The 144,179-nt window shown below is 37.5% G+C and overlaps 3 protein-coding genes, 2 long non-coding RNA genes and 1 other non-coding gene across 6 annotated transcripts; all 6 read left to right on the top strand.

Annotated features, from left to right (window-relative positions):
• Window positions 1–5,078: 5,078 nt before the first annotated feature.
• On the top strand, window positions 5,079–5,185 carry LOC140814989 (small nucleolar RNA R71). The gene has a single exon (XR_012114230.1). It is a non-coding gene; the product is annotated as a small nucleolar RNA R71 (small nucleolar RNA).
• A 7,967-nt stretch (window positions 5,186–13,152) lies between these two features.
• LOC140805292 (uncharacterized) lies at window positions 13,153–13,671 on the top strand. Its single transcript, XM_073161552.1, has 2 exons — window positions 13,153–13,485; window positions 13,591–13,671. Exons 1-2 carry the CDS (start codon window positions 13,153–13,155, stop codon window positions 13,669–13,671), a joined length of 414 nt encoding a protein of 137 aa, XP_073017653.1.
• An 848-nt stretch (window positions 13,672–14,519) lies between these two features.
• LOC140811727 (uncharacterized) lies at window positions 14,520–55,242 on the top strand. The gene is made up of 3 exons (XR_012113516.1): window positions 14,520–14,641; window positions 54,256–54,344; window positions 54,939–55,242. It is a non-coding gene; the product is annotated as an uncharacterized lncRNA (long non-coding RNA).
• A 4,262-nt stretch (window positions 55,243–59,504) lies between these two features.
• On the top strand, window positions 59,505–60,072 carry LOC140805300 (uncharacterized). Its single transcript, XM_073161564.1, has 3 exons — window positions 59,505–59,676; window positions 59,851–60,008; window positions 60,067–60,072. The coding sequence occupies exons 1-3, from the start codon at window positions 59,505–59,507 to the stop codon at window positions 60,070–60,072; spliced, it is 336 nt and encodes a 111-aa protein (XP_073017665.1).
• A 12,612-nt stretch (window positions 60,073–72,684) lies between these two features.
• On the top strand, window positions 72,685–73,950 carry LOC140811722 (uncharacterized). The gene is made up of 3 exons (XR_012113511.1): window positions 72,685–72,815; window positions 73,113–73,201; window positions 73,798–73,950. It is a non-coding gene; the product is annotated as an uncharacterized lncRNA (long non-coding RNA).
• Window positions 73,951–121,215: 47,265 nt separating this feature from the next.
• Window positions 121,216–121,833, top strand: LOC140805308 (uncharacterized). Its single transcript, XM_073161578.1, has one exon. The coding sequence runs from the start codon at window positions 121,216–121,218 to the stop codon at window positions 121,831–121,833; it is 618 nt and encodes a 205-aa protein (XP_073017679.1).
• The last annotated feature ends 22,346 nt before the right edge of the window (window positions 121,834–144,179 follow it).

A 144,179-nucleotide genomic window follows, 5' to 3' on the forward strand; every position in this document is an offset into this window, starting at 1 on the left:
AGAAGAGGCGCCGACAATTGAAGAAGAAGGAGTAGGGTTCGAAGTTGGGAAGAAAAGAGAAAAGGAAAGTTTTTGTAATCTGCGCGACTCGCTAGGGCGGTCACTTTTGTCCGCCCTAGCGAGTAGTTTCGTCAACAAAATATTTAAAAGGATGAGTCCTCGCTGGGGCGGTCACTTTTGACCGTCCTAGCGAGATGTTTCGGCGAAACTATTATTGAAACCAAAACGAGCGCCGGCTGGGGCGGTCAAGCAATAAGCTTCGGTGAAAAAATGAATGCTATGCCATGTGACTACCTAAATGCAAATGATGCGATTAATAAATAAAGAAAATAAAATTAAAACAATATGAGTAGAAGTAGTTCTCAATTTATAGTCTAGAGCTCGACTTTTCACCCATGTCCTCAATGACTGTCATGGAGCCGAGTGACTCCAATTTGTGGCTCGATTGTGCCACCGATATAGTGCTTCAATCTTTGAGCGTTCACAGTAAATGTCCCTTCCTTGCCATCATGCAACACCACTGCACCCGATGGGAAAACCTTGGCTATAGTGAATGGGCCTGACCACCTTGACTTTAGCTTGCCCGGGAAGAGTCGCAAGCGAGAATTGTATAACAACACCGCTTCATCCACTTTGAATTCCCTTCGTACAATGTGTTTATCATGGGATCGTTTGGTGCGTTCCTTGTAAGATAGTGCAAGATCATAAGCTTTGCCTCGAAACTCATCTAGCTGATTCAACCGCAGCAATCATTTTTCTCCTGCAAGAGCAAAATCAAAGTTTAGTGCTTTGGTCGCTCAATATGCTCTATGCTCTAATTCTACTCGTAGATGACATGCTTTACCAAAAAGTAACCTAGATGGTGTAGTGCCTATAGGTGTTTTAAACGCAGTACGATAAGCCCAAAAAGCATCATCTAACCGAATGGACCAGTCCTTCCTATTCACATTGACCGTCTTCTCTAGAATCCTCTTAATTTCTCGGTTGGACACTTCAACTTGTCCACTAGTTTGGGGATGGTATGGAGTGGAGACCTTGTGGGTGACACCATATTTGCCCAGCAGTTTATCAAAAATTTTGTTGCAAAAATGGGTGCCACCATCACTTATGATTGCACGTGGTGCACCAAATCGATTAAAAATACGTTTCTTCAAAAATTTTAACACCACTTGTGCATCATTAGTGGCACAAGCCTCTGCCTCCACCCATTTCGATACATACTCCACTGCCACCAAAATAAATTTCTTTGCAAAAGACACAGGAAAAGGACCCATAAAATCAATACCCCACACATCAAATATTTCACACTCAACAATATTAGTTAACGGCATCTCATGACGGTTGGAAATATTACCTGTGCGTTGGCATCTATTACAATTGAGAACATACAAACGAGCATCCTTAAAAAGAGTTGGCCAATAGAAGCCACATTCAAGTACCTTAGATGCCGTCCGCATGGGTCCAAAGTGACCACCTACCTCACGGTCATGACAATGGTTCAGAATTTGATTGGTTTCCTCCTCCGCCACACATCTTCTTATCATGGAATCTGCACAAATCTTAAACAAAAACGGTTCCTCCCAAAAATAATATTTCACGTCCGAGAAGAATTTCTTCCTTTGGTGAAACGATAAATTAGGTGGAGGTGTGCTAGTGACAAGAAAATTAGCAAAATCGGCATACCAAGGGTACGCATTTACCTCAAGCAATTGTTCATCAGGAAACCAGTCATCTATATCATCATCGACGCTCTTAACTCTAACATGCTCAAGCCTAGACAGATGATCAGCAACTACATTTTCCACACCCTTTTTATCTCGAATTTCGAGATCAAATTCTTGCAATAATAAAATCCACCTAATTAACCTAGGTTTCGCATCTTTCTTAGCAAGCAAGTATTTGAGGGCAGAATGATCTGTATACACAGTTACTTTAGACAGAACAAGGTATGCATGAAATTTGTCGAAAGCAAATACTATAGCAAGTAATTCCTTTTCAGTAGTAGCGTAGTTCAATTGAGCATCATTTAAAGTCTTACTTGCATAGTAGATGGTATGAAATACCTTGTTCTTCCTTTGACCCATCACCGCACCAATAGCTGTATCACTAGCATCGCACATCACCTCAAACGGTAACTCCCAATCGGGGGCAGTCAGAACAGGTGCTGTCACAAAGCTTTCCTTGAGTATCTCGAATGCATGCAAACAAGTAGAATCAAAATTAAATTCAACATCTTTCATCAACAAAGAGGATAAAGGTTTAGCAATTTTAGAAAAATCTCTAATAAAACGCCTATAGAAACCAGCATGCCCTAGGAAACTTCGAACTCCTTTCACTGATGAAGGTGGTGGTAGGTTTTTGATTACTTCCACCTTGGCCATGTCGACCTCAATTCCACTCTCTGAGACCTTGTGTCCTAACACAATACCCTCTTTAACCATAAAATGACACTTCTCCCAATTCAACACCAAATTACTCTCTTCATATCTAATTAACACCAAGTTCAAATTCTCTAAACATTCATCAAATGAGGAGCCAAAAATAGAGAAATCATCCATAAAAATTTCAAGGCCATTTTCAATCATGTCATGAAAGATAGCGGTCATGCATCTTTGAAATGTGGCAGGTGCATTGCATAAACCAAAGGGCATACGCCTAAACGCAAAAGTACCATAAGGGCAAGTGAAAGTAGTTTTCTCTTGGTCCTCAGGTGCAATTGTGATTTGATTGTATCCCGAATATCCATCTAAAAAGCAATAAAATTCATGACCTGCTAAACGTTCAATCATTTGATCAATAAATGGCAAGATAAAGTGATCTTTACGGGTTGCATCATTCAATTTCCTATAATCTATGCACACACGCCAACCCGTAACAATTCTAGTGGGAATCAACTCATTTTTATCATTAGTAATAACAGTAATCCCACCCTTTTTAGGCACACATTGTACAGGACTTACCCACGCACTATCAGAGATAGGATAGATAATACCCGCATCCAGAAGTTTAATTGTCTCAGCTTTTACTACCTCTTGCATCTTTGGATTGAGTCTCCTTTGCGGTTGTGCTAGAGGTGAGTATTTATCTTCCATCAGAATTTTGTGCATGCAAATCGAAGGACTTATCCCTTTGATGTCTGAAACCTTCCAAGCGAATGCTCCTTTATGCTCCTTAAGGACTCCCAAGAGCTTACTCTCCATGTCATCTGTCAAAGAAGAGGAAATAATAACAAGCAATTTATTATTTTCTCCTAAATATACGTACTTGAGATGTGGAGGTAGTGGTTTGAGCTCCAAAGTAGGTGGCTCCTCTAGGCTTGACTTTTGAGGCATTAAATCTTTTCTGTCTCCCAATTCCTCTAGTCTAAGCCTCACTTGCTTTCTCCAAGGTGGAATGGCATTCAAGTGAGCTACCATCTCCATATTTTCTTCGTCTAGCTCGTCCTCCTGCTTTTCAGTCGTGAGAGTGGCCTCCAATGGTTCTTTCAATCCATCCTGCACAAAATCACCAACGAGAGAATCCAAGTCATCAATACTAAAACAACTATCATTGTGCATTGTGTGCTTGAGAGTATTAAAGACATCAAAAATAATTTCTTCTTCTCCAACTCTCAGTCTCAATTTCCCCTCTTCAACATCAATCAGTGCTTTCCCTGTAGCCAGAAACGGTCTCCCTAGGATTAAAGGCATCTCTACATCTTCTTCCATGTCAAGTATCACAAAATCTGCAGGGAAAATAAACTTATCCACTTTCACCAAAACATCTTCGATAATCCCACGTGGATACTTGACAGATCTGTCAGCCAGCTGCAACGACATCCTAGTTGGCTTTGGTTCACCTAAACCCAGTCTCCTCAACACAGAAAAATGCATCAGATTAATACTCGTACCAAGATCACATAGAGCTCTATGAAAATTAATGTCACCAATAATGCAAGGTATAGAGAAACTCTCTGGATCTTTTTGCTTAGGAGGCATCTTGTTTTGAACTAAAGCGGAGCAATTTTCAGTCAAATTCACCGTCATGTGATCTTCTAGCTTCCGCTTATTTGCTAAGATATCTTTCAAGAATTTTGCATAACTTGGCATATTCAATAAAGCATCAGCAAAAGGAATGTTAATATGCAATTTTTTAAATATTTCAAGAATTTACCAAATTGCGCATCTAATTTAGCTTTCTTCATTGCTGCAGGAAAGGGTGGAGGGATAACAATTTTATTCTGTGCAATAGGTGTAGATGTAGAGTTAGAAGACTTACCTCCTCGATTTTCCACCTCATCCTCACCATGCTTGGTCTTGTCCTCATTAGACTTGAGTGCTCTTCCACTACGCAATTCCACAGCCTTCACATGTTCTCTTGGATTAATTTCCGTGTCGCTTGGTAAAACTCCTTGCTTCCTATTAGCAATCAACTTAGCCAATTGTCCAATTTGATTTTCTAACCCCTTTATGGATGCATCTTGGTTCTGAAATCTCGTATCTGTTGCAGAAATAAATTTGGTCATCATTTGCTCCAAATTTGACTTCTCCTCCCGAGACGGTTCTGGCTTGAATCCTTGTTGCATCCCATATGGTGGACCTCTTTGTTGGCGATTTTGGTTGTTTTGACCTCCCCATGAAAAGTTTGTGTGATTCCTCCATCCCGGATTATATGTGTTCGAATAAGGGTCATTTCTAGGACGGTTCTGGAATCCCACATGCTTTACCGGTGCTCCCTCAGGCACATATAATGGATTGCCATTTTGGCAATCCTGCACGTCATGCTCACCCCCACACTTATCACAGAAAATTTCTTGCAGACGCATAGCCGACCCACTCATGCTCATCCCATCAATTTTCCTATTCAAAGCCTCCAACTGTGCTGAAATCGCAGACAAATCATTAACTTGATTGACTCCAGCACCTCGCCTCTGCCTATCAGACTGAGAGTGATAGCTACTCGCAACCATCTCCTCCAATAACTCATATCCTTCCTCAGCCGTTTTTCTCAGTAAGTTACCACATGCAGCAGCATCTATCATAGTACCGTTAGGAGTAAGCAGACCGTAGTAGAAAGTTTGAACAACTAACCCAAGAGGCAGCTCATGATGTGGACATCTCCTCAACAACTCCTTGTAGCGCTCCCATGCCTCATAAAGTGACTCTTGCTCATATTGAGCAAAAGTAGTAATGTCGGCTCTAAGCTTCATAGTCTTCGACGGAGGAAAGTTCTTGATCAAGAATGCCTTTGCCATATCCTCCCATGTAGTGATAGACCCTACAGGCAAACAGTTTAACCATGACTTAGCTTTTTCTCTTAGTGAAAACGGAAATAAACGCAAACGAACAGCATCATCAGATACACCATTAAACTTAAAAGTATCACAAATTTCAAGAAAGTCAGCTATATGAGAATTAGGGTCGTCAAGTGCACTTCCCCCAAATTGGACAGTGTTTTGAATAATCTGAACGATAGCTGGCTTGATCTCAAACTGATTAGCTCGGATGACTGGTCTTATGATGCTTGGACGTGAACCATCAAGAGACGGCTGTGCATAATCCATCATCGGTATACGCCTTGGCTCCTCTCTGTGTTGTTGCTCTTCTTCCATTATTTCCTTTGCTCTTTGCTGCTGTAGTCGACGTCTAGCTGTGCGTTCAATCTCGGGATCAAAAGGCTCAAGCTTAAACTCGAGTGATCTTCGCATGCACCCCAAGAAAGATCTGCAACAAAATTAGAGTATCAAATAACAATAAAATAAATAATACTAAAGAGTTTAAATGAAAAATAAAAAATTGTGAATCAACAGTCCCCGGCAACGGCGCCAAAAACTTGATCGAGCAAAACTTGCACAGTGAATAGTCCCAAAATTTATTTTATAATTGAAAGCTCGATTTAAATATCGCAAGTGCACGATAGTCAAGTTATAGTAAACGTAAGTGAATACGAGTATCGATCCACGAGGACTGTGTTACACTATTTTTATTTTCAAGTAAAAATTCTTTAGTAACGATAAAATGATTGGATGATTAAACTAATGTAACTTAAACAACTAAAATAAATAAAACGCAAGAAAAACATATTCAAGGAAGCAATGATTGGAATAAATTAAATGAGAATGAATTTGTTGGGAATTATCAGTTCACCTACCACTCGTGTTTAAATAATTATACTCGACTTTTACTTGTGCATTCGACGGAATTCCCTAGACTAATTAATATACTCTGTCGAGCTATATTAATATTAATCATAAACATGCAGTAATCAAGTGTCCTCAATTATTTAACAGTTCAAGATTGCATTACGTTCTATGGAATCCACTAGCTCTCATTCGGGTGAATTATCACTATCGACACGTATCCAATTCCGTATATCTACTAAAATTTTAAATCCGCGGTTTATACTATTCGATTCTATTGTTAACTATTCTCTCGAAATCATCAACAATACGAAATAATCAAAGGAAGTTAGCTAGGCTTCGATTGAAACAAGAAAGAACAATAGCATAAACAAATCACTAATAAAAACGTCGATAAATAATGTTCAACACCGAGTACAGGGTAGGATCCCCTCAAATCCCAACAAATATAGAGTTTAGCTACTAAAATTCATAATAAAAACCACAATCAATGTATGAAATAAAATACTGAATAATGAAAATACTAAATGTGACGATGGATGACGGCCACGACGCGTGGAAATCTTGAGGTCTTCGAAATCTCCTTTGCTTCTAGCCTTCTTCTCTAAAAAAAATCGAAAATATGATGATAAGATCCCTCAAAACGGCGCCCCTCTCGTGTATTAGGTTAGGTGGTCGGATAGAGTCCATAAAATTTGGAAACAAATCTTTCCGGATCTGCTTCTCGCTAGGGCGGTCAATTGTGTCCGCCCTAGCGAGATACTTCGAATCAGCTTTCTCGGCCAGCGAAATACGTCGAATATGGTGGTACACTTTTATCCCACTTTTTGGTTCAATTCCTACAAAATAACCACAAAATACACGAGATCAGTCATATGCTAAATAATGCTAGAAAAATGCACAATTAAACTAAAACAAACTAATATGATGCATGAATGCGACTCAAAACCAACACTAAAAACACGTAAAATCGAGTCCTATCATAATACTGGCACTAACAGTGGCAACATAAGAGAGCAGTTTCCGGCTAGAGGCAAGCAATTTAAGAGGCATGGCAGTACTTTTTCGAGTTCTAGTGGATCGAGACAGTCTGGTTCAGTTCATAGCACTGCTTATTCAGGTCCAACTTGTGGTCAGTGTGGTGGTAGACATTATACCAATCAGTGTAGAGGAGTCTCGGGAGCTTTTCATTTGTGTAACCAGGTGGGACATTATGCTCGAGTGTGTCCTAACCGTGGCAGTGATATGTCTCAGAGTGCGGGATCATCGAGACAGACACCTCACCAGAATCGTCAGACCTCTGCAGTTCATTCCTATCAGCAGTCAAACCGATCAGATCAGAACAAACAGAGTGGTAGCCACAGGGTAGGACAACCACCTAGACAGCAGGCTCGAGTTTTTGCACTCACTGAGGATGAGGCACATAATGCTCCAGATAATGTCATTGCAGGTAATTGTTTTCTCTCAGGTTATCCTGCTTATGTTTTGATGGATACTGGTGCATCACATACTTTCATAGCTGAGCACTTTGTTACATTTCATTCGTTGAATTCTATGTCATTATCATCTACATTATCTATTTCTACCCCACTGGGCAAAGTGATGAGGTCAGCTGAAATGATAAGTGGTTGTGAATTTTGTTATGAGGATAATGTCATTGAGCTTGATTGTATTGTTTTGGAGATGTCTGATTTTGATTGCATAGTTGGTATTGACATGTTGACAAGATACAGGGCTACTGTAGACTGTTTTCAGAAGGTTGTTAAGTTTAGACCTGATATGACAGATCACTGGACATTCTGTGGTAAGGGTTCTCGAGCTAAGATTCCTTTGATATCTGTTTTGTCCATGACTCGTTTGTTGCAGAAAGGAGCCGAATGTTTCTTGGTTTATGCGATTGATATTTCAAGGTCAGTACCTAAATTGGCAGATATTCCAATTGTTAGTGAATTTTCAGATGTATTTCCAGATGAAATTCTAGGATTTCCTCCAGTCCGAGAGGTTGAGTTAAACATTGAGTTGATGCCAGGTACACAGCCTATTTCTAGAGCTCCTTATAGAATGACACCAATTGAATTAAAAGAACTAAAGGAACAACTTGAGGATCTATTGGTTAAAGGATATATAAGACCAAGTGTTTCACCTTGGGGTGCTCCGGTTTTATTTGTGAAGAAGAAAGACGGGTCTATGAGGCTTTGTGTCGATTATAGACAGTTGAATAAAGCCACAGTAAAGAATAGGTATCCTTTGCCAAGGATTGATGATCTCTTTGACCAGTTGCAAGGTTCTTCAGTATATTCTGAGATTGATTTAAGATCCGGATATCATCAGTTAAGAGTTAGAGAGGCAGACGTGCCTAAGACTGCTTTTCGTACCAGGTATGGACATTTTGAATTTTTGGTAATGCCTTTTGGGTTGACCAATGCACCTGTGGTATTTATGGATTTGATAAACCGTGTGTTTCAACGGTATATAGATCAATTTGTTGTGATCTTCATTGATGATATTCATATTTATTCAAAATCTGAAATTGAGCATGCCGAGCACTTGAGAGCTGTTTTGCAAATTTTGAGAGCTGAAAAGTTGTATGCTAAATTATCCAAATGCAAGTTTTGGTTGGATAGAGTGATTTTACTTGGACATGTGATTTCAAGTTCTGGTATATCAGTTGATCCGAGTAAAGTTGAGGCAGTCATTAATTGGTCTAGACCGACATCAGTTCCTGAGGTGCGTAGTTTTATGGGTTTGACAGGATATTATCGCAGATTTATTGAAGGATTCTCACAGATTGCGAGGCCAATTACCCAGCTGACACAAAAGAATGCACCATTTATTTGGTCGCAAGCATGTGAGGCTAGTTTTATTGAACTTAAGAAAAGATTGACTAGTGCTCCAGTTCTGACTATCTCATCAGGTGTAGGAGGATTTACAGTGCACACTGATGCTTCACATCAAGGACTGGGTTGTGTATTAATGCAGCATGGCCGCGTGGTTGCATATGCTTCACGACAGTTGAAGCCACATGAGTCTAGATACCCAGTGCATGACTTGGAATTTGCAGCAGTGGTTTTTGCCTTAAAGATTTGGCGTCACTACTGAGAAATTTGAGATATTTACTAATCATAAGAGTTTGAAATACCTCTTTTCACAAGCTGAGCTGAACATGAGACAGAGGCGTTGGTTAGATTTGTTGAAAGACTATGATTGCGAGATAAAATATTATCCAGGCAAGTCTAATGCAGCAGCCGATGCTTTGAGCAGAAAAGTATGTAATATGTCTTTGATCACTAGCAGTGTATCTGATCTAGTAGAAGAATGTTGTCTTTCTGGTTTGGATTTTGTGGTAGATACTCAACCTGTACGAGTATTTATGATTCAAGCAGAGCCCGAGTTGTTTGTAAAAATTAAAGAAGCCCAAAGATTAGATCAAAGTATTCAGAAATCAGTTGAACTCGTCAGATCAGGACATCGATCAGAATTTCAGGTCAATAATGAGGGTATTTTGTTTGTGAATGATCGTATTGTAGTTCCTAATATTTCAGAGTTGAGGATACAGATTTTGCGTGATGCTCATTGCAGTAAATTCAGTGTACACCTTGGAAGTAAAAAGATGTACAATGATTTGAAGAAACAATTTTGGTGGAAAAGAATGAAATCTAACATAGCAGAATTTGTATCTCGTTGTTTGAATTGTCAACAAGTGAAAGCAGAAAGAAAGCGACCAGGAGGTCTTTTGCATAGCCTTAAGGTTCCAGAATGGAAGTGAGACCATATTACCATGGACTTTGTCACGAAATTGCCGAGATCGTCGAGAGGTTGCGATGCAATTTGGGTTATCGTTGACAGATTAACTAAGTCTTCGTGTTTCATTCCTTATCAGATGACATACAGGCATGATATGATGGCCAGATTGTACATTAGAGAGGTTTTGAGATTGCATGGTGTGCCTAAATCAATTGTATCAGATCGTGATCCCAGATTCTCTTCTCATTTTTGGCAGAGTTTACAAGAGGCCCTTGGTACTCATTTGCATTTGAGTACATCATATCATCCTCAGACAGACGGACAGTCAGAACGTACTATTCAGACATTAGAGGATATGCTGAGAGCTGTAGTGATGGATTTTGGTATTGGTTGGCAGGATTCGTTACCACTTGTCGAGTTTTCTTATAACAACAGTTATCAAGTGAGCATTTGAATGTCACCATTTGAAGCACTATATGGCAGAAAATATAGATCTCCTCTGTATTGGGACGATTTATCTGAAGCACCAATTGTAGGACCTGATATGATAAGAGATATGACAGAGAAGGTGAAATTGATTCAGAGCCGTATGCGAGCTGCTCAGGATAGACAGGCTAAGTATGCGAATATCAGGAGACGACCGTTGATTTTTGAGAAAGGTGACAGAGTTTTTCTGAAAATATCTCTTTTTCGTGGTACAGTTAGATTTAGAAAGAAGGGAAAATTATCACCGAGATTCGTAGGTTCGTATGAGATTTTGGAATGTGTTGGTGATTTGGCTTATAGATTAGCTCTTCCTCCTGCATTATCAGGTGTTCATGATGTTTTTCATGTGTCTATGTTGAGGAAATATTATCCAGATCCTTCTCATGTACTTCCACCTGATGAGGTTGAGTTAGATGAGACTTTGAGCTATATTGAGAGACCGATTCAAATTCTAGACAGAAAAGATAAGCAACTCAGAAATAAATTGATACCGTTGATTAAAGTACAATGGAATAGACATGGTGTCGAGGAGGCAACTTGGGAATTAGAAGATAATATGAGACATAAATATCCAGAGTTATTCAAATGAAGTACGCTTCTATTCTCGGTCTTATTTTTAGTATTGATCATTACATGTTAGACTTGAAATTGATGATTTGATTTCAAGGACGAAATCTATTTTTAGAAGGGAGGAATTGTAATACCCGAATTTTTTTAAAAAAAAAAAAATTGGAAAAAAAAAGAAAAGTTATTGTTCATCCGGGTTACTATTCAAGCGCCTAGGCGCTAGAAAAGTAGCGCCTAGGCGCTAACATTTCGGCAATTTTGGCGCCGCGACGCCAGAAAGTAGCGCTGAGGCGATAAAAACACGAAAATTCAATATCTAAGTCAACTTTCACCTCCTCCAATCATTTTTCTCTTCCTTCACACAAACCCACATCCATTTCCTCTCTATTTTCAATCTTCTTTCTAAGATTAAGGGAAATTTGCTCATGAAAATTATAAAATGAAGGTAGATTTGTGATCCTCTCGTCACGGGCTTCACGGGGATCTAAGTATCTTCCATTTTTATTGAAGTTTGGAAATGGGTTGAAGTTTAGAATTGATATTTGAGTTGATATTTGAGATATTGAGATGTTGGAGATGTTGTATGTGTGTTGGTTTGAATTTTAAATGGATATGAGCATGGTTTCTTGTTTTTGTGCAAGATATGGTTTGTGCCTACTGTATTTTGGATATATGGGTCGGTTCTAGTTGTATTTTGATGTTATGGTCTTCATAAAACTTGTAGATAATCAAGTTAGCTTCGATTTGGTACAAGAATCACTAAATTCCATGAAGAATTGAAAGAGATATGCTAGATTTACTAAACCTGGTCTAGAATCCCGAGTTTGTGTCCGTATCGTCTGTTTATTCGAATTCTGGTATTAATGGGTTGGGATTCAAAATTTGGTGTTCATTGAAAGTTATAGAACATTGTCTTGTCTTCGAAATGATATAAATTGGGCTTGATTCCATTGAGTAATGAGGAAGTTTTGCTCAAAATACTAAAGTGTGCCAGAAATGTGTTGGTGCAGAATTTCGAAAATTACGTTCTATGTTTCAGATTATGAACGACTGAGTAAATGACTTTATTTGACAAAAGTTCTGAAGAAGAATTGTTGGGATTTGAGTTTTCTTGCATATTCAATTTGCGGATCTTGATTTGAAGCCGTATAAAATTAATTATGAATTTTGTACAGAAACTGCTCTGTTTTGATAAATGATCCAAGTTCTTGAGTTATAGTAGACTTCAGAGGTTCAAGATTTCTCACCTACACATTTCGATCTTCTTTTGGTAATATTTGAAAGGTATGTTACGGTCGGTAACATACGAGGTAAAAGTATTATTTTTTATTTTAAATTGAAAACTCTATGGCTTGATGAACTATTGGTAATTTGATGATGATTGTTGTATTGAGATGAGTTGATTTTGATATCGAGATGATGATATTGATTTGCATCATGACATTGCATATTGAGCCACTTGTCGATTCAGATTTGATATGGCGGAGGTCGCCTTGATTTATTTGGTTTGTTGGACGTATGGGACTATAGTTGATTTGGCATAGTGTATGCGGAGGTCGCTGCTATGGCCTGAACACTCTCTATAGGCGCACCATAGTCCTGGGATTGTAGAACACAGCACCTCACCTCGAGCGGATGAGTCGGTGGATGTTGCTGGGTGATTCTCTTCCCTTGGGTACCCTATGACCAGATGATTCACTTGATCTTGAAATTTATTGATAGCCCACAGCTTCTGATCATGCATTGCATTATATTGCATCTTTATGAATTTTATATGAACTATTTGAAATTTTAAATTCTCATATGTTATTGATTTTATCATACTGGGTTTATACTCACCGGCATGTCGGCTACCTCTTGTTTTCATGTGCTTGACGGTAGGTGAGGCGAGGCTTGGGATGCCAGAGTCCAGTTCCAGGCGAGGAGATACGAGTTAGAGTGGGATTCTCGGGTCTTAGGAACTATGTGAGATGTTTGGATTTCTTTGGTTCACTATTTTATTTTGGCATGTTGAAAATTATATTTTAAACATGTGAGACATTTAAATTATTTTGACGATGTTTATGTGGATTTGTGAATAACAAATTATGTATTTTACTCAATCATTTGGTTTGTTACAATTATAATTATTAGTATTAGATATCGGACCCGGGGCCCCACACAGGAAGTGTAGATCTCCTCTGTATTGGGACGATTTATCTGAAGCACCAATTGTAGGACCAGATATGATAAGAGATATGACAGAGAAGGTGAAAATGATTCAGAGTCGTATGCGAGCTGCTCAGGATAGGCAGGCTAAGTATGCGAACATCAGGAGAAGACCGTTGATTTTTGACAAAGGTGACATAGATTTTCTGAAAATATCTCCTTTCCGTGGTACAGTTAGATTTGGAAAGAAGGGTAAATTATCACCAAGATTCATAGGTCCGTATGAGATTTTGGAACGTGTTGGTGATTTGGCTTATAGATTAGCTCTTCCTCCTGCGTTATCAGGTGTTCATGATGTTTTTCATGTGTCCATGTTGAGGAAATATCATCCAGATCCTTCTCATGTACTTCCACCCGACGAGGTTGAGTTAGATCAGACTTTGAGCTACATTGAGAGACCGATTCAGATTCTAGACAGAAAAGATAAGCAACTCAGAAATAAATTGATACCGTTGATTAAAGTACAGTGGAACAGACATGGTGTCGAAGAGGCAACTTGGGAATTAGAAGATAAAATGAGACAAAAATATCCAGAGTTATTCAAATGAAGTACGCTTCTATTCTCGGTTTTATTTTCAGTATTGATTATTACATGTTAGACTTGAAAGAGATGATTGATTTCGAGGACGAAATCTATTTTTAGAAGGGAGGAATTGTAATGCCCGAATTTTTAAAATGTGGTAGTAGTTGTGATGGTTCTTGGCTTTATGTTATGATATGAATGGTAATGAATGTTATAGAATGGAATAGATAATGGATGGGTAGAATCAAAGGTGGGTTTTGAGCTAAATAGGTAATGGAAGTGCAGAAACGGTATGAAAAATGTGGCAGTAGTTGTGGTTTTTAGAATAATGTTTTGTATATTGATCCAATTGATGTGAGACCATTTCCATTAGAAAGATATGACATAAGGCTATAACTTTCTTATTTTGAGTTTTGGTCAAATCATTAGGGAAGACGAGCCAATAGCGCCCCGAAGTGTTTCATGCGTATCGTTGTTCCTACAATGACACATGTTGGGAGATTTAGCATAACTTTTTACTCAGACCTCCAAATGATCTGAAATTTGAACAGCTTCAAGAAACGACAAAGGGATACAACTTTTTAGTTTACCACTTTTCCAAATTATGAAAGGAAGAGGCGTTTCAGAAGCAATCTTTGTAGTGGAGGTGCGCAGTGTGCGCGCCCGGGCGGGAATCAATGTGCGCCCGGGCGGATCTTGTTCGGGAAAATAATGTTTTGGCCGAGAGTTCCGCGACCGGGCGGAAAAAGATGTCCGCTTGGGCGGCCAGCAAGTTGAAAAAGCGTGTTTTGGTGTTTGGGAAGGCATAAAATCGAATGGGATCCTCTTTTTACTCATTTTCCTTCTCCTTCTCTTCTCTCTATCGGTTTAGAACTAGGGTTCTTCATTTTTCCTTTCATCTCCTAATTTATTATTCAATCTATGGGAGATTTGTTCAAGGAAATTATGAAATGAAGTTAGATTTGTGATCCTCTCTTCAAGATCTTCAAGATGGTGTAAGTATGTTATATTTTTATTCAAGTTTGGAAATGGGATGAAGTTTAGAATTGATATTTGTGTTGATATTTGAGATGTTGGAGATGTTGAAATTGTGTTGGTTTGAATATAAAATGGAATTGATTATGTGTTGAATTAATTATGAATTTTGTACGAAAAGTGCTATGTGTAGATAAGTAATCCGAGATCTTGATTATGTATTGAAGATTCGGTTGAAGTATGGACTTGGGTTGGCTCAAGATTATTTACTCTAAGTTAGTTGATAGCGAATCGAGTAGACTGCGAGGGTTCAAGACTTCTCACCTACACATTTCGATCTTCTTTTGGTAATATTTGAAAGGTATGTTACGGTCGGTAACATACGAGGTAAAAGTATCATTTTTTATTTTAAATTGAAAATTATATGGCTCGTTGAATTACTTGTGACTTGATGATGATTGTGGCCTTGAGATGAGTTTATTATAATATCGAGATGATGATATTGATTTGCATCATTACATTGCATATTGAGCCACTTGTCGATTCAGATTTGATATGGCGGAGGTCGTCTTGATTTATTTGGTTTGTTGGACGCATGGGGCTATAGTTGATTTGGCATAGTGTATGCGGAGGTCGCTGCTATGGCCTAAACACTCTCTATAGGCGCATCATAGTCCTGGGATTGTAGAACACAGCACCTCACCTCGAGCGGCTGAGTCGGTGGATGTTGCTGGGTGATTCTCTTCCCTTGGGTACCCTATGACCAGATGATTCACTTGATCTTGTGATTTATTGATAGCCCACAGCTTCTGATCATGCATTGCATTATATTGCATCTTTATGAATTTACATGAACTATTTGAAATTTTAAATCTCATATGTTATTGATTGTATCATACTGGGTTTATACTCACCGGCATGTCGGCTACCTCTTGTTTTCATGTGCTTGACGGTAGGTGAGGCGAGGCTTGGAATGCCAGAGTCCAGTTCCAGGCGAGGAGATACGAGTTAGAGTGGGATTCTCGGGTCTTAGGAGCTATGTGATGATGTTTGGATTTCTTTGGTTCACTATTTATTTTGGCATGTTCAAAATTATATTTTAAACATGTGAGACTTATAAATTATTTTGACGATGTTTATGTGGATTTGTGAACAACAAATTATGTATTTTATTAAATCGTTTGGTTTGATACATTTAAAATTATTAATATTAGATATCGGACCTGGGGCCCCACAACTGTAAATTATTATTTCAAAGGTTGAAGAAAAACCCTCAACCATGGACTGATAGTCATACTTTAGCAATACAAAAAATAAAAGAAAGAGTTAAAGAACTTCTTTGTTTATCTATTGCTAATCCTGAAGCATTTAAAATTGTTGAAACAGACGCCTCTGATATTGGATATGGAGGAATACTTAAACAAAAAATAGATAATACATCTAAAGAAATTCTGGTCAGATATACTTCGGGAACTTGGAATAATACACCGAAAAAACCTACTACTCTCTTGTTGAATAAAAGTGTTATATTTCGAAGAATTCTCTCAAGCTTTTTCTTCTCATATCCTTGCAGAATTATGTAAGTTTATGTCTTATAATTATATTTATGATCCTCCTTTCGATTATATCATGCCATCTGCAAATTATATTGTAACTCTAAAAAAGAAGATTAAATTAATTAGAACTCAAATTAAAGTTCTAGAAAATCAATTAAAAGACCCAGAAATCAATCCTGTTTATAAATAGTGGTTTACATATCCTCATCTGGAAAGATCCAGAATTACCTTAAAGGCTTACGAGAAACAGAGCTCACAGCTTGCTGCTTAAAGCTAAAGATTGAAGATTTATTTTTACTTTTAACCTTTATTAAGGTTGTTTGTTGTAAAAGCCTTCCATAAGGCTTGTAAAGCCTAAAGGGTAAGGCAGGGTAAAGCCTTGACAATATCTATCATATTCCTGAATGGATAAAATAATACAATCTTTTACGAAGAATAAATCTTCAAGTAGTAATACTAAAAATGCTGATTTATCAGGAAATTTATACAATCTTTTTCGCATCTGTTAGTGCCGCAGCGCCATTTCTAGCGCCTCAGCGCCAAAAATCCCGAACTGTTAGCGCCTAGGCGCTACTTTTCTAGCGTCGCAGCGCTTGAATAAAGACTCGGATGAATAGTACCGTGAACAGTACCCGTGAACAGTAACTTTTTTTTTTAAATTTTAATTTTTTTTATAATATATTTCGGGCATTACAACAGTCTTGAGCGAGATCTTTATAAAAATCTCCTATATAATTAAGACTTCCAAGAAATCTTTGTAATTGATTTATATCAGTGATTTTATCAGGAAATTTATCAGCAAAAACAATTGCTCTTTCTATAGGAATCATTATTCCATTTTCAATATAATGTCCTAAGAATTTTATCTTAGTTTGAAAAAGTTTTACCTTTTTCTGATTTACTGCTAATCCAGCTCTTTTTGTGGCTTGGATAAATATATTTAAATGTTTAAAATGCTGATCAATATTATCAGAATATATAAGGACATCATCTATATAGACTATAATATAATCTATATATGAATTATAAATTTCATTCATTATATTTTGGAATTTCATTGGAGCATTTTTTAATCCAAATGGCATAACATTCCATTCGTAATGTCCAAATGATACAATAAAAGCAGTTTTATATTTATCTTCTTCTTTTAGAAGAATTTGATAAAATCCTGATTTTAAATCGAATGAAGAAAATATTTTTCCTTTGAATAATCTATTTAATAGATCTCTTTTATTTGGTAATGGATGTTTTATCCATTTTAAAGCTTTATTAAGCGGTTTATAATTGATAACAAGTTTTGGAGCTCCTCTTTCAATTTCAGCTGCATTTTCTACATAAAATGCTGGACAACTCCAAGGACTATTACTTGGTCGTATCAATTCTTTTTTAAGAAGACTATCAATTTTTTCTTTGCAATAATTTAAAAGTCTAGGACCCATGGCTATAGGTCTAGCTTTAGTATGAATTTTATCCTCAGTAAAATCCTCTGTATATGGAAGACTGACTTGATGTTTTTTCCTATTCCAAAAGGCATTAGGAACATCGGCACATATCTCTTTAGATATGGTTTCGGAAATAATTTTTATTTTTTCTTGAATTTTTTCAGAATTTATTTTTTCTTTAATATTTTTAAAAAGAATTTCATCTTTTAATGAAGTAACAAAATTTTCTTTATTAGATACTATTTTTTGTAAAATATTAATAGATTTTGAAACAGGTATAGTGGTGAATGGGAAAAATAAATCATTTCCTTTAATATTGGTATATAAACCTTTTTCATTAATTTTATTAATAGGAAACAACATTCGAAAAAATGGAGTTCCTAGAATTACAGGAGTAGATATATTTTTAATAAGAATAAAAGACGTATTTAAACAAACTCCAGAATTACATATTGCCACATCAGAAAATTTGTAATTAACTATAATAGGTTGCTTATTAGCAGCTGTTATAAATTGAGTAGTCTTTTTATAATATTTAGAAGGGACAATTCCTTCACTGATGCAATTTACATCAGCTCCTGTATCTAATAAAGCTTCAATAGTGATTTTAAATTTTTTATTAATAATTAATGTTACTTTTGAGTACCATTTTTGAGAAATAATTTGATCAATTTTATGGACCCATACCATTTGATTTATTTCATTATTATTTTTGGATAAATTATTTTCTTCTTCTTCTTCTTCATCAGAAGTAGAATCTTTTTCCCAATTATGATCATTATTAATACTAAGAGTATTTACTCATTCTTTTAAATATTTTATTTCAGATTTTATCTGATCTATTTATCCTTTTAATTCAGAAATAGTAGGCTCCCTCTCTTTTTGTTTAGTATTTTCTAATGTTTTATTATAAGAATATAATTCATGTTCTTGTATAGTATTTTGTACAAGTTTAGTAGGCTTATGATTTGTCATATTTAAATAATGTTCTATAGCTTTTCTTTTTTCTATAGGATCTTTTATTTGATCTATAAGATCTAAAATGAAAGTTTCTTCATTTGATATAACATTTATTTCTAATCCCATAAAATTTATGAGACATGTATCACAATCACAATTAGGATCACATATTTTATTTTCTGATATTTCGGAATCATTATCTGAACTACTATTAGAATATTCAGATAATTCGTCAATAATATTTATATAAAAATCTTTTTGTTTTAAATCTTCTTCTTTATTAAGAAGAATATTTATCAATGATTCTTTTAGATCATTGTTTATGTTGAGATTATTAATCTTTTTCTTGACATAACACTTATTAGCTTTATGTCCAATTTTTCCACATTTCCAGCATACTGGAACTTAGAATCATTTTTTATAGGTTTTTTAAACCTTTTCTTAGAATATTTTTTAGATTTTTCTTTATCTTTTAGATAATGTTATTTCCTTTTAAAAGGAAATCTTTTCTTTTTCTTATCCTTTTTAGGATATTGTATTGGTTGAAAGTCTATTTGTTCACAAAAATCACCAATAATATTTCTATTTTCTTCTTTTTGCATATCAAGTTGTCTTTTTAACTTGATATCATTACAGAGAGTAATTCCTTCTGCAGTTATTTCCGCAGATAAATCTCCATAAGTAAGAATACTCTAATCTATAGAATTTGTTGGAGATTTAGATTTTAATCTATTTTTTACTCTTTCAGCAAAAAGTACTGGAAGTCCAGAAATAAATTTTTCTTTCCAGAAATTTGCATTGCAATCATTTCTAGTTAAAACTTTTGTCATGAAAACATCTTTATACCATCTAAATTCAGATAATGTTGGACATGTCAAATTCATTAATTGCTCTTGAGATCTATCTAATTGGAGTTCATTAGCTCCAATAAAATTAGATAAAATTGTATAAATAAGTGTATTTACTGCATCTGATTCTTCTGTTCCATTAAGATCAATTATAGAAGAGTTTAAAATTTTATTTTTTGCTTCTCTAGAAAGATAAAAATCCCACCAACCTTGAAGCTGGCCTGTAAAACCAGTAATAATGGCTTGAGCAATTTGCCTATCATTATTACATTTTATCTTTGCTGCAGAGGAGTATATTAACATTTGTTTAATAATAGTCATAATCTGATATTCAGATTTTTCATCTATATTCCATTCAGTAATGGCTTCTCCATTGAACTGAACATAATCTTTCTTTTCTTCAATTTGAAGATCAACAGGTGTTGCCTTTTTATAAAAAGGTTTTACAATTGACTATGCATTTTATTAATTTGCATCTCATCTTCAGAAGAACTTGAAAAATTTTCAAGTTGTTCGGTTTTAGTAATTACCGAAATAGAACCCTTTTCTTTTATATTAAGTTTTTGTAATCGATCTATTAGACCTTCCAAAAAATCATCGTCCTTTTTAGAACTTAAAAGAAAATTTTCTCTTTTAAGATTAGGAGGAGGTTTTATCATTAGAGTTTTTGAACTTTCACCACTAGAAATTCCTTGTTTAGGTTTTGATAAAATTTCTTCAATTCTATTAGTCTGATTTCTGAAAGAGTGTAAAGTAAGATTTGTAAAATTATTTTGTTGAATTATATGGTCAAAATTACCTTGTCCTATCTCTGATTTTATAGGGGTAGCAAAAATTTCTTTATTACCCTTTTTAATTTGTAAAGTAGTAAAAGGGGAATGAATCTCAAAAGATTCTTCTCCTGTTTCATGAACATATAATTTATATGTTGATTCAAGAGTATTTATAAAAGACTCATCTGTAAAATTTGGAAATATTTTATTTCTTGCTGGAAAATATAATTTTTCCATCCATTTGAAAAAATCTAATTTTGATTTAGTTTCTTCAACCCATCTTGTATACCTAGAAGAATATAATCTTGTTGTTTTGAATTTAAACAACTTAAAAACCATTTTTTCTTATTTAGATTTTTAATCTTTTCCTTCTGAATAGAAGTGTTATTATTAATAACCATAACATTATAACCCATATCAAAAAAAGTAGGAGAATTAGATTTTCTATTATTAACATAATAACTTCTTTGAAATCGAGAATTACTAGATTCAGGAATATCTACCTTATATTCAGGATGAGATACATTATCGTTTGTCTTTTGAAGACCAGATATACTTATTTTTTTCAAAATCTGATAAAGAAGAAGTAGAATTTCTACTTTCTTCAGAAAGTTTAATTCATAAGTGTCTTGGAGATGAGAATTTTATTTCAACATCTCCATCAACATATTGAACTATACTTTCAGGTTTTCTAGATTCCTCTTTAAGAGAAGGAGCAATATTCTCCATTTTCCAGATTTCTGGCAGAGTAACTTGATTCCAATTAATTGTTCTAGGAATCATGATATTGCTTTTAGTAATATCAGTTATAAAAAGGGTAGCTTCTCCTTTTTTTGAACTAATTTTATTAGTATTGATTCTAAAATTAGATATTGTTGAATTCATAACTTTGTAACAAATTCTATATAATAGAACAACATTTTCTGTTCCATCTATCATATCAAAGCCTTCTGTTTTTATATTTAAAGTAAGGGCTTTCATGATATTTGGATCAGAAAGAGAAATTGGAAAATTAGGAAAACAACTAAAATGTATTGGTCCTTCGCATAATGAGGACTCTACAATTCCTAATAAGGAATCTTCGAATTTATTATGCCTTTGATCTCGTACAAGAATTAAGGAAGAAGTATTTAAACCTAATCTGGTAAGAGGTTTTAAACCTACTTGTATCATTCCCAGATGCATAAATTTATAAGATTGCTTATGAATATTAATAAGATTTTGAGACAATAAACTAAATGAGTCATATCCTCCTTTTAAAGGAATTGCTTCTTCTATGGTTTTAATTATATAATCAGATTTGAAATTAAATCCATTGGATCTATAAATCTTCGTATTAGAAGATGCTGGTATTTTCCAGTTTAGAATATTCTTTTCGAAATTTTCAGAAATAATTAATTCTTTGTTTTTAGTATTACTACTTGAAGATTTATTCTTCGTAAAAGATCGTATTATTTTATCCATTCAGGAATATGATAGATACTGTCAAGGCTTTACCCTGCCTTACCCTTTAGGCTTTACAGGCCTTATGGAACCCGACTTAAGGATTTCTCCTGGGTATAACTACCTTCTTCCTTACAGAATAAAATAATAAGATAGTAATAGAAGAATAAATTAATAAAAGATGTTAAAATAATAGCATCTAAACAAATCTTTGCTAGATGCCAAGCTATATTAGCATGTTTTGATTTTGATATAGAGCATATCTCTGGAAAATCTAATTCTTTACCAGATTTTCTAACTAGAGAATTTTTGCAAGTCTCTTGAGAACCGTTTTCCTCCAAGGTTGCTCCCTGCAAAAATTTTCCAATTTCTCTTTCTGATCCAAATATCATGAAAGCTCTTACTTTAAATATAAAAACAGAAGGCTTTGATATGATAGATGGAACAGAAAATATTGTTCTATTATATAGAATTTGTTACAAAGTTATGAATTCAACAATATCTAATTTTAGAATCAATACTAATCAAATTAGTTCAAAAAGAGGAGAAACTACTCTTTTTATAACTGATATTACTAAAAGCAATATCATGATTCCTAGAACAATTAATTGGAATCAAGTTACTCTGCCAGAAATCTGGAAAATGGAGAATATTGCTCCTTCTCTTAAAGAGGAACCTAGAAAATTTGAAAGTATAGTTCAATATGTTGATGGAGATGTTGAAATAAAATTCTCATCTCAAAGACACTTACGAATTAAACTTCCTGAAGAAAGTAGAAATTCTACTTCTTCTATATCAGATTTTGAAAAAATAAGTATATCTGGTCTTCAAAAGACAAACGATAATGTATCTCATCGTGAATATAAGGTAGATATTCCTGAATCTAGTAATTCTCGATTTCAAAGAAGTTATTCTGTTAATAATAGAAAATCTAATTCTCCTACTTTTTCTGATATGGGTTATAATGTTATGATTATTAATAATAACACTTCTATTCAGAAGGAAAAGATTAAAAATCTAAATAAGAAAAAATAGTTTTTAAGTTGTTTAAATTCAAAACAACAAGATTTATATTCTTCTAGGTATACAGAATGGGTTGAAGAAACTAAATCAAATTTAGATTTTCAAATGGATGTAAAAATTATATTTTCCAGCAAGAAATAAAATATTTCCAAATTTTACAGATGAGTCTTTTATAAATACTCTTGAATCAACATATAAATTATATGTTCATGAAACAAGCGAAGAATCTTTTGAGATTCATCCTCCTTTTACTACTTTACAAATTAAAAAGGGTAATAAAGAAATTTTTGCTACCCCTATAAAATCAGAGATAGGACAAGGTAATTTTGACCATATAATTCAACAAAATAATTTTACAAATCTTACTTTACACTCTTTCAGAAATCAGACTAATAGAATTGAAGAAATTTTATCAAAACCTAAACAAGGAATTTCTAGTGGTGAAAGTTCAAAAACTTTAATGATAAAACCTCCTCCTAATCTTAAAAGAGAAAATTTTCTTTTAAGTTCTAAAAAGGACGATGATTTTTTGGAAGGTCTAATAGATCGATTGCAAAAACTGAATATAAAAGAAAAGGGTTCTATTTCGGTAATTACTAAAACCGAACAACTTGAAAATTTTTCAAGTTCTTCTGAAGATGAGATGCAAATTGTTGAGGATCGAGTTGAGTTTAGAAGGGGGGGTTGAATAAACTCAAAGGCAAACTAAAAATTCTTTCAAAAGATGTGCTAACTCCTGTTAGGGAAATTAGCAATTCTCGTTCAAGATTAAAGACCAGCAGATCACAAGATAATGTGCGGAAAACGATCTGTTGGTTAGTGGGTGAAAAATAGTGAAGCAGACGAACCATAGATAATAAAAGGGTTGTTTCTGGAAGTTCGGAGATAACTCTTCTACGTCTTCCCTTCTTCTGTTTCCAGAAGGTATCACTAAAAGACTTTGGTGAATACAATACAGCAGTTGTACACACCCACTTCAACAGGACTTACCCTTCGCCTATTGAAACTCTTAGCTTTACAACTCAAGTTCTCAAATGACCCTTAGTTCTGGAAAATACTCTTTTCCAGTTACAACTTCTTCATCAAAATCTATTTGTGAAATGAATATCTTAAGAATATATAGCTGAGAATAGCTTAGCACAATATGATCTTAAAGATCAGAAATCTGCAATGAAGAGTGTGCTGCTTTTTCAGTGTTGAGCTTTGAGATAACAGAACGTTCTTAGCGATGCTCGAATGATGTTTTTCGATATATTACAATACTTTTCACTGTGTTGATCTGTATCTTCTCTTAAAAGATCTTTATCTTTATATATAGCCTTTCTCCAACGTTTCAAAAATCTGAACGGCTCTTTTCACTTTTCAGAGATTCAGTCCAATTGCTGAAAATGGACCCTGCAAAATATATTAAAGCAGTCAGCCTCAGTTTATACCAAAAAAGGTAATCCGTCTTAAATGTTCTCGTACAAAATCTAATGGCATTTAATGAAGCAATAAATGCTAGTATCACGTTTAAAAAGATCAACGGTAATATTTAGAGACTTTGAGATACGCAATATCTCAAACTTTATATCCTTCTAGTTCTGGTCTTATAAGCAGTACTTGATAAGTGCTGCTACTGATTTCAGCGTGATCTAAGTGCTTCTGGTTTATACCTACTGGTTTTGTACTATTCCAATATCTACTGGTTTCGTACTATTCCAATATCTACTGGTTTCGTATCAACCCTATCATCTACTGGTTTTTCTTGGTATCTCCACAATCTATTTAATTCTAACAATCTCCACAATCAAATATGATATCATCAACATAAATCTGAACTAATAATAGATGCTTGTTCTTGACTAGGGTAAACAGAGTTTTATCTACAGTACCAACAGTGAAATCATGGTCAGTAAGAAATTGTGAAAGTGTATCGTACCAAGCCCTAGGTGCTTGTTTCAGACCATACAATGCTTTGTATAATTTAAAAACATGATTTGGCAATAAATGGTTAGAAAAACCTGGAGGCTGTTCCACATAGACTTCTTCTTGTAGTAGACCGTTGAGAAAAGCACTGTTCACATCCATTTGAAATACTTTGAAGTTTTTGAAAGCAGCAAAGGCTAAGAATATTCTGATAACTTCGAGCCTAGCTACTGGTGCAAAGGTTTCATCATAGTCTATTCCTTCTTCTTGTCTGAATCCTTGTGCAACCAGTCTTGCTTTGTTTCTTACAACTGTTCCTTCCTCATTTAGTTTGTTTCTGAATACCCACCGAGTTCCAATGACATCTTGGTGAGAAGGTCTAGGTACTAGAAACCAAACTTTATTCTTCTCAAATTGATTTAGCTCTTCTTGCATAGCTTCTATCCAACTAGGATCCAGAAGAGCTTCTTCAATCTTCTTTGGTTCATCTTGAGAAATAAAAGCAGCATGCATGTATTCATTCATCATCTGTCTTCTGGTCCTCAGGGGAGCTGCTGGATTTCCAATTACCAAAGATGGAGGGTGAGATTTTCTCCAAATAAAAGGATTTAGATTATCTTCACATAAATCAGTAGATTGTTCTGGACTGTCAGCTGCTGGTTCTGAAGTGTTAACTACTGGTTCTGGAATGTCAGCTGCTGGTTCTGGAATGTGAATGTCTGGTTCTGGATTTTGAATATCCTTGATACTTGCTTCTACATCATCTTCACTATCTAGTTCCAAATGAACCTTGTCTAACCTGTTACTTAAGTTAGATATATTAGTAATCTCAGGAGCGTTGATGTCTTCATCAAAGACAACATGAATAGATTCTTCAACATTGAGTGTCTTATTGTTGAAAATTCTAAATGCCTTACTGACTGCTGAATATCCAAGAAATAAACCAGTGTCTGATTTTGAATCAAATGCAGCTAAATGATTTTTGCCATTATTATGCACAAAACATCTACAACCGAAAACATGAAGGTAAGATACATTCAGTTTACTTCCTTTCCATATTTCATAGAGAGTCTGATTGTTCCTCTTGTTGATCATTGTTCTGTTTTGAGTATAGCAAGCTGTATTAATATCTTCTGCCCAAAAGCGCTGAGAGATGTCTGCATCTGCTAGCATTTTCCTAGCAGCTTCTTTAAGTGTTCTGTTTCTCCTCTCAGCTACTCCATTTTGTTGAGGCGTCCTGGCAACTGAATATTCATGATGAATGCCTTGTTCATCTAGATATATCTCAAGAGTTTTGTTAGTAAATTCAGTACCTCGATCACTTCTGATTTTTATGACAGAAACTGATTTTTCATTTTGGATCTTTTTCAGAAGTTTGATCAAGAGGCTACTGGTTTGATCTTTTCCAGCAAGAAAAATTACCTAAATCTAGAGAAATCATCAACCACCACAAGGGTGTATCTCATTCCCCCTAAGCTCATGATAGGGATTGGACCAAATAAATCCATTTGCAATAATTCTAAACATCTTCAGGATGATTTGCTACCCTTATTTTTGAAGCTAGATCTTACTTGCTTACCAAGTTGACATGCAGAACATACATGATTCTTATCAAATTTTATGTTAGGCAATCCATCAACTAAGTTCTGCTTTTTGAGATTGTTAATAGACTTGAAATTTAGATGATTCAATCTTTTGTGCCACAACCATTGTTTATCACTAAGAGATGCAACTAAACATGTAGGGGCAATGATATGATCTATATTCCATGAAATTTTATAGGTGTTGCCTTTTCTTACTCCAGTTAAGACAATAGAATCATCAGTATTTTTGACTGTGCAAGTGTGCTTCAGGAATGCTACTGAAAATCCATTGTCACATAATTGACTAATACTGATCAAGTTATAACAAAGATTTTCAACTAATAGCACATCCTGAATAGTGATATTACCATGGATAATCTTACCCTTACCCACGGTTCTACCTTTTGAGTTGTCTCCAAAGGTTATTTCTGGTCCAGCACAACTTACTACTTCTGATAGCAAACTCTTCTATCCAGTCATATGTCTTGAACATCCACTGTCCAAGTACCATGTTGAGCTGCTGATCTTGGTTTTCTTTACCTGTACCTGCAAACACAAATTTTAGTATTTGGTACCCAATCTATTTGGATCCAATCCTTATTAGTCCTTTGGGGACCCACATTTGTACAACTCTTGGTGACCTTGTACTTCGGGTATCCAAAGAGGTGTGTGCAACAGAAGATCTGCTATTTCTAACAGTATGCATCTTAGTATGTTGTTCTTCCCTTCTGTTTCTGTTGTCCAGCCTGTATCTCTTCTGAAAAGGTTTAGAATTATAGTACTGGTAGTTTCTAACCTTCATAGAAGGTTGTCTTCCTGAGTTGAATCCTTTTCTGATTCTAGAACTCTGGTCAACTCTTTCCTTAGGTTCAACATAACCCAGACCATAATGCTTTCTTTTGTTCATCTGATCTACATTCCTTACAATTTGAACAGTTGGTACTTCTGGTTCATGTACCACACTGGATTTAACAAAGCGAATGTATTTCTCTTTGCCTGTATCCAGTTTTGGCTTAGTACTGGTTTCAGAAATGCTTTCATTATTGCTGAATCCAAGACCACTTCTGTCTCCAGATTGCTTCTGTAACTCTTGCATCTTTTCCAGTGAAAGAGAAGACTTGTTCCACGCATTCACCAGTAGTGATAACTTCTGATTTTCAGAAAGCATCATCTGGTAATCTGCTTTTGCTCTTTCATTCTCTGTTTTTAATTTACTCATCTCGACTTGTAGATCTTTACAGTTGTCTGCTTGTAGACAAATTAACTTACTGTTCTGATCTTTTAAGTTCTGATTTTCAATCTTAACTTCCTCGAATGATTGAGAAAGTCTAGAATATTCTTCTACCATGTCGTGTAATGCTTTGACTAACTCAGTGTGTGTAAATCAGAATCAAAGTCAAATACCTCTACAGATGTCGGGGTTGGATCAGTATTTGCCATCAGACATTTTGTCTCATCTTCATCACTTTCACTTGAATGGCTTTCAGAACCAGAAGATTCAGAACTTGAATCCGCCCATTTGGACTTACTTTCTTCTGCAATCATTGCCTTTCTATCTCTTCTGGTCTTTTTGTCATTGCGCCTGACACCCTTTTTCTTATGATCATCCTTCTTTGGTTTTGGACAATCAGCAATGAAGTGTCCAACCTTTCCACAGTTAAAACATGCCATGTCGCTAGATGAAGATTCCTTTTTGAAATTACGATTGGGGCTTTCAAATGTTCTGTGATTCTTTCTCATATATCTAGAGAACTTCTTGACAAATAATGACATTGCGTCATTGCTTATTTGTTCAGCACTCCTCTCAGAAGTGCTCTCTATGGCAATAGCAGAAGATGAACTTGGGACAACTGTAACAGTGGCTGCGAGGGCTTTGGTCGGTGGATTTGCTAAGGACTCTTCTCCACCTCGAACTTCAAGTTCAAACTCATATGCCTTTAGATCTGAGAACAAGTCATGTAGTTCTAACTTGTTTAGATCTCTGGAAGCTCTCATTGCCATTGTTTTGACGTCCCATTCTCTGGGTAGACCTCTCATTACTTTTAATGCAATTTCTATATTGCCAAAGTCTTTCCCAAGAGCTGAGAGTTCATTGACAAGGCTGCTGAATCGTTCATCAAATTCATTCATGGTTTCTCCAGCCTTCATCTTCATATTCTCAAACTTCTGCATGGCTACAGACAGTTTGTTTTCCTTTGTTTCTTCATTTCCTTCACAAATTTGAATTAACTTTTCCCAGATCTCCTTGGCAGTATGACACATCTTGATCTTGCTGAAGGAATTTTTGTCAAGTGTCTTGTATAAAATGTCCTTTGAAACGTTGTCAAGATTGGCTTTCTTTTTGTCCTCACTTGTCCATTCATATCTTGGTTTTTCAAGCATCTGAGGTGCTCCTTCGGTGATAGCAATAGATGGATTTGGCTTTAAGATTTTTAATGGACCATATGTGATGACATACCACATGTCATCATCCTGAGCCGCAAGATGAGCTTGCATTCTTATCTTCCAGTCATCAAAATCTTCTTTTGAGAACATTGGGACTTTGCTGAAATGAGCCATGTCTGATAAGTATTTTTCAGAACAAGAATAACACTGCTCTGATACCACTTGTTGAGGATCGAGTTGAGTTTAGAAGGGGGGGTTGAATAAACTCAAAGGCAAACTAAAATTCTTTCAAAAGATGTGCTAACTCCTGTTAGGGAAATTAGCAATTCTCGTTCAAGATTAAAGACCAGCAGATCACAAGATAATGTGCGGAAAACGATCTGTTGGTTAGTGGGTGAAAAATAGTGAAGCAGACGAACCATAGATAATAAAAGGGTTGTTTCTGGAAGTTCGGAGATAACTCTTCTACGTCTCCCCTTCTTCTGTTTCCAGAAGGTATCACTAAAAGACTTTGGTGAATACAATACAGCAGTTGTACACACCCACTTCAACAGGACTTACCCTTCGCCTATTGAAACTCTTAGCTTTACAACTCAAGTTCTCAAATGACCCTTAGTTCTGGAAAAGACTCTTTTCCAGTTACAACTTCTTCTATCAAAATCTATTTGTGAAATGAATATCTTAAGAAGATATAGCTGAGAATAGCTTAGCACAATATGATCTTAAAGATCAGAAATCTGCAATGAAGAGTGTGCTGCTTTTTCAGTGTTGAGCTTTGAGATAACAGAACGTTCTTAGCGATGCTCGAATGATGTTTTTCGATATATTACAATACTTTTCACTGTGTTGATCTGTATCTTCTCTTAAAAGATCTTTATCTTTATATATAGCATTTCTCCAACGTTTCAAAAATCTGAACGGCTCTTTTCACTTTTCAGAGATTCAGTCTAATTGCTAAAAATGGACCCTGCAAAATATATTAAAGCAGTCAGCCTAAGTTTATACCGAAAATGGTAATCCGTCTTAAATGTTCTCGTACAACATTTAATGGCATTTAATGAAGCAATAAATGCTAGTATCACGTTTAAAAAGATCAACGGTAATATTTAGAGACTTTGAGATACGCAATATCTCAAACTTTATATCCTTCTAGTTCTGGTCTTATAAGCAGTACTTGATAAGTGCTGCTACTGATTTCAGCGTGATCTAAGTTCTTCTGGTTTATACCTACTGGTTTTGTACTATTCCAATATCTACTGGTTTTGTACTATTCCAATATCTACTGGTTTGGTATCAACCCTATCATCTACTGGTTTTTCTTGGTATCTCCACAATCTATTTAATTCTAACACAAATTAATAAAATGCGTAGGGTGTCAATTGAAAAACTTTTTATAAAAAGGCAACACCTGTTGATCTTCAAATTGAAGAAAAGAAAGATTATGTTCAGTTCAATGGAGAAGCCATTACTGAATGGAATATAGATGGAAAATCTGAATATCAGATTAAGACTATTATTAAACAAATGTTAATATACTCCTCTGCAGCAAAGATAAAATGTAATAATGATAGGCAAATTGCTCAAGCCATTATTACTGGTTTTACAGGCCAGCTTTAAGGTTGGTGGGATTTTTATCTTTCTAGAGAAGCAAAAAATAAAATTTTAAACTCTTCTATAATTGATCTTAATGGAAGAGAAGAATCAGATGCAGTAAATACACTTATTTATACAATTTTATCTAATTTTATTGGAGCTAATGAACTCCAATTAGATAGATCTCAAGAGCAATTAATGAATTTGACATGTCCAACATTATCTGAATTTAGATGGTATAAAGATGTTTTCATGACAAAAGTTTTAACTAGAAATGATTGCAATGCAAATTTCTGGAAAGAAAAATTTATTTATGGACTTCCAGTACTTTTTGCTGAAAGAGTAAAAAATAGATTAAAATCTAAATCTCCAACAAATTCAATACATTGGAGTATTCTTACTTATGGAGATTTATCTGCGGAAATAACTGCAGAAGGAATTACTCTCTGTAATGATATCAAGTTAAAAAGACAACTTGATATGCAAAAAGAAGAAAATAGAAATATTATTGGTGATTTTTGTGAACAAATAGGCTTTCAACCAATACAATATCCTAAAAGGGATAAGAAAAAGAAAAGATTCCTTTTAAAAGGAAAAAACATTATCTAAAAGATAAAGAAAAATCTAAAAAATATTCTAAGAAAAGGTTTAAAAAACCTATAAAAAATGATTCTAAAGTTCCAGTATGCTGGAAATGTGGAAAAATTCTACATAAAGCTAATAAGTGTTATGTCAAGAAAAAGATTAATAATCTCAACATAAACAATGATCTAAAAGAATCATTGATAAATATTCTTCTTAATAAAGAAGAAGATTTAAAACAAAAAGATTTTTATATAAATATTATTGACGAATTATCTGAATATTCTAATAGTAGTTCAGATAATGATTCCGAAATATCAGAAAATAAAATATGCGATCCTAATTGTGATTGTGATACATGTCTCATAAATTTTATGGGATTAGAAATAAATGTTATATCAAATGAAGAAACTTTCATTTTAGATCTTATAGATCAAATAAAAGATCCTATAAAAAAAAGAAAAGCTATAGAACATTATTTAAATATGACAAATCATAAGCCTACTAAACTTGTACAAAATACTGTACAAGAACATGAATTATATTCTTATAATAAAATATTAGAAAAGGCTAAACAAAAAGAGAGAGAGCCTACTATTTCTGAATTAAAAGGAGAAATAGATCAGATAAAATCTGAAATAAAATATTTAAAAGAAAGAGTAAATACTCTTAGTATTAATAATGATCATAATTGGGAAAAAGATTCTACTTCTGATGAAGAAGAAGAAGAAGAAGAAAAAAATAATTTATCCAAAAATAATAATGAAATAAATCAAATGGTATGGGTCAATAAAATTGATCAAATTATTTCTCAAAAATGGTACTCAAAAGTAACATTAATTATTAATAAAAAATTTAAAATCACTATTGAAGCTTTATTAGATACAGGAGCTGATGTAAATTGAATCAGTGAAGGAATTGTCCCTTCTAAATATTATAAAAAGACTACTCAATTTATAACAGCTGCTAATAAGCAACCTCTTATAGTTAATTACAAATTGTCTGAGGTGGCAATATGTAATTCTGGAGTTTGTTTAAATACGTCTTTTATTCTTATTCAAAATATATCTACTCCTGTAATTCTAGGAACTCCATTTTTTCAAATTTTGTTTCCTATTAATAAAATTAATGAAAAAGGTTTATATACCAATATTAAAGGAAATGATTTATTTTTCCCATTCACCACTATACCTGTTTCAAAATCTATTAATATTTTACCAAAAATAGTATCTAATAAAGAAAATTTTGTTACTTCATTAAAAGATGAAATTCTTTTTAAAAATATTAAAGAAAAAATAAATTCTGAAAAAATTCAAGAAAAAATAAAAATTATTTCCGAAACCATATCTAAAGAGATATGTGCCGATGTTCCTAATGCCTTTTGGAATAGGAAAAAACATCAAGTCAGTCTTCCATATACAGACGATTTTACTGAGGATAAAATTCCTACTAAAGCTAGACCTATAGCCATGGGTCCTAGACTTTTAAATTATTGCAAAGAAGAAATTGATAGTCTTCTTAAAAAAGAATTGATACGACCAAGTAATAGTCCTTGGATTTGTCCAGCATTTTATGTAGAAAATGCAGCTAAAATTGAAAGAGGAGCTCCAAGACTTGTTATCAATTATAAACCGCTTAATAAAGCTTTAAAATGGATAAAACATCCATTACCAAATAAAAGAGATCTATTAAATAGATTATTCAAAGGAAAAATATTTTCTTCATTCGATTTAAAATCAGGATTTTATCAAAATCTTCTAAAAAAAGAAGATAAATATAAAACTGCTTTTACTGTACCATTTGGACATTACGAATGGAATGTTATGCCATTTGGATTAAAAAATGCTCCAATGGAATTCCAAAATATAATGAATGAAATTTATAATTCATATATAGATTATATTATAGTCTATATAGATGATGTCCTTATATATTCTGATAATATTGATCAGCATTTTAAACATTTAAATATATTTATCCAAGCCACAAAAAGAGCTGGATTAGCAGTAAATCAGAAAAAGGTAAAACTTTTTCAAACTAAGATAAAATTCTTAGGACATTATATTGAAAATGGAATAATGATTCCTATAGAAAGAGCAATTGTTTTTGCTGATAAATTTCCTGATAAAATCACTGATATAAATCAATTACAAAGATTTCTTGGAAGTCTTAATTATATAGGAGATTTTTATAAAGATCTCGCTCAAGACTGTTGTAATGCCCGAAATATATTATAAAAAAAAATTATAATTTTAAAAAAAAAGTTACTGTTCACTGGTACTGTTCACGGTACTGTTCATCCGAGTCTTTATTCAAGCGCTGCGGCGCTAGAAAAGTAGCGCCTAGGCGCTAACAGTTTGGGATTTTTGGCGCTGAGGTGCTAGAAATGGCGCTGCGGCGCTAACAGATGCGAAAATTGTTTTTTTAAGCACACTTTGACTTCCTCCAATCATTTCCTTTCTTCTCCATCAAACCCACATCCATTTCCTCTCTATTTTCAATCTTCTTTCTAAGATTAAGGGAGATTTGCTCAAGAAAATTATAAAATGAAGGTAGATTTGTGATCCTCTCGTCACGGGCTTCACGAAGATGTAAGTATCTTCCATTTTTATTCAAGTTTGGAAATGGGTTGAAGTTTAGAATTGATATTTGAGTTGATTTTTGTGATATTAAGATGTTGAAGATGTTGTATTTGAGTTGGTTTGAAATTAAAATGGATATGAGCATGATTTCTTGTTTTTGTGCAAGATATGGTTTGTGCCTACTGTATTTTGGATATATGGGACGGTTCTAATTGGATTTTGATGTTTTGATCTTCGTCAAACTTGTAGAGCATCAAGTTAGCTTCGATTTGGTTTAAGAATCACTCAATTCCATGAAGAATTGAAAGAGATATGCTATATTTACTAAACCTGGTCTAGAATCCCGAGTTTGTGTCTGTGTTGTCTGTTCATTCGAATTCTGGTATTAATCGGTTGGGATTCTGAATTTGGTGTTCATGTAAAAGTTATAGAACATTGTCTTGTCTTCGAAATGATATAAGATGGGCTTGATTCCATTGAGTATTGAGGGAATTATGCTCAAAATACTAAAGGTGCCAGATTTGTACAGATGCAGAATTTCGAAAATTATGTTCTATGTTTCAGATTATGAACGAATAAGTAAATGACTTTATTTGACAAATGTTCTGAAGAAGAATTGTTGAGATTTGAGTTTTCTTGCATATCCAATTTGCGGATCTTGATTTGAAGCCGTATTGAATTAATTATGAATTTTGTACGAAAAGTGCTATGTGTTGATAAGGAATCCGAGATCTTGATTATGTATTGAAGATTCGGTGGAAGTATTGACTTGGGTTGGCTCAAGAATATTTACTCTAAGTTGGTTGATAGCGAATCGAGTAGACCGCGAGGTTTCAAGACTTCTCACCTACACATTTCGATCTTCGTTTGGTAATATTTGAAAGGTATGTTACGGTCGGTAACATACGAGGTAAAAGTATCATTTTTTATTTTAAATTGAAAATTATATGGCTCGTTGAATTACTTGTGACTTGATGATGATTGTGGCCTTGAGATGAGTTTATTATAATATCGAGATGATGATATTGATTTGCATCATTACATTGCATATTGAGCCACTTGTCGATTCAGATTTGATATGGCGGAGGTCGTCTTGATTTATTTGGTTTGTTGGACGTATGGGGCTATAGTTGATTTGGCATAGTGTATGCGGAGGTCGCTGCTATGGCCTGAACACTCTCTATAGGCGCACCATAGTCCTGGGATTGTAGAACACAGCACCTCACCTCAAGCGGATGAGTCGGTGGATGTTGCTGGGTGATTCTCTTCCCTTGGGTACCCTATGACCAGATGATTCACTTGATCTTGTGATTTATTGATATCCCACAGCTTCTGATCATGCATTGCATTATATTGCATCTTTATGAATTTATATGAACTATTTGAAATTTTAAATCTCATATGTTATTGATTGTATCATACTGGGTTTATACTCACCGGCATGTCGGCTACCTCTTGTTTTCATGTGCTTGACGGTAGGTGAGGCGAGGCTTGGAATGCCAGAGTCCAGTTCCAGGCGAGGAGATACGAGTTAGAGTGGGATTCTCGGGTCTTATGAGCTATGTGATGATGTTTGGATTTCTTTGGTTAACTATTTATTTTGGCATGTTCAAAATTATATTTTAAACATGTGAGACTTATAAGTTATTTTGACGATGTTTATGTGGATTTGTGAACAACAAATTATGTATTTTATTAAATCGTTTGGTTTGATACATTTAAAATTATTAATATTAGATAAAGGTTAAGGCTTTTACAACAAACAACCTTAATAAAGGTTAAAAGTAAAAATTAATCTTCAATCTTTAGCTTTAAGCAGCAAGCTGTGAGCTCTGTTTCTCGTAATCCTTTAAGGTAATTTTGGATCTTTCCAGATGAGGATATGTAAACCACTGTTTATAAACAAGATTGATTTCTGGGTCTTTTAACTGATTTTCTAGAACTTTAATTTGAGTTCTAATTAATTTAATCTTCTTTTTTAGAGTTACAATATAATTTGCTGATGGCATGATATAATCGAAAGGAGGATCATAAATATAATTATAAGACATAAACTTACATAATTCTGCAAGGATATGAGAAGAAAAAGCTTGAGAGAATTCTTCGTAATATAACACTTTTATTCAACAAGAGAGTAGTAGGTTTTTTCGGTGTGTGGTTCACAGAGGGCAACCACTCCTCTTATATATACAAAAAGCAAATAGTGCAACCACTATCTACAATACTTAAACCAATACAAATAAAACACATACACAATAAAGATAAAGTTACAAACTCAACAATATTCGCAATAATACACACTTTTTACGAAAGACTTTTAGTCGGTAGTGGCATCCAGCTCATTCGGTGATGGCATCCAGCTCGTGCAACCACTGAATTATGCACTAAGTAATGCAAAAATATCCCCATCATCATCATAGGGATCCTGTGCATCTTGATTTTGATCATCATTCTCTGCCATAGGAGTATCATCTTCCATTTTATCTTTTCCTTTTGAGGAGGTAGATGTTTGTGTAGATATATTTGATTTTTCACCAAATACTTCTGAAGACATAGAAGTAATGGTATCTTTGTCCAAATGTTGGAAAAGTTCTTTTAGTAAAATGGTTTGAGTTGGGGTATCATGATTCATGCTTCTCATAGTTTCTCTGGCAGTTCCAAGAGCTATTACCCCCTATCGATCATAGGCTTTACCTTCTCCAAAGAAGTCTTCTTTTCCCCACCATTTTATTAATATTTTTCTGATCAAAATGGTAGGGGCAAATTTGATTTCAAATTTTTCTTTAGCCAAATCTTGTAATTCGTACTCCCATCTTATAATCCAGGGAACATTATAATTAATGGCGAATTGAATCATTGCGGTCATTCCGTCGAATTGTGGATTGGCCTGTTGAAAGCTTAATCCATATGTTTTTAACATTTCTAGGGAAAATAGAGGGCATTACCCCCCATGAAAAGAAAAATGTTTTGAACCAGGTAGGTATAAATTGATGAACATCATCTAATTGGAATTTAATCCACCATGAGTGTTTTCTTTGAGAATTCTCATAAATAAGAGTTGTATCCCATGCCATGATATAATCATGATAATTAAACATATTTGACATTGCCTGAAAGGTATTTAATTGCCTGGCTTGACCAAGAGGTAAACCCCAATTAGCCGCTGAGATGATTTTCTTTATAATCATTTTTGAAAATGCAAAATCGCGATTGCGATCCATATGTTGTATTTCAACTGAGCCAGTTTCGACTAAAACGGTTTCAAAATAATCACGAGTTTTTCTCCCCAATATAGGTTGTAGATCTTTAATTAAATATCTTTGAGCTATATGAATTGGTGATAGACCTTTTAGGTCTTTGTCAACAGGACAGCAATTAAGGCATCCTGAAATTAGGTAAGGATATTTTAAATCCTCTTTGGATCCCTTTAAGGCAAATATGCCATTATTATAATAATGAATTTCATAAGCAGTGATCATCTGCAAATTCCTTAATAGGGTCAAACTTTTCTTCTTCAGTAGCCATATTAGGCTGAGGAATAGTAGTGGCTACTACATCAGCAGCCTGCTTGTATCATTTGTTATCTCACACTTTGTGTTCAAATTCAATCAACTTTTTTTAAGAACACTATCTGGTACTTGTATCATTTGTTATCTCACTCTTTGCTCTGTATGAGAGTGAACCGGTCAATTGCACTATGCATTTCATTGGGAACAATTTTAGTTGTAATAATAATGATATACACCAGGTCCCAAATTTAACTTGAATGATTACTAACATTTATTTTTTCTCATCACGTTTGACAATTATTTTGGCAATAGATTTCTTCTTCGGACACATTTGACATGGTGCTAGAACCTTGTTCAGATATGTTTTTGCTGGTATTGACCCAAATTTGGATGCTCAAGTATCGACAATTCATGACGATGCTAGAATTCATGATGATAGGCGATAAGAAGCAATAAATCACGTATAATTGAAATCTTGAACCAAATTAATTCATTAGTAAATTGCAGTTGCTTCCCAGTTTATAAGAACTTGGTTGCTAGAGAAATCATATAACACAAACCATTTCTGGACAAAGGATTTTTGGTCTTTGATAGTGGTATTTTAAGATATTTGAAACAAATTTTCAGCTTGAAAAATAATTATATTTTTGTAATAGGGGTTGTTCTCATTCCCTTATGTTTAACAAATTGTTGCACATTGTAGATGTTTTAGTTCCGTAACAATTTGCATTCTGCATCATGCAACCAAGTATATTTCCCCAAGGACCCGAAGAGATCATAATTAGCAAATCAAAGACAAATTAGAGTATAAAACATTAATCATCTCTTAGTTCATGGGCTACCTCAGCATCAAATCAAGGCCCGTATTAAAGTCCTATATGGTCCACCAGTCCTCTTGTGACTGTTAGGTGAAATTTCATAATCAAATTAATATATCGCATGTGTTGTCGACATGCTTTGTAAAGGAAATGAAATTTGACAAGGAACCGTGCAACAATAGTTGACGAAAGAAACGAATTTTTTAACGCGTGGGAAACGCGTTTCGGTACCTATAAATAGAACTCTTTCGTTTCAGTTTATAGCATCCCAAAAACAAGCAAAGCAATTACAAAGCTTTGTAAATAAGAGAAAAAAAAGAGTTTTTTTTTTGTTCTCTTGTGTGAGTTAGAGAAAATATTTTCTCGATTATACTCGGTTGGGAGTGTGAGATATTTAGTGTATCATTGTGTATACTTGTTGTAATATTTCTCTTGTTATTAAAGATCAGCAGTAGCTCCGTGGACGTATCCTATTTTGGGTGAACCACGTAAATTCTTGTGTTCTTGTTGTTTGATTATTCCGCAATTTTTCGGTACTATATTATCATCGTGATAGACATCGTTTCGGGGTAATTTCCCAACAACTGGTATCAGAGCCTTGTTGAGAAAATTCTTAAGAATTCTGAGTATGCTCTGTGGTTGCAGCGTTGTCTGATCTTCCACATCAGAAAAGATTTTTTAGATTTTTTGCTAAGGCTAGAGAAGCGATGGCCGGAGATGATGGATCGGGACCGGGAATCAACAAGTTTGACGTAATAGATTTTTCGTTCTGGCGGTTACAGATAAGCGATTATCTGTACAGTAAGAAGCTGAATCAACCTCTATCAAGAAAAAAACCGGAAAAGATGGATGATGATGATTGGGAGCTTCTTGACCGACAGGTTTTAGGTGTCATACTGTGGGGACCCGGGTTCTAAATCGAATCTAATTGGGATTAACTGGATCTTTATTATAAATACGGGTCAATTTTTCGCTTTTAACATTAACTCAAATGTCATAATTAAAGCATAACATGTCTCGATAGAAATTTACCAACATAAGGTACATACAAGTCTGTCTAGTACAAGCATACACTAGTGTTCGAATCTCAAATACAAGTAGTTCAAATCTAAACAGAAACTACTAGTAATCTGCTGCTACACCCGGCATCACCACGCTATCAACTCTCTCATCCTCGTCGTGACCCTGATCCTGCCCCACCTGTCGCCATGCACACATACAGACACGACAACAGCCGGATAACTCCGGTGAGAACAAATCCCAGTATAAAACATGGATGCATGCAATGTAATAAATCATGTACAAGAGCATAGCATAAATCGAATAACATGAATTAAATCTAAAACATGCAAAGGAATACAAATCTGTATTCACATAAAACTCGTGACTCGACTCATTTCTAATCTAGGGATCCCGGTGTGAATAAGACGATCTGTCACCTACCCAACCACTCGGGGTAACGGTACGTCTTATTCCTAGACTTCGGTCAACTCTGTATCGAATGTCTACACGTAGAGAAACTCGGCAACTACGCGACGATACACCGAACGTCTAGTCTGACACATCTGTCAGTCTCGCCTATCTCAGGACTCGAACACAAATCAATAACAAGATATTACATAATCAAATGTAATAACAATCGAGTATGTGATTTAGGAAAGCTCGTATCAAGTCAGAATCGAGTTGTGCAATCCCGTGACCACATGAATTATACCTTTCTTGTCGAAGAGTCGGTGTCGTAGTCGAAATCTCGAGTTCACAATAGCCAAGACAAATCTGAAATGGCATAAACAATGTGCACTTCAATCATATACATCTCAAGCAACTCAATATACAAAGCTGAAATCGGTTTCAATACAATTCGACGGCGTAACGGCATAATTCTTCGATACCGGTAACTCAAGAATATCATACTCAATCACAATCAACTCATAATCTCATCTAACATCAATATACATGCTGAAATCTGCATATTCTCAACACAATACATGCTGAAAAATCGAAACAATAGCATACTGTGTCCGAAACTCAATCTGACAACGAATATACGATGCTCTATATATCAAGACCACATATTCGAACTCAAATCTGAATTTCCCCAACATGTATATTTCGAAACATGCTGAAAATGGAATATACTTACATCCTTTCGTAGCCAACGATGCAAGGATCAATAATCCCTACTCGGAATTAAAATCGGAGCACTAAATCATTCAAACTCCCAAGTTAAAGATCAAAAGAATGAAAGCTCATCCCTCTAAGCTCTCTCGGTTCATGTTCTGAATGGAAAAAGGAAATGAAGACACATATCATATATTGCATGCAAAGGGACGAGTGTTCATGTTTTTCAAGTGACACGCACTACCGCGGGTGCGGTAGCCTAAGAGCGCGGGTGCGCTGATGCTTCGGCTGCAATACATTTTCTGAATTTCAATCACCGCGGGTGCGGCTCTTACATCGCCGCGGGTGCGGTCTCAGCACCGCGGGTGCGGTCTTGCACGCACCGCGGGTGCGGTGTTGCTTCGCACATTTCATCAACTTTCTGTCACCTACACCGCGGGTGCGGTAGTCCTAGCACCGCAGGGGCGGTGTGGCTTCGGCCATGCTTGCTCAAACTCTCATTTTCATGTCATGCATTCTCATAGCTTCAAATCTAACATCAATGACAAATGAAAATTCTCGAGCCTTACATTTCTCCCCCTCTTAGACTAGAGTTCGTCCTCGAACTCATACGCAAATACTCATGCAATATATACAAAACTGTAAAGTCAACACGGGAAGAAAGACTCACATCATAAGAATAGTTCGGGATGCCTCTGTCTCATCTCAGACTCCGTCTCCCAAGTTGCTTCCTCGATGCCATGACGACTCCATTGAACCTTTACAAGCGGAATGGTCTTGGTTCTAAGCTTCTTTTCCTTCCGATCAAGAATCTGTATCGGCTGCTCGACGTAGCTCAAAGTCTGGTCTAACTCGGCTTCGTCAGGCTGAATGACATGAGAATCATCTGGCATATATTTGCGCAACATCGATACATGAAAAACATCATGTATACCAGATAATGACGGAGGAAGAGCAAGTCTATAAGCTCGATCGCCAATCTTCTCAAGGATCTCATACGGACAGACGTATCTAGTAGACAATTTTCCATGCTTGCCAAATCTGACAACGCCTCTGAAAGGTGAAATCTTCAAAAATACTCTGTCTCCCTGCTCAAATACTAACGGTCTACGTCTAACATTGGCATATTTCGCTTGCCTATCCTGAGCCGTCCTCATTCTCTTCTGAATGATCTTCACTTTTTCGGTCATCTCACGAATCATATCAGGCCCTAACTCTGGTACCTCAGAGATATCATCCCAGTACAACGGAGATCTGCACTTCTTTCCGTATAAAGCTTCAAACGGTGCCATCTCAATGCTCGTCTGATAGCTGTTGTTGTATGAAATCTCACACAACGGCAATGAATCTTGCCAGCTAGTACCAAAATCTAGTACTACAGCTCTCAGCATGTCCTCTAAAGTCTGGATAGTCCGCTCTGACTGTCCGTCTGTCTGAGGATGATAAGCAGTGCTTAGGTGTAAAGTCGTACCCAAAGCCTGCTGAAAACTGTGCCAAAAGTGAGAAGTGAATCGTGGATCACGATCTGCTACAATCGACTTCGGCACACCGTGCAATCTGACGACCTCTCTGACATATAACTCTGCCATCTGATCATGTCTATATGTCATCCTGTACGGAATGAAACAGGCAGATTTGGTCAATCTGTCAATAATGACCCAAATCGAATCACAGCCCCGGGATGATCGAGGTAACTTCGTCACAAAATCCATGGAAATGTGGTCCCATTTCCATTCAGGAATAGACAAACTCTGAAGTAAACCTCCGGGCTTCTTCCTCTCTGCCTTCACCTGCTGGAAATTCAGACATCTAGACACAAATTCTGCAATATCTGTCTTCATCTGTTTCCACCAGAATTGTGTCTTCAAGTCATTGTACATCTTCCTGCCACCAGGATGAATGCTAAACCGACTACAGTGTGCCGCTGACATGATCTGTCGTCTCAAATCTGAAACCTCTGGCACTACTAGGCGGTTATTCACATACAGAACAGAATCTCTAACCTGATACTCTGATATATGACCAGCTCTGACCATATCAATCGATCTCTGAACACTCGGATCAGTTCTCTGTGCTTCTTTGATCCTCAAAATCAAATCTGGCTCAATCTGAATCGCAGCAAGTCGCAACGGTCTACTCTCTGTATCAAATGTCAACCCAGACAAACAGCAATCCTCTACTAAACTCGATACACCTACTGTCGACAAGGAAAGAGCACATACCTTTCGACTCAAGGCGTCTGCCGCTGCATTCGACTTCCCTGGGTAGTACTTGATCTCGCAATCAAAATCTTTCAGCAGATCAAGCCACCGTCGCTGTCTCATGTTCAACTCTGACTGAGAAAAGAGGTACTTCAAGCTCTTATGATCTGAATAGATCTCAAACTTCTCGCCATACAGATAATGACGCCAGATCTTTAGTGCAAAGACAATCGCCGCCAATTCAAGATCATGAATCGGATAACGGGTCTCGTGCGGCTTCAACTGTCTAGAGGCGTACGCTATCACGTGCCCTCGCTGCATAAGAACACACCCTAACCCTCTGTGAGATGCATCACAATATACAACGAGCTCACCTGTACCTGAAGGGATCGTCAAGACAGGCGCACTAGTCAGCCTCTTCTTGAGCTCAACAAAACTGCTCTCACACTCTTCTGACCACACAAACGGCATGTTCTTCTGTGTCAACTGGGTAATAGGTTTCGCTATGCTGGAGAAATCACGGATAAAACGACGATAATACCCGGCTAGACCCATGAAACTGCGTATCTCAGGCACAGAAGTCGGTCTCGGCCAACTGATAACAGCCTCAACTACAGCCTCAACTTTACTCGGATCTACTGCAATACCATCTCCAGATATGATGTGACCCAAAAAGACAACCTGTTTCAGCCAGAATTCGCACTTGGACAATTTGGCGTACAACTGCTCATTTCGTAAAGTCTTCATTACGATTCTCAGATGATCTGCATGCTCAGTCAAACTCTTCGAATATACCAAAATATCATCGATGAACACAATCACAAAATCATCTAAATATCTCTGAAAAATGCGGTTCATCAAACTCATAAATACCGCTGGTGCATTCGTTAAACCAAAAGGCATAACAATAAACTCGTAGTGCCCATACCTGGTTCGAAATGCAGTCTTCGGAATATCAACGTCTCTAACTCTGAGCTGATGATACCCTGATCTCAAATCAATCTTCGAGTAGACCGAAGATCCCTGTAACTGATCAAACAAATCATCGATGCGCGGCAACGGGTACCTGTTCTTCACTGTTGCCTTGTTCAACTGTCTGTAATCAATACACAATCGCATCGATCCATCTTTCTTTCTAACAAAAAGCACCGGAGCACCCCAAGGAGATACACTGGGTCTGATATATCCCTTGGACAGAAGGTCTTCCAACTGTGCTTTCAGCTCTTTCAGTTCTATCGGTGCCATCCTATACGGAGCTCTCGATATAGGAACAGAACCGGGCATAAGATCTATGCTGAAATCAACCTCTCGAACTGGAGGCAACCCTGGAATCTCATCGGGAAACACATCTGCAAACTCGCAAACCACTGGCAGATCTGCCAATGCTGGGCTCTGCTTCAGTAGGTCTACTGAATATACGAGGAAGCCCTCTGCTCCTCTCTGAAGCAATCTACTCATAGTCAGAGCAGATACTAAGGGAATCCGAGATCTGGAACCCTTTCCAAAGAATTTCCACTCTTCTGTCAGTTCAGGTCTGAATCTGACAATCTTGTGGAAACAATCTACTGTGGCCCTGTACTTGGTTAACATATCTATACCAACTATGCAATCAAAATCAGATAAACCAAGTACTATACAATCAAGATCAATCTCATGCCCCTCAAACTGAAGCATACAGTGTCTAACAATAGTCACAGATATCAGACCACTACCCAACGGAGAAGCTATAGACACTACTGTCGACAAAGACTCAACAGGCAATGAATGTCTCAATGCAAAATGCTCAGACAAGAATGTATGGGATGCACCTGTGTCTATCAACACATATGCAGGATAACCGTAAAGGAAACAGTTACCTGCAATTACGTCGTCTGGCGCCTCCTGTGCCTGCTCCTCTGTCAAGGCAAAGACACGTGCCTACTGTCGGGGAGGTTGACTCAAAGTCTGACTACCTCCGGGCCTCTGCTGTGTCTGTGGAGCGGGCGGCTGAAAGGAGTGTACAGAGGGTGCCTGTCTCTCCACCTGTGGCACTGGTGCTGATGATCCTGTACTATGGAATCGTGGTGCACCTCTCTGGGGACAAACTCTGGCAAAGTGTCCCTGTTGCCTACAGATGTTGCAACGTCCAAAAACTCCTTGACATTGCTCCGTGGCATGTCGCCCTCCGCACGAACTACAGCGTGCGCCACTGTAATCTGACCCCTGACCTCTCTGTCGAGATCCACTCGAACTCGATGAACTACTCCCGGATTTCTTAAACTGTTTGCCCTTAGCTTTCAGAAAGTCCTTCTTGCCACTACCACTAGCCCCACTGTCAAAACGAAGAGGAGGGGGTGGAAACTGAATGGCGGTAGGCTGTGGCTGTGTCTGCCCCTGAACACTGTAAGAAGCGCCTCGCTGCCTAATCAAGCCAGCCTCTGCTCCCTTAGCTCTGTTCAGTGCCTCTGAAAAAGTATTAGGCCGTCCCGTGTTCACCAAAGTAAAGACATCTGAATTCAACCCGTTGATGAACTGATCGGCCGCTGCCTCGTCGTTTCCTGCCACATAAGGTGCAAATCGTAACAAAGCAGAAAATTTAGCAACATACTCCTCGATGTTCCACTGTCCTTGCCTCAGATTCGCAAATTCAGCCCCTTTATCTTTTCGGTAGGAGACAGGGAAAAAGCACTGATAGAACTCATCCTTGAAGACTTTCCACGTAATCTCAATGCCTCGGTGCTCTAAGGCTCTCTTGGCAGTCAACCACCAGCTCTTCGCAACCTCTTGCAGCTGATGCCCTATCAACTTCACACGTCGCTCATCAGTATATGCCAAAGACTCAAATAACATCTCTATATCGTCCAGCCAACTCTCGCACTCTACTGCACTCTCTGTGCCCTTCAGCGTAGGAGGATGGAAAGACTGAAACCTCTTCAGTAAGGTCTCCATCGGCGTAGCAGTAACATCAATCTGTGCACCGGATGTGCTACCCTGCTCTGGCTGTGGTATACGTCTAGGCGGCATAAATCTGATTATCAAACTGATTAGTACACAATCATTATCATCTGTCTCAGCCCTCCTCTGATCATAACCTCTGATCGAGAATTGGTTCTGATTCAGGCTTGACAAGTATATGCTGTAAATCAATTCAGATACAATACAACATATAATAGATAAAGCAGTAAATCATGCTATCACATCAAAAGCAAGGAAGATGACTCGATCTACCCCGCTCATTCTATTCTATCTCGGTCTACAGAACCTACAGCTATGATACCACCTGTTGTGGGGACCCGGGTTCTAAATCGAATCTAATTGGGATTAACTGGATCTTTATTATAAATACGGGTCAATTTTTCGCTTTTAACATTAACTCAAATGTCATAATTAAAGCATAACATGTCTCGATAGAAATTTACCAACATAAGGTACATACAAGTCTGTCTAGTACAAATATACACTAGTGTTCGAATCTCAAATACAAGTAGTTCAAATCTAAACAGAAACTACTAGTAATCTGCTGCTACACCCGGCATCACCACGCTATCAACTCTCTCATCCTCGTCGTGACCCTGATCCTGCCCCACCTGTCGCCATGCACACATATAGACACGACAACAGCCGGATAACTCCGGTGAGAACAAATCCCAGTATAAAACATGGATGCATGCAATGTAATAAATCATGTACAAGAGCATAGCATAAATCGAATAACATGAATTAAATCTAAAACATGCAAAGGAATACAAATCTGTATTCACATAAAACTCGTGACTCGACTCATTTCTAATCTAGGGATCCCGGTGTGAATAAGACGATCTGTCACCTACCCAACCACTCGGGGTAACGGTACGTCTTATTCCTAGACTTCGGTCAACTCTGTATCGAATGTCTACACGTAGAGAAACTCGGCAACTACGCGACGATACACCGAACGTCTAGTCTGACACATCTGTCAGTCTCGCCTATCTCAGGACTCGAACACAAATCAATAACAAGATATTACATAATCAAATGTAATAACAATCGAGTATGTGATTTAGGGAAACTCGTATCAAGTCAGAATCGAGTTGTGCAATCCCGTGACCACATGAATTATACCTTTCTTGTCGAAGAGTCGGTGTCGTAGTCGAAATCTCGAGTTCACAATAGCCAAGACAAATCTGAAATGGCATAAACAATGTGCACTTCAATCATATACATCTCAAGCAACTCAATATACAAAGCTGAAATCGGTTTCAATACAATTCGACGGCGTAACGGCATAATTCTTCGATACCGGTAACTCAAAAATATCATACTCAATCACAATCAACTCATAATCTCATCTAACATCAATATACATGCTGAAATCTGCATATTCTCAACACAATACATGCTGAAAAATCGAAACAATAGCATACTGTGTCCGAAACTCAATCTGACAACGAATATACGATGCTCTATATATCAAGACCACATATTCGAACTCAAATCTGAATTTCCCCAACATGTATATTTCGAAACATGCTGAAAATGGAATATACTTACATCCTTTCGTAGCCAACGATGCAAGGATCAATAATCCCTACTCGGAATTAAAATCGGAGCACTAAATTATTCAAACTCCCAAGTTAAAGATCAAAAGAATGAAAGCTCATCCCTCTAAGCTCTCTCGGTTCATGTTCTGAATGTAAAAAGGAAATGAAGACACATATCATATATTGCATGCAAAGGGACGAGTGTTCATGTTTTTCAAGTGACACGCACTACCGCGGGTGCGGTAGCCTAAGAGCGCGGGTGCGCTGATGCTTCGGCTGCAATACATTTTCTGAATTTCAATCACCGCGGGTGCGGCTCTTGCATCGCCGCGGGTGCGGTCTGCACGCACCGCGGGTGCGGTCTTGCTTCGCACATTCATCACTGCCTACCGCGGGTGCGGTAGTCCTAGCACCGCAGGGGCGGTGTGGCTTCGGCCATGCTTGCTCAAACTCTCATTTTCATGTCATGCATTCTCATAGCTTCAAATCTAACATCAATGACAAATGATAATTCTCGAGCCTTACACATACGATTGACTCTAACAAAGAACGTGGCGCATAACGTGGCGGAGGCCAAAACCACGGAGGAGATGATGACCATTTTGTCGGACATGTACGAAAAACCATCGACAAATAATAAAGTGCATCTCATGAAGAAGTTATTTAATTTGAAGATGGGAGAAGGTGCTTCGGAGGAAAAACATATAAATGAATTCAACACGATTGTCTCCCAACTGACATCGGTGGACATCAAATTTGATGATGAGATTCGGGCACTTATTCTTCTGGCGTCTTTACCAGACAATTGAGAACCGATACGAGCAGCGGTTAGCAACTCTGTTGGAAAAGGGAAACTACAACTCAATGATGTTAGAGATCAAATCCTTGCTGAAGAAGTTCGCAGGAAAGACTCGGGTGAAGCAACATCATCGAGATCTGCTCTAAATCTTGACAACAGAGGAAGAGGCAAGAGTGGTGAAAAGGAGTTCCAACCGATGGCGTGGTAGATCCAAGTCGAGAAATGGAAAAGACAAAAACATCTTTGAAAAGAATATGAAGTGCTGGAGCTGTGGTGAGACTGGTCACCTGAAAAAGAACTGCAGATCAACGAAGAATAATGCCATTGCTGTCACTGAGGAAGTACATGATGCTCTGCTATTATCCATGGAAAGCCCTATTGATTCTTGGGTTTTGGATTCGGGAGCTTCGTTTCATACCACTGGTAATCGCGATGGTATTTGATAATTATATCGCTGGAGATTATGAAAAAGTTTTCCTGGCTGATGGAAAACCCTTGGAAATTGTTGGTATGAGTGATGTACGGATGAAGATGTCAAATGGATCTGTCTGGAAAATCAACAGAGTCAGGCATGTACCAAAATTGACACGCAACCTGATCTCGGTGGGACAGCTCGATGATGAAGGCCACAATGTGACATTCGGTGATGGTTTCTGGAAAGTGAAAAAAGGAGCCATGATTGTTGCTCGAGGAAAGAAAACTGGAATACTGTATATGACTTCCAGTTGCAGAGACACATTAGCAGCTGTGGATGCTGGAGCCAATTCAAGTCTATGGCATTATAGACTTGGACATATGAGTGAGAAGGGAATGAAGATGTTGGTGTCAAAAGGAAAACTACCAGAATTAAAGACTGTTGAACACCAACTATGTGAAAGCTGTATCTTTGGAAAGCAGAAGAAGGTGATTTTTTCAAAAGGCGGTAGAGAACCGAAAGCAGCAAAGTTGGAGCTGGTTCATACTCATGTATGGGGACCATATCCTTTGACATCCCTTGGAGGCTCGAGATACTATGTCACATTCATTGATGATTCGAATATAAAAGTTTGGGTTTATTTTCTGAAAAATAAATCTGACGTTTACGAGACCTTTAAAAAGTGGAAAGCCATGGTGGAAAATGAGACCAACTTGAAGGTGAAGTGCTTACGGTCTGACAATGGTGGAGAATATGAAGATGATGAGTTCAAGAAATATTGTGCACAGAATGGGATCAAGATGGAGAAAACCATTCCTGGTACACCTCAACAGAATGGTGTAGCTGAAAGGATGAACAAGACTTTGAATGAACGCGCAAGGAGCATGAGATTGCATTCTGGATTGCCAAAATCATTCTGGGCTGATGCTGTCAACAATGCAGCATATCTGATCAACAGAGGACCTTTGGTACCACTGGACTACAAAATACCCGAAGAGGTTTGGAGCGACAAAGAAGTAAAACTTTCTTTCTTGAAAGTGTTTGGATGTCTATCCTATGTTCATATTGACTCAGCTAGCAGAACAAAGCTTGATCCGAAATCAAAGAAGTGTTTCTTTATTGGTTATGGAGATAATGAGTTTGGTTATCATTTGTGGGATGAACAAAATCGGAAGATCATTCGGAGCAGGGATGTAATCTTTAATGAGCAACTTCTGTACAAGGACAAGTCAGACATTGGAGCTGGAGATGAATGTCCTGATGTTAAGAAGACTGATGAAGTGCCATTGACATATATTCTTGTGAATGAATCGAAAACCAGTAACCAAGAAGATGAAGAAGAAACTGCACAAGATGATGACCCACAAACTCCAGTGATTGAACTCAGGAGATCTTTGAGAACCATTAGACCACCTGAGAGATACTCCCCTGCACTTCACTATATTTTGCTGACAGACAAAGGTGAACCGGAGACCTATGAAGAGGCAATGCAAAATGATGATTCAACTAAGTAGGAGTTGGCCATGGAAGATGAGATAGATTCACTGTCATCCAATCAGACGTGGGAGTTGACAGAAATTCCGCAAGGCGAAAAGACGTTACATAACAAGTGGGTGTACCGGTTAAAAGAAGAGCATGATGGTAGCAAGAGGTACAAGGCAAGACTTGTTGTAAAAGGCTTCCAACAACGGAAAGGAATTGATTACGCCGAAATTTTCTCTCCGGTGGTTAAATTAACCATTATCAGGACAGTACTTGGGCTAGTGGCGAAGGAAGACTTACATTTGGAGCAGTTGGATGTAAAGACTGCGTTTCTTCACGGTGACCTAGATGAAGAAATTTTTATAAAGCATCCACAGGGCTTTGAAGTACGAGGAAAAGAGAGAATGGTGTGCAAACTTTAGAAGAGCTTGTACGGTCTCAAACAAGCTCCAAGACAGTGGTACAAGAAGTTTGATGGATTCATGAGTGAAATAAGTTTCCTAAGGTGTCAAGCTGATCACTGCTGTTATGTGAAAAAGTTTGACGGTTCTTATATCATACTACTGCTTTATGTAGATGATATGCTGATAGCTGGAGCTTGTCTGGAAGAAATTGATAAACTCAAGAAAGATTTATCAAAGGAATTTGCCATGAAGGATTTGGGTGCTGCAAAGCAAATCCTTGGAATGAAGATCTTTAGAGACCGGGTGAATGGATTCTTGAAGTTATCTCAAGAAGAGTACGTGAAAAAGGTGGTTAGCAGATTTAATATGGATGAAGCTAAATCTGTGAGTACTCCTTTGGCTAGTAATTTCAAACTAACCAAAGCACAATCACAATCGACAGAGCAGGAGCAGGCTTATATGAATAAGGTTCATTATGCTTCTGCTGTCGGAAGCCTCATGTATGCAATGGTGTGCACTAGACCAGACATAACACATGCAGTGGGAGTTGTGAGCAGGTTTATGAGTAATCCAGGAAAGCAACACTGGGAAGCAATTAAGTGGATTCTCAGGTATTTGAAAGGTACTGCTAGTTTATCTTTATGATTCAGAAGATCAAATTTGGGCTTACAGGGTTTTGTCGATGCCGATATGGGTGGTGACCTGGATGGCAGGAAAAGTACTACTCGACATGTGTTTACATTAGGTGGTACAGTTGTAAGCTGGGTGTCTAAGCTGCAAAAGATTGTTGCGCTTTTGACTACTGAGGCTGAGTATGTTTCAGTTACAGAAGCTAGTAAGGGGATGATATGGTTGAGATCCTTTCTGGATGAATTGGGTTAGAAGCTTGAGAGTAGCAAATTACACTGTGACAGTCAGAGTGCTATTCATTTAGCAAAAAATCATGCTTATCATGCTAGGACAAAGCATATACAGGTTAGGTACCATTTCATCAGATCACTTTTGGAAGATGGAGTCTTGATGCTAGAGAAAATTCCTGGAAGTAAGAATCCAACCGATATGCTCACAAAGGCAGTAACCATTGACAAACTGAATTTGTGTTCAACTTTAGTTGGACTGCAAGAATAAAAGAAGACATATGAGCTGCTGCGTTAAATGGTGTGAAGTCATGATTAGAAATCAAGTCTTCAAGTGGGAGAAATGTTAGGTGAAATGTCATAATCAAATTAATATATTGCATGTGTTGTCGACATGCTTTGTAAAGGAAATGAAATTTGACAAGGAACCGTGCAGCAATAGTTGATGAAAGAAACGATTTTTTTAACGCGTGGGAAACGTGTTTCTGTACCTATAAATAAAACTCTTTTGTTTCAGTTTATAGCATCCCAAAAACAAGCGAAGCAATTACAAAGCTTTGTAAATAAGAGAAAAAAAAAGAGTTTTTTTTTGTTCTCTTGTGTGAGTTAGAGAAAATATTTTCTCGGTTATACTCGGGTTGGGAGTGTGAGATATTTAGTGTATCATTGTGTACACTTGTTGTAATATTTCTCCTGTTATTAAAGATTAGCAGTAGCTCCGTGGACGTAGCCTATTTTGGGTGAACCACGTAAATTCTTGTGTTCTTGTTGATTGATTATTCCGCAATTTTTCGGTACTATATTATCATCGTGATCGACATCGCTTCGGGGTAATTTCCCAACAGTGACATCCTTTTTAGTGACATGATCTCTTAATTGAGAATGTGTCTATCTTGACCATACATTTTTTAACCAGTCTACTGTTTCTAGTTCAGAGTATCAACATTTTTTATGTTTTTAACATAATATTTTAATTGAATCTTTATTTTTAATAATTTCTATTACAGCAAAGATCCTTCGTTAATTTTATTTAGGAATTGTTCTCAATATTGTTGATGAGTTTGATAAACAATCTTGTGCTAGTGGTTTCAAATTGAATTGTTGCCACATTGTCGATTGGAGCTAGAAGAAAAATACCTGGATAACACGGTTATATTGCATCATCTAAGGTGAGTCAAGATTGAGCTAAGATTGTCTAATTAAATTTAGTTTATAATCTCGAAGTAAAAAACACAGTATTCAAAGCCATAATAATGAAATTGAAAAGGAAAATATGAAAATATCTGCATAGCCCTGTTGGAAATCTGATATCCTGCGTAAAATTATTGCTTGGATGCCAAGAAGCTTAAAGATTTATATGCTTTTTATTCAATAGTTCAGCTCTGACAAAGAATAATTTTATCTAATTATACCTAGGTGTAAAATGCAGCTTTTTGGCGTAAGATCCAGAAACAACATACGAGCCTTTATCCTTAAGTGGAGTCAGTTATATGGATCACCTACGCCATTGTGTTCTATCTCTTATTACATTCTCATCGATATTTATATCATGTATAATCATTATTATACAAGTCTTTTTTGGTCTTCTTCTTTGTCTATCAATATGGATACTAGTCATGGTCTCGCATCTCTTACCTAGAGAGCCTCTATTGGTCTGGTCACCTTTGTACGTGTCCACATCATCTGAGGCGTGTCTCCTTCAATTTTTCTTCGACAACCCCCAATGTTTCTTTGATCTCCTTTTTTTTAGTCTATCAATTATTGTATGTCTTCACATCCACCTTAGCATCCTCATCTTTGTGACTCTAAATATTTTGTTCATGTGTCCGCTTTACCGAACAACATTGGGATACATATAACTTAGCAGACCTAACCGTTATTCTCTAAAACTTCACTTTGAGTTTCTGGGGTACCTTACGATCTCACAGAATATCAGATTCACTTATCCAGTTCGACCATCCTACTTGTATTATATGTGATACATCTCAATCAATCCCCACATATTTCTGTGAAAACGATTTTAGATACTTAAAGGTCTCACTCATCGTTAAGACATAAATCGAGTGAGACTCTACCATAATTTTTCCTCGAATAAGTCCTCATGAGAACTAAACTCGTGGTCAGTTTGTGGCCATGACGGTGGTTCCTATTTGCCTTCCAAGCATGAGTACGATGCCATGGTCATCCATGTAAGCTCGATGCATTTTTCATGAATTGTTTTCGTGGTCCGTCATAATGAGATGATTAGTGTGTCAAACTTAGAGTTGAGGGGGCAAAGATTACACATACTTGGTCACATAGTTTCTTTGGGTGTCTTTCAGAGCCAATATATTTGACACAATTTTGTTGGTTATTATGTCTTTTAACCAAATTTGTATCTGTAGCCAACCTATAAATCAAATGAACATCAAGTCGAAGCCTGCAATGCTCAGAATAAAACATGCCAAGTAAGCATCAACACAACTATAAAGTACAAAAAAAATGGCAAGTGTGATATCCATAAAAATTGCTTAAACCTAGAAATCTAGTGGATCACATTTCATTCTTGTATTTTAAGTTTTTAGAGTAACAATCATATCCTGGAAAGTGCGATACTAGAATGTTTAGGATAGGCATAGTTGCAACTTAGTTCGAATCGAGTTTCAAGCTGGAGTGAGTAATTATTTATCTCTTGTTCTCATGTGTTGCTTCGGCTTGCAATGCATACTTGTGGTAATATATCCTAGAATGTTGTGTAGAGGTGCGATAAGTCCTGTTTTTGGCTTATCTCTCTTCTTTTAATTTGAATGGAATGACTTCGTTCATATATTGCATGGACAGGGAGATTGATGCGTATTTGTCATTCAAATTGCTGTAATGGCCGAATTTTTAGAATAATGTTTTGTATATTGATCCAATTGATGTGAGGCCATTTCCATTAGAAAGATAAGACATAAGACTATAACTTTCCAGTTTTGTGTTTTGTTCAAATCATCAGGGAAGACGAGCCAAAAGTGCCCCGAAGTGTGTCGTGTGTATCGTCGTTCCTACAATGACACATGTTGGGAGATTGAGCATAACTTTTTACTCCGATATCCAAATGATCGGAAATTTGGAGAGGTTTAAGAAAATACATAGGGCTACAACTTTGTAATTTACCACTTTTCCAAATTATGAAAGGAAAAGGCGTTTCGAAAGAAGGGTGTTTTGGCCGAGAGTTCCGCACGGGAATTGATGTGCGCCCGGGCGGGAATTGATGTGCGCCCGGGCGGGCTTTGTTCGAGAAAAAGGGTGTTTTGGCCGAGAGTTCCGCGCCCGGGCGGAAAAAGATGTCCGCCCGGGCGGCCAACGATTTTAAAAAGCGTATTTTGAGGTTTGGATGGTATATATTAGATTGGGGAATGATTTTTGTATCATTTCTTCTCATCCTCATTTCTTTCCATCGGTTTAGAACTAGGGTTCTTCATTTTTCCTTTCATCTTCTAATTTCTTCTTCAATCTATGGGAGATTTGTTGTAGAAAATTATGAAATAAAGTTAGATTTGTGATCCTCTCCCCAAGATCTTCAAGATGGTGTAAGTATGTTATATTTTTATTCAAGTTTGGAAATGGGATGAAGTTTAGAATTTATATTTGTGTTGATATTTGAGATGTTGGAGATGTTGGAGTTGTGTTGGTTTGAATATAAAATGGAATTGAAGCCAATGGCAAAGTATATGAGCTAATTTCTTTAGCACGCATGCTATGTGTTTGATGAAATGATTCAATGAATGTTTTTATGGCATATTAAGGTTAAGAAATTTACGGATCTTGATTCGAAGCAGTATTGAACTAATTATGAATTTTGAACATAAATTACTCTTTTTTGATAGATGATCAAAGTCCTTGAGTTATAGTAGAATTCAAAGGTTCAAGACTTCTCACCTACGCATTTCGATCTTCTTTTGGTAATATTTGAAAGGTATGTTACGGTCGGTAACATACGAGGTAAAAGTATCATTTTTATTTTAAATTGAAAACTCTATGGCTCGATGAATTATTGGTGATTTGATGATGATTGTTGTATTGAGATGAGTTGATTATGATATCGAAATGATGATATTGATTTGCATCATTACATTGCATATTGAGCCACTTTTTGATTCAGATTCGATATGGCGGAGGTCGCCTTGATTTATTGATTTGTTGGGCGTATGGGGCTATAGTTGAGTTGGCATAGTGTATGCGGAGGTCGCTGCTATGGCCTGAACACTCTCAATAGGCGCACCATAGTCTTGGGATTGTAGAACACAACAATCCACCCCGAGCGGATGAGTCGGTGGATGTTGCTGGGTGATTCTATTCACTTGGGTACCCTATGACAGATGATTCACTTGATCTTGAGATTTATTGATAGCCCACAGCTTCTGATCATGCATTGCATTATATTGCATCTTTATGAATCTCATATGAACTATATGTAAATTTTAAATTCTCATATGTTATTGATTGTATCATACTGAGTTTATACTCACCGCCATTCGGCTACCTCTTGTTTTCATGTGCTTGACGGTAGGTGAGGCGAGGCTTGGGATGCCAGAGTCCAGTTCCAGGCGAGGAGATACGAGTTAAAGTGGGATTCTCGGGTCTTAGGAGCTATGTGATGATGTTTGGATTTATTTGGTTCACTACTTTATTTTGGCATGTTGAAAATTATATTTCAAACATGTGAGACTTTTAAATTATTTTGACGATGTTTATGTGGATTTGTGAACAACAAATTATGTATTTTATTAAATCGTTTGGTTTGATACATTTAAAATTATTAGTATTAGATATTGGACCCGGGGCCCCACATTAGGTGGTATCAGAGCGTAAGATATTTGAGAAAAGGATAGATCAAGTCAGTTTGAATTGCTTTATCATGTGATATATTTGCTAGCATTTTCATTGTGCTATGATGTGAAATACATGATTTAAATTGAGATATTATATTGTTGAGCTTTATTCGAGATTTTTGAGATTGTTGAGTCTCGAGAGCTAGAGATGATTGATACAAGATCGAGATGATTATGATATGGTGATTTTATATTTGTTTGATCTATTGTATATAAGACATGGCTACTCGAGGTAGAGGTCGTGGTAGAGCTAGACAGAATATACCAGTGGCACAAGATCAGGTCAGTGCTACTCATACTCAGATGGATATAACTCCGACTCCGATGGAGATACTGTTAGCCAAATTTCAGTCTTTGCACCCACCGATGTTGAAGGGTACCGAGAATGCATTAGAGTGTGAAAATTGGTTGGAGAATATGGATCAATTATTTGAATCTTTTGAGTATCCAGATGATCGTAGAATCAAATTAGTTGTTCATCAGTTATTAGATGTTGCTAAGATTTGGTGGATCATGACCAAGAAAGCTTTAGAGGGTCGAGGTACGATTGTTACCTGGGATATCTTTAAATCTGAATTTTATCAACGTTTCTTTCCTACCTCTTACAGGAAAGATAGGGGAGCCGAGTTTGCAAATTTAAAGCAGGGAAATCTGAATATTGAGGACTATGTTGCTAAGTTTTCGAATTTACTGAGATTTGCTCCTCATGTAGCATCCGATGAAGAAGCTAAGGCGGATCACTTCATAAATGGTCTTAACCAAGATATATTTACCTTGGTTAATACTGGAAGGCCTAACACTTTTGCTGAGGCTCTTGATCGAGCCAAGGGAGCTAAAACCGAGATCATTAGACAGAGAGGTCCTCAGTATTCGCAACGACCACAACATCAACAGTTTCGATAGCAGTTCAGACAGGGTAATACTGGCAGTAACAGTGGCAACATAAGAGAGCAATTTCGGGCTAGAGGCAAGCAATTTAAGAGGCATGGTAGTAATTTTTCGAGTTCAAGTGGATCGAGACAGTATGGTTCAGTTCAGAGCACTGTTATTCAGGTCCGACTTGTGGTCAGTGTGGTGGTAGACATTATACCGATCAGTGTAGAGGAGTCTCGGGAGCTTGTTGATAAGTGCAAGAATTGCACTTAATTTATATATTGAAACCAAATGATTTATGTTAGTTTTCGAATAGAATTATGCTTTGTTTTTGTTGTTTTTGTTATGTGCAGGGGATAACAATTAGTGGATGCTTTAGAGCTAAATAGAGGGATTTGAAGCAAGAAAAGGTGAAAAGAAGAGAGCCGCAGCGCCTATAACTAGCGCCACAGCGCCATTATATTCGTATGAGAAGCGCCGCAGCGCCACCAAAGAAGCGCCGCAGCGCCCGAGTATGAGTGCCTTAAGCTCCTAGGTGCTGACGAGAAGCGCCGCGGCACTAACCCTTAAAATCGACGGGCTCCTAGGCGCTAATTAACCAGCGCCCAGGCGCTAGCGGCGGCGAGAAGAAAAATAATGGGCCTCGACTTGAGGCCCGGTCGCGGACATAAAAGAACTAGAAGGGTTCAGTCTAGGGGATCGCCGTTTTTGAGAGGAAAACACCTAGGAGAGCTGGAGAAATCAAGAGACGAAGATCCGGAACGCAAAGATCGATCGCAGATACGAAGAACGACAGATCTGAACACAGAGACGGCACTTCGGATTTGTCTTTTATCTTTCATTTTTGTCTTTTCGTGTAAATTCAATATCTGAATCTTCAAACATGCATTGTGTTTATTTATATTTCGTCATGAACTAATCTTCCAGTCTAGAGAATGACGTAGCTTTGTGGATACGATAATTTGATTCGGTATGTTTACATGATTGAATTCTTTCTCGTTTATTTGTGTTTTTTCGTGTTTATTTTACTGCAGTTTATTGGCCATAAATTGTGTGTGATTTGATTAATTCTACAACTCGGGAGAGGGAATAAGGTTATAGATCATTAGAAACACATCGTTAAATGTTTATAGCGTTTGGAAGGCGTATAACTTTAGCGAGGCTTAGGTAAGAACATTGTTTGCATCTGCCCATTAAACTTGGATTTTAATTAGGAATAATAAAGTCGAAGTTTGATCGGTATAACTTATTCGTCACTTGGGAAAGGAAGAATAAAACAATTAAGTGTTCTTGGCCATTAAATAATTGGAATTTGAAATTGTAATTGCATCCGAGAATTATTATCGTTGATACTCAGTGAAATCATTTCTCTAGATACTCTCTCTCAGTATATTTTCTCAGTCGGTGTTTTAATTTAATTTGGTAATCGCAATTGAGTTGTTAGACAACGCACAAAACCTTTCTTTATTTTCTAAATAAATTTGAGACTATTTTAATTACAAGAATTGATATAAATCTAGTATTCACTCCTCGTGGGATCGACACTCGTACTTAGAAATACATTTTACTATAATTTGACGTCGTGCGCTTGCGAGCAATCAAGAAAACATGCAACAAGTTTTTGGCGTCGTTGTCGGGGAGTGTCTAAATTTAAATTTATATCAATATTGTTACCAATTAGTCTAGATTTTAATTTAGATCTCTTTGTTTTATTTTATGGTTATTGATTCGTTTATTTTCTTTGTTTGACAGTGTATGCGAAGATCGAAAAGCCCTGAGATGCTTGTTTTTTATCCGGAGATCGAAAGAACTGCACGGAGACTAAGAAAAGAAAGGAGGGAAGAGATCAAAGCAATGGCTGATAACAGGGAGAATAATGAACACATCCAGCCAGAGGCTAGACCCATCAGAGATCACTTTAGACCAGTGCTCTCTAACCACTATTCTGGCATTGCTCGAGGGACCATCAATGCTAACAATTTCGAGTTGAAGCCTGCTTTAATCAATATGGTTCAGGAAAACCAGTTTGATGGAACAAGCCATTTCTGATCCTCATATTCATTTGAGGACTTTCTTGGAGATAACGGACACGGTAAAGATTAATAATGTTTCTGATGATATTATAAGACTGCGTTTGTTGCCGTTTTCTCTCAGGGATCAAGCACGAGGATGGCTACAATTGCTTCCCTTGGGAAGCATCACGACATGGCATGAGCTAGCCACGAAATTTTTAGCGAAATACTTTTCCCCTGCAAAGTCTGCCCAGTTCAAGATTGAGATCAGCACGTTTAGGCAGACTGAATTCGAGCAATTGTATGAAGCATGGGAAAGATACAAGGAGCTATTGAGGAAGTGCTTAAACCATGGCTTTGAAGACTGGGTGCAAATCGAGTTATTCTACAATGGTTTGACTGGGCAAACTAGAGAAACTGTAGATGCCGCAGCTGGTGGCACTATTTTTGTAAAATCTCCTGAGCAAGCGTATGACTTGCTTGAGCAGATGACTATAAACAGCTTTCAGTGGTCATCCGAGAGATCAGGAGTCAAGAGGACAGTTGGAGTCTATGCTGTGGATCCTATCACGTCACTCACTGCGCAGGTATCAGCATTGACTACACAGATAGCAGCCATGAACAAAGTGAGTACATCTGAAATCGAGGGTCCATCGATGGTTGCTGAAGAACTATCTACCCCTGAAGAAGCACAGTATATCAACAACGGAAATCAGGGTGGATATGGAGGATATAGAGGTAACCCTCCCCCTAACACTTATCATCATGGATTAAGAAATCATGAAAACTTTTCTTATGCAAACAATAAAAATGTGTAGAATCCTCCACCGGGGTTCAATACATCAAAGGAGGAGGGAAAGCCTTCATTTGAAGATTTGGTAGGTACATTCGTTGCTGAGTCTGGAAAGAGGATGGCGAGAACTGAATCTCGTGTTGACAATATGGAGACTCACATGGGAAACATGGGTGCCACAATGAAATCCTTGGAAACGCAAATCGGACAGTTGGCCAACGCTCTAAAAGATCAGAACAAAGGGCAATTTCCCAGTAACACAGAGGTGAACCCAAAAGAGCAGTGCAAGGCTGTCACTTTGAGGAATGGTAAGGAATTAGAGGTACAGAGTCCCAAAGAGAGAGTGGACAGTGAGAAGACAGTTGAAGAAGGTGAAGTGGAGGGATCCACGGCTGAAATCAAAGTTGAACCACCTCCAGTGTATAAGCCGACAGAGATTCAAGAAGAAGAATTTAGATGATCAGTTTGCAAAGTTCTTAGAGATTTTCAAGAAGATACACATCAACATACCATTTGCTGATGCTTTGGAGAAAATGCCGAATTATGCAAAGTTTATTAAAGATGTGATGTCTAAAAAGAGGAAGCTGCAAGAGTTTGAGACAGTGAAGCTGACTGAGGAGTGCAGTGCAATCCTACAAAAGAAACTACCAAAAAAATTGAAAGATCCAGGGAGTTTTACTATTTCTTGTTTTATTGGTGGTTCTCATTGTAGTAAATCCTTATGTGATTTAGGAGCAAGTATTAATTTGATGTCATTTTCTATTTTCAGGAAATTGGAGCTTGGAGAAGTTAAACCAACTACTATCACCCTACAGCTTGCAGACAAAAGTCTCACGTATCCGCGTGGGATCGTCGAGGATGTACTGGTAAAAGTGGATAAGTTTATTTTTCCTGCTGACTTTGTGATTTTAGATATGGAAGAAGATCATGATGCTCCATTGATCTTTGGGAGACCATTCTTGGCGACTGGAAGTGCATTGATTGATGTTCATAAGGGTGAACTCACCTTGAGAGTTGGTGGAGAAGAAGTTATTTTTAACATCTATCACGCCATGAAGGGATCGAATGAGGTAAGCACTTGTAAAAGCATTAATGTTATAGACTCATGTATGTCTCTTGATTGTGCAGGAATGAGGGATCCCTTGGAGAGCTGTCTGATAGGTGCGGCAGGAACTGTTGATGAAGATAATTGGGAAGTGAAAGAGCAATTGGTGGCTCTTGAAGCACTACAAAAAGAAAAGAGAAAAGATACACCGCACGAGGAGTTGGATGTAAATGAGAAACTAGAGGTAATACCACCTTCCCCTAAGTTGAAAGAGTTGCCAAGCCACCTTTGTTATGCATTTTTAGGTGAGAAGTCGACGTATCCGGTAATTATCTCTTCCTCCCTTTCTTGTGATGAAAAAGATAAATTATTGAGAGTGCTGAGAAAATACAAAACTACTTTAGGATGGTCGATATCTGATATTAGGGGAATTAGCCCCACTATATGCATGCATAAAATTTTGATGGAGGAGTCGTATACTCCTTATGTGGATCACCAGAGAAGGTTGAACTCAGCAATAAAGAGGTTGTGAAGAATGAGGTACTGAAATTATTAAATGCTGGTGTAATTTATGCTATTTCTGATAGTAGCTGGGTATCTCCTGTGCAAGTAGTACCAAAAAAGGGTGGAATGACAGTGGTAAAAAATGAAAATGATGAACTAATATCTACTCGTAGTGTAACTGGTTGGCGAGTATGTATTGATTATAGAAAGTTGAACAATGCCACACGAAAAGATCATTTTCCATTGCCTTTTATTGATCAGATGCTTGATAGACTTGCAGGTTATTGTCACTACTGTTTCTTAGATGGTTATTCAGGTTATAACCAAATTTCTATAGCTCCGGAAGATCAGGAGAAAACGACATTCACTTGCCCCTATGGCACGTTTGCCTTTAAGAGGATGCCCTTTGGGCTATGTAATGCACCTGCCACTTTTCAGAGGTGTATGATGGCCATATTTGCAGACATGGTGGAGGAGATAATGGAAGTCTTCATGGACGACTTCTCGGTATTTGGCTCGTCATTTGATCATTGTTTACATAATTTATCCCTTGTTTTGCAAAGATGCCAAGAAAAGAACTTAGTTCTTAACTGGGAGAAATGCCACTTTATGGTCCAAGAGGGCATAGTCCTTGGACATAAAGTGTCATCTCGGGGATTAGAAGTGGACAGAGCCAAGGTGGTTGTCATTGAAAAACTTCCTCCACCAAAGAACATCAAGGGAATAAGGAGCTTCCTAGGACACGCGGGGTTTTATCGTAGATTCATTAAAGATTTTTCTAAGATCACTAAACCCCTGTGCAATTTACTTGAAAAGGAGTCAACTTTTATATTTGATGATAATTGTTTGCAGGCATTCGAGAAGATAAAAATGGCATTGGTGACTGCACCAATTATGATAGTGCCGGACTGGGAGCAACCCTTTGAGCTGATGTGCGATGCAAGTGATTATGCAGTAGGTGTAGTGTTGGGCCAGAGACGTGATAAATTCTTTAGATCAATCTACTATGCAAGTTGTACCATGGATGCGGCACATCAAAACTACACAACTACCGAAAAGGAGATGCTTGCAGTAGTATTCGCCTTTGACAAGTTTAGACCTACTTGGTAGGTACAAAGGTAATCGTTTTCACTGATCATGCAGCTATCCGATACTTATTTGCCAAGAAGTACGCAAAGCCACGCTTGATAAGGTGGATCTTGTTGCTCCAAGAGTTTGATTTTGAAGTAAAGGATAGGAAGGGATGTGAAAATCAAGTGGCTGACCACTTGTCAAGACTTGAGCTAGAAGAGAAGGAAGAAGAGGGAGCCATTCAAGAGACATTTCCAGGTGAGCAGCTTTTTGAGGTAAACTCTGTACTTCCTTGGTTTGCTGATATTGCTAATTTTTGGTCATATGGCACCCTTCCCCCAGATATGAGCTACCATCAGAAGAAGAAGTTCATCCATGATATAAAGTTCTTCTATTGGGACGACCCGTTCGTGTATAAGAGGTGTGCTGACCAAGTGATTAGGAGGTGCGTGGAAGAGATCGAAGCGCAACAAATTTTGGAGAAATGTCATTCTTCACCATATGGTGGACATTTCGGAGCATCACGAACAGCGACTAAGGTATTACAATCTGGTTTTTACTAGCCTAGTTTGTTTAAGGATAGTTATACCTTAGTGAAATCATGTGATAGATGCCAAAGGTTAGGAAACATCTCTAGGCGTCACGAATTACCACTGACAAATGTTTTTGAAGTGGAAGTTTTTGACGTTTGGGGCATAGATTTCATGGGACCTTTTCCCCTTTCTTCAGGCTATTCTTACATTTTGTTAGCTGTTGATTACGTGTCGAAATGGGTGGAAGCAATCGCCACCAGTACTAATGACTCTCATGTTGTAGCGAAATTCGTACATAAAAACATCTTCACCAGGTTTGGAACACCGAGAGCTATCATAAGTGACGAAGGTACGCATTTTTGCAATAGAATTTTCAACTCACTATTGGCCAAATACAATGTGAAGCACAAGGTGGCACTAGCATATCATCCGCAGTCGAATGGTCAAGCTGAAGTATCCAACCGGGAAATTAAGCAGATACTGGAAAAGACTGTCAACACAAACCGGAGAGATTGGGCTATGAAGTTGGATGATGCGCTATGGGCTTATAGAACTGCATTCAAGACGCCTATTGGGATGTCTCCCTATCGGCTAGTATTTGGAAAAGCATGCCACCTACCATTGGAGTTGGAGCATAGGGCATTTTGGACCGTGAAGAAGTTGAATTTTGATCTGAAAGCGTCTGGCGGTTAGAAAACTGCAATTGAGCGAGATGGACGAATTCCGAAATGACGCCTATGAGAATGCCAGATCTATAAAGAACAGACTAAGAAGTGGCATGACAAAATCATAGTTCGAAGGGAGCTCAAACCAGGACAACAGGTACTGCTGTACAACTCTCGTCTGAAGTTGTTCCCTGGTAAGCTAAAGTCGCGATGGTCAGGGCCATTTGTTTTGGAAACGGTGTCTCCCTATGGAGCCGTCGAGCTAAAGTGCAATGACGGACGAACTTTCAAAGTAAATGGACAGCGGGTTAAGCCTTTCTATGGGACTGAAGTAAGGAATATCGACAGTTACAAGTTGATCTGATCAGACAGGTTATAGTCGGGCTGACGACGTTAAACCAAGCGCTTGTTGGGAGGCAACCCAACCAGTATCGTTTCCTACTTTCGTTTCATTCCGTTTCGTTTCCGTTATTTAATTCTTCGCATTTGTTTTTAGGATTTCTTTTTGTTATTTTGGCGTGTGAAGTTTTGACATTGATATTTGAAGTTATTATGCAGGTATTAGGTGAACCGGAGTGTGCAGAAAGAGGCTCAACACATCCAAAAATTTTAAAGAATAAGCGCCTAAGCGCTGAGTTGGAGCGCCGCAGCACCCGGAAATTCGTACCTTAAGCGCCGCAGCACCAAGAAGTTAGCGCCGCAGCGCTAACAAATACAAAAGGATCAAGCGCCTAACCGCTTCAATTCAGCACCGCGGCACCAGAGTATTCGTGTGTTAAGCGCCGGGACGCTAGTTCGTGATATTAAAAAAAAAAGGGGGCTTTGCAATCTCATTCTACCCTAACACAATAGAAGCGCCGCGGCCCTCCCCAAACTCCACCACCGAAATTTCGCCAATCAACAGGAATCCATCCCAAACTCCCCTCCTAAACACCACAATACACCACTCATATCATCCTCCAACCAAATCTACCTAGATTTGCTACTTCTATACCCTATGTTGGATAATAAAATTTCAGAAAAATTTCTTCATCGACACCAACCGGAGGAACTACAAGCATACTTTGGGTATTCTAGCACATGGTAAGCGTTCTTGATGTTGTAAATTTTCAAGATATTGTTAGAATTTGAAGGAATAGGTTGCTTTATTTGATATACGCCAAGTGTTCGATCAATTGTCTCAATAAGCTGTTGTTGGGATTTGTTTGCATATTTTCGTGGATTGTTGATTGATTGATAGTGTTGGTAGTGAGGGTGGCGAATCGTTGCGTTGGTTGGGTTATTGTTATTTGGATATTGTTGCTTTGGTTGGTATATTGTTATTGGATTTTGTTGTTGGAGCTTAGTTATGCCTCCGAAAAAGAAGAACAAAAGGGGTGAGGCGGAAGTTGGCGAGTCGTCGAATCCTACTTTTGACAGACGACGGTTTTGGGATGCGAAGGCGGCCGAAAACTACTTGAAGTTGTTAGAAAAGAATATGCAGAGGGAACGGGGGATGGAGCAGAGCTACCCCGAATGCACCACATTGACTCATGCTCGCTCAATGGAATGGGGCGAATTTGTTAAGCCACCCGCTGATGCTGTGATGTCCTTGGTGAGGGAATTCTACGCCAATTTGAAAGTAAAGCATGAAGAGTACCACGTAAGGATTCGAGGCCGGCTTGTTGCCTTTGACAGAATGACTATTAACTCCCTATATGGCATGCCGGACTACGAGACTGACGGGTTCACGTTGTTCATGAGGGACCTGTACCCTTACGAGACCGTCATTGACACACTTTGTGAGCCGGGCACCGTTTGGAAACTGAATAATCAACGAGCCCCGGTCACATTTCCAGCGACTTCACTAAAGAGGCAGGCATATAATTGGTATCATTTTGTGGCCTCACGGTTAATTCCATCTGGGCATGTGTCAGATGTGACCAAAAAGAAGGCGGCTTTGGTATTCTGCATCCTCACCGACCGAACAGTAGACGCGGGCCGCATTATTTTGACATCCATTCTACAGGCGGCTAGGGGCACATCTACTGTCAGCATGCCCCACTCTTCGATGATCACAGATCTTTGTCATGCAGCGGGTGTGACGTGGGATGACAGTGAGACACTACTGCACACAAAAGGGGATATATCACTGTCCGCAGACCGTCCGACGGATAGGCGAAGGCAAGTGGTTGTTCATGCGCCGGGAGAGGCGTCAGGGAGTGGTGCGCAGCCTCGTTCACGTGCACGTCAGGCGGAGACCGGCGGTACTCAGACCAACAGCCAGCGTCTCGGTGCTATTGAGCGCATGATGCAGCGACAGTGCCGGATTTCTCGTCAGCAGAGATAGATTGAGCGCGAGCATTGGCGGACACGCGAGCACATGGACTACATGCATGATTTTACTCGTGTCCTTGCACAGCGATTCCCTACGACAGATGCCTACGATGAGCCACATCCACAGCCGCCAGCTTTTTCCCACACACCCATTGAGGATGAGTATGGGCAGGATGATGATGATGAGGAGGAGCCTGAGCTGTCAGGCGAGGACAGCGAGTCCTGATGCTCGCTGTACGAGGTACGTGGTTCCCTGTTTTTCTTGCGTTATTACTGTACATTGGGGACAATGCACGTACTTTAGTTTGGGGGGTTGTACTTGACATTTACTCTGATGCTTTAATTGTTTTATTGGTTTGCTCTCGTGTCTTTCTTTGGATTGCATGATTAATGATTAGTTATTACCTGCACAGTAGCGTTTAAAAAAAAATGAAATGAAAAATAAAACCAAAACAAAAATATTAGGTTAAGTCATGGTGATGTTAATCTGAGGCCAATGATGAAGATGAATCGTGATTCAAAAGAAAAATGTATTCATGATTACTGGGGAGTCATATTTCTTATGCAATGTCGTGTTATTGATATCATCGGTGCTTAGAGTAAATTTGTATGCCTGTGATGCTAATTAAACGATGGAACTCTGAGTTTAGCAATTCTCGCATGAAGTTGAATGACACTTTTGCAAACACAGAAATGATCTAGGCAGTTTTTCAATATCTTTGGGCCTTTGTTCTTTGCTCTTTATCCATTGTTAGCCCATTGAGCCTTGAGTAGAATGAGATGCTTGACTTTTCTTCGTACACCTATCTCTTATATCTTTTTGACTGAAAACTGCATGTGATTGGTTTGTGTGAGTTGATTAATGGATTGATGGAGTTTAGAACTTGCTTGAACACTTTTCGAGGCGAAATACGGATAATATGTGACATAGGAATGATTTAGGCGATCTTTGGAACCGTTGAGCTTTTGAGCCTACCTAATGAACATGAAATATCCCTAGTGTCCCATGTTGAGCCTACTAAAAATCAAGTGGTGTGTGTCAAAGACACACAACTAACCCCCACTTGTATCTTTTCTATATCCCACAACAACTACCACATGAAGCTTATACACTTATTTTCCTACCTGACTTTGAGAGAAATAAATTCATTGGTGTTGTAATGATTCAAATGCTCCTTGACAAGAAAATGAAAAAATGAAATGTGTATAAAGGAGTTGGAAAGAAAAGAAGAAGAAAAATGATGAAAATGATGAATCAGAAGTGGTGAAAAAGAAAACATTTGGGAGATAAAAGATATGAATGGGGAGAAACATTAAGGAGATGGTGAATAAAAAGTGAATTAAAATGAGTGAAAGTTATGAAAAGTCATTTATTTCTCTCAAATTCTGATATTCATAGCTTTATTGAAGCCAAGAGCCGTAGCCTAACGTTACAAGCCTCAAAGACCTATTAACCTTGTCACATTTATCCAATATACTAGTGGAGAAAAGTTGTTCAAGTCAAGCCTATGGATCCCTGAAAAACATTATCAACGAGTACTAACTTTAATCATTTGCATGCAAGCATCTCACTGTGTGATTTCATCGTTGGGAGATTTGTATTGAATATCGTTTGAACCAAATAATCACCTACAAAGTCCTTTGTGATATGTGCAAGTAGAAGTGTGTTTTAATGAAGTGTAAGTTGAGCTGAGTGAAGAATTCTTGAGTTTTGAAGGCAACCAGGTGTTGTGAATCGATTTGAGCATTCGATCAGGTAGATAAATATTGACATATCACACACACACGTGACTCTCGAGTAATTACGAATCCTACAAAAATAATTTAATCAAAGGCCATTCTCACTTTGTGCATAACCATGACTTTAGTCGTTGCTTTGAATTCCTGTTTGAGTCTGCATTCCTTTACTTTTACTTTTATTTTGCTCGGGACTAGCAAAAGTTCAAGTTTGGGGGGTTTGATAAGTGCAAGAATTGCACTTAATTTATATATTGAAACCAAATGAATTATGTTAGTTTTCGAATAGAATTATGCTTTGTTTTTGTTGTTTTTGTTATGTGCAGGGGATAACAATTAGTGGATGCTTTAGAGCTAAATAGAGGGATTTGAAGTAAGAAAAGGTGAAAAGAAGAGAGCTGCAGCGCCTATAACTAGCGCCACAGCGCCATTATATTCGTATGAGAAGCGCCGCAGCGCCACCAAAGAAGCGCCGCAGTGCCCGAGTATGCGTGCCTTAAGCGCCTAGGCGCTGACGAGAAGCGCCGCGGCACTAACCCTAAAAATCGACGGGCGCCTAGGCGCTAATTAACCAGCACCGCGGCGCTAGCGGCGGCGAGAAGAAAAATAATGGGCCTCGACTTGAGGCCCGGTCGCGGACATAAAAGAACTAGAAGGGTTCAGTCTAGGGGATCGCCGTTTTTGAGAGGAAAACACCTAGGAGAGCTGGAGAAATCAAGAGACGAAGATCCGAAACGCGAAGATCGATCGCAGATACGAAGAAAGACGGATCTGAACACAGAGACGGCACTTCGGATTTGTCTTTTATCTTTCGTTTTTGTCTTTTCGTGTAAATTCAATGTCTGAATCTTCAAACATGCATTGTGTTTATTTATATTTCGTCATGAACTAATCTTCCAGTCTAGAGAATGACGTAGCTTTGTGGATACGATAATTTGATTCGGTATGTTTACATGATTGAATTCTTTCTCGTTTATTTGTGTTTCTTCGTGTTTATTCTACAGCAATTTATTGGCCATAAATTGTGTGTGATTTGATTAATTCTACAACTCGGGAGAGGGAATAGGGTTATAGATCATTAGAAACACGTCGTTAAATGTTTATAGCGTTCGGAAGGCGTATAACTTTAGCGAGGCTTAGGTACGAACATTGTTTGCATCTGCCCATTAAACTTGGATTTTAATTAGGAATAATAAAGTCGAAGTTTGATCGGTATAACTTATTCGTCACTTGGGAAAGGAGGAATAAAACAATTAAGTATTCTTGGCCATTAAATAATTGGAATTCGAAATTGTAATTGCATCCGAGAATTATTATCGTTGATACTCAGTGAAATCATTTCTCTAGATACTCTCTCTCAGTATATTTTCTCAATCGGTGTTTTAATTTAATTTGGAAATCGCAATTGAGTTGTTAGACAATGCACAAAACCTTTCTTTATTTTCTAAATAAAGTTGAGACTATTTTTAATACAAGAATTGATATAAATCTAGTATTCACTCCTCGTGGGATCGACACTCGTACTTAGAAATACATTTTACTATAACTTGACGTCGTGCGCTTGCGAGCAATCAAGAAAACACGCAACACTTGTCATTTGTGTAACCAGGTGGGACACTATACTCGAATGTGTCCTAACCGTGGCAGTGATATGTCTCAGAGTGGGGGATCTTCGAGACAGACATCTCACCAGAACCGTCAGACCCCTACAGTTCATTCCTATCAGCAGTCAAATTGGTCAGATCAAAACAAACAGAGTGGTAACCACAGGGTAGGACAACCACCTAGACAGCAGGCTCGAGTTTTTGCACTTACTGAGGATGAGGCACATAATGTTCCAGATAATGTCATTACAGGTAATTGTTTTCTCTCAGGTTATCCTGCTTATGTTTTGATGGATACTGGTGCATCACATACTTTCATAGCTGAGCACTTTGTCACATTGCATTCGTTGAATTCTATGCCATTATTGTCTACATTATCTATTTCTACCCCACTGGGCAAAGTGATGAGGTCAGCTGAAATGATAAGTGGTTGTGAATTTCGTTATAAGGATAATGTCATTGAGCTTGATTGTATTGTGTTGGAGATGTTTGATTTTGACTGCATACTTGGTATTGACATGTTGACAAGATACAAGGATACTGTAGATTGTTTTCAGAAGGTTGTTAAATTTAGATCTGATATGACAGATCACTAGATATTCTATGGTAAGGGTTCTCGAGCTAAGATTTCTTTGATATCTGTTTTGTCCATGACTCGTTTGTTGCATAAAGGAGCCGAATGTTTCTTGGTTTATGCGATTGATATTTCAAGGTCAGTACCTAAATTGGCAGATATTCCAATTGTTAGTGAATTTTCATATGTATTTCCAGATGAGATTCCAGGATTTCCTCCAGTCCGAGAGATTGAGTTCAACATTGAGTTGATGCCAGGTACACAGCTTATTTCTAGAGCTCCTTTTAGAATGGCGCCAACTTAACTGAAGGAATTAAAGGAACAACTTGAGGATCTATTGGCTAAAGGATATATAAGACCAAGTGTTTCACCTTGGGGTGCTCCAGTTTTATTCGTGAAGAAGAAAGATGGGTCTATGAGGCTTTGTGTCGATTAAAGACAGTTGAATAAAGCCACAGTAAAGAATAAGTATCCTTTACCAAGGATTGATGATCTCTTTGACCAGTTGCAGGGTTCTTCAGTATATTCTAAGATTGATTTAAGATCCGATATCATCAGTTAAGAGTTAGAGAGACAGATGTGCCTAAGACTGCTTTTCGTACCAGGTATGGGCATTTTGAATTTTTGGTTATGCCTTTTGGGTTGACCAATGCACCTGCGGTATTTATGGATTTGATGAACCGTGTGTTTCAACGGTATATAGATCAATTTTTTGTGATCTTCATTGATGATATTCTTATTTATTCAAAATCTGAATCTGAGCATGCCGAACACTTGAGAGCTGTTTTGCAAATTTTGAGAACTGAAAAGTTGTATGCTAAATTATCCAAATGCGAGTTTTGGTTGGATAGAGTGTTTTTCCTTGGACATGTTATTTAAAGTGCTGGTATATCAGTTGATCCAAGTAAAGTTGAGGCAGTCATCAATTGGTCTAGACCGACATCAGTTCCTGAGGTACGTAGTTTTATGGGTTTGTCAGGATATTATCGCAGATTTATTGAAAGATTCTCACAAATTGCGAGGCCAATTACCTATCTGACACAAAAGAATGCACCATTTATTTGGTCGCAAGCATGTGAGAATAGTTTTGTTGAAGTTAAGAAGATATTGACTAGTGCTCCTGTTCTGACTATCCCATCAGGTGCAGGAGGATTTACAGTGCACACTGATGCTTCACATCAAGGATTGGGTTGTGTATTAATGCAGCATGGCCATGTGGTTGCTTATGCTTCACGACAGTTGAAGCCACATGAGTCTAGATACCCAGTGCATGACTTGGAACTAGCAGCAGTGGTTTTTGCCCTAAAGATTTGGCGTCACTACTTGTATGGGGAGAAATTTGAGATATTCACAGATCATAAGAGTTTGAAATACCTCTTTTCACAAGCGGAGCTGAACATGAGACAGAGGCGTTGATTAGATTTGTTGAAAGACTATGATTGCGAGATAAAATATTATCCGGGTAAGTCTAATGCAGCAGCCGATGCTTTGAGTAGAAGAGTATGTAATATGTCTTTGATCACTAGCAGTGTATCTGATTTAGTAGAAGAATGTTGTCTTTCTGGTTTGGATTTTGTGGTAGATACTCAACCTGTAAGAGTATTTATGATTCAGATAGAGCCCGAGTTGTTTGTAAAAATTAAAGAGGCACAAAGGTTAGATCAAAGAATTCAGAAATCAATTGAACTCGTCATATCAGGACATAGATCAGAATTTCAGGTCAATAATGAGGGTATTTTGTTTGTGAATGATCGTATTGTAGTTCCTAATATTTCAGAGTTGAGGATACAGATTTTGCGTGATGCTCATTGCAGTAAATTCAGTGTACACCCTGGAAGTAAAAAGATGTACAATGACTTGAAGAAACAATTTTGGTGGAAAAGAATGAAATCTGACATAGAAGAATTTGTATCTCGTTGTTTGAATTTTCAACAAGTGAAAGCAGAAAAGAAGCGACCAGGAGGTCTTTTGCATAGCCTTAAGGTTCCATAATGGAAGTGGGACCATATTACCATGGACTTTGTCACGAAATTTCCGAGGTCGTCGAGGGGTTGCGATGCAATTTGGGTTATCTTTGACAGATTAACCAAGTCTTCTTGTTTCATTCCTTATCAGATGACATATAGGCACGATTAGATGGCCAGATTGTACATCAGAGAAGTTTTGAGATTGCATGGTGTGCCTAAGTCCATTGTATCAGATCGTGATCCCAGATTTTCTTCTCATTTTTTGCAGAGTTTACAAGAGGCTCTTGGTACTCGTTTGCATTTGATTACAGCATATCATCCTCAGACAGACGGACAGTCAGAACGTACTATTCAGACATTAGAGGATATGTTGAGAGCTGTAGTGATGGATTTTGGTATTGGTTGGCAGGATTCGTTACAACTTGTCGAGTTTTCTTATAACAACAGTTATCAAGTAAGCATTGGAATGTCACCATTTGAAGCACTATATGGCAGGAAATGTAGATCTCCTCTGTATTGGGACGATTTATCTGATGCACCAATTGTAGGACCTGATATGATAAGAGATATGACAGAGAAAGTAAAATTGATTCAGAGTCGTATGCGAGCTGCTCAGGATAGGCAGGATAGGTATGCGAACATCAGGAGACGGTCATTGATTTTTGAGAAAGGTGACAAAGTTTTTCTGAAAATATGTCCTTTCCGTGGTACAGTTAGATTTGGAAAGAAGGGTAAATTATAACCAAGATTCATAGGTCCGTATGAAATTTTGGAACGTGTTGGTGATTTGGCTTATAGATTAGCTCTTCCTCCTGCATTATCAGGTGTTCATGATGTTTTTCATGCGTCTGTGTTTAGGAAATATTATCCAGATCCTTCTCATGTACTTCCACCCGACGAGGTTGAGTTAGATCAGACTTTGAGCTACATTGAGAGACCGATTCAAATTCTAGACATAAAATATAAGCAACTCAGAAATAAATTGATACCGTTGATTAAAGTACAGTGGAACAGACATGGTGTCGAGGAGGCAACTTGGGAATTAGAAGATAAAATGAGACAAAAATATCCAGAGTTATTCAAATGAAGTATGCTTCTATTCTTGGTTTTATTTTCAGTATTGATTATGACATGATAGACTTGAAAGAGATGATTAATTTCGAGGACGAAATCTATTTTTAGAGGGGAGGAATTGTAATGCTCGAATTTTTAGAATAATGTTTTGTATATTGATCCAATTGATGTGAGGCCATTTCCATTAGAAAGATAAGACATAAGACTATAACTTTCCAGTTTTGAGCTTTGTTCAAATCATTAGGGAAGACGAGCCAAAAGTGCACGAAGTGTGTCGTGCGTATCGTCGTTCCTACAATGACATATGTTGGGAGATTGAGCATAACGTTTTACTTTGATATCCAAATGATCTGAAATTTGGAGAGGTTCAAGAAAATACATAGGGCTACAACTTTGTAGTTTACCCCTTTTCGAAATTATGAAAGGAAAAGGCGTTTCGGAAGCGGTCTTTGTAGTGGATGTGCGCAGTGTGCGCGCCCGGGCGGGCTTTGTTCGAGAAAAAGGGTGTTTTTGCCGAGAGTTCCGCGCCCGGGCGGAAAAAGATGTCCGCCGGGCGGCCAGCGATTTTAAAAAGCGTATTTTGAGGTTTGGATGGTATATATTAGATTGGGGAATGATTTTTGTATCATTTCTTCTCATCCTCATTTCTTTCCATCGGTTTAGAACTAGGGTTCTTCATTTTTCCTTTCATCTTCTAATTTATTCTTCAATCTATGGGAGATTTGTTCAAGGAAATTATGAAATAAAGTTAGATTTGTGATCCTCTCTCCAAGATCTTCAAGATGGTGTAAGTATGTTATATTTTTATTCAAGTTTGGAAATGAGATGAAGTTTAGAATTTATATTTGTGTTGATATTTGAGCTGTTGGTGATGTTGGAGTTGTGTTGGTTTGAATATAAAATGGAATTGAAGCCAATGGCAAAGTATATGAGCTAATTTCTTTAGCACGCATGCTATGTGTTTGATGAAATGATTCATTGAATGTTTTTATGGCATATTAAGGTTAAGAAATTTACGGATCTTGATTCGAAGCAGTATTGAACTAATTATGAATTTTGAACAGAAATTACTCTATTTTGATAGATGATCAAAGTCCTTGAGTTATAGTAGAATTCAAAGGTTCAAGACTTCTCACCTACGCATTTCGATCTTCTTTTGGTAATATTTGAAAGGTATGTTACGGTCGGTAACATACGAGGTAAAAGTATCATTTTTATTTTAAATTGAAAACTCTATGGCTCGATGAACTATTGGTGATTTGATGATGATTGTTGTATTGAGATGAGTTGATTATGATATCGAAGTGATGATATTGATTCGCATCATTACATTGCATATTGAGCCACTTTTTGATTCAGATTCGATATGGCGGAGGTCGCCTTGATTTATTGATTTGTTGGACATATGGGGCTATAGTTGAGTTGGCATAGTGTATGCGGAGGTCGCTGCTATGGCCTGAACACTCTCTATAGGCGCACCATAGTCTTGGGATTGTAGAACACAGCAATCCACCTCGAGCGGATGAGTCGGTGGATGTTGTTGGGTGATTCTATTCCCTTGGGTACCCTATGACCAGATGATTCACTTGATCTTGAGATTTATTGATAGCTCACAGCTTCTGATCATGCATTGCATTATATTGCATCTTTATGAATCTCATATGAACTATATGTAAATTTTAAATTCTCATATGTTATTGATTGTATCATACTGGGTTTATACTCACCGGCATGTCGGCTACCTCTTGTTTTCATGTGCTTGACGGTAGGTGAGGCGAGGCTTGGGATGCCAGAGTCCAGTTCCAGGCGAGGAGATACGAGTTAGAGTGGGATTCTCGGGTCTTAGGAGCCATGTGATGATGTTTGGATTTATTTGGTTCACTACTTTATTTTGGCATGTTGAAAATTATATTTCAAACATGTGAGACTTTTAAATTATTTTGACGATGTTTTATGTGGATTTGTGAACAACAAATTATGTATTTTATTAAATCGTTTGGTTTGATACATTTAAAATTATTAGTATTAGATATCGGACCCGGGACCCCACAATTGCATTCTCCCTTTAACTTCATGCCCAAAATTATTAACTTGTTTAATTATGGATATTTTGTCATGAAAGTTTCGTTATTTATTATAGCATTAAGAAAGGAAAAAAATGCATTTGTACTTAATATTGGTTTTTTTAATTTATTCACAATTTTATAAAATAATTTGGATTTTAAAAAAAAAGAGGTAAATTTGTCACTTATTGGGCCCACGAACCTACCTAAAAGACGACACACATAAAGGAACTTTCAACTTGCCAATATTTCTGATTAATTCAAGAGGTTGGTATTTCTGATTAATTCAAAGAATACGCTCTTATCTCAATGTAGGATAGACCCAATAGGACCTCAAGGCCGCTTCCATATTTTCAACAGGCTGCCCTCAAAAATGTAGTACTTCGTTTAATGGGTTCAAGATTTGACTCTCATAGCCTTAGCTCCCAATGATGCAATTAACAGATACTATCCTGTCACATCTCTGGTTCCTGGACACAATCAACTAAGACTGTACGTAATGGGCTATACTAGCAGCTATGTTGCATCTACCGCACTCAAAAAAATGATAAAGTGTTGTTGCGAAAGTATTTATTTCATAGGCTTATAAAAACCTACAAAATTCTCCCACTAGCTCAATGTCGGATTGGGTATTACAGTCACATCTGAATTTGGTTTATTCTTTACTTTTTGCTTAAAATTTTTGGATGTTCTGATTTAAAAATCAACAAAAGTGAGAGTAAGACATTATTTATAGTTTTGGACTTGGGGAACTTATTATATAATTTCTGAAAAGAAAGACTTTAGTTTTTTTTTTCTGGGAAACATATTAAATTGTTTTATTTTTGAAGATGTTCAGTGCTCTCAATCAATGTTGTAGAACCCGTAAATCAGACTACGTATTAACCATGCATAATTTCTAGTATTTAAATTAAAAATGATTTTTATGCATGAGGATTTAAATTCTTTTCTTTAAATTTAATTATTTCATTCAATAGTTTAATTGTTATCGTTTCAGTTAATTAAGTGAGGCCGGACTGGAGTTGGAGTATTGAGATAAAATTTAATATTAAGAAAGAATTTATTTAAGATAAATAATAAGTTAATTTAATGTAAAAGAATGTTTAAGGATTTATTTAATTAATTAAAGAGAAATAACAAATAATTATTTTATGTCCAATAATTTAATTAAAAGCCTAAATTAAAATATGTGACCAATTGAGATAAGTTAATCTAGGCTTATTTAATTTAAGAAATTATAATTTAACATGATAGTAAATTTACCTTTAAGATTTAAAAATTTGCCATGCATGCAAGATACTTTCTATCTCAAACTAATTTATTAATTCACTAAAATATTTAATAGGTAGATAAAACTCTAAATATTTAAAATACAATATTTAAGCAATATTTCCCTCCATTTAAACTCAAGAATTCGGCCACCCCTTGGGAGATTTGATATTTATTTGACAACTCACCATTTTGATTCTTTCCTTAATCTTTTCTTGGAGATAATTCCCTCACCATTTAATCCTCAATAATTATTAATTAAGCAACATTTTATCCCTTTTTAATAAGTAATTTTTGGCCACCCCATTGTAGGATTTATTTTGTTTAACAACTCACCATTTTATTTCTTTCCTTATCCATTCTTGGTAGATAATTCACTCACCATTTAATCTTCATTAATTAAACAATTAAGCAATATTTTACCCATTTTTAAAAGCTAGAATTCGGTCCCCTTAATCAATTCAAAGATTTGTTTTGACAACTCAACATTTGATATCATTCCTTATTCTTTTCTTGGGAAATAATTCCCCCACCTTTTAATCACCAAATAATTAATTAATTAAGCAATTTTCTACCCTATTTTGTATGATAAAAAAATCGGCCAACACACCTCCAAAATATCCCTCAAAAATCTTTTGATATCAAACCATTTCCTTATCTAACAATTTCAAAGAAAGCAAGATTTGATCTTGCCATTTAATTCCCTTCTATCTTGCAACTTCCCTTCATTCTTCCCTAGCCATTCTTCTCTCCATATTTCGAAATTTCAGAGCCTTTCATCACAAGAAAAATCGAGATTTGCTCAAGGAAAAATAAGAGAGAAAAAGTGAGAAAAGAAGAACACTTCGTCTCCTCCGCGCCGCGTCGTCGTTTCGTTTGTTTTTCTTTCAAAACAAACCAAGGCATGTATATATTTTTATTTACTCTTCAATCAAGTCATATAGGTATTTTTAAACATTACATGTACACTATTTCATGCAAGAAAACCGAAATATAACAGCAAGTTTATTGTAAAAATTCTGCACAGTTTTTCCTCCATTTCATGCTTCACGGTTTGCATCGTTTTGATGGTTTCAGGGTGTGGTTCGATTCTAGGGGCTCAGTTCTGCATCTAGACGCCTACTAGGGTGTGTCAAGACCATGTTGGTCCATTAGTTCAAGCCCCATGTATGCTGGAAATCAGAAATGACAGCAACTCTTCCCCTAGCGCCACTTTGAGTTTCGATTTTTTGTTCTTCCTGTCAAAGGATCTGGTCTTGGCTGACCTAGGGGCTATATCCATGGTTAGAACACCTCCTTGGCATGTCTAGGACGTGACCAAGATGCCCTTTCATGGCTTGATTCACGTCCCAATCGGTTTCAAAAATAAACAAGAACAGTCCCTCGGTTTTTAGAAAATTTTGGTGGTGGTGGTGTGTGTGGTGTTCGAAAGTATGGGTGTTGGTGTGGATCTTGGTTGGCTCTTTAGCCCTTAGCCACGGTTCATACCATGCCCCTGGATGTCTAGATCATACCATGGTCAACCAAATGGCCACTGGAATGATCCATGACAACAAGCAACAGCAAAGCCCCACGCGTGCAGGTTTTGCCCTCGGTTGGGCGAAGGGTCATGTTTTGGGTGTGGGTTGGATTGTGGCTGGCCTAGGGCCCTTAGCCATGGTTCAAACCATTCCTTAGGATGTTGGTAAGAGGTTCTGGTCGGTGGTTCAAGCCCTAATTGCCATTAGCCTTGAAAACGACGCAAGGAAACGCACTCACAGCTGCTGTAATATTTGACAGCAAGTGTGCTGCGGTTCAGAGGTGAATTTCGGGTTCTTTGTTGGCTTTTAGGCTATGGCCTTGGACTGGATAGTACCTCATCAAGTTAGAAAGGCCATATTTTTGGCCGTTTGTGATTCGGATAAGTTTAGAGGTCGTACGAGAATTTACGGTGCAATGTGCCAAAATGACTCTCGAAAGAGCGTTTCATGTTTTTGGCCTCCATTCACCAAAATTCGAGCACTATAATTTTAGGAGCATTATTTCATTATTTTAGGTGTATTTTAATCATGACTAAATGATGGTTTAGTGTTGGTTCGGGTTGGCACGGAGTCATGATTAAATACCAAGTCATTGGGCGTAATTGTCTCGTTTTTTGATTCAATTACAAAGTTTGGTCAAGTTAAATCATTTGCATATTTTCACATTATATTTAGGTCGCAGCGAGCCTGGGAACGATCCAACCCATTTGGTAAAATAAATACAGGATATTTAATGATGTTATTTAATTATATTGCGTGCAAAAATATTCATTTTTGAGATTTATGCGATATTGCTTGTGATCACTTCACTATCATGGGATTATTACTTCACCCGGTGGTCACTTACCGGTCAGTTCAGTTCTCTACCACCCAGTATACTGTGACATTAGTCTGATCAGACGATTATTACTTCACCCGGTGGTCACTTATCGGTCAGTTCTGTAAAGGCCCGTAAATTCGTATTCGTAAATTTGCGGAAAAATTAAAAATTTTCTTTTTAAATAATTAAAATGTCTTATTCATAAGATAAACTGATAAATAAAGTTTAATATTCAAAATAACAGCGGAAGAATTCAATGTTTGCAAAGTATCAATTTAAAATAATTAATCAACAGATAAAAACTGAGTTCGGAAAATAACAAATGCTAAATATGAGGTCCTCGGGTTCCACTACTGCCGACCCAAGCTATCTCACTGGTCCCCGCCCTCGGCCCCGACATCATCAGTACCTACAATAATCAAGTCTAGTGAGTCTAAAGACTCAGCATGCATATATCGTAAATAACAAGTAAATACATAATAAAATCGCCTGCATGTGAAAATATCATGTCATGAAGTTTAACGTAAAATATCATTCCATGAGTAATTATAATACGTGCATAACTGAACTGAAAATATCATAAGTGATAATGTTTGCTCCTTGGAGCCCTGTAATGAAATAGCTTGTAATAATTTTCTGGTGAGATTATGGTCTACGCAAGTGGCCCCTGAACTGAAGTGAACTGACCGGTAACTGGCGACCGGATGAAGTAATAATCAAATGACCGGTAACTGGCGACCGGGTGGTACCAAACTGAACTGACCGGTAACTGGCGACCGAGTTTCGTAATAATCTCATGATAGTAAAGTGACCACAAGCAATATCGCATAAATCTCAAAATTAATATTTTGCACGTAATATAATTAAATAACATCATTAAATATCCTGTAATAATTTTTCTGATTGGGTTGGATCGCTCCCAGGCTCGCTGCGACTTAAATCTAACATGAAAAATATGCAAATGATTTAACTTGACCAAACTTTGTAATTAAATTCAAAAATTGAGAAAATTACGCCTATCGACTTCGTATTTAATCTTGACTCCGTACCAACCGGAACCAACACCGAACCATTATTTAGTCATGATTAAAATACGTCTAAAATGATGAAATAATGCTCCTAAATTTACAGTACTCGAAATTTAGTGAATGGAGTCCAAAAACATGAAACGCTCTTTCGAGAGTTATTTTGGCACCTTGCACCGTAAATTCTCGTACGACCTCTAAAATGATCCGAATCACAAACGGCCAAAAACATGGCCTTCCCAACTTGATGAAGTGTTGTCCGGTCCAAGGCCATAAGCTAAAAGCCAACCAAGGACCAGGAATTCACCTCTTCACCGCAGCACACTTGCTGTCAAAAATTACAGCAGCAGCGCTTTGTTTTCCTTCCGTCGTTTGCAAGGCTAATGGCCATTGGGGCTTGAACCACCGACCAGAACCTCTTACAAACATCCTAATGAATGGTTTGAACCATGGCTAAGGGGCCTAGGCTAGCCACAATCTGAACCACACCAGAAACACGACCTCACTCCTAACCGAGAATGTAATCTGCGCGCTTGGGGGGTTTTGCTTCGTTTGCTGTCATGGACCTTTCCAGTGGCCATTTGGTTGACCATGGCACAATCCATACATCAAGGGGTATGGTGTGAACTAGGGCTACGGGCCAGAGGCCAACCGAGGTCCATCCCAAACCCCCCCAAAACCAAGGGACACATGCAGAATTCAAAGGGACGAAGGGGCTGTTTTTGTTCTTTGATTTGAAAACCGATGCAACCATGGACCAAGCCTTGAAAGGCCAACTTGGTCACGTCTTAGACATAATAAGGAGATGTTCTAACCATGGATATGGCCCTTGGGGCAGCCAAGATCAGATTCATCCCACTTGACAGCAAGCTGCAAATTCGAAACTCAATATGACACTAAGGGGAGAGTTGCTGCCATTTGAGTTGCTGGGGGAAAAAGAGGCTTTAACCAATGGTCAAATCCCTTCTTAATACACTCTATATCAATCCTAGATGTAGCCTGGAAAGTCTGGACGTGAGCCAACCCCTGAAATCACTAAAACCATGCACAACCGTGAAGCACAAGATGGAACAAAATCTGTGAAGAATTTTCAATAATGGTGCTGTCAAAAATTTCGGTTTTTGGCTATCAAACCATGATCATGTAATGTTTAAAAATCATATTATGACTTGATTGAAGAGTCAAGAAAAATATACACATGCCTGGAAATTGATTAAGGAAGAACACAAACTAAACGACGGCACGGCACGGCGGAGTCGGATTTTTCTTTTCTTATTGTCTTGTTGGAAGCTCTCGATTTATGCTGCTGCTCACACACTAATTTGCTGCTATATTACTGATATTTTCGAATGAGGGAAAAGTATGGAGTGCTAAGGATTGAAGGGGAAAAATACAAGGAAAAATGGAGAAGTCAAGTCATGCATGCATTTAGATGCTAGCTAGGTACAAAGAATGTGTTTATTGTCAATCCCATGGTCCCCTCCAATATGCTGCACGTGAATTGTGCTGAGTTTTCTTCTGCATTTCGGTGGAATGGTGATGGAGAGAAGACTAGGAAAATGAATGGGAAGTTGCAAGGAAAATGAAGGAGTTATGCAATGATTTAGGATGAAAGTTCAAAGTCAAGGAATTGATTAGCATGTCAAATTATTCCTTCCTTGGCTGTTGTACGAAAAAGGTGAATTGGTAGGCTAGATTAATGTTTTGATTAGGTGGAATACAAGTGCATAAATGATTAATTGTTGATAAGTAAGAATTGAGGGAATTATTATACTAAGGAGATCAAATGAGGTTTGACTATGATGGGGTTTACCAAATTTAATTAAATTGGTTGAGGGGCCGAAAATTGCTATGAAATTGGTAAGGAAATTTGTTGATTTGTGTTTTTAAATTCTTAAGGCTTTAAAACCTAATAAATATATATTTTAGTGAATTATTAATTTAATTTAGGATAATCATTTTACATGGCATGGCTAATAAATTACTAACATGCTAGGTTGAAATTTTCTTAAATAAAATAGGCCTAGATTAATTTATCCCATTTGATTACACATTTTAATTTAGGCTTTTTAATTAATTATTGAACATAAAAGAATTAATTAGCAACTTAAGTCTAATTAATTAAATAAAATCCTAAAACATTCTTTATCATTAAAATAAATTATTTCTTGGCTTAAATTAAATTTAGGAATATTTTCTTATTATTAATCTTATCTCTAATCTCCAACTCCGGTCCAGCCTCGCGTATTTAACTGAAAAGATAGCACTTAAACTACTGAATAAAATACTTAAGTTTAAAGAAAAGAATTTAAATACTCCTGCACTGAAAAATCATTTTAATTTAAATACTAAGAATTATGCATGGTTTATAAGTAGTCCAATTTACGAGTTCTACAACTCTCCCCCCTTAAAAGAAATTTCGTCCTCGAAATTAAAACTCACCGAATAACTCCAGATAACGACTCCTCATCTCAGGCTCAGACTCCCACGTAGCTTCTTCCTCTGAATGATTAAGCCACTTGACTTTTACTCGCTTAACTAGCTTGTTCCGAAGCTTCTTCTCCTGTCTGTCTAATATCTGCACGGGTCTCTCCTCATAAGACAGGTTCGGAGTAAGCTGCAATGGCTCAAAATTCAGCACATGCGAAGGATTCGCCATGTACTTTCTCCGCATAGAGACGTGGAACACATTGTGTACTCCGGCCAGATTCGACGGAAGAGCAACTCGATAAGCTAGCGTTCCAACTCTGTCAAGGATTTCAAACGGCCCAATGAATCTCGGACTGAGCTTTCTTTTCTTTCCAAATCGCATAACACCTTTCATAGGTGCTATCTTCACAAAGACGTGGTCGCCGACGGCGAACTCTAGGTCTCTCCTTCTCTGATCTGCATAGCTTTTCTGTCGACTCTGAGCAGTCTTCATCCTATCGCGGATCTTGACTACTACATCGGCAGCCTGCTGAATAATCTCTGGACCCAACTCTGCTCTCTCTCCTACTTCATCCCAATGAACAGGAGATCTACACTTGCGGCCATATAGTGCTTCATATGGAGCCATACCAATAGACGACTGGAAGCTGTTGTTATAGGTGAACTCCACCAATGGCAACTTCGACTCCCAACTCCCTGAGAAGTCGATCACACAAGCACGGAAGAGATCTTCTAAAATCTGAATAACTCGTTCTGACTGACCATCTGTCTGTGGGTGGAAAGCTGTGCTAAACAGCAACTTCGTACCCATGGTCAAATGCAAACTCTTCCAAAAAGAGGAAGTGAATCTAGGATCTCTGTCAGATACGATAGAAACTGGAATGCCATGAAGTCGGACTATCTCCCGGATATACAACTCTGCATACTGCACCATGGTGAAAGTCGTCTTAATAGGCAAGAAGTGCGCTGATTTTGTAAGACGATCTACAATCACCCAGACGGCATTTGATCCTCTGACTGATTTTGGCAATCCGGTCACAAAGTCCATGGTAACATTCTCCCACTTCCACTCAGGAATAGGAAGAGGCTTGAGCAAACCTGCGGGTCTCTGATGCTCTGCTTTCACTAACTGACAAGTCAGACACTCAGATACAAAACGTCTGATGTCCTTCTTCATTCCTGGCCACCAGTACAACAACTGCAGATCTTTGTACATCTTCGTACTCCCTGGATGAATAGAGTACGGCGACATATGGGCCTCTGATAAGATGTCTGCTCGGATAGAATCACTGCTAGGAACCCATATCCTTTCTCGGTATCTCACAATACCGTCGCTGACTGTATACAAGACACTGCCCTTGGCTTCATCTCTCTTCTTCCACTGTGCCAATTGCTCATCTGCTGACTGATCACTGCGAATACGGTCAAGAAGAGAGGACTGAATGGTCAAGGTAGATAGACGAGGAACTCTACCTTGAGGATATGACTCTAGATCAAACCTCTGCATCTCATGCTGAAGAGGTCTCTGAATCGTCAACTGAGCCATCACTGCGACTTTTCTGCTCAATGCATCTGCAACTACATTAGCTTTACCCGGGTGGTAGTTAATGTCACAGTCATAATCCTTCACAAGCTCCAACCAATGCCTCTGATGCATGTTCAGTTCCTTCTGCGTAAAGAAATACTTGAGGCTCTTGTGATCGGTAAAGATCTGGCACTTCTCTCCATACAAATAGTGTCTCCAAATCTTCAAGGCAAAAACTACTGCTGCCAATTCTAGATCATGGGTTGGGTAATTCTTCTCGTGGATTTTCAGCTGACGAGAAGCATAAGCTATCACATTCCCATGCTGCATCAAAACTGCACCTAAACCGAGCTTCGAGGCATCGGTATAAAGGACAAACTCGCCGGGCCCTGACGGCATGGCCAAAACTGGTGCTGAGATAAGAGCTTGCTTCAAAGTATCGAAGCTCTTCTGGCACTCATCGCTCCACACATATTTAGCATTTTTCTTTGTCAATGATGTGAGAGGAACGGCAATGGAGGAGAATCCCTGAATGAATTTCCTGTAATATCCTGCTAGCCCAAGAAAACTGCGGATCTCGGATGCATTCTGCGGCACAACCCAATCTCTGACTGCTGCAACTTTTGCTGGGTCTACCTCAATACCATTGCTAGAAACAATGTGGCCTAAGAACGCCACCTTCTCTAACCAGAATTCGCACTTACTGAACTTTGCGAATAATTTGTTCTTTTGCAAGGTCTGCAAAACTGTGGTCAGATGTCTGCTGTGATCTTCTTGACTCTTGGAGTAGACGAGAATGTCATCTATGAACACTATCACAAACTGATCAAGGTACGGCTGAAATACGCAATTCATGAGATCCATGAAGATTGCTGGCGCATTCATCAGACCGAACGGCATCACAAGGAACTCGTAGTGACCATAACGAGTCCTGAAAGCTGTCTTTGAAACATCGGCGTCTTTCACCCTCAATTGATGATAACCTGAACGCAGATCAATCTTGGAGAAAATCGAAGCTCCCTGCAACTGGTCAAACAGATCCTCAATTCTCGGAAGTGGGTATTTGTTCTTCACTGTAACCCTGTTCAACTCCCAGTAATCAATACAAAGCCTCATCGTGCCATCTTTCTTCTTAACAAACAGAACTGGCGCACCCCAAGGTGAGAAACTCGGGCGAATGAACTCCTTATCAAGTAGCTCCTGAATCTGTTTCTTAAGCCCTGCCATCTCTGTCGGCGCTAATCGGTACGGCGCTTTTGAGATCGGAGCCGTACCTGGCATAAGCTCAATAGAAAACTCCACCTCTCGCTCGGGTGGCATACCAGAGACGTCTTCGGGAAAAACGTCTAAGAAATCTCTGACAATCGGAACATCAGCGACTGACTGGCTGGGTGCCTCGGGGACAGATATAAAGGTTTCTAAAAATGCCCGACACCCTCTATGCATGAGCTTCCTAGCCTGAACATAAGGTATAATGCGTGGTAAGGAAAGTACCTGTCTGGCTCAAATAAGAACTGCTCCATCCCAGGCGGTCGGACAAGAACAGATCTCCGCTGGAAGTCTATCAAAACTCTGTTCCTTAATAGCCATTCCATCCCTAGGATGATGTCAAACTCTGGCATCAGCAACACGATAAGATACGCATAAACAAGATTTCCATGCAGCTCAAGGTCTATGTCTCGGATCACATTGGTAGCTGCCATCTCCTTGCCCGAAGGCAATACTACTGAATAGGCTATGTCTAGCCCAATGGTCTTGACCTTGAGAAAATTAGCGAAGGTCTTCGAAATAAAGGAATGAGTAGCCCCTGAATCTATCAGGGCTTTCGTAACTGACCACGCTATAAAAATTTTCCCTGAAAGTTGGAGTGTCAAGTTGAACCCAATAATTACTAGAACTATCTTATAGACAAGCAGAGGCCAAAGTTCTTCTAACTTAAATTCCCAAAATAATACTGAGTAGAGCATGCAATCCTATCGCAATTTCTAAGTTCAAAATCTTAATCCCGATTCCCGAAAACAATGAAATTCAAATATTAATTTAAAGCTTAAAGGTACCTGTCAAAAGCATGGTCTCCGGGTTCGTCTCCGCTGCATGGAGAGCAAACACCCTGCCTTGGGTAGGCAGGTTTCTCTGAGGGCACTGCAGCAACATGTGGTCTGGACTGCCACACTTATAACACTTTCCTGAGCCAAACATACATGTTCCAGGATGGCGGCGTGAGCACCTGGGACAGACTGGGTGCTCGAAATTCCTCGGGGCTGGGCGCCCCCGCTGCTGCTGCTGCGGCTGCGGCTGCGGCTGCTGATGACCTTTGTTTCTAGGCGGCCCGTGAAAAGACCTCTTGTTCTGCTGCTGATACTGCTGAGGAGGAGGGCGGTGAGGTACCTGGACTGGGCGCTTGCCCTGGCGATCCCTTTCGATGTCCCGCAGATCCTGCTCTGCGGCTAGGGCTTTGGAGACCGCGATCTCATAAGTAGTAGGGTCAGACACCCTAACATCACGGCGCAAGATAGGCCGTAGACCCACCAGAAAATGCATCATCTTAGCTCTGGCATCATTCGCGATTTGGGGCACAAAGTGACAGCCCCTCTCGAACTTACGGATAAACTCCGTAACCGTCATATCCCCCTGCCTCAGGCTCATGAACTCAGTAGTCAACCTGGTGCGCACTTCCTCAGCAAAATACTTAGAGTAGAAAACCTCCGTAAAGCGGATCCATGACAATGTAGCCAAGTTCAAGGCTACTGAAGCTCCTTCCCACCATAAGCGGGCATCACCACTGAACAGATAAGTGGCGCATCGAACTCTGTCGGCATCTCCAAGCTCCATGAACTCGAAGATAACCTTGAGGGATTTGATCCATCCCTCGGAAATCATGGGATCAGACGTCCCTGAAAACTCCTTTGGCCGCATCTTCATAACCTTTCGTAGACAGCCTCGGGCCCTGTCGGCCTGGCTGCGGCAGTGGGAACGGCATCGTTCTCCGCAAACCGTGCGAAGAACCTGTTCATCCCAGCCAGCATCTGGGCATTCATATCCAGCGGCGGTGGAGGTGGAGGAGGAGGAGGAGGAAGAGGTGCCTGTCTCTCCTGTCTCTGATCAAACTCGTTCTCATGATGGTACACACGGCCCCCTCTCGGGCGTCCTACTTGACGTCTAGGAGCCATACTGTTCCAAACATAACCCATACGTAACTAACATGCATAATTCCATAATTTATTTTAAATGAACACTGAAATACTGAAAAGATCTGAACATAAACTGTTTCATGGGAGCGTGCTGTCAAAATAATTCAGGTTTTAAGTAAAATGCTGAAACGTAAACTTACAGACCGAAGGCGTGACTTCGTGAGCTTCTCGAGGTCAGTAGTAGTGTAACCCTTTACTAGAACATAGGCTCTGATACCAACTGTAAAGGCCCGTAAATTCGTGTTCGTAAATTTGCGGAAAAATTAAAAATTTTATTTTTAAATAATTAAAATGTCTTATTCATAAGATAAACTGATATATAAAGTTTAATATTCAAAATAACAGCGGAAGAATTCAATGTTTGCAAAATATCAATTTAAAATAATTAATCAACAGATAAAAACTGAGTTCGGAAAATAACAAATGCTAAATATGAGGTCCTCGGGTTACACTACTGCCAACCCAAGCTATCTCACTGGTCCCCGCCCTCGGCCCCGACATCATCAGTACCTACAACAATCAAGTCTAGTGAGTCTAAAGACTCAGCATGCATATATCGTAAATAAAAATTAAATACATAATAAAATCGCCTGCATGTGAAAATATCATGTCATGAAGTTTAACGTAAAATATCATTCCATGAGTAATTATAATACGTGCATAACTGAACTGAAAATATCATAAGTGATAATGTTTGCTCCTTGGAGCCCTGTAATGAAATAGCTTGTAATAATTTTCTGGTGAGATTATGGTCTACGCAAGTGGCCCCTGAACTGAACTGAACTGACCGGTAACTGGCGACCGGATGAAGTAATAATCAAATGACCGGTAACTGGCGACCGGGTGGTACCAAACTGAACTGACCGGTAACTGGCGACCGGGTTTCGTAATAATCTCATGATAGTAAAGTGACCACAAGCAATATCGCATAAATCTCAAAATGAATATTTTGCACGTAATATAATTAAATAACATCATTAAATATCCTGTAACAATTTTTCTGATTGGGTTGGATCGCTCCCAGGCTCGCTGCGACTTAAATCTAACATGAAAAATATGCAAATGATTTAACTTGACCAAACTTTGTAATTAAATTCAAAAATTGAGAAAATTACGCCTATCGACTTCGTATTTAATCGTGACTCCGTACCAACCGGAACCAACACCGAACCATTATTTAGTCATGATTAAAATACGTCTAAAATGATGAAATAATGCTCCTAAATTTACAGTACTCGAAATTTAGTGAATGGAGTCCAAAAACATGAAACGCTCTTTCGAGAGTTATTTTGGCACCTTGCACCGTAAATTCTCGTACGACCTCTAAAATGATCCGAATCACAAACGGCCAAAAACATGGCCTTCCCAACTTGATGAAGTGTTGTCCGGTCCAAGGCCATAAGCTAAAAGCCAACCAAGGACCAGGAATTCACCTCTTCACCGCAGCACACTTGCTGTCAAAAATTACAGCAGCAGCGCTTTGTTTTCCTTCCGTCGTTTGCAAGGCTAATGGCCATTGGGGCTTGAACCACCGACCAGAACCTCTTACCAAAATCCTAAGGAATGGTTTGAACCATGGCTAAGGGGCCTAGGCCAGCCACAATCCGAACCACACCAGAAACACGACCTCACTCCTAACCGAGAACGTAATCTGCGCGCTTGGGGGGTTTTGCTTCGTTTGCTGTCATGGACCTTTCCAGTGGCCATTTGGTTGACCATGGCACAATCCATACATCAAGGGGTATGGTGTGAACTAGGGCTACGGGCCAGAGGCCAACCGAGGTCCATCCCAAACCCCCCCAAAACCAAGGGACACATGCAGAATTCAAAGGGACGAAGGGGCTGTTTTTGTTCTTTGATTTGAAAACCGATGCAACCATGGACCAAGCCTTGAAAGGCCAACTTGGTCACGTCTTAGACATAATAAGGAGATGTTCTAACCATGGCTATGGCCCCTGGGGCAGCCAAGATCAGATTCATCCCACTTGACAGCAAGCTGCAAATTCGAAACTCAATATGACACTAAGGGGAGAGTTGCTGCCATTTGAGTTGCTGGGGGAAAAAGAGGCTTTAACCAATGGTCAAATCCCTTCTTAATACACTCTATATCAATCCTAGATGTAGCTTGGAAATTCTGGACGTGAGCCAACCCCTGCAATCACTAAAACCATGCACAACCGTGAAGCACAAGGTGGAACAAAATCTGTGAAGAATTTTCAATAATGGTGCTATCAAAAATTTCGGTTTTTGGCTATCAAACCATGATCATGTAATGTTTAAAAATAATATTATGACTTGATTGAAGAGTCAAGGAAAATATACACATGCCTGGAAATTGATTAAGGAAGAACACAAACTAAACGACGGCACGGCACGGCGGAGTCGGATTTTTCTTTTCTTATTGTCTTGTTGGAAGCTCTCGATTTATGCTGCTGCTCACAAACTAATTTGCTGCTATTTTACTGATATTTTCGAATGAGGGAAAAGTATGGAGTGCTAAGGAATGAAGGGGAAAAATACAAGGAAAAATGGAGAAGTCAAGTCATGCATGCATTTAGATGCTAGCTAGGTACAAAGAATGTGTTTATTGTCAATCCCATGGTCCCCTCCAATATGCTGCACGTGAATTGTGCTGAGTTTTCTTCTACATTTCGGTGGAATGGTGATGGAGAGAAGACTAGGAAAATGAATGGGAAGTTACAAGGAAAATGAAGGAGTTATGCAATGATTTAGGATGAAAGTTCAAAGTCAAGGAATTGATTAGCATATCAAATTATTCCTTCCTTGGCTGCTGTACGAAAAAGGTGAATTGGTAGGCTAGATTAATGTTTTGATTAGGTGGAATACAAGTGCATAAATGATTAATTGTTGATAAGTAAGAATTGAGGGAATTATTATACTAAGGAGATCTAATGAGGTTTGACTAGGATGGGGTTTACCAAATTTAATTAAATTGGTTGAGGGGCAGAAAATTGCTATGAAATTGGTAAGGAAATTTGTTGATTTGTGTTTTTAAATTCTTAAGGCTTTAAAAACTAATAAATATATATTTTAGTGAATTATTAATTTAATTTAGGATAATCATTTTACATGGCATGGCTAATAAATTACTAACATGCTAGGTTGAAATTTTCTTAAATAAAATAGGCCTAGATTAATTTATCCCATTTGATTACACATTTTAATTTAGGCTTTTTAATTAATTATTAAACATAAAAGAATTAATTAGCAACTTAAGTCTAATTAATTAAATAAAATTCTAAAACATTCTTTATCATTAAAATAAATTATTTCTTGGCTTAAATTAAATTTAGGAATATTTTCTTATTATTAATCTTATCTCTAATCTCCAACTCCGGTCCGACCTCGCGTATTTAACTGAAAAGATAGCACTTAAACTACTGAATAAAATACTTAAGTTTAAAGAAAAGAATTTAAATACTCCTGCTGTGGGGACCTGGACGCTAATCCAATTCTTAATCATCATTTATGACTAATTAATCCATTAGTATAAACAGGGTCTGAATTTTTCTTTTTAACATACCAGCGGAAACGTAATGTAATTCAATTCAAATTACATATTAACATAAACATACAAATCTTCTGTTATCTACAATAGTTCAACTAGGTTCAACTGCAATTCAGTGCTAAATCCTTAGTTGCTTCTGAGTCCGAATCTCCACGCTATCTAGTCCAGCCTCGTTCTTTTCTTGACCCTTATCCTGTCCCACCTGTTGTCATGCACACATACAAACAAAACAACAGTCGGATAACTCCGGTGAGATATAAATATCCCAGTATAAATCATGTATACATGCAATCATATAAACAATATAAAAGCATATAATAGAAAATCATATCCCATATCAAAATCATGACATGACTCAGTAACAAGAATACATCCTATTCTAAAACATGTACCAATATCAGGAACATAAATCAACATCAATAAATATAAATCAGTATAACTGTCACTCAGACTCGTGACTCTACCTTTGAGACTAGACTCAGTCCTAGCCTAGGGATCCAGGTTTCCAAATGTGGTGTTCCTATATCGATTTCCGTAATAGAAGGAATTCTGATCCTATTACTCGATATAACCAATTATGGTGTTCCTATATCGAATTCCGTAATAGAAGAATTCTCAATCCTATTTACTCGATATAACCAAACATCCGGTGTCCTGACCTAACCGTCATGGACTGTAGCTCTATCGCTAATATCCTATCTTGAGACATCGTGCTATGTGCCCGTGGCGATACCACCACTATCAGGCACTTCTGTCACAAGATTACTTATCCAATACCTGCTTTCTATAATTCAAGAGAACAAGTACAAAAATCAACTCAATGCAAATATCCATGCAATAAAGTAAAGTGTGTGATTTAGGGAAACTCGAGTCAAACTTCACTCGAGTTGTGCAATCCCAACTCAACATTAATTTATACCTTTATCTTCTCGCTCAGAAGAAGAAGAAGAAGTCCTGACTCTATCTCGGTCCATTCCCAATCTGGTAATAACAATACCGAGCAGATATAATATCAATAAACAACTCAATTCAGAACCTGATCTGATCAATACTCAAATCAAAACACATAATCTGATTAATGTCGAATCAAGACACAATCTAATTCATATCGACAATATCACGATATAATCGAAGTCACTACTGAATCTGATCAATATCAATTCAACTGATGTTTTGACGGTATAACAATACAGTCTCGATAACCCCGTCAGTCCGAACATCACAGATATAATACTAGAACTCATATTCAGTATCAGTACAATTTATAATCTCAATATCTGTATCATTAGAATCAATAACAACACAATTCTGATATCGAATCTCTGTCAATATCTTTCAAAAATCATAACAATTCCGTAATCAGTCCGTTTCTTAATCTGACTTCGATTCTACGGTGTCTAACATGTCAAGAACACCATACACGAATTATATCAAATTCCTACAACATCATATTTTCAAATGATACTAGAAATCAATAAAACTTACGTCATGTAGTAGCTCTTGACGAGAGGAGTACAGTACTGTGTCCGGATTTAAATTCTGATAAATGGATCACGCACAATCAAATTTCTAAACCAATTGGAAGCTTGAGGAATTTGGAAATGGGAATCTCGGTTTCTTGCTGGAGGTAAGTGAAGGAATTGAAACTTTTATATGTCAAAGCATGACAAGTGTCCCACCAAGTCATAATTTGCACTTTAGTCCCTGGATTCTTCACTATTTGCAATTCAGCCCTCAATAACTATTTTTAATTCAATTTCAATCCTACTTAATTATAAAAATCGTGGAATTTAATTCATCATTCCAAAATTCTTAAATTAAATAATCTCGGATTAAAGTGATATAATCTCGGGCCTTACAATTCTCCCCCTCTAAGATACGATTTCGTCCTCGAAATCATAGGCAATCCAGTCAGATAAAGAAGAAAAGTATATTCACATTGATCAGAATACTCGTATCGATGAAGAAACCCTGGACATGGCTACCTCATATCAAACTCTGTCTTCCAAGTGGCCTTTTTTAAAATCCTGAGGATTTTACTGTACTTTCAACAACGGACTAATCTTCATTCAGAGATATTAGTCGTTCCCGGAGTTCTTGTTTTCAATCTGGAATCATTATAAATCAAGAAGAATCGTATTGTAATACTATTCGAAATAGCTTTGGAAAAATAAATTTCCCAATACTGGCATTACAACATCCGTATATACCAATCAACAGCTCCTAACAACCCAATCTCTGTCTCCAATACCAACAGTCATCGTCCGACGTTAGCATAGTTGATATCAATTTTCGAGCTATCTTCCTTTGCTTCAGAATCAGTTTCATTTTCTCTATCAGATATCTGATCCTATCAAATCCTATCTCAGGTATCACTGCAATATCATCCCCATACGAAGGAAATCTGCACTTCTCGTTGTACAATATCTTGACTAAAGCTATTTCGATATTCATCTGGTAGCTATTATTGTACAATAATTCACAAGTGACAAGACATCAGGTCACTAGTGCTAAAATCCAGCACTACAATTCCTGGATATCCTCCAGTATCGAGATAGTTCACTCCGACTATCTTTCAATCTATAAATCAAAGATCAAAATTCATGATATACATTCTGCCAAAAGTACAAAATCAAACGAAAATCACACCCTGTCATAATTAACTTTGGCATTCAATACAATCTAACCTCTGTTTCTGACATAAATCCCCATCATCTGGTCATATCTGTACCTTTTCCTGTATAATATAACATGTATAGATTTAAACAATCGTTCAATCACAATCACTATCTTGGCAAGATTGCAGTAGTGTCATCACACAATCCATAGAAATGTACTCCCATTTCTATTTAGAAATCAATAATTAAAATCATTAATCTAAAAGTTTCTATCTTTCTGTCTTCATCTGTCAGCGATTTAGACATTTCAATACAAATTCTGCCATAACTGATTTCATCTGTTTACTTCACAACTGTCTATTCGAATATTCACACATTTTCTGTTACCAGAATAGTTCTGAATCTATTACTGTGTGCATCCGACAATATCTGTCATTTCAAATTCGAAATATCTGACACCATCAAATCATTTAATAATATAAATTAAAGAAAATACCTACCTGGTATTCGGTTCTGACTATCAAAATCAAGTTCTAAAAAGTCTGATCAAACCTCTGAATTGCTGAATTTTCAAAATCAGTTCTGACTCGGTTAAACTGTATATAATCTCAACGGTTCATAATGATCGATATCCAATACAGATTCAGAATGATAATAATATCGGATCAGATTCAAAATGTCAATACGCAATACTGATCTAATAACTGCATAGAACGCAATTTCTGACATTTCTGAACTTCTGCCATATTCAATGCCGTTCTTAGCCACTGATCACGGTCTCACTGGGCTATACTCAATCAGTATATTATCTTCAGATATCATAGACTCTGAATACAATCTGTTACAATCGAGATTCATATCCGAACAATTCTGTATACAACACTCTCAGTACCCAGAATTTTCAATACAATTGTCAACTGTTCGATTCAATCAATCATACGCTGCGAATATATCAAAAGATCATAGATAAAACGAGCATAAAGTTATCAGAACACTTCTGAACACATGATTTATCAACCCATAAACGGAATTGAAGTACTTTACAGATAAACATATAATCATATGTAACTCTAACTCTTCAGGTAATAAATCTTTCAATTGATATCTCAATTCTCTCAATTCCATCAGTATCAGTCTATAAGAAATTCTAAAATGAAACCAATACCTGGTGTCAAATCAAGACTGAAATAACTTTCCCTGATACAGGACAAACCTAAAATCTCATTTACAGGATTATAGCAACTTCTTGCTACTAACAAATCAATTCCTGATAAGTTCATCTTCAGTACTCAACTGAATATAAAGGAATAACTCCATTTCTTTCGATAATCATCGAATCATAAACAATACAGATATCAAGTAATTCCAAATCGAGAATCTTTACCGTATATCATTCATTCCTTGGCCATTTCAGGTCCAAATCTTACCATCTCCTGGCAAGACTCTATAATAGCTTCGTACTTGTTCGATATATCAATATCCATCATGCAGTCATCATCAGACAATTACAAGTACAATCTAGTCTAATTCAATCTCATTCTCAACTTACTGCAGTAAACAATATATCACAGAATATCACTGATATCAAATTCTTTCCCCAAAAGGTAAAGAATCAATACTACAGTAAATACAGACCCAACAGGTAAAGCATATATCAATGCAACTCAGTCAAAGATAATCGTAGAAAATGCATTAGTGTATACATCAATACATATGCAACATAATCATAAAATATCAGTACTTGTCACTATATCATCAAGTATGTCCTGGGTCTGTTCCTCGATCCCTCCCACCAGAGGATTCTGCTCCCTAAAATCTTCGGGAACCTCTTTGTGGACAAGTTCTAGCCAAATGTCCTTGCTGTTTACAGATATCGCACCTACCAGTCACTCCCCGGCATTGCTCCGTGGAATGTCTTCCACCGCAATTCTTGCAATGACCCCCAGTATAACTCGTGCTAAAACCACTGGAACTAGATGAACCGCTCGGTCCACTTCCTAATTTCTTAAACTGCTTCTTTCGAGCTTTCAGTAACTCTTGCTTACCACTCGTGCTGCCGCGATCAAATCGGAGAGGGGATTGCTGTGTATGGGGTTGTATCGCACACACCCTCTTTAGTTGTCTAATCAGACTCGCCTCAGCTCTCTTCGCTCTACTCAAGGCATCAGCAAAATGATAAGGTCGCTGCATATTCATCAATGCAACTATTTCCGAGTTCAATCCTCTGATGAACTGATCCGCTACATATTCATCATCCCCAGCGACATGAGGAGCAAAACGCAGTAAAGTAGAGAATTTAGCAACATATTCTTCAATATTCAGTTGACCTTGTCTCAAATTCTCAAATTCTGCTTTCTTGTCCTCTCGGTACGAAACGGAGAAAAATCTTCGATAAAATTCAGTTCTGAATATTTCCCACGAAATCACTGTACCTCTCAGTTCTAATATTCTTTTACTTGTAATCCACCAATTCCTGGCGGCTTCTCATAACTGATTGAGCACTAGTTTAACTCTCTGTTCATCTGTACAATCAAGTAAATCGAACAGTATTTCTATGTCATCAAACCAGTTCTCACAATCTTCAGACGTCTCGATACCACTCAGAATCGGCGGCTGAAATAACTGAAACTCTTTCAACTTTATTTCCATCTGAGTTTCTGATACATCTATCTGATCAGACGAAGTACTACCCCTTTCTGAAATTCTTCTAGGAGGAATATCTGATAATTACAGATGTGAGTAGCAACAGGAGACAAATCCGTCTCAATCCCAATCCTGATCAGCTTACCTCTGATCAAGAATTGGTTTTGATCCAGTTTCAAATAATACATATTACCAAATCAACTCAGATATTCAGGTAACATGTAGCTTAATGTACAGTAAAACATACTGAAATCTTAACATATACAATGTAATTTCAACATTATATCCAATCCTCTGCTATATATAAATCCAGGCAGTAAAACATAACATCATGCTAGCATACACAATGTAATTCCACATCATAATCAATCACATGCTAGCAATCACATGCAAGGAAAGGAAACTCATTCTACCCCGCTCACTCTCCTCTATCTCAGTGCTAAGGAACCTACCGTTCAAGGACCTACAGCTCTGATACCACCTGTTGTGGGGACCCGGACGCTAATCACATTCTTAATCATCATTTATGACTAATTAATCCATTAGTATAAACAGGATCTGAATTTTTCTTTTTAACATACCAGCGGAAACGTAATGTAATTCAATTCAAATTACATATTAACATAAACATACAAATCTTCTGTTATCTACAATAGTTCAACTAGGTTCAACTGAAATTCAGTGCTAAATCCTTAGTTGCTTCTGAGTCCAAATCTCCACGCTATCTAGTCCAGCCTCGTTCTTTTCTTGACCCTTATCATGTCTCACCTGTTGTCATGCACACATACAAACAAAACAACAGCCGGATAACTCCGGTGAGATATAAATATCCCAGTATAAATCATGTATACATGCAATCATATAAACAATATAAAATCATATAATAGAAAATCATATCCCATATCAAAATCATGACATGACTCAGTAACAAGAATACATCCTATTCTAAAACATGTACCAATATCAGGAACATAAATCGACATCAATAAATATAAATCAGTATAACTGTCACTCAGACTCGTGACTCTACCTTTGAGACTAGACTCAGTCCTAGCCTAGGGATCCCGGTTTCCAAATGTGGTGTTCCTATATCGATTTCCGTAATAGAAGGAATTCTGATCCTATTACTCGATATAACCAATTATGGTGTTCCTATATCGAATTCCGTAATAGAAGAATTCTCAATCCTATTTACTCGATATAACCAAACATCCGGTGTCCTGACCTAACCGTCATGGACTGTAGCTCTATCGCTAATATCCTATCTTGAGACATCGTGCTATGTGCCCGTGGCGATACCACCACTATCAGGCACTTCTGTCACAAGATTACTTATCCAATACCTGCTTTCTATAATTCAAGAGAACAAGTACAAAAATCAACTCAATGCAAATATCCATGCAATAAAGTAAAGTATGTGATTTAGGAAAACTCGAGTCAAACCTCACTCGAGTTGTGCAATCCCAACTCAACATTAATTTATACCTTTATCTTCTCGCTCAGAAGAAGAAGAAGAAGTCCTGACTCTATCTCGGTCCATTCCCAATCTGGTAATAACAATACCGAGTAGATATAATATCAATAAACAACTCAATTCAGAACCTGATCTGATCAATACTCAAATCAAAACACATAATCTGATTAATGTCGAATCAAGACACAATCTAATTCATATCGAAAATATCACGATATAATCGAAGTCACTACTGAATCTGATCAATATCAATTCAACTGATGTTTTGACGGTATAACAATACAGTCTCGATAACCCCGTCAGTCCGAACATCACAGATATAATACTAGAACTCATATTCAGTATCAGTACAATTTATAATCTCAATATCTGTACCATTAGAATCAATAACAACACAATTCTGATATCGAATCTCTGTCAATATCTTTCAAAAATCATAACAATTCCGTAATCAGTCCGTTTCTTAATCTGACTTCGATTCTACGGTGTCTAACATGTCAAGAACACCATACACGAATTATATCAAATTCCTACAACATCATATTTTCAAATGATAGCAGAAATCAAAAAAAATTACGTGATGTAGTAGCTCTTGACGAGAGGAGTACGGTACTGTGTCCGGATTTAAATTCTGATAAATGGATCACGCACAATCAAATTTCTAAACCAATTGGAAGCTTGAGGAATTTGGAAATGGGAATCTCGGTTTCTTGCTGGAGGTAAGTGAAGGAATTGAAATTTTTATATGTCAAAGCATGACAGGTGTCCCACCAAGTCATAATTTGCACTTTAGTCCCTGGATTCTTCACTATTTGCAATTCAGCCCTCAATAACTATTTTTAATTAAATTTCAATCCTACTTAATTATAAAAATCGTGGAATTTAATTCATCATTCCAAAATTCTTAAATTAAATAATCTCGGATTAAAGTGATATAATCTCGGGCCTTACACCTGCACTGAAAAATCATTTTAATTTAAATACTAAGAATTATGCATGGTTTATACGTAGTCCAATTTACGAGTTCTACAAGTTCAGTCCAGGGACCACTTGCGTAGACCATAATCTCACCAGAAAATTATTACATGCTATTTCATTACAGGGCTCCAAGGAGCAAACATTTTCACTTATGATTTTCGGTTCAGTTATGCACGTATTATAATTACTTAAGAAATGATATTTTACGTTACACCTAATGACATGATATTTTCACTTGCATGCGATTTTATTATTTATTTACTTGTTATTTAAGAATATATGCATGCTGAGTTTTTAGACTCACTAGACTTGATTGTTGTAGGTACTGAGGATGACAGGATCCAGGGCGGGGACCAGTGAGTTCGCTTGGGTCGGCAGTAGTGGAACCCGAGGACCTCATTTCAGCATTTATTATTTTTTTATTTAAACCAAGTTTTTACGTTGTTGAATTATTTTAAGTTATTATTTTGCAAACCTTAAATTCTTCCGCTGCACTTTTGAATATCAAACATTATTTATCAGTTTATCTATGAATGAGACATTTTAATTATTTAAAGAGAAAATTTTTAATTTTTCCGTAAATTTTCAAATACGAATTTCTTGGCCTTTACAATGGTCTTTGTAACAGGTAATACATTGAATTGTAACCATCCTGTTGTCATGGAATTGATACTTGACAGCCTGAGAAACTGGTAAATTATGATTATCACCATCATGATACTTTGGTTGATGCTTTATTCTGCGGTTCTTCTACATGTGAATTAATCTACAGTATGGAAATTCTTTTAAACTGAATCGCTTTTTTTTAATCTTTAAATTGTCACCATGTTATAAAAACTGTTATGCGTATATTTAGTTTCATGTTGAAAATTAGCATAGATATATCAATATTAAAGAAACTTAATTCATTGTTTGATGGTTGCATTGGAATCATGTTTATTGTGAATACGGAAACACTGAATTAACGATCTTAGTGGTACTTGTTGTCACTTTGATTGTTGCACTCCCAAGAGCAGGTTGTCCACAAGTAGTATAATTCGGTGAGTCCGATATCGTATCCACAGGGAAGCTAAGGTAATTACAAGTCCACTATAATGTCTTTTTGTTTTGTTTTTGTTTTTGTTTCTTTTTAATTTTAATTGTTTGAATCTTTAATGGGTAAATTTTAATTATTCAAATTTTAATTTAAGTAGTTGAGATTAAAGGATCCACTCTTGATATTTTAATAAAGTTAACATTAACGAACAATATTGAAATCCACTTAATAAAATGGTTCCAATATATTAAATAATCTTATTTATATTATGTTATATATTATTATCTTATAAGTATATAATATATATCAAAACTTATAAATGTGGTCAAGTATTTATTGTGAGATATATATTTGTAAACACTAAATCAAGGTTCCCACTTTAAATGGTTGGTAAAACCAAACTAACATTTAAATGGTACCAATAAATTAATACTATGTTATATTCATATATAATAAATCAAGGAATCCAATTTAAATGGTTGGTAAAACCAAACTAACATTTAAATGGTTCCAAGAATTTAATATTACAATATATTTATATATAAAAAATCAAGGCATCCACTTTAAATGGTTGGTAATACCAAACTAACATTTAAATGGTTCCAAAAATTTAGTGTAACATATAGCAACAATAAATCAAAACTCCCACTTATAAGTAGGGTATAAAAATGCTTAAATAAATAAATATAACATAAACAATAAATAATGATTAAATAATATAAAACATAGATTCTTACCTTTTAATAACCTTATTATCATGCCAAGAGTTTCACCTTATCATCTCAACTTTAGGAAGTTAGCTATTCATTATTCAAAGTGTAAAACTTTGAATATGAAATTAACATGCTAATTGTATTTAAATGAAGAAATAAAGAAAAAATATAGAGAGAAGTATTATGAACTCAAAGTTTTGTTCATAGAATGAGGGATATCTCAATACATTACAATGCACCCCTATTTATAGCAAAATTTGGGGAGACAACCGCATAAAATATTATTTTTTTACACATAAGTCTTCATTGGTGTTCCAAGATATTATATTATATTACACATCACTTTTGAAAATCTTCTTCTTCGAATTTGCTTCTTCACATAAAAAGAAACATGTGGATAATTGAGTTGTCTTGTTGTGGTATTTTTTCAGACCATTTGACCAAGTAATTTGAGAGATATGGTCAAAATACTAGAGCATGGTAAAACTGTCACTCATTTGGTAACTTTATTTGTTGCTTAATTTGATCCCAATTGTGAGAGGATTTTTATCTCATGCTTGTCACCAATATTGTAGATATTATCATCAACTTTCTACAGGTTCAAGAATCATCTTAATCTCATTTGCAACGCCAAGGTTATTTTTCTTTTATCGAACCTGTAAAAATAGTAAAAACTTATAATTACACAACAACTTATTTTTTATACAATTTTTTATAAAACATATAATATTTAAACATTTAATAAAACAAAAACTATAAATTTATATTATAAAACATTTAATTAATGTACAATTTTTATGTTTATCACACCTCCCAACCAGCTTATTGTTAGTCCCTAGCAATTTAAGCGTTAATAGCAATACAAAACATATTGATTAATTTAAATATAAATGTAATCAGAACTATCTAAGCGTTTAAATTAAATTTGAAAACTGTCAAAGTTATATCAAGATCATCATAATTATAATTTATGAAATAATCTGAGATGATCAATTCAAAGCTTATTTTCAGGTAGTTAAATGTACATGGTCTTCAGAAATTCCTAGTAGGAGTCTCAATTCCATATCCTCACAGTTTAATAAATGTTTCAATTTATGGGAACGATTTCTCTCATGGAGTTGGAATACAGATAAATGCTCAGGAAAATGATTTACAAAATGCAGACTGACAAACGAGCCAAACTAATCAAAAAATAGAAAATCCATTGATTCAAAATCTAGTTATTCTTATTATATATTTTTTCCTGATCTATTTTTTTTTTCACAACATCGTGGAATCAGAATAAGTTTATGCTTCTTGACCACATATTTATTTAATTTGTACAATAAATTTCTCTCTTTCTTCTTTTTTTTTATGAGAGATATATGGGTCGTAGCATATAACTTAAAAATTGCATAGATATTCAATATCTTCCTTTTTGTATTTTTCTCTCTTTTTTTTTCTTCAGGAAATATCATTTTTTTTTTCAAAATAAGAACTCAAGATCTAAACAATAGATAGTCTCTCTCATGATCAATAAAGGCTCGAAAGCTGTTTTCTCAGTCCTCTCCACTCACTCACAAAATATGTGTGAGTTTAAAATTTTAGGCACTCTTATAAGGTATATCGTGGGCCATATACTTTCATAACTGATCTTATCACAATGGTTAATCACTCAAAAAGATTTCATAAATCATATTTTTATAGTAATCAGAATATAAAAATTGACTTTTTTTCCAAATAAAAATTAAACATCCTTAAATAGATTAATACATTTTCTAATTTAAACATTTCAAATATGTAATGTATGATATTTTTGCAAAAATTACAAAGATACAAGCAATAAACATGATTTTATTATAAAATAATATTATTTTTTAATTTTTATTTATTATTTTTTTTAATTTTTTTTATAAGTTTGTTCTCTCCTCAATCAGAATATGACATTGTCCCTAATGTCAAAATAGCTATTAATAAAGAGTACATAATGAAAGAGATATCACCTGGAATTTTATTGAAGATAGCAAACTAAAACAAACGCAAACCAATCCACGACTTTTGAATCAATGATCCAACTTTCTTTTCTTACTGCTTGATTGCGACCAATTGATCTTTGCTAACATCGGATCAGGCTTATGAACAAAAGCTTCCAAATACTCAATTAATTGGTCGGCAGTCGAAGCAGAGATGAGCATCCGACGTGAATTTTCTGGAATGAAATTCTGTTCCACAACTTTATCAAGAAATGTCAAAAAACTGTCATAATAATTATTGATATTCAACAAGCCCACAGGTTTATTATGGATATTAAGTTGTGCCCAAGAAACAGTATGAAAAATTCATTCTAATGTACCAAAACCACCTGGTAGTGCGATAAAAGCATCCGAATTTTCAATCATTTTTGTGATTCTTTCATACATAGAAGAAACTTTTAATTCCTCCCCAATCGTAACACCTGTAATATATCCTTCAGCTAAAGCTGTAGGAATAATACCCAAAACCTGACTACCTCTAAGATGAGCAGATGTTGAAACAGATCCCATTAACCCAATATTACCTCCCCCATATACCAAGTGAATTTTTCTCTCAGCCAATATCTTTCCAAGATTATTCGCTGCTTCTACAAACTCTTCATTTTTTCCAGGACTCGACCCACAAAATACACAAATATTTTTCAATGATTGTGCAGAGGTTCCAGCCATGTTTTTTACTTTTTTTTTTCTGCGAAAATAGAGAGAAAAATGAGAGATTTTATAGGGGTAATATGTTATCAGGACAAAACAATGGGTCACAGTTGTAAACAGAATAAATAGTAAAAACAATAATGACACACATGCATATAAACAGTAGTGTGATTGTGGCTCACAATTTTCCTCTGGTTTTACGTCCAGAAACGGTTTCAATGCCTTCTATGAGTCAATGATATGCTTCCTGTAAGGTCCAAAAATTTAGTCGACGTAATCCAACGGCATGCGATTCTATGAAATTATGAAAATGAATTAATAAATTAAGTGTAGTTGCTAATTAATTATGTGACTTACCTGTTTTTATGCTAATTGATATTTTGTTGTCGTCATGCATAAAAATAGTATTTTTAGGAAAATTCAAGTGACGATCGAGGAACGGGGACCGAGGGTTGAAAAATGTAAAAGATTTTTATTAAATAATTATTTTTAATTATTTAAAATGCGGTCGATGTTTTTAAGTAAATTTTGAAAGTATCGGGTTATGAGGTGATTTTATACGCCGGAACGTAAATTTTATCGGTATTGGACTTTTAAACAAAATTCGAGCTTTCGGGCATCCCGGCTAATAAATTCACATTTTTATTTAAAAGAAAACTTTGTTTTTATTTTATTTAAAATCTAGCTAATTTAATTGGGCTTAATTCATGGCTTAATAGGCCTAGAGTTATTTAGTTGATTAAATTAGTATATAATATATTAAAAAAACTCATAACCCTATTCTAGTTGCAAATAACAATCGGCCACTTTTTCTTTTGAGTTTTAAAACTCTCCAAAATACTCACCAACACACACGGCACTCTCTTTTCTGAATTAAGAAAATCCCACGGCAACAGCCGTGAGATAGGAAGCAGCGGCCGTGAGTCAGGAGAGCTTCTCGTGGAGTTCTTGCCCCGTCGTTCCTCCGTTCTACGTCGTCGTCGATTATCCGAGCGTTAATAACGCAAAGGCACCCTCTAATCTCCCTTGCTCATCCATTATATCATAATATGCTTTGAATTATTATGCATGATCTTCAATATGTTTTCTTTTAGAAATTTTCGTAGCATGGCTTGTATGCTTGAAGGAAACTCGGTTGTGATCCAAATAAATTGCATGTAAATTGTTGAAGGGCTGCCATGATCCCATGTTAGGTTCTAGTAGAGATTTCAAGTAAAAACCTAGTCCCTTACCCAACACAAATCGGCAGGAAACAAACAAGAACAAGAACAGTCAAGAAACCAAGTTTCGGCTTGGACTGTCAAGCTTGGGGCGCTCGGTTTAGTGTTTCTTTGGGGCTGGGGAGTCTTGGCTTGGTTCCAGGGATAGCCAGGGACGTGAGGAGTTGGTGTAGGGGTCCTAGCCTCGCTAGGGTTCGAGTTAGAAGGGCTGGGGTAGAGTCCACCAGCAAGGATATTACCCGAGAGCAGCAGAATCGCGTGCAGGGTTCGGCCTTGTGCAGGCTTGGGCGCGCGGTTCGGGAGGGGGCTGGGCTGGGTTAAGGCTAGTCCTTAGGAGGCGCACACCACGTGGGTTCAAGGGCTGGGACGTCGGGTTAGGGTTTAGCACCCAAAACATAGAACCCATGCGTATGAGTTTCTCGGCCAGCACTAGCAGCGGGTTGGGTTGTCTCGTTTTTGGATTTTGGGCGGGTTCCTTGTCTAACTTAGAGTCCAGTAGGTAACTTTAACGTGTTGGGCATCTTTTGGCTTGATATGGTTCGGGGGTAACTCGATAAAATTAAAAGATGGCTCGGGGTCGAAGTTTAGGTGTCAAATTGAGTTCTAAAACGAAGAAAAATTGGAAAACGACTCACGGGGGTCGAGTCGTGATCCATAAGGGCTAAAATAATATAAAAAGACTAAATTTAGAATTTAGGAATTTTATATTAACGTTTGGTATTTTTCGGGATTAAAACACCGTTAAAAATAACTAATAAAAGATAAATTGAAAAAGTCTAAATTGTAAGCAAAATAAAATTACGAAAAAATTCGTATAAGCTTAAATATTTATTTGGGACATTTTAGAGTCATGAAATCAAGAAAAAAGTCGAATTCGTAAAAAGTCGAGTCCAGGGGTAAAACGGTCTTTCTACGTCGAAAAATTAGTAAAGGTCATGGCAGTGCCCGAAATGCTGTTTTCATGTTATTTATGTTATTCTTAAACGTTTATGAATTTCTCATGATTTAATGATTTTTAAATGTCGAAGGAATTTTCATGGTTTAATAAGACATTTAAAACACATGTTGCATGCTTGGTTTCGAAAAGGAAAACGTAAACATTATTCATGATTTTTCTAAGTGATGCGAATGAAAACGTTGAAGGATGTGAAGTTATTGTGACTAATTCGTTAATGGTGGTTACGTCGTGAGGGTTATGGTCCCAGTGGGAGCCCGACGATCGTGTTTCTATCATTACGAATTCATGGTATCAAGTTTTATGGTAACGCTAAGAATGGGAATGACGTGAGGGGAAAAGGCCCCAGAGGGAACCCATGTATTGGGAAAAGGCCCCCGAGGGAGCCCCGACGAGCGTATTTCTATTCGATCATGATAGGCCAGGGCCCAGTTGACCGGTGAGAGTGTTGCTGGTGTCCCCCGCCGCCCAGTACTGAGGTTTTCACGTAGATGGATCCATCGTCATGTCATGTCATGTCATGTCACGTCAGGAAAGTCACAATTAACGATCTGAATTCAACAAAGGAAAACGATAATACTCATGATTCACGTTCAAGGTTTTATGTCATGTCACGTCATGTTAAAGAAAAAGATATCATGTTTTCATGTCATGAAAAGTATTTTTACTTAAAAGTATTTTCACTGTTGCATGTGGTTTTATTATGTATTACTCGTTATTAAAGATTATGGTGTGTTGAGTCTTTACACTCACTAGGTGTGATGGATGCAGGTGGTATTGATGGGGTTCTTGATGGATGATTCTACTGGACTGAAGGTGCACACAACCCGAGGACCGGCGCGTCATTTTCCGCATTATGCTTTATTTATTTAAGTTAAAGATTTTAAGACCATTTATTTACGCTTTTGAGAGGTTTAGTATGTGCTTTACTTTTCAAACTAATGCTTTTTAGTTTTGGTAAAACAGTAGACGATTTTATTATTTCACTTGGATTTTAATACTAGTCGTTGGAGATTTTATTTTAAGGAGGGAAAAATATTTTATGAAAATATTTTCTTGTGTTTAGTTGTTATTTTCGAAAATAATAGGATAGAAAAAAAAAATTTCCTAGTACTTTTAAAGCAATAAAAAGGGGAGACGTTTCAGTTGGTATTAGAGCAAAGGTCCTGTAAAGGGTTGTGCCACCGTCAGCGCCGGGAAGATCAGTCGTCAAGCCTCAAAGTTGTAAGTTTTACCTGCTTTATGTGTTTCATTATGCTGTCACCTGCTTGACGTTATGAATATCTTGATTATGATGCATGTTTATTAGCTTTTCGAGTATTACTGTTATGCACGCTTAAATTGCTAAATTATGTTAGAATCTATCGCATAATTAGAGAACTTAGATTTAAATGCGTGTTGGTTACGTTGGAATTTGGAAAACATTCAGATTTAATGGCCCCTAGGCGTAGACCCGTTCATGAGAACCAAGCAGAGAACAGTGTTAATCACATTGGGATTAGTCAAAGGAATGCACCACCACCACCACCTCCTCCACAGGATGCTGCTACACGTGCATTAGAGGGTATGCCTCGGCTCTTCGAGCAACAGATGCAGCAGCAGCAGCTTCAGCAGCAGCAGTTACAGCTGCAGTTACAGCAGCAGCAGCAGCAGCAGCCACCTAGGCCACCGCGCGATGTTTATGATCAGTTCCGGAGGCTAGCGCCGAAGGAATTTTCTGGCACCACCGATCCATTCGCTGCTGAGAGTTGGATCCGTTCCCTAGAAGTACACTTCCGTTATCTAGACATGGGAGATGCCGACCGGGTGAGGTGTACTACTTATCTGCTGAGGGATGACGCTTCACTATGGTGGGAAGGAGTGGAGCACGGTGTTGACCTTGCTACACTCACATGGGCACAGTTCAAGATCAAATTCTATGAGAAGTACTTTACTGCGGATGTCCGGGGCAGGATTAAGAGGGAGTTTATGACTCTCCGTCAGGGAGATGTACCTGTTGCGGACTTTGTGAAGAAATTTGATAGGGGTTGCCACTTTGTACCCCTTATTGCTGGCGACGCGGAAGAGAAGATGAGGCCAAGGGCCGTATTCTTTATTCAGTAGTGGATGGTTTAGTCCGCTATCGCGACCGTCTATGGGTTCCTAGCGACGATTCTTTGAGAAATCTTATTATGAAGGAAGCCCATGACACACCATATTCCATTCATCCGGGCAGTACCAAGATGTATAAAGATTTGCAGTTGTTATATTGGTGGCCAGGCATGAAGAGGGACATTCTGAGATACGTATCCGAGTGTTTGACTTGTCAGCAAGTCAAGGCAGAGCAACAAAGACCATCGGGAAAGTTGAAGCCACTCCCTATTCCCGAGTGGAAATGGGACAATATCACCATGGACTTTGTTGTGGGATTGCCTAAGACTGTTAGAGGACTGAATGCCATTTGGGTGATAGTTGATCGTCTTACGAAATCAGCGCATTTTCTACCTATTAAGACGACATTCACCATGGTTCAGTACGCAGAGTTGTATATCCGAGAGATTGTTCGTCTGCATGGGATTCCAGTGTCTATTGTGTCTGACAGAGACCCGCGTTTTACTTCATCTTTTTGGAAAAGTCTGCATGCAGCGATGGGGACCAAGTTATTATTCAGTACAACGTTCCATCCTCAGACCGATAGTCAGTCAGAGAGAGTTATTCAGATATTAGAGGATCTACTGCGAGCATGCGTTATCGATTTCCAAGGCAGTTGGGAACCGAAATTACCTCTAGTGGAGTTCACCTACAATAATAGTTTTCAATCATCAATCGGGATGGCTCCTTTTGAGGCACTCTATGGAAGAAAGTGTAGATCTCCTATTCATTGGGACGAGGTTGGGGAAAGAAGAGATATTGGTCCAGATGTGATAGAGGAGACAGCTGAGCTTGTAGTCAAAATTCGTGATAGAATGAAGACTGCACAAAGCCGTCAGAAAAGTTATGTGGACAAGAGGCGAAGGGACTTAGAGTTTGCAGTGGGCGATCATGTGTTTGTAAAGATAGCACCCATGAAAGGTGTTATGCGCTTCGGCAAGAAAGGCAAGCTTAGTCCGAGATTCATTGGTCCGTTCGAGATTTTGGAGAGGATTGGGACACTAGCTTATAAAGTGGCTTTGCCACCAGCACTTTCGGGAGTTCACAATGTGTTCCATATTTCAATGCTGCGGAAGTACATGTCGAATCCGTCGCATGTACTTAATTATGAGCCTCTCCAACTAACTCCAAATATGACATACGAAGAAAGACCAGTCCAAATCTTAGCAAGACAAGAAAGGTGACTGCGTAACAGAGTCATTCCAATGGTCAAGGTCAAGTGGCGGAATCACTCGGAAGAGGAAGCTACTTGGGAAACCGAGAGTGACTTAAGAAGTCGCTATCCAGATCTATTCGGTAAGTTCTAATTTCGAGGACAAAATTTCATTTAAGGGGGGAGGAATTGTAAGGTCCAAAAATTTAGTCGACGTAATCCAACGGCATGCGAATCGAGGAAATTATGAAAATGAATTAATAAATTAAGTGTAGTTGCTAATTAATTATGTGACTTACCTGTTTTTAAGCTAATTGATATTTTGTTGTCGTCATGCATAAAAATAGTATTTTTAGGAAAATTCAAGTGACGATCGAGGAACGGGGACCGAGGGCTGAAAAATGTAAAAGATTTTTATTAAATAATTATTTTTAATTATTTAAAATGCGGTCGATGTTTTTAAGTAAATTTTGAAAGTATCGGGTTATGAGGTGATTTTATACGCCGGAACCTAAATTTTATCGGTATTGGAATTTTTTACAAAATTCGAGCTTTCGGGCATTCCGGCTAATAAATTCACATTTTTATTTAAAAGAAAACTTTGTTTTTATTTTATTTAAAATCTAGCTAATTTAATTGGGCTTAATTCATGGCTTAATAGGCCTAGAGTTATTTAGTTGATTAAATTAGTATATAATATATTAAAAAAACTCATAACCCTATTCTAGTTGCAAATAACAATCGGCCACTTTTCTTTTGAGTTTTAAAACTCTCCCAAATACTCACCAACACACACGGCACTCTCTTTTCTGAATTAAGAAAATCCCACGGCAACAGCCGTGAGATAGGAAGCAGCGGCCGTGAGTCAGGAGAGCTTCTCGTGGAGTTCTTGCCCCGTCGTTCCTCCGTTCTTCGTCGACGTCGATTATCCGAACGTTAATAATGCAAAGGCACCCTCTAATCTCCCTTGCTCATCCATTATATCATAATATGCTTTGAATTATTATGCATGATCTTCAATATGTTTTCTTTTAGAAATTTTCGTAGCATGGCTTGTATGCTTGAAGGAAACTCGGTTGTGATCAAAATAAATTGCATGTAAATTGTTGAAGGGCTGCCATGATCCCATGTTAGGTTCTAGTAGAGATTTCAAGTAAAAACCTAGTCCCTTACCCAACACAAATCGGCAGGAAACAAACAAGAACAAGAACAGTCAAGAAACCAAGTTTCGGCTTGGACTGTCAAGCTTGGGGCGCTCGGTTTAGTGTTTCTTTGGGGCTGGGGAGTCTTGGCTTGGTTCCAGGGATAGCCAGGGACGTGAGGAGTTGGTGTAGGGGTCCTAGCCTCGCTAGGGTTCGAGTTAGAAGGGCTGGGGTAGAGTCCACCAGCAAGGATATTACCCGAGAGCAGCAGAATCGCGTGCAGGGTTCGGCCTTGTGCAGGCTTGGGCGCGCGGTTCGGGAGGGGGCTGGGCTGGGTTAAGGCTAGTCCTTAGGAGGCGCACACCACGTGGGTTCAAGGGCTGGGACGTCGGGTTAGGGTTTAGCACCCAAAACATAGAACCCATGCGTATGCGTTTCTCGGCCAGCACTAGCAGCGGGTTGGGTTGTCTCGTTTTTGGGTTTTGGGCGGGTTCCTTGTCTAACTTAGAGTCCAGTTGGTAACTTTAATGTGTTGGGCATCTTTTGGCTTGATATGGTTCGGGGGTAACTCGATAAAATTAAGAGATCGCTCGGGGTCGAAGTTTAGGTGTCAAATTGAGTTCTAAAACGAAGAAAAATTGGAAAACGACTCACGGGGGTCGAGTCATGATCCATAAGGGCTAAAATAATATAAAAAGACTAAATTTAGAATTTAGGAATTTTATATTAACGTTTGGTATTTTTCGGGATTAAAACACCGTTAAAAATAACTAATAAAAGATAAATTGAAAAAGTCTAAATTGTAAGCAAAATAAAATTACGAAAAAATTCGTATAAGCTTAAATATTTATTTGGGACATTTTAGAGTCATGAAATCAAGAAAAAAGTCGAATTCGTAAAAAGTCGAGTCCAGGGGTAAAACGGTCTTTCTACGTCGAAAAATTAGTAAAGGTCATGGCAGTGCCCGAAATGCTGTTTTCATGTTATTTATGTTATTCTTAAACGTTTATGAATTTCTCATGATTTAATGATTTTTAAATGTCGAAGGAATTTTCATGGTTTAATAAGACATTTAAAACACATGTTGCATGCTTGGTTTCGAAAAGGAAAACGTAAACATTATTCATGATTTTTCTAAGTGATGCGAATGAAAATGTTGAAGGATGTGAAGTTATTGTGACTAATTCGTTAATGGTGGTTACGTCGTGAGGGTTATGGTCCCAGTGGGAGCCCGACGATCGTGTTTCTATCATTACGAATTCATGGTATCAAGTTTTATGGTAACGCTAAGAATGGGAATGACGTGAGGGGAAAAGGCCCCAGAGGGAACCCATGTATTGGGAAAAGGCCCCCGAGGGAGCCCCGACGAACGTATTTCTATTCGATCATGATAGGCCAGGGCCCAGTTGACCGGTGAGAGTGTTGCTGGTGTCCCCCGCCGCCCAGTACTGAGGTTTTCACGTAGATGGATCCATCGTCATGTCATGTCATGTCACGTCAGGAAAGTCACAATTAACGATCTGAATTCAACAAAGAAAAACGATAATACTCATGATTCACGTTCAAGGTTTTATGTCATGTCACGTCATGTTAAAGAAAAAGATATCATGTTTTCATGTCATGAAAAGTATTTTTACTTAAAAGTATTTTCACTGTTGCATGTGGTTTTATTATGTATTACTCGTTATTAAAGATTATGGTGTGTTGAGTCTTTACACTCACTAGGTGTGATGGATGCAGGTGGTATTGATGGGGTTCTTGACGGATGATTCTACTGGACTGAAGGTGCACACAACCCGAGGACCGGCGCGTCATTTTCCGCATTATGCTTTATTTATTTAAGTTAAAGATTTTAAGACCATTTATTTATGCTTTTGAGAGGTTTTTGAGAGGTTTAGTATGGGCTTTACTTTTCAAACTAATGCTTTTTAGTTTTGGTAAAACAGTAGACGATTTTATTATTTCACTTGGATTTTAATACTAGTCGTTGGAGATTTTATTTTAAGGAGGGAAAAATATTTTATGAAAATATTTTCTTGTGTTTAGTTGTTATTTTCGAAAATAATAGGATAGAAAAAAAAATTTCCTAGTACTTTTAAAGCAATAAAAAGGGGAGACGTTTCACTTCCCATCCAATTTTCTTATAAATTGGCAAACATGGTCTTTTTTAGTCAGATTCCCAAGACTATTACGGTGACGCTCATCTTGGAATTGTTTCTATAAACGGAGAAGTTCAATATGCACGTGTCCACTAGAATGCGTCTCAAGAGTCAATAAGATGTTATCTAAAGACTCCTTACTCAGCCCATTCTTAATGAAATCAATTTTATCTTCTCTGTTATTGGAAACACATCCCAAAGATCTGCATCGTGTGTCACAAGTCTATCTTGCACACTTATGACAAACCCCTAACCTTTTGGCCCTTCGTTTTTTTTTGTATAAGTGCTTTTTCCTAATCCAGGCAAATACCGAATAAGCAATGATTGTGGAACTTCTCCTCCTAATCGGACCTTAGCTTCTATTACAAAACGAATATCTTCTGGAATTCCGTTTTGCATTAGCAATCTCAATCTTTCACACCTTCCTGCATAAATTTTTCTTAGAACATTTTCAGAAATAGAAGGAAAATATTTACAAATTTTTTAGAGAATTTCATCCATTTTGAAAAGAAAAGAAATGATTTTTTATTTAATTTTTTTGTATCAGCAATTGTGGGAAACTGATTTAACCGACTATGAGAGTCACGGAGTACCGTTATCCGCCATTCAACAGGGAAAATAAAAAGATTAAGGAAACCTGAAATAAAAAGAAACAAAATTAATTTCAACACAAAAAAATCAAGGATCAGAAAGGGAAATAAACTCTTCTTTAAAGATTTCATTTTCTAAAAATGGTTTAAGCCTTTGTCCATTTACTTTAAAAACATCACCATTTTTAAGATTTTCAATTTCAACAGCTCCGTAAGGATACACATGTTTTACAATATATGGGCCTGTCCATCTTGATCGTAATTTTCCTGGGAATATGTGAAGTCGAGAATTATAAAGCAAAACTTTTTTACCAATCTCAAATGATTTTCTAAGAATTGTTTTATCATGAAATGATTTGATTTTTTCTTTATAAATCCTTTAATTCTCATACGCATCATTTCTGAGTTCATCAAGTTCATTAAGTTGCAATTTACGCAATTTGCTGGCCTCATCCATGCTTGAATTAAAAGTTTTGATCGCCCAATAAGCTTTATGTTCCAGTTCCACAGGCAAATGAAAATGTTTTCCATAAACCAACCTATAGGGAGACATATTCAATGATGTTTTAAAAGCTGTTCGATATGCCCAAAGTGCATCATTAAGTCGCAAAGACCAATCTTTTCTATTTGAGTTAACAGTTTTTTCCAAAATTTGCTTTATCTCCCTATTAGCTAATTCAACTTGTCCATTTGTTTGAGGATGATAAGGAGTAGTTACTTTGTGAGTAATACCATATTTTTTCATTAATGAAGCAAATAGTTTATTAACAAAGTGAGTTCTCCCATCACTTATCATGGCTCGAGGAATTCCAAATCTACTAAAAATATTTTCTTTCAAAAATTTGATGACGATTTTATGATCATTTGTTCGACATGGAATTGCCTCTATCCATTTGGAAACATAATCAACTGCAACTAAAATATACAAGTATCCAAACGACGGTAGAAAAGGTCCCATAAAATCAATTCCCCAACAGTCAAAGATTTCAATTTCAATGATAGGATTCAAAGGCATCATGTTTCTTTTTGAAATCGCACCCAATTTTTGACAATTTTCACAGATCTTGCAGATTTCGTGGGTGTCTTTAAACAAAGTGGGTCAATAAAATCCACACTGAAGGATTTTTGCAGCTGTTTTCTTTGAAGAAAAATGTCCTCCGCGTGCTTCTGAATGACAAAATTTAATGACACTACTTACCTTATTGTCGGGTATGCAACGTCGAAAAATTTGATCCGGACAATACTTGAACATATACGGATCATCCCAATAAAAGTTTTGTACCTCATTCAAAAATTTTCTTTTATCTTGGGAACTCCATTGCTGTGACATTTTTCCTATCATAAGAAAATTTACTATGTTAGCAAACCAAGGTGTAGTAGTAACTGAAAATAGATGTTCATCAGAAAAATTATCGTTAATTGGTGTCATTTCACAAGATGATCCTGTTACTAGTCTCGATAAATGATCGGCTACGACATTCTCGGTTCCTTTTTTATCTTTGATCACAATGTCAAATTCTTGGAGCAACAAAATCCATTGTATCAGTCGTGGCATTGCATCCTGTTTGGTCTACAAATATCTAATAGCAGAATGATCAGTAAACACAATAGTTGTTGATCCAATCAAATAAGAACGAAATTTATCTAATGCAAATATTACAGCAAGTAGTTCTTTTTCAGTTGTGGAATAATTCATTTTAACATTGTTTAAAGTTCTACTTGCATAATATATCACATAAGGCTTACCGTTTCTTCTTTGACCCAATACTGCACCGACTGCATAATCAATCGCATCGCACATGATTTCAAATGGTAAAGACCAATCAGGAGGTTGCATGATAGGAGCTGATATTAAATGTCGAATGATTTTATCAAAAGCATTTTGAAATTCTTGAGTCCACTCAAATGCAGTGTCTTTTGTTAAGAGGTTACAAATGGGCTTATAGATTAAACTAAAGTCTTTTATAAACCTCCTATAAAATCCAGCATGTCCCAAAAATGAGCGAATTTCTTTAATTGTTTTTGGAGGGGGTAAATTGGCAATGACATCAACTTTTACTTTATCAACTTCAATTCCATGAGATGACACGACATGTCCCAAAACAATTCCAGAAAGTAATCATGTAATGACATTTTTTCCAATTTAAATAAGACCTTTTTCCTCGCATCGTTTTAAAACTTTTTCCAAATTTTCAAGACAATTATCAAATGTATTCCCAAAAACAGTTAAATCATCCATAAAAATTTCCAAACAATTTTCAACCATGTCGCAAAAAATGCTTAGCATACATCTTTGAAATGTTGCTGGGGCATTGCATAAACCAAATGACATCCTTCTGAATGCAAATGTTCCAAAATGACTTGTAAATGTAGTTTTTTCTTGATCTTCGAGTGCAACGGGAATTTGATAATAGCCTGAATATCCGTCAAGAAAACAGTAGTAGGGATGACATGCTACTCTTTCTAAAATTTGATCCAAAATGGTAATGGAAAATGATCTTTTCTAGTGGCGTCATTTAATTTTCTATAATCAATACACATCCGCCAACTAGATGGGACTCGACTTGTTAACCATTCACCTTTTTCATTCTTTATCACTGTGATGCCAGATTTTTTTGGAACTACTTGTGTTGGGCTTACCCACTTACTATCAGAACTAGGGTAGATAATTCCAACATCAAGTAGTTTGAAAACTTTAGTTTTCACAACATCTTTCATGTGTGGATTTAATCTCTTTTGTGGTTGTTGAGATGTTTTAGCATTTTCTTCTAAGTGAATTTTGTTAGTGCAAATTAGTGGATTAATGTCCTTAAGATCTTTTAGTGTCCAACCAATTGCATTTTTATGTCTTTTAAGCATATCAACTAATTTACCTTCTTGATTACTTGATAGTTTGGAAGAAATTACCACCGGATATGTTTCATCTTCTCCAAGAAATGCATACTTCAATTTTTCTGGCAAGGGTTTTAACTCCAATATGGGTGGTTTGTCTTTGTTCTCATGTTTCGCCTCAAATTCTTTTTCTGATCCTGGTAACGGGTGATACCTAATAAAATCATCAAGATCAATTTCAATATTTTCTTTAACAGTATCAATTGAACAAATATCAATTGGTCACGAGTACTCCCTTCTTGAATGTTTTCTTCCACAAGAGTTTCAATAAGATTTTCATCTTCACTTTCATCTCCTTTGTCATGTGGTTGCTTACAAAGATTAAACACATTAAGCTCCAAGGTCATGTTACAAAATGACAACTTCATTATTCCATTCTTGCAATTTATAAGAGCATTAGAAGTAGCTAAAAATGGACGACCTAAAATTACAGGAATTGCATTACAAGCTTCAATAGGTTGTGTATCTAAAACTATGAAATCGACATGATATACAAAGTTATCAACTTGGACCAACACGTCTTCTACCATACCTCTTGGCACTTTAACAGATTTATCAGCAAGTAAAAGTGTTACTGAAGTAGGTTTTAACTCGCCTAGATTGATTTCTTGATAAACTGAATATGGAAGTAAACTCACACTATCTCCAAGGTCAAGCAATGCTTTTTTAATTTTTCGTTCTCCAATAATACAAGAAATAGTAGGACAACCTGGGTCTTTGTATTTCAAAGCATTATTATTTTGAATGATTGCACTTACTTGTTTGGCTAAAAATGCTTTCTTTTTCACATTCAATTTTCTTTTCACAGTGCACAAGTCTTTCAAAAATTTGGCATATGATGGTACCTGCTTTATTGCATCTAATAAAGGAATATTAACTTTTACTTGTTTAAAAATATCATATATATCAGAATTCAAATTTGATTTTTTTGTATTTTTTAATGCATGAAGGAATGGTGGTGGCACTATCTGTTGATCCTCCTCTTCGCAAGTTATGGGTTCCACTTCCTTGCCCTTTGGAGTTGATTTATAATCATCTTCACAAAGTTCAAGAATGGATTTTTCCACAACCTTACCACTGCGAAGGGTAATAACAGATTTTACTTGATCCATCGGTTGACTTCCAGAAGTTCCGGTTTGTGAATGATGATCCTTGGGATTAGGCTGTGGTTGGAAGGAAATTTACCTTTTTCATGAACATTAAGGGCAAATGCAAATTTAGTTAGAGTATCTTTCAAATCTGTCATGGTTTGAGCTGTAACGCCCCGAAAATTTAAAGGTTCACGCAGACCACGTGCATGCAATTATTAAATTATTTTGTATTTTAATTAAATATTTTAATTGCATTAATTAATTATGTAGTTCATATTTGCATATTTAAAATATATTTTTCTACATTGTTGCATTAAAATGTAATTTTTAAGGATATTCGAGTTGCGATCGAGGAACGGAGACCGAGGGCTGAAAAATAGAAAATGATTTTCATTAAATAGTTGTTTTTAATTATTTAAAAGTTGGGTGATGCTTTTTCTTATTTTTGAAAATAAATGGTTTTTGAGGTGATTTTATACGCCGGGACGTAAATTTTATTGGTGATGGATTTTTAACAAAAATATGAACGTTTTAGCAACCCGACTAATAAATTCATAAACTTTCCTAAACAAAATTAATTTTAAAATTCTAATTAAGCACTAATGGGCCTAAATTACCTACTTAATGGGCCTAAGCCTAATTATTGATTAATTACTATAAAATATATTGAAACCCACCCCAAACCCTCATGGATACACGCCCACTTTTCAAATTGCACACTCTCACAATTCTCTCCTCAAATTACACGATACACACACACACTAATTTGGAGAAAATTTGAAGAAGCTTCAAGGGTTCAAGCCCAGGTCCCGCCGTCACCGTTCTTCGCAATCGTCAACGTAAAATCGTGCGTTTAAAATGCAAAGACACCCCTTAATCTCCTTTTTCTCATCTTTCACACCATATTATGTGTTTGATACATGATTGCATGAAAAACATGATGCAACTTTTATATTTTCGTTTTTATGGCTATACATGCACAAAACTAGTGTTTTCATCTTTTAAAACTCCTCATAATGATGCACAAAGGGGATGCCATGGTAGGGGTACTTGAAGGGATGTTTTTCCACATGTTTAAGGGTCCCTAGGTGTAGCTTTAAATGCTGAAAAAAATAGGGAATGAATAAAAACGAAAATAGACTCCTTAAGGGAAAAGACTCTTCGACTAGGAGTCTTTGAGGGTCACGGCTACTAGATACGGTTAGGGAGGGTCCACTAGACTTAAGTGGGCTGCATAGGAGGGATGGGTAAAGGCTGGACATGGTGGTTAAGGGCTAGAGGCGAAGCTAGCCTAGGTTCGAATCATATTAGGACTAGGACTCTTGTGCAGAAAAATTCAGTAGCTTCCTAGGCATGTTCAAAGGACTTAATGGGCTGGAATTTGGTTGTATATGGGTTAGTTAGGTGTTATTAAGCTTTGGTCCAAGTTTGGTAAGTTTTGGTTAAGTTTCGAGTCCATACGAGTCAAAACCGGGAAGTACGTCTAAGTTTAAAAAACGAATCGGGAAACGCCTAGTTTTATCCTTTATAAAATTATGAAAAATTATATTTAAGCTTAAATAATTGTTATAAGTCTAAGTTTTTAATTTGAGAATTTTATATTAAGGTTTTGTTTAATTCGTGATTAAAACGCATTAATACGTCACATTTAAAGAATAAACTAAAAGTCCTCGATTTAAGCTAAATAAAAATATGAGAAAATTCATGTAGGCTTAAATAATTATTTGAGACATGTTAGAGTCAATGAAATTAAGAAAATGTCAAAAACGAGAAATTTTACGTCTAGGGGTAAAACGGTATTTTTACGCCTAAAAATTAGTAAACGTCATGGTAGTGTCCTGAATGCTGTTTTATATGCTAATATGATTATTTTCAATGATTATGGATGTTCATGAATTTTTATATGTTAATATGTCAATTTTAAATGTTTATGAATTTTTAATATGTTTATTTTAAATGTTTACAGATTTTTAATATGTTAAAATGTTTATTTTAAAATGTTTATGGATGATTATGATTCTAATATGTTAAATTATGATTTTTAAATGTTCATGGATTTTTTTATGATTTAAATATGGACATTTAAAAGACATGTTGCATGCTTGGTTTCAAAATTAAAATGATATTATATGCATGTTTTATTAAGTGATGGAAATACGACATGTTGAAGGATGTGAAGGATTGTGACTACAATATGTTGGAAATATCGTGAGGGTTATGGTCCTAGTGGGTGCCCGACGATCGTGTTTCCGTTGATACGAATACGAATACGATGATATGAATGGGGATGTCGTGAGGGGAGAAGGTTCCAGAGGGAGCCCATTTACGGGAGAAGGCCCTAGAGGGAACCCATTTAAGGGAAAAGGCCCCCGAGGGAGCTCGTCTATGGGAGAAGGCCCCCGAGGGAGCCCCGACGATCGCATTTCCATATGAGGATATGTTAATACGTAAGGCCAAGGCCCAGTTGACCGCTGAGAGTGTTGCTGGTGTCCCCGCCGCCCAGTACTGTGGTTACATGTAGATGGATCCATCGCCCAATACGTTTTAGAATACGAGTCACAATGAAGATCTGAATTCAACAAACACGAACATGAACATGAATATGGATATGGATATGGATACGAATATGAATATGTTTTATGTTTATGAAAATGTTTAAGTTAAAGTTTATGCATAAAGATTATGAAAATGTTTTTAAAAGTTTATGCATCATGTAAATGTTTACGTAAATGTTATGTTTTAAGTTTTGTATCTTCATGAAAACGATATTTTAATTACAAGTATTTTCACTGTTGATTGTGGTTTTATATGTATTACTCGTTATCAAGAATATGACGTGTTGAGTCTTTAGACTCACTAGGTGTGATTGATGCAGGTGATTATGACAATTATGATAATGGAGGTCTTGATTGTTGATCTGACTGGACTGAAGGTGCACATAACCCGAGGACCGACGCTAGTTTTCCGCACTAGTTATTATTTATGATTTTATGTTATGTTAAGAATATTTTTATGACTTCTAATTATTTGTGAGTGGTTTTGAGAGGTTATAGTATGAGCTATTTCATTTGGTTTTCAAATACTAGTTGGTTGATATTTTATTTTAAAATGAATCAAAATATTTTATAAAAATATTTTTATGAATGGTAAGGGTTCGGCCAATTTAGTGAGGTTTGAAAAAAAAAATTCTTCTAGTACTTTTTAAGCAAAACGAACAAGCAGACGTTTCATGAGCAGTTTGAGTATTGATAGACTCTTGCTTTGCAATGAAAGAATTCAATATATCTTCCAAATTCCTTTTAGGTGGAGGAACATAAGGTGCATAATTTTGAAAATTTTGTTGATTTTGGAAATGTGGTTGTGAAAATTGTGCATCATTATCATTCTTCCAACTAAAATTTGGATGATTTCGCCAACCTGGATTGTAACTTTGAGAAAATGGTTCAAAATTTGGCCTTTTGAAATTGTTTAAAACATTGGCTTGTTCATGGAGACATTCTTTAAAAGAAGGCAAAATGGGACAATCTTTTGTAGAATGATCACTTGTATCACAGATGTGACATGCAATTTCTTGAACAGATTTTAATTGACCATTCTTTTTCAATTCAAGTGCCTCAACTTTTCTTGCCAAAGAGGTAAATCTGGCTTGGAGATCATGTTCATCCTTGAGAGTGTACATACCTCCACCAGATGTGGGAGATTGAATCTTGTTTGATGGTTCAATTGTACCTATCGTGTCCCAATTTTGAGCATTTTCAGCTAATGAATCGAGATACTGCCTCGTTTGGATCTTTATCTTCAAATGTTCCATTACACATAAATTCAACCATTTGCCTATCTTTAGGTGTTAAGTCTTCATAAAATTGAGAAATGACTCTCCAAATTTCAAAACCATGATGTGGACAAATATTAAGCATTTCTTTATATCTATCCCAACACTGATAAAAAGTTTCTCCTTGTTTTTGAGTGAAAGTGATGATTTGTCTTTTGAAAGAATTTGTTCTATGAGATGGAAAAAACTTTTTAAAAAATTGTTGTTGCACTTCTTCAAACTCTAGTAAATGCATGTATGGATTTTCAGAATCTAAACCATGAAAGTTGGGTAAAATTTGGATAATACCAGGCTTAAAATTGAAATGAGATGTATCAGGGGGAAAAACTAGACATGAAGGTGCACTAGTACGTGTAGGATTCATGTGATATCTAAGTGTTCTTCGTCTATCATGATCATGCTGAGATTGAATTTCATTTTCATTTTCTTGGATCTGTTCTTCCGCCATGTTTTGTGAAAATAAAGGGTTATTTCTAATGAGTCGACCACTAAGTATACGTGACCAAATAATGCTCATGCAAATGCAAAAGAAAAGAAGAAAAACACAAAAAAGCAATAAAAATTCAAAGAAATAAAAATAAAAAATAAATAATATTAAATAGACTTGAAATTAAATTATACTTCCCCGACAACGGCGCCAAAAACTTGTTGTCACTTTGATTGTTGCACTCCCAAGAGCAGGTTGTCCACAAGTAGTATAATTCGGTGAGTCCGATATCGTATCCACAGGGAAGCTAAGGTAATTACAAGTCCACTATAATTTCTTTTTGTTTTGTTTTTGTTTTTGTTTCTTTTTAATTTTAATTGTTTGAATCTTTAATGGGTAAATTTTAATTATTTAAATTTTAATTTAAGTAGTTGAGATTAAAGAATCCACTCTTGGTATTTTAATAAAGTTAACATTAACGAACAATATTGAAATCCACTTAATAAAATGATTCTAATATATTAAATAATCATATTTATATTATGTTATATATTATTATCTTATAAGTATATAATATATACCAAAACTTATAAATGTGGTCAAGTAATTATTGTGCTATATATATTTGTAAACACTAAATCAAGGTTCCCACTTTAAATGGTTGGTAAAACCAAACAAAAATTTAAATGGTACCAATAAATTAATACTATGATATATTCATATATAATAAATCAAGGAATCCAATTTAAATGGTTGATAAAACCAAACTAACATTTAAATGGTTCCAAGAATTTAATATTATAATATATTTATATATAATAAATCAAGGCATCCACTTTAAATGGTTGGTAATACCAAACTAACATTTAAATGGTTCCAAGAATTTAGTGTAACAAATAGCAACAATAAATCAAAACTCCCACTTATAAGTAGGGTATAAAAATGCTTAAATAAATAAATATAACATAAACAATAAATAATGATTAAATAATATAAAACATAGATTTTTACCTTTTAATAACCTTATTATCATGCCAAGAGTTTCACCTTATCATCTCAACTTTAGGAAGTTAGCTATTCATTATTCAAAGTGTAAAACTTTGAATATGAAATTAACATGCTAATTGTATTTAAATGAAGAAATAAAAAAAAATATAGAGAGAAATATTATGAACTCAAAGGTTTGTTCATAGAATGAGGGATATCTCAATACATTACAATGCACCCCTATTTATAGCCAAATTTGGAGAGACAACCACATATAAAATATTATTTTTTTATACATAAGTCTTCATTGTTGTTCCAAGATATTATATTATATTACACATCACTTTTGAAAATCTTTTTCTTCGAATTTGCTTCTTCACATAAAAAAAACATGTGGATAATTGAGTTGTCTAGTTGTGGTATTTTTTTCAGACCATTTGACCAAGTGATTTGAGAGATATGGTCAAAATACTAGAGCATGGTAAAACTGCCACTCCTTTGGTAACTTTATTTGTTGCTTAATTTGATCCCAATTGTGAGAGAATTTTTATCTCATGCTTGTCACCAATATTGTAGATATTATTATAAACTTTCTACAGGTTCAAGAATCATCTTAATCTCATTTGCAACACCAATGTTATTCTTCTTTTATCGAACCTGTAAAAATAGTAAAAACATATATTGTAATGCCCGAATAAAAAAAAAAGTTACTGTTCACGGGTACTATTCACGGTACTGTTCACCGGCACTATTCAAGCGCTGCAGCGCTAGAAAAGTAGCGCCTAGGCGCTAACAGTTCGGCAATTTTGGCGCCGCGGCGCCAGAAAGTAGCGCTGAGGCGCTAAAAACACGAAAAATCAATATCAGAGCGTAAGATATTTGGGAACATGGTAGATCGAGTCAGTTGAATTGCTTGATCATGTGATATATTTGCTAGCATTTTCATTGTGCTATGATGTGAAATACATGATTTAAATTGAGATATTATATTGTTGAGCTCTATTCGAGATTTTTGAGATTGTTGAGTCTCGAGAGCCAGAGATGATTGATACAAGATCGAGATGATTATGATATTGTGATTTTATATTTGTTTGATCTATTGTATATCAGACATGGCTACTCGTGGTAGAGGTCGTGGTAGACCTAGACAGGACGTACCGGTGGCACAAGATCAGGGCAGTGCTACTCATACTCAGATGGATATAACTCCTACTCCGATGGAAACACTGTTAGCCAGATTTCAGTCTTTGCACCCACCGATGTTGAAGGGTACAGAGAATGCATTAGAGTGTGAGAACTGGTTGGAGAATATGGATCAGTTATTTGAATCTCTTGAGTATCCAGATGATCGTAGAATTAAATTAGTTGTTCATCAGTTATTGGATGTTGCTAAGAGTTGGTGGATCATGACGAAGAAAGCTTTAGAGGGTCGAGGTACGATTGTTACCTGGGATATTTTTAAATCTGAATTTTATCAGCGTTTCTTTCCTACCTCTTACAGGAAAGATAGGGGAGCCAAGTTTGCAAATTTAAAGCAGGGAAATCTGAATATTGAGGACTATGTTGCTAAGTTCTCGAATTTACTGAGATTTGCCCCTCATGTAGCATCCGATGAAGAAGCTAAGGCCGATCACTTCATAAATGGTCTTAATCCTGATATCTTTACCTTGGTTAATACTGGAAGGCCTAACACTTTTGCTGAGGCTCTTGATCGAGCCAAGGGAGCTTAAACCGGAATCATTAGGCAGAGAGATTCTCAGTATTCGCAACGACCCCAACAACCACAGTTCCGATAGCAGTTCAGACTGGGTAATAGTGGCAACATAAGAGAGCATTTTCGGGCTAGAGGCAAGCAATTTAAGAGGTATGGCAGTAATTTTTTGAGTTCTAGTGGATCGAAACAGTCTGGTTCAGTTCAGAGCACTGGTTATTCAGGTCCGACTTGTGGTCAATGTGGTGGTAGACATTATACCGATCAATGTAGAGGAATCTCGGGAGCTTGTCATTTGTGTAACCAAGTGGGACACTATGCTCGAGTGTGTCCTAACCGTGGCAGTGATATGTCTCAGAGTGGGGGATCATCGAGACAGACACATCATCAGAATCGTCAGACCCCTGCAGTTCATTCCTATCAGCAGTCAAACCGGTCAGATCAGAACAAACAGAGTGGTAGCCACAGGGTAGGACAACCACCTAGACAGCAGGCTCGAGTTTTTGCACTCACTGAGGATGAGGCACATAATGCTCCAGATAATGTCATTGCAGGTAATTGTTTTCTCTCAGGTTATCCTGCTTATGTTTTGATGGATACTGGTGCATCACATACTTTCATAGCTGAGCACTTTTTCACATTGCATTTGTTGCATTCTATGCCATTATCATCTACATTATCTATTTCTACCCCACTGGGCAAAGTGATGAGGTCAGCTGAAATGATAAGTGGTTGTGAATTTTGTTATGAGGATAATGTCATTGAGCTTGATTGTATTGTGTTGGAGATGTCTGATTTTGACTGCATAGTTGGTATTGACATGTTGACAAGATACAGGGCTACTGTAGATTGTTTTCAGAAGGTTGTTAAGTTTAGGCCTGATATGACAGATCACTGGACATTCTATGGTAAGGGTTCTTGAGCTAAGATTCCTTTGATATCTGTTTTGTCCATGACTCGTTTGTTGCAGAAAGGAGCCGAATGTTTCTTGGTTTATGCGATTGATATTTCAAGGTCAGTACCTAAATTGGCAGATATTCCAATTGTTAGTGAATTTTCAGATGTATTTCCAGATGAAATTCCAGGATTTCCTCCAGTCCAAGAGGTTGAGTTCAACATTGAGTTGATGCCAGGTACACAGCCTATTTCTAGAGCTCCTTATAGAATGGCACCAATTGAATTAAAAGAACTAAAGGAAAAACTTGAGGATCTATTGGTTAAAGGATATATAAGACCAAGTGTTTCACCTTGGGGTGCTCCGGTTTTATTTGTGAAGAAGAAAGACGGGTCTATGAAGCTTTGTGTCGATTATAGACAATTGAATAAAGCCACAGTAAAGAATAAGTATCCTTTGCCAAGGATTGATGATCTATTTGACCAGTTGCAGGGTTCTTCAGTATATTCTAAAATTGATTTAAGATCCGGATATCATCAGTTAAGAGTTAGAGAGGCAGATGTGCCTAAGACTGCTTTTCGTACCAGGTATGGGCATTTTGAATTTTTGGTTATGCCTTTTGGGTTGACCAATGCACCTGCGGTATTTATGGATTTGATGAACCGTGTGTTTCAACGGTATATAGATCAATTTGTTGTGATCTTCATTGATGATATTCTTATTTATTCAAAATCTGAATTTGAGCATGCCGAGCACTTGAGAGCTGTTTTGCAGATTTTGAGAACTGAAAAGTTGTATGCTAAATTATCCAAATGCGAGTTTTGGTTGGATAGAGTGGTTTTCCTTGGACATGTTATTTCAAGTGCTGGTATATCAGTTGATCCGATTAAAGTTGAGGCAGTCATCAATTGGTCTAGACCGACATCAGTTCCTGAGGTGCGTAGTTTTATGGGTTTGGCAGGATATTATCGTCGATTTATTGAAGGATTCTCACAGATTGCGAGGCCAATTACCCAGCTGACACAAAAGAATGCACCATTTATTTGGTCGCAAGCATGTGAGGCTAGTTTTGTTGAACTTAAGAAGAAATTGACTAGTGCTCCAGTTCTGACTATCCCATCAGGTGTTGGAGGATTTACAGTGCACACTGATGCTTCACATCAAGGATTGGGTTGTGTATTAATGCAGCATGGCCGCGTGGTTGCATATGCTTCACTACAGTTGAAGCCACATGAGTCTAGATACCCAGTGCATGACTTGGAATTAGCAGCAGTGGTTTTTGCCTTAAAGATTTGGTGTCACTACTTGTATGGTGAGAAATTTGAGATATTCACTGATCATAAGAGTTTGAAATACCTCTTTTCACAAGCGGAGCTGAACATGAGACAGAGGCGTTGGTTAGATTTGTTGAAAGACTATGATTGCGAAATAAAATATTATCCAGGCAAGTCTAATGCAGCAGCCGATGCTTTGAGCAGAAAAGTATGTAATATGTCTTTGATCACTAGCAGTGTATCTGATCTAGTAGAAGAATGTTGTCTTTCTGGTTTGGATTTTGTGGTAGATACTCAACCTATAAGAGTATTTATGATTCAGGCAGAACCCGAGTTGTTTGTTAAAATTAAAGAGGCCCAAAGATTAGATCAAAGTATTCAGAAATCAGTTGAACTAGTCAGATCAGGACATCGATCAGAATTTCAGGTCAATAATGAGGGTATTTTGTTTTTGAATGATCGTATTGTAGTTCCTAATATTTCAGAGTTGAGGATGCATATTTTGCATGATGCTCATTTCAGTAAATTCAGTGTACACCCTGGAAGTAAAAAGATGTATAATGATTTGAAGAAACAATTTTGGTGGAAAATAATGAAATCTGACATAGTAGAATTTGTATCTCGTTGTTTGAATTGTCAACAAGTGAAAGCAGAAAGAAAGAGACCAGGAGGTCTTTTGCATAGCCTTAAGGTTCCAGAATGGAAGTGGGACCATATCACCATGGACTTTGTCACGAAATTGCCGAGGTCGTCGAGAGGTTGCGATGCAATTTGGGTTATCGTTGACAGATTAACTAAGTCTTCGTGTTTTATTCCTTATCAGATGAGATATAGGCATGATTAGATGGCTAGATTGTATATTAGAGAAGTTTTGAGATTGCATGGTGTGCCTAAGTCCATTGTATCAGATCGTGATCCCAGATTTTCTTCTCATTTTTGGCAGAGTTTACAAGAGGCCCTTGGTACTCATTTGCATTTGAGTACAGCATATCATCCTCAGACAGACGGACAGTCAGAACGTACTATTCAGACATTAGAGGATATGCTGAGAGCTGTAGTGATAGATTTTTGTATTGGTTGGCAGGATTCTTTACCACTTGTCGAGTTTTCTTATAACAACAGTTATCAAGTGAGTATTGGAATGTCACCATTTAAAGCATTGTATGGCAGGAAGTGTCGATCTCCTCTGTATTGGGACGATTTATCTGAAGCACCAATTGTAGGACCTGATATGATACAAGATATGACAGAGAAGGTGAAATTGATTCAGAACCGTATAAGAGCTGCTCAGGATAGACAGGCTAAGTATGCGAATATCAGGAGACGACCGTTGATTTTTGAGAAAGGTGACAGAGTTTTTCTGAAAATATCTCATTTCCGTGGTACAGTTAGATTTGGAAAGAAGGGTAAATTATCACCAAGATTCATAGGTCCATATGAAATTTTGGAACGTGTTGGTGATTTGGCTTATAGATTAGCTCTTCCTCCTTCATTATCAGGTGTTCATGATGTTTTTCATGTGTCTATGTTAAGGAAATATAATCCAGATCCTTCTCATGTACTTCCACCTGACGAGGTTGAGTTAGATCAGACTTTGAGCTACATTGAGAGACCGATTCAGATTCTAGACAGAAAAGATAAGCAACTCAGAAATAAATTGATACCGTTGATTAAAGTACAGTGGAACAGACATGGTGTCGAGGAGGCAACTTGGGAATTAGAAGATAAGATGAGACAAAAATATCCAGAGTTATTCAAATGAAGTATGCTTCTATTCTCGGTTTTAAATTTTTAGTATTGATTATTACATGTTAGACTTGAAATTGATGATTTGATTTCGAGGACGAAATCTATTTTTAGAGGAGAGGAATTGTAATGCCTGAATTAAAAAAAAAAAAAGTTACTATTCACGGTACTGTTCACCGGCACTATTCAAGCGCTGCGGCGCTAGAAAAGTAGCGCCTAGGCGCTAACCGTTCTGCAATTTTGGCGCCGCGGCGCCAGAAAGTAGCGCTGAGGCGCTAAAAACACGAAAAATCAATATCCAAGTCAACTTTCACCTCCTCCAATCATTTTTCTCCTTCTCAAACGAACCCTCATCCATTTCTTTCCATTTTCAAATCTTCTTTCTAATATTAAGGGAGATTTGCTCAAGAAAATTATAAAATGAAGTTAGATTTGTGATCCTCTCGTCACGGGCTTCACGGGGATGTAAGTATCTTCCATTTTTATTCAAGTTTGGAAATGGGTGAAGTTTAGAATTGATATTTGAGATATTGAGATGTTGGAGATGTTGTATTTGTGTTGGTTTGAATATAAAATGGAATTGAAGCAAATGGCAAAGTATAGGAGATAATTTCTTTAGCACGCATGCCATATGTTTGATGAAATGATTCAATGAATGTTTTTATGGCATATTAAGGTTAAGAAATTTACGGATCTTGATTCGAAGCAGTATTGAACTAATTATAAATTTTGAACAGAAATTACTCTGTTTTGATAGATGATCAAAGTCCTTGAGTTATAGTAGAATTCAAAGGTTCAAGACTTCTCACCTACGTATTTCGATCTTCTTTTGGTAATATTTGAAAGGTATGTTACGGTCGGTAACATACGAGGTAAAAGTATTATTTTTTATTTTAAATTGAAAACTCTATGGCTTGATGAACTATTGGTAATTTGATGATGATTGTTGTATTGAGATGAGTTGATTTTGATATCGAGATGATGATATTGATTTGCATCATGACATTGCATATTGAGCCACTTGTTGATTCAGATTTGATATGGCGGAGGTCGCCTTGATTTATTGATTTGTTGGACGTATGGGGCTATAGTTGAGTTGGCATAGTGTATGCGGAGGTCGCTGCTATGGCCTGAACACTCTCTATAGGCGCACCATAGTCCTGGGATTGTAGAACACAGCAATCCACCCCGAGCGGATGAGTCGGTGGATGTTGCTGGGTGATTCTATTCCCTTGGGTACCCTATGACCAGATGATTCATTTGATCTTGAGATTTATTGATAGCCCACAGCTTCTGATCATGCATTGCATTATATTTCATCTTTATGAATTTATATGAACTAATTGAAATTTTAATTCTCATATGTTATTGATTGTATCATACTGGGTTTATACTCACCGGCATGTCGGCTACCTCTTGTTTTCATGTGCTTGACGGTAGGTGAGGCGAGGCTTGGAATGCCAGAGTCCAGTTCCAGGCGAGGAGATACGAGTTAGAGTGGGATTCTCGGGTCTTAGGAGTTATGTCATGATGTTTGGATTTCTTTGGTTATTATTTTATTTCGGCATGTTGAAAAATTATATTTCAAACATGTGAGACTTTTAAATTATTCTGACGGTGTTTATGTGGATTTGTGAACAACAAATTATGTATTTTATTAAATCGTTTGGTTTGATACGTTTAAAATTTTTAGTATTAGATATCGGACTCGGGGCCCCACATATAATTACACAACAACTTATTTTTTATACAATTTTTTATAAAATATATAATATTTAAACATTTAATAAAACAAAAACTATAAATTTATATAATAAAATATTTAATTAATGTACAATTTTTATGTTTATCAGTACTAATTGATCTCTTTAACATCTAGAAATGAACTATGTAGATTATTGTCAAGCAATTAGGATTTGATAGGTGTGGGGACCCGGACACTAATTCAATTTTTAATCGTCATTAAGATCAATTTACTAATCAAGTAATTTTGGTCATAAAATTTTTTTTCTTTAAATGCGGAACATAGTGAAATCAAACTAATATACAGATCAGTATAAAAGTATAAATATGGTACAACATACAATCATTTAAAACTAAGGTTTAACAACTAAATGTCAAGTGTCAAAACCCTATGTACATCAAATTCCGTAGTCTCCAATCTATCACGATCTCTCCTCATTTCCTCAACCCTGATCCTGTCCCACCTGTTGTCATGTACACATACAAACAAGACAACAGTCGGATAACTCCGGTGAGAAATAAATCCCAGTATAAATCAATAAAACATGCAGTCATATTAAAACATATAAAAGCATGAACATATATCAATACATGTAACATAATCTAAAGACATGAATCAATATAAAACTGTAATTCAACTAGTGACTCGTCATCTCAGATTCAACTCAATTTCTAATCGAGGGATCCCGATTTCTGAATGTGGGCACATTTATCGAATCTCAGCGATAGGAATGAATCAACTCCCAAGCGACATCGATATAGTACACGCATCCAGTGTCCTGGCGAATCAGCCAAAGACTTGGCGCATCAGCTAATACCTATTCTCACAATGTGCAATGGGCCAGTGAAGTTTAACCCCCCAGATTCGACGACTGTCCTCACTGTACCACGACGTGTCTTTCCACCGTGCTTATGTCCTCACTCACACGTGCCCTAGGAAATTTCCCAGGATGTCACCCATCCCATAATTGCCCCAAGTCAAGCACGCTTAAATTTAGAGTTCTTTTGTGATGAGCTACCGAAAAGAAGATGCACCTTCGGGATATGAGTAGTACATATCAAATCTTTTAAGCCCTCTTTAACTGTACAGTCCATTACATTGAACTGTCTCGGTATCCCTCTCATTCCAGTGTGAGATTGGTTCATTCATGTTCCCTCCACCTAGAAGCCTGCTAGGAGCCGCTCATTGTCCGTGCAACCTCATGGCACCGGCGATCACCCCCCGCCCTCTTCAGCCCCGGGCCTCACATGCCCACCAGCTTCCGCTTGGTTCTTCCCCAAACCACACCGTACTAAGAGAGGTCGGCTCTGATACCAACTGTAACGCCCCAGATTCGACGACTGTCCTCACTGTACCACGACGTGTCTTTCCAGCGTGCTTATGTCCTCACTCACACGCGCCCTAGGAAACTTTCCAGGAGGTCACCCATCCCATAATTGCCCCAAGTCAAGCACGCTTAACTTTAGAGTTCTTTTGTGATGAGCTACCAAAAGAAGATGCACCTTCGTGATATGAGTAGTACATATAAAATATTTTAAGCCCTCTTTAACTGTACAGTCCATTACATTGAACAGTCTCGGAATCCCTCTCATTCCGGTGTGGGATCGGTTCATTCATGTTCCCTCCACCTAGAAGCCTGCCAGGAGCCGCTCATTATCCATGCAACCTCATGGCCCCGGCGATCACCCCCCGCCCTCTTCAGCCCCGGGCCTCACATGAAGACTCAGTCAAAGTCTGGCACCTATGTCAGTGACTCTCGCTCAATAACACTCTGCTATGTCCTCTACTATACTATAAATCAATAGACTAAGCATACTCAATTGCAAACTTCAATGCAATAAAATAATGTATGTGATTTTAGGTAAGCTAGAGTCCAATGTGACTCAAGTTAATCTCCCGGTTAACATTGACTTGTACCTTTCGTTCGTAGTCTCGGTCTGTATAACTGGAAGCTCTGAATTCAAGATTGTCTCTGTAAATCTGAAACGACATATCGAGAATCATAATATCAATATTTCATTCTCCATTCAACACTGAATCTGATTAATCTGAATTTAATTCAAATCAACGGCATAACGGCACAATCCCGATATCCCCGTCAATACAGTATCATCAGATATCAATTACAACTCATAACCCATATCCGATACAATTTGTAATCAGTCCATATTCCAAATCTATTCAATTCCCAATCAATATAATCAGAAAATCATAACAATTCCAGAATCAATCCGTTTTTTGATCTGACTTCGATTCTACGGTGTCTAATATATCAAGAACACCATATATCAATCAAATCATAATTCCTGTAATATCACAATTTCAAATGATAACAAAACTTGATAAAACTTACGTCTAGTTGTAGCTGTCGACTAGAGGAGTACGGTACTGTGTTCGGATTCAAAATCGGATAGACGGAATTGCCAAAATCACCAATTTAGTGTACGAAGAAAATTTGAGATCTTTTCTCAGTTCCTCGGCTGCACATCTAAAGAAGACTAAAAGGATTTCATATATATATCAAGTTGCATGCCAAGGAAAACGTGGCTCATTTTCACAGAATTCAAGTGGCGTTCGGGCGGTTGAAAAACACCGCTCGGGCGCGGCATGTTCGGCCGAGATGTTCAGTTGAACTCCTCCTGGCGCTCGGGAGGTCAAAAACTACCGCTCGGGCGCCGAAACCTCGGCCCAAAATTTCAATTTCTAATGTCCTGGCGCTCGGGTGGTCACAAACTACCGCTTGTGACCGCTCGGGCGCCAGATGTTCGGTTGAACATCTTTTGACTTGAAATGCACTTATGCCCGGATTCTCTTTTCATGTCTTACTTTAGCTCATGTAACCTTCATTCATCAAAATCTTGTCAATTAATCAATTTCAGATTATAGTACTCAAATCTTGGGCATTACAATTCTCCCCCTCTAAGACACGATTTCGTCCTCGAAATCTCAGACCATTATATCATATGCAATTAAATCTAATGCAATAACAGAAGCTGAATTAAATACTCACATCAGAGAAATAAGGCTGGGAACTCCTGTCTCATATCTGATTCAGTCTCCCAAGTAGCTTCCTCAATGCCATGACGAGTCCATTGCACTTTCATAAGAGAAATAGTCTTCGTTCTGAGTTTCTTTTCTTTACGATCAATAATCTGTATCGGCTTTTCAACATAACTCAGACTTTCATCTAACTCGGCCTCGTCTGGCTGAATAATATGAGAATCATCGGGGAGATATTTCCGCAGCATATATACATGAAAGACATCATGTATTCCAGATAACGACATAGGTAAAGCAAGACGATAGACACTATCTCCTATCTTCTCAAGAATCTCATACGGCCCAACATAACGTGGAGACAACTTCCCTTTCTTGCCAAATCTGACAACTTCTCTGAAAGGTGAAATCTTCAAGAATACTCGGTCTCCAACTTCAAATACCAACGGTCTTCGTCAAACATTGACATATTTGGCCTGTCTGACCTGAGCTGTCTTCATTCTCTTCTGAATCAGCTTTACCTTTTCAGTCATTTCTCTGATCATATCAGGTCCAATCTCAGGAACTTCAGAGATATCGTCCCAATAAAGAGGGGATCGACACTTCTTTCCGTACAACGCTTCAAAAAGATCCATCTCAATACTCGTCTGATAGCTGTTGTTGTACGAAAACTCACAAAGTGGCAATTCATCTTGCCAACTAGTGCTAAAGTCAAGCACTACGGCTCTCAGCATATCCTCCAATATCTGAATCGTCCGCTCTGACTGTCCGTCAGTTTGTGGATGATATGCAGTACTTAAATGTAACTTCGTACCTAGAGCCTGCTGCAAACTCTAGCAAAAGTGCGATGTGAACCAATGATCACGGTCTGAAACAATCGACTTCGGCACTCCGTGCAATCTCACCACTTCCCTGATATAGATCTCAGCCATCTGGTCATATCGATAGGTCATCTGGTATGGAATAAAGCATGCTGATTTGGTCAATCGATCAATCATGACCCAAATCGCATCACAACCTCGAGAGGATCTCGGTAACTGCATCAGAAAATCCATGGAAATGTGATCCCATTTCCATTCAAGAATCGTCAAACTATGCAGTAGACCTCCTGGTTTCTTTCTTTCAGCCTTCACCTGTTGGCAATTCAGACATTTTGACACAAATTCTGTAACATCAGATTTCATCTGTTTCCACCAAAACTGTGTCTTCAAGTCATTATACATCTTTCTGCCACCAGGATGAATGCTAAATCGACTGTTGTGGGCTTCTGACAATATCTGCTGTCTCAAATCCGAAACATCTGGAACAACAATACGATTATTTACATACAGTACACTGTCACGTACGTGATATTCAGATTGATGACCTGCTTTGACCATCTCAATTGATTCCTGCACTTTCTGATCAACTTTCTGAGCCGCTTTAATTCTCAAAAATAGCTCTGGTTCAGCTCGAATAGCATATAATCTCAAAGGCTGACAATCTGTTTCAAATACCAGTCCAGACAAACAACAATCCTCTATAAAATTTGAAACACCTATTGTCGATAAGGATAACGAACATACCGTTCGACTCAGTGCATCAGCTGCTGCATTCGACTTTCCAGGATAGTATTTGATTTCACAATCAAAGTCTTTCAGCAAATCCAGCCATCTTCGTTGTCTCATATTCAGTTCTGATTGTGAAAATAGATACTTCAAGCTTTTGTGATCAGAATATATCTCGAATTTCTCACCGTAGAGGTAATGTCGCCATATCTTTAATGCAAATACAATGGCCGCCAATTCAAGATCATGAATTGGGTAACGAGACTCATGTGGCTTTAGTTGTCTTGAGGCATACGCATTCACATGCCCTCGATGCATCAAAATACAACCCAAACCTCTGTAAGAAGCATCACAATAAACAACAAATCCACCAGTACCTGACGGTATAGTCAATATTGGTGCACTGGTCAATCTCTTCTTCAACTCAACAAAACTGGCCTGACAGTCTTCAGACCAAACAAATGGAGTATTCTTTTGAGTCAGTTGCGTAATAGGTTTGGCAATACTCGAGAAATCCTTAATAAATCGGCGATAATATCCGGTCAAACCCATAAAGCTGCGTATTTCTGGTACAAATGTCGATCTAGGCCAACTGATAACGGCCTTAACCTTGCTAGGATCAACAGAAATTCCATCACCAGATATGATGTGACCCATAAATACACCTGTCTCAACCAGAACTTACATTTCGACAGTTTAGCATATAATTTCTCAGCTCTCAGAGTTCTCAAGACTGTTCTCAGATGCTCAGCATGCTCAATCATATTTTTTGAATAAATCAAAATATCATCAATGAATATGATAACAAAATCATCCAAATATTTATGAAAGACTCGATTCATCAGACCCATAAAAACAACTGGGGCATTCGTAAGATCGAAAGGCATGACAATAAACTCGTAATGTCCATACCTAGTTCTAAATGCTGTTTTCGAGATATCAGAATCCTTGACTCTCAGCTGATGGTATCCAGATCTCAGATCGATCTTGGAATAAACAGATGATCCCTGCAACTGATCAAACAAATCATCAATGCGAGGCAATGGATATTTATTCTTTACCGTTGCTTTGTTCAGTTGCCGGTAGTCAATGCAAAGCCTCATTGAACCGTCTTTCTTCCTCACAAACAACATTAGAGCACCCCAAGGAGATACACTCGGTCTGATATATCCCTTGGCCAGTAAATCCTCCAACTGCTCTTTAAATTCTTTCAGTTCAATCGGTGCCATTCTGTACGGAGCTCTAGAAATCGGAACTGTACGTGGCATCAACTCAATACTGAAGTCTATCTCTCGAATCAGAGGCAATCCAGGAATCTCATCTGGGAAGACGTCAGCAAACTCACACACCACTGGCAAATCAGCCAATGATGGACTCGATTTCAGTAAATCAACTGAATAAACAAGGAATCCCTCCGCTCTTTTCTGCAACAATCGAGTCATAGATAATACGGATATTAAAGGAATTCTGGCTCGAGAACCCTTTCCGTAAAACTTCCACTCCTTAGCCATCTCAGGTCTAAATCTTACTATCTTGTGGAAACAATCAACTGTAGCTCTGTACTTGGTCAACATATCAATCCCGATAATACAGTCAAAATCAGACAACCCAAGCACAATACAGTCTAACTCAAGCTCATACCCATCATATCGTAATATACAATGTTTCACAGCATTCACTGATATCAATCATGTCCCCAAAGGAGAAGAGACAGATACTACAGTAGATAGGGACTCAACAGGCAAGGAATGCATCAATGCAAATCTCTCAGAAATGAATGTATGTGATGCACCAGTATCAATCAATACATAAGAAGGATAACCAGAAATAAAACAGTTACCTGCAACAACATCGTCAGGTGCGTCTTGTGCCTGCTCCTCAGTCAAAGCAAAGATTCGGGCCTGCTGTCTCGGAGGCTGGCTCACGGTCTGGCTTCCTCTTGGCCTCTGCTGTGACTGGGTCGATGGTGGCTGCTGAAAAGAATGAACAGCAGATGGTCGTCTCCCTGTCTGAGCTGCTGATCCAGAGGACTCTGCTCCCTGGGATTACTGGGCACCAATCTGGGGACAAACTCTGGCTGAAACGACTGCCCATTTTATTGCTTTAAAAGTACTAATTTTTTTTTTAATAAAATTTCGGCCACTTCACAAAAACACATGAAAATATTTTCATAAAATATTTTGCCCTCTTTAAATTAAAATCTCAATCAACTAGTATTCAAAAATTCGAATGCAATAGACGTAAAATAAAATCGTCGCATGTTTACCAAACCTAAAAAGCAATAAGTTTGAAAAGGTAAAGCCCATACTAAACCTCTCAAAAATCTCTCAAAAGCATAAATAAATAATCTTAAAAATCTTTAACTTAATCATAAAACATAATGCGGAACATAACGCGCTGGTCCTCGGGTTGTGTGCACCTTCAGTCCAGTAGTATCATCCGTCAAGAACCCCATCAATACCACCTGCATCCATCACACCTAGTGAGTCTAAAGACTCAACACACCATAATCTTGATAACGAATAATAAGTATAAAACCACATGCAACAGTGAAAATACTTTTAAGTAAAAATAACTTTTCATGCTATGCAATAAAATCTTGATCATTTTTCCTTATCATGACAAAAACGTTTTACTTGATCATAATCATTTTTCCTTTTCCTTTTCCTTCGTTGAATTCAGATCGTTTATTGTGACTTTCCTGATCAAGATCATGAGGGTCGATGGATCCATATATAAAACCACAGTACTGGGCGGCGGGGGACACCAGCAACACTCTCACCGGTCAACTGGGCCCTGGCCTATCATTATCGAATAGAAATACGATCGTCGGGGCTCCCTCTGGGCCTTTTCCCATTAATGGGCTCCCTCTGGGTCCTTTTCCCCTCACGACATTCCCATTCTTCCGTTACCACTTTTCCGTTACATAAATTCGTAATGTTGAAAACACGATCGTCGGGCTTCCACTGGGACCATAACCCTCACGACGTCGCCAACATTAACGAACTAGTCACAATAACATCACATCCTTCAACATTATCATATGCATCACTTAGAAAAATCATGAACAATATTTACGTTTTCTTTTTTTTTTTAAAAAACCAATCATGCAACGTATATTTTAAATGTCTTCTTTTATTCAATAAAAATCTCTTAGACATTTAAAATCACCAATAAATCATAATAAATTCAGAAACATTTAAAAATATTCAATTTAACATAAAAACAGCATTTCGGGCACTGCCATGATCTTTACTAATTTCCCGGCGTAAAAAGACCGTTTTACCCTTGAACGCGACTTTTTACGAACTCGACTTTTTTCTTGATTTCATGACTCTAAAATGTCCCAAATAAATATTTAAGCCTATATGAATTTTTTTGTAATTTTATTTGGCTTACAAATTAGACTTTTTCAATTTATCTTTTATTAGCTATTTTAACGGTGTTTAAATCCCGAAAAATACCAAACTTTAATATAAAATTCCTAAATTCTAAATTTAGTCTTTTTATATTATTTTAGCCCTTATGGATCACGACTCGACCCCCGTGAGTCGTTTTCCAATTTTTCTTCGTTTTAGAACTCAATTTGGCACCTAAACTTCGACCCTGAGCCATCTCTTAAATTTATCGAGTTACCCCCGAACCATATCAAACCAAAAGATGCCCAACATGCTAAAGTTACCTACTGGACACAAGGATCATCAAAAAAACGCCCAAAAACCCCAAAACGAACCTGCCCAAGTGTTACCTATTCTGGCCGAGACTTGAGCAGTGCATGTATGCTTTGTGTGTGGTCGTGTGGTTGCTTCCCAAGCCCTAACACCCGAGCCACAGCCAAGAACACTTGCATAGGACCCTAAAGAACTTCCCTAGCCCAGCCCTGACCCCCTGGACCGCGCCCCAAGCCCTGCCCGAAGCCAGACCTGCGCGCGATCGCCCCTAGGTTTCTCTCGGGTGGAGTCCTTGCTGGTGTGGACTCCACCCCAGCCCTCCTAACTCGAGCCCTAGCGCGGCTAGGGCCCCTACTCCAACCCCTCACGGCCCTGGCTAGTCCTAGAACCTAGCCAAGACTCCCCAGCCCCTTTAAACCAATAAACCCGATCGCCCCTACCCATGGCAGCCGAGTGCAACTTTTCTGTTTTCCTTACTTCCTTTTATTTTTTCTGCAGTCACGGTGTGTGCCTATGGTTTAATTCTTTTGTTGAGTCTTTACTTAACTTACAAAGCATCATGGCAGCCCCCTTAACCAAGCCTAAAACAGTTTATTTGAATCAAAACAGTCAAGAAAATCGAACACCATTGTGCACTGAATTTTTCGAAAAAACATTTTCGAAAAAAACAGAACAATAACTTGCATGATGCATAGTATACGTTAATTCAAAGTGTTATATGATATGATAGATGAGCAAAGGAGATTAGGGTGTGCCTTTGCGTTATAAACGCTCGGATATACGATGACGACGAAGAACGGAACGCGACGGCTTGGCTAGAACTCCACAAGACTCCCCTCAAAGCACACGGCTGCTGCCGTTTTTTATTTCCAGAAAAAAGAGAGAGTGCCGTGTGTGTTGGTGAAGGCGTGGCCGATTATTTTTGTGTGCCAATGGCCTAGGGTTTGAGGCCATATACAAATTAAATACTAGATTAATACTAAGTAGGCTTTTAGGCCTATTAAGCCATAAATTAAAGCCCATTAGTTTAATCTAGAATTTAATAGGATTTTAGCAAAGTTTTCTTTTAAATAAAAATGTGAATTTAATAGCCGGGTTGCTAAAAAGCTCGTATTTTATTTGAAAAACCAATACCGATAAAAATTACGTTCCGGCGTATAAAATAATCTTAAAACCCTATACTATCAAAATTTACTTAAAAACATCGACCACCTTTCAAATAATTAAACATCCTTTATATTTTTAGCCCTCGGTCCCCGTTCCTCGATTGTCACTTGAATATTCTTAAAAATAACATTTTTATGCATGACGACAATAAAAATATAAATTAGCATATAAACAAGTAAGTCACATAATTAATTAGCAATTAACTCAATTAATTATCCCTTTTTCATAATTTCCTAGATTCGCATGCCGTTGGATTACGTAATCTTAAATTTGGACCTTACAATTCCTCCCCCCTTAAATGAAATTTCGTCCTCGAAATTAGAACTTACCGAATAGATCTGGATAGCGACTTCTCAAGTCACTCTCGGTTTCCCAAGTAGCTTCCTCTTCCGAGTGATTCAACCACTTGACCTTGACCATTGGAATGACTCTGTTTCGCAGTCGCCTTTCTTGTCTTGCTAAGATTTGGACTGACCTTTCCTCATACGTCATATTTGGAGTTAGCTGGAGAGGCTCATAATTAAGTACATGCGACGGATTCGACATGTACTTCCGCAGCATTGAAATATGGAACACATTGTGAACACCTGAAAGTGCTGGTGGCAAAGCCACTTTATAAGCTAGTGTCCCAATCCTCTCCAAAATCTCGAACGGACCAATAAATCTCGGACTAAGCTTGCCTTTCTTGCCAAAGCGCATAACACCTTTCAAGGGTGATATCTTTACAAACACATGATCGCCCACTGCAAACTCTAAGTCCATTCGTCTTTTGTCCGCATAACTCTTCTGTCGGCTTTGTGCAGTCTTCATTCTATCACGAATTTTGACTACAAGCTCTGCTGTCTCCTCTATAACGTCTGGACCAATATCTCTTCTTTCCCCAACCTCGTCCCAATGAATAGGAGATCTACATTTTCTTCCATAGAGTGTCTCAAAACGAGCCATCCCGATTGATGATTGAAAACTGTTATTGTAGGTGAACTCCACTAGAGGTAACTTCGGTTCCCAACTGCCTTGGAAATCGATAACGCATGCTCGCAGTAGATCCTCTAATATCTGAATAACTCTCTCTGACTGACCATCGGTCTGAGGATGGAACGCTGTACTGAATAATAACTTGGTCCCCATCGCTGCATGCAAGCTCTTCCAAAAAGATGAAGTGAATCGCGGGTCTCTGTCAGACACTGGAATCCCATGCAGACGAACTATCTCCCGAATATACAGCTCTGCATACTGAACCATGGTGAAAGTCGTCTTGATAGGTAGAAAATGCGTTGATTTCGTAAGACGATCAACTATCACCCAAATGACATTCAGTCCTCTAACAGTTTTAGGCAATCCCACAACAAAGTCCATGGTGATATTTTCCCATTTCCACTCGGGAATAGGGAGTGGCTTCAACTTTCCCGCTGGTCTCTGATGCTCTGCCTTGACTTGCTGACAAGTCAAACACTCGGATACGAATCTCAGAATATCCCTCTTCATGCCTGGCCACCAATATAACAACTGGAAATCTCTATACATCTTGGTACTTCCTGGATGAATGGAATAGGGTGTGTCATGGGCTTCCTTCATAATAAGATTTCTCAACGAATCGTCACTAGGAACCCATAGACGGTCACGATAACGGACTAAACCATCCACTACTGAATATATATTACGGCCCTTGGCCTCATCTCGAGCTCTTCACTTTTGCAACTGCTCATCGGTGGACTGTCCATCACAGATTTGATCTCTCAATGTCGACTGGACTGATATCGTGGCAAGATTAGGGGCCTCGCCCCTGGCATATATGGCAAGCTGAAACCGCTGCAACTCGGACTGCAACGGTCCTTGGAGTGATATCTGAGCGATAACTGCTGCCTTTCTGCTCAATGCATCTGCCACTACATTAGCTTTACCCGGATGGTAGCTAATTTCACAATCATAGTCCTTTACCAATTCGAGCCATCTGCGTTGCCTCATATTCAACTCCTTTTGGGTGAAGAAGTATTTCAAGCTTTTATGATCGGTGAATATTTTGCACTTCTCCCCATAAAGGTAGTGTCTCCAAATTTTTAGTGCGAAGACTACTGCTGCAAGCTCAAGATCGTGAGTAGGGTAGTTCTTTTCATGAATTTTCAACTGTCTTGACGCATAGGCGATAACTCGGTCGTTTTGCATAAGAACTGCGCCTAGACCAAGCTTAGATGCGTCGGTATAAAGAACATAATCCCCTTGCCCTGATGGCATAGATAGCACTGGCGCTGATATCAAGGCTTGCTTCAACTTGTCAAAACTGTCTTGACACTCGGGTCCCCAACTAAATTTTGCATTCTTCTTTGTCAAGGCGGTCATGGGTACCGCTATAGATGAGAACCCCTGAATAAACTTGCGATAGTAGCCAGCTAGTCCCAAGAAATTGCGAATCTCGGTGACGCTTTTCGGTACTGGCCACTCTTTCACTGCTTCCACTTTACTTGGATCGACTTCCACTCCACTACTGGAAATGATGTGGCCTAAGAATGGCACTCTATCAAGCCAAAGCTCGCACTGTCTTGCAGTATTTGCAGTGCGGTCCTCAGATGACTGCTATGCTCCTCTCTGCTCTTGGAATAGATCAAAATGTCATCAATGAAGACAATAATAAACTGATCCAGATACGGCTGAAATACGCGATTCATGAGATCCATGAAGATCGCTGGCGCATTGGTCAACCCGAATGGCATGACCATAAACTCATAGTGCCCATATCTCGTGCGAAACGGTGTCTTATGAACATCGGGCTCCTTTACTTTCAATTGATGGTATCCCGATCGCAGATCGATCTTAGAGAATATCGATGCTCCTTGCAAATGATTAAACAAATCCTCAATTCTTGGCAGTGGGTACTTATTTTTGATAGTAACCAAGTTAAGCTCCCGATAATCGATGCAAAGACGCATGTTACCATCTTTTTTTTTTCACAAATAATACCGGAGCGCCCCATGGAGAGTAACTAGGGCGAATGAAACCCTTGTCTAGCAATTCTTGAATTTGATCTTTTAATTCTTTCATTTCAGCGGGTGCTAGACGATAAGGTGCTTTAGATATAGGAACAGTGCCCGGCATTAGATCAATAGAAAATTCCACTTCCCGGTCGGGTGGAATGCCAGAAACGTCTTCGGGAAAGACGCAAGGAAATTCTCTCATAATGTCCACATCCTCTAGCTTCTGACTGATAGGCTCAAGTGCGGTGGTGACACAAGCTAGATAAGCTGGACATCCACGCTTAATAAGCTTCCTCGCACATAGACAAGAGATAATGTGCGGCATTTGCTTGTTTCTCGCCGCCTGAAAAACAAAAGATCTACCACTGGGTGGTCTGATAGATACTGACCGCTGACGAAAATCAATCAAAGCTCCATTCTCTGATAACCAATCCATCCCAAGTATAATGTCGAATTCGGGCATAGGAAGGACGATAAGATCTGCCAGGACGACATCTTTAAATAAACGAAGCTCCAGATCCTTGACAATCTTAGTCGTGAGCATTTGTTCACCGGAAGGAATAGTAACTTTGAAACCCAAACCCATATCTTGAGGAGTAATTTTCAGTCTTTTTAGGAAGGTTTCAGATATGAAAGAGTGTGTAGCCCCTGAATCTAGCAACGCATAGGTAGCTACACCTAGAATGACAATCTTCCCTGCGGTGAAAATGACTTTTAAATCTTTTCGAGTTGAATCTTAAGGATTTACTATCGTTAATTCCCAAAGTTGATAAGAAGATTTCGCGTTGAGATTAAACATTTCTTGGAGAAAATGCACTTTAGTCCCTTAAATTTTTTAAATTTGCACATTTGACCCATAATTTTTGAATTATTGCAATTTAGTCCATAACTTATTTCGAAATTCCAATTAAGTCCTTTAAGTCTTGAGAATTGTATTTTGGTCCTAAGAATTCAGAAATTGCACTTAGGTCCTTTAAATTTCGAGTATTTTCATTTTAGTCCCTTAATTTTCAAAAATTTGCAATTTGACCCCCCAAAAATTCGAATTCCCCAAATTAATATTTCCTTTAATTTTGGCCCTAGAACTTTTTATTTGGAATCCACATCCTTCACATAAAATAAGGCTCAAAATTTAAATCATTCGCTAAGGTTTCTAAAATCACCACTTAATTTCAACTAGGAAGAACATGCAACCTAATTTATTCTAGGTTGAAATTTGATCCCAATAAAGTTCTAATAACCAATTTACCATTTTATGCATAAATAAATGACTAGGTTACCTCTGATGAGCGTAGTGTCTGCCTCTCCTTCCGCTTCCTTGGCGTTCATAGCATAAGCTCGAGCCGTAGCAACTGCTTTCCTCTTTGGGCAATCAATAGCCCTGTGCCCTGCCTCCTTGCAGTAGAAGCATTTATAAGATCCCAACTCGCATTTGCCAAGATGAAGGCGGTTGCATTGTTTGCATGGTTGGCTCTCAGCAGGCTTTGGTGCTCCCGGATTCGGTGGCCTTGGCGGTCCCGGGTTCTGTGGCTTTGGTGGTGCTGGCTTGTTGACTTGACCCTGGCGCTTTGGAGGCCCTTGAGGTCCAGTGTAAGGCTTCTTATTAGGCTGATTATTATTCTGATACTGATGTCTCTTGCGCTGTAACTCGAAGTCGATATCCCTCAAGGATTGCTCAGCCTGATAAGCAAAAGTAACTGCCGTAGCATAGTCCCCCGGACGCATCATCATGACCTTATCCCGTATGGTAGGACGTAGGCCATCCATAAAGTGCCTCATCTTCTCTTCCGCGTCGCCAGCAATAAGGGGTACAAAGTGGCAACCCCTATCAAATTTCTTCACAAAGTCCGCAACCGGTACATCTCCCTGATGGAGAGTCATAAACTCCCTCTTAATCCTGCCCCGGACATCCGCAGTAAAGTACTTCTCATAGAATTTGGTCTTGAACTGTGCCCATGTGAGTGTAGCAAGGTCAACACTGTGCTCCACTCCTTCCCACCATAGTGAAGCGTCATCCCTCAGCAGATAAGTAGTACACCTCACCCGGTCGGCATCTCCCATGTCTAGATAACGGAGGTGTATTTCTAGGGAACGGATCCAACTCTCAGCAGCGAATGGATCGGTGGTGCCAGAAAATTCCCTCGGCGCTAGCCTCCGGAACTGATCATAAACATCGCGCGGTGGATTAGGTGGCTGCGCTAAATGCTGCTGCTGCATCTGCTGTAACTGCAGCTGTAACTGCTGCTGCTGAAGCTGCTGCTGCTGCATCTGTTGCTCGAAGAGACGAGCCATGCCCTCTAATGCACGTGTAGCAGCATCCACTGGTGGGGATGGTGGTGGCGGTGGCGGTGGCGGTGGTGGTGGTGGTGCACCCCTTTGGCTGATCCCAATGTGATTAACACTGTTCTCAGCTTGGTTCTCATGAACGGGTCTACGCCTAGGAGCCATTAAATCTGAATGTTTTCCAAATTCCAACGTAACCAACATGCATTTAAATCTAAGTTCTCTAATCATGATAAATTCTAACATAATTAGCAATTTAAGCATGAATAGCAGTAATACTCAAAAAAGCTAATAAACATGTAGCATAATCATGATATTCATAACGTCAAGCAGGTAATAACATACTGAATCACATAAAGCAAGTAAAACTTACAACTTTGAGGCTTGACGACTGATCTTCCCGGCGCTGACGGTGGCACAACCCTTTACAGAACCATTGCTCTTATACCAACTGAAACGACTGCCCATTTTATTGCTTTAAAAGTACTAACAAATTTTATTTTTTTTTAATAAAATTTCGACCACTTCACAAAAACACATGAAAATATTTGCATAAAATATTTTGCCCTCTTTAAATTAAAATCTCGATCAACTAGTATTCAAAAATTCGAATGCAATAAACGTAAAATAAAATCGTCGCATGTTTACCAAACCTAAAAAGCAATAAGTTTGAAAAGGTAAATCCCATACTAAACCTCTCAAAAATCTCTCAAAAGCATAAATAAATAATCTTAAAAATCGTTAACTTAATCATAAAACATAATGCGGAACATAACGCGCTGGTCCTCGGGTTGTGTGCACCTTCAGTCCAGTAGTATCATCCGTCAAGAACCCCATCAATACCACCTGCATCCATCACACCTAGTGAGTCTAAAGACTCAACACACCATAATCTTGATAACGAATAATAAGTATAAAACCACATGCAACAATGAAAATACTTTTAAGTAAAAATAACTTTTCATGCTATGCAATAAAATCTTGATCATTTTTCCTTATCATGACAAAAACGTTTTACTTGATCATAATCATTTTTCCTTTTTCTTTTCCTTCGTTGAATTCAGATCGTTTATTGTGACTTTCCTGATCATGATCATGAGGGTCGATGGATCCATCTATAAAACCACAGTACTGGGCAGCGGGGGACACCAGCAACACTCTCACCGGTCAACTGGGCCCTGGCCTATCATTATCGAATAGAAATACGATCGTCGGGGCTAACTCTGGGGCCTTTTCCCATAAATGGGCTCCCTCTGGGGCCTTTTCCCCTCACGACATTCCCATTCTTCCGTTACCACTTTTCCGTTACATAAATTCGTAATGTTGAAAACACGATCGTCGGGCTCCCACTGGGACCATAACCCTCACGACGTCGCCAACATTAACGAACTAGTCACAATAACATCACATCCTTCAACATTATCATATGCATCACTTAGAAAAATCATGAACAATATTTACGTTTTCTTTTTTTTTTTAAACCAAGCCTGCAACATATATTTTAAATGTCTTCTTTTATTCAATAAAAATCTCTTAGACATTTAAAATCACCAATAAATCATAATAAATTCATAAACATTTAAAAATATTCAATTTAACATAAAAACAGAATTTCGGGCACTGCCATGACCTTTACTAATTTCCCGGCGTAAAAAGACCGTTTTACCCCTGGACTCGACTTTTTACGAACTCGATTTTTTTCTTGATTTCATGACTCTAAAATGTCCCAAATAAATATTTAAGCCTATATGAATTTTTCCGTAATTTTATTTGGCTTACAAATTAGACTTTTTCAATTTATCTTTTATTAGCTATTTTAACGGTGTTTAAATCCCGAAAAATACCAAACTTTAATATAAAATTCCTAAATTCTAAATTTAGTCTTTTTATATTATTTTAGCCCTTATGGATCATGACTCGGCCTCCGTGAATCGTTTTCCAATTTTTCTTCGTTTTAGAACTCAATTTGGCACCTAAACTTCGACCCCGAGCCATCTCTTAAATTTATCGAGTTACCCCGGAACCATATCAAACCGAAAGATGCCCAACATGCTAAAGTTACCTACTGGACA

The sequence above is a fragment of the Primulina eburnea genome, chromosome 1, assembly GCF_022965805.1.
Source record: "Primulina eburnea isolate SZY01 chromosome 1, ASM2296580v1, whole genome shotgun sequence".
NCBI classification, from domain to species: Eukaryota; Viridiplantae; Streptophyta; class Magnoliopsida; order Lamiales; family Gesneriaceae; genus Primulina; species Primulina eburnea.

Excerpts from the sequence above, each read along its gene's own strand:
- LOC140805292 (XM_073161552.1), top strand. The coding sequence starts at position 13,153 with ATGACAGAGAAGGTGAAAATGATTCAGAGTCGTATGCGAGCTGCTCAG. Across the intron at positions 13,486-13,590 it reads ATGTACTTCCACCCGACGAG|TGGAACAGACATGGTGTCGA; the intron begins GTTGAGTTAGAT and ends ATTAAAGTACAG.
- LOC140805300 (XM_073161564.1), top strand. The coding sequence starts at position 59,505 with ATGTCTAAAAAGAGGAAGCTGCAAGAGTTTGAGACAGTGAAGCTGACT. Across the intron at positions 59,677-59,850 it reads CTTATGTGATTTAGGAGCAA|ATATGGAAGAAGATCATGAT; the intron begins GTATTAATTTGA and ends TTGTGATTTTAG.
- LOC140805308 (XM_073161578.1), top strand. The coding sequence starts at position 121,216 with ATGGCTACTCGTGGTAGAGGTCGTGGTAGACCTAGACAGGACGTACCG.